Below are 144,179 nucleotides of genomic sequence, written 5' to 3'. Positions count from 1 at the left end.
TTCATGATTTTTAGTGCAAAAACATTTTTGAATCATGGGAAAAATTATGAATATTGATAAATAATCACCAAAGTGTTGCTCTAAGACCAACACAATGCATTCAAAGAAGTAATAGTATTTAACAACAAAGAAAAGATAACAGATTGTAATATAATGTTCAAGCAGGTGCAACGTGTAGGTTCTTTTAGTCAACTCAATTCAAAGACTTTGGCCTTTAAAGCTTTAATTAATCTTTTACCTGCATTTTTTTGTCTACACAATTAAATACAACTACAATTTGATAAGTTTACTTACATGTTTTTCTGAAAGCATGTTGGTGCTTTACATTAATAATTAAATGCTAAAGTGACAACTAATTTCAGCTCTTAACCAAAAAGCATTTTTTATTTTGGTATATGGCTATAGAAGGTTTGATGCTGTACACAGAGTACAGATATGGGACCTGTTATCCAGAATGCTCAGGACATGGGGTTTTCCATATAATGGATCTTTCTGTAATTTGGATCTTCATACCTTGTCTACGAGAAAAGCTTGTTTACATTAAATAAACCCAATAGGCTGCTTTTGCCTCCAATAAGAATTAATTATATCTTAGTTAGATCAAGTACAAGCTATTGCTTTAGTATGACAGAGAAAAATTCTGTAATTTGGAGCTTTCTGGAAAATGGGTTTCTGGATAACGGACCCCATACCTTCAATAAATATATATATATACATATTCTTTTATATTATAAAAATATTAAATAATCTGCTGTTTCAGCATAAATCCAATGAACAAGTCATTAGTGGTAACCCAGGTATACAGTATACCTCTCCTGTTTACCTTAAGATCTGCTTACTGGAGCACCCCAGCTGGAAACACTGGATTATGACATTTTCTACCGTAAAGTGGGAAATACTGGGCTCATCCAAAGGTTTGGCCGTTGGGCCAATGATTGGATCATAATTGTTGTAATGCTGGTGGTCGGATCAAAGACCAGACCAACGCTCAGATGCGGACCTTGATTCGATGGGAAAATCAAACATGCCTGGTTGACATGTGCCAATAATATTTAAGCACTTCTTATATTCTTCTAGGACAATGACATAAAAGCTGACGGTTGAGACAAAATAACACTAGAAATAAAATAATTCATAAATGGGAATCTGCAAAAGAATACCACCATTCCATAATTCTTACACCTAAAGAGACATCAGACATAGTTCTTGTTGTGCCACCGTAGCAGCATAATGCACTTCGTCCACCAATCTGTGTTGATTTTATTTAATTTTAATAGTGAATGCTGTATGGCAATTTTTAGTCCTTATTTTAGGAGGTGGGGTTGGAAAAAAATATCCTATGGCAAAATAAGCAGAGAAAAATGTTTGATGCTTCTAATAAAGTCTTGTTTTCCAGGGTCCCACCCAAGTGACAGTGTAAACAGCTCTCTTATAAAAAAAGTAATTCATAAAACCATTGCAGAATAAACTTTGCAAGATATCGGTAATGCCTTATAATAATGTCATAAAAACCTTTGTCAGAATGTGTATTATACTGTGAAACACTACAAGAAAAGGCTTAGCGGAAAATGTGCACATTTTGCTATTCATTCGCTAGACAAAACGGTTGAGATTCCTCTTGCTTTACAATTTGGCTACATTATCCCACACAGTGTAATAATTATATCCTCTTAGCAATGCATTTGTTTAATAATGCTGTGTTTCAGAATGAATTTCAAGACATTGTTAAATTACTGAAATCACTATGGCTCTCTTATTCCAATTGCTGAGAAAATTACATTTTGCAGACCCCTCTCTTTTAAAGTGAAAATGTTCTTTATTCAAAAGAAAACTTCCTATTCACATTCATTTCTATAAATGTTCAGTAAAACATCTTAGCATATGGTATTCTTATTCTACTTCTATTCATTTACATAACATTTTTTGTTACTTTTTTTTTACTGCTGTAAAATGGGAATACATTCATTGAATCTACTTGAAGTCTATTGGATTTTTACACATAGTCCACAAGGTCTAATTACCAGATTTGATTTCATTCACTTTATTTAAATAGTTGAGATGAAGGTGAATGCTTTCTTTTTCTTTTCTTTTTTTCTATTTTCTTTGCCTTATTTGTTCAATATATTTTGGTTTTGGCTTACTTTGTGCAGCTTTTTTTTATATTTTGGCTTATTTAACATGATAATGTTATATAGATTGTTTATTTTAATTTTTGTTCCTTTGTTGCTATGTGATTCCATACTAGATACCATCCATGATGATGATTATAGGCTTATTTTTGGTAGTCACCAGTAGAGGGAGCTGCAGGATGGCTCTATACATTTGGACACTCTTGTCACAGTTCTTTTTTGCCCATGATGAAGGGCGGGAATGCCTGAAACGCGTCAGGTCTATCATGCTGCACGTTTTTTTAACAGAGTTATATAAACAAAGTGTTGAGTCGGAGTGGTGTATTTGTCTGTGGTATTTTATATGCCCCATCACAATTAAAAGGACATAGCTGGAATGCCTGAAACGCGTCAGGTCTATCATGCTGCACGTTTTTTTAACAGAGTTATATAAACAAAGTGTTGAGTCGGAGTGGTGTATTTGTCTGTGGTATTTTATATGCCCCATCACAATTAAAAGGACATAGCTGGAAGGTCTGGAGAAGCAGGTCAGTGGTAGGCTCCTTTCTCCACTTTGGTGTTTTCTAAGTTTTCAGAGATTATTTTCTGTGTGCAACCAAATACAATGGCAGAAAAGGCTATGTAAGATCAGCCTGTGATCCTGTGGCGCTAGTTTAACAATAGCATGAACAATAATTGGGTCAAAGTCAAAAGATAATCTGTGCAGCCTCTTGTTCTTCAGAATACAATTATCAAAATCACATAAAAATTCACTATTATACATGTAATAATAGGGTTTTTTTCAATAATGGCTCTTGCAAATACTCTGAACCCAATAGCTCATTGTAATACTTTGATAAAGAACTGCATAAAAATATAACACAAAGAACTGTTCTACTGTTGAGCCCAATGTTGTATGTTGAGCCTAATATAGTGTATAAAGACAGCTTTATAACGTATAATTGTGTATAACAAAGCTTTGTATCATAGTATACAAGGCAGCCTTATAATCTATAATCCTGTATAATAAAGCTTTGTCCAAGAGAAATCATGAGAACTAATCAACTCGATGACCTAATACTTGTTCTTTATTCTTATTTTGGATATTTTCATATGTATTCTCTAATATGTGTATGATTTCTGAAGTCGTTATCAGACTCTTCTTTATTATAGCTAGGGGCACAATATGCTATTCAATTACCAGTTAGCTAAAATAAGATCTTTGTTTCGGATGTTCTTGTTGGGAGTCTGGCCAGATCCTGATGAGCGCAAGGGAAGCAAGATTGCTATTAATCAATTCATTATATGAGTTATTGACTAAATCACTAAATGAGCTTACTGTATTTGAGCATATATCAACTGGGGGGGTCTCCATCCAGTCAGTTGAAATTAGCTTGTGGGGTTTACACGTGACAACCAGAAGGCCTGTTGTATAGCCGTAGGATCTTTGGAACCGTTTGAGCCTCCATCTGTGGACTGTTTTGTGGATCTCCCAGTCTTGAAGGCAGAGAGGGGTTGCTTGCATACTGTGCTCACTCAGTAATGTATATCTTTTTCATTCTATGTACTGTATGTAATAAACCTTTGCTTATACGTAGCTGCTGTGTTTCAATTATTTCCGAGAGACTAATAGAACCACAATTAAAACAATACACTTTAAATTGTGTTCTTCACAGTTATAACTCAGTACATGCTAAATCTTTTGAATTCTACACAACTGTAAGCTACATCTAATATTTTGTGTATGCGTATTTTATAAAGATTGTTATATATATTTTTTTTATTTTTTAACATTGTTAGTGCCAATATACTGGTACTGTATGTGTAATATGATTGGATGTTCTATAAGAATCATTGTTATTGCCCAAATTTCTCTTAAATAGTGTGTGTCATTAGCCTATGATTAAGTGCCCGGGAGTGTCATGAAATTCAGCATAAGATTATGTGCTCATAATCTTATATCGAATTCTATACAACTGTAAATTACATTTAATATTTTGTGTATATGTATTTTGTAAAGATTATTACATTTCTTTTTTTTTTTTTACATTGCTAGCGCCAATATACTGGTATGTGTAATATGATTGGGTATTCTGTAAAAAAAATCATTGTGATTTGCCAGTTATCTCTTAAAGGGGACCTGTCACCCAGACATAAAAATCTGTATAATAAAAGCCCTTTTCAAATTAAACATGAAATCCAAATTCTTTTTCCATTAAACTATTCATAGTTGTTGTAAACTCATTTAAAAATCTCAGCTGTCAATTAAATATTGCCTGCCCCTCCTCTATGCCTTAGGCATAGAGGCAGGTGAAACAATTACTTTCACTTTCCATTCAGCACTTACTACTAGATGTCACTGCTCTCCCCACATTCCCCCTGTTCTCTTTACCATTTAATTGTGTAGCCAGTACATGGGGATGGACATTACGTCCCCCATTCTGGTGCACAAACAAGATTCTGAGATGATACAAGGTTTGTCTTAATAACAGTGTCCACAAAATGGCTCCTGCCTGCCTGCTTGCTATAGTTGTGAGCTCCCAGACCAAGGAAACAAGATTCAAATAATTGATATAGTGTAATTAAAGTTCATTTTGCTTGACTAACGTGATAAAATAGGATTTGGATTCATTTTTTCAGGTCCCCTTTAAATAGCGTGTGTCGTGGATTGTCTCAGCCGATAACGAATGCAAAAATCACGAAAAATACATGATTTTTTTTTTTTTTATAAAATCAGACTTAAAAAAATCACGAATTGTTCGGAATTTATTAAACCCGGAGGATCGGAAAAGTCAGAATCTGAAAATCCGGCATCTCAGACCTGTCGAGGTTGCATATAAGTCAATGGGAGAAGTTCCAATGATTTTTTGATGTGCGCTGGGTTTTTGTCAATACCCCTTTTTTTTCGGAGTTTTCGGATGAAAAATCCAATTTTTCCCTGCAAACAAGATTTTCAGGAAAGTGTATTAATAAATAAGGCCAAAAAACCTGTGCGGATTTGGTCAGAGTTTTTTTCAGAAAATATTGAGATAAATTTGGACTTTGATAAATAACCCCCCATGTCATGTGACTTGTGCCTGCACTTTAGGAGAGAAATGCTTTTTGGCAGGCTGCTGTTTTTCCTTCTCAATGTAACTGAATGTGTCTCAGTGGGACATGGGTTTTTACTATTGAGTGCTGTTCTTAGATCTACCAGGCAGCTGTTATCTTGTGTTAGGAGCTGTTATCTGGTTACCTTCCCTTTGTTCTTTTGTTTGGCTGCTGGGGGGGGGAGGGAGGGGGGTGATATCACTCCAACTTTCAGTACAGCAGTAAAGAGTGATTGAAGTTTATCAGAGCACAAGTCACATGACTTGGGGCAGCTGGGAAATTGACAATATGTCTAGCCCCATGTCAGATTTTAAAATTGAATATAAAAAAATCTGTTTGCTCTTTTAAGAAATGGATTTCAGCGCAGAATTCTGCTGGAGCAGCACTATTAACCGATTCATTTTGAAAAAAATGTTTTTCCCATGACAGTATCCCTTTAATGTCAGATCAACAAGGATCCTAGTTAGTGAAATTTTACTAGTATCCTACACACACACACACGCACAATGATCAAATGTTGAGGATTCTTAACACCTTGGAGCACACAAGTGGTAATTCCAACAGAATTAGCCCAAACGAGGTATAATACACAGAATAATCAACTGTGTGTTGTTTACTGATACTAACTTAAAATTGTCAAGACAATTGATCATCAGAAGGTTTGTTTGTAGTCACAACAAAATAAAAATAAATTGTTATAATCTTTCGCATGTAATTTAGCATTAAGCATTTCATTATTCACAAATACTACGGCATCTAGTGCATTCACCGGCAATTCTGCAAATCATTTGTTTAAAATATGACATTGTTTTATTAAGTACACCTAGATGGTAGAATTTTAAATGCGGCACTTTAGTTCAAGGGGATTGAATTGGTTAGATATTTTCGGATGATTTCCCATTATAAAAGATTCTCAGGTGAAAGCTAACCATGAATAAACAACATTTCTTAATTTTAATACTTACTAAAATTATTATTCTAATTTTAACATTAGTGATGGGTGAATTTGGGGTCTTTTCACTTCGCCAAAAAATATCCGAATTTCCAGCGAAATTTGCATAACAGCGAAAAATTCACAAAACGGCGCCGGCATCTAGTTTTTCACAAATTGGTGTAAAGAGAGTCTTGTTAATATAGTTCTAAAGGATTAGTCTGCGGCTTGGGGCATGGCCTCATATAAGTCTAGCACACTTGGAGCTAAATCTGTCTAGTCTTGATATGCTGTAAAGCTGCTGATTGGTCACAAAAACAATTGTCAATTAAAATGTATTCTGTTGTTTCACAAAATGTTGTTCCTGCTGTAAATAAACAACTAGAATATATGAATTCAGTTTCATATAGGGTTGGGCATTAACGCCCATAGGGGCAAATTCACTAAGCGCGAAGCGCCGAACGCTAGCGTTAATTTGCTAGCGTTTGGCATTTTCGTTACTGCGCAAATTCACTGACGAACGTTGGCGTAGTTTCGCTAGTGTTACTTCGCACCCTTACGCCAGGCGAATTTTCGCTAGCGATGTAACTACGCAAATTCACTAACTTGCGCAGTGTACTGAACGCTACCTTTTACGCTAGACTTCCTTCGCCACCTCAGACCTGGCGAAGCGCAATAGAGTAGATAGGGATTGTTTAAAAAAAAGTCAAAATTTTTTCTAAGTCCCAAAAAACGCTGGCGTGTTTTCTACATTATGCGTGATAGGCTGAAAAAGATCGAAAAAATTTTTGGGGCTCCCCTCCTTCCCCCCTACATTTCCTGACTCATGGCAACTTACCTAGACAGTGGGCACATGTGTAGGGCAAAATAAAAATTTTATTTGATGATTTGAAGGTTTTCTAGGTATTTGTATTGCTGATACGTATTCCTCCATTGAAATTTGAATTTCGCGCCGTATTCGCTTTACATAGCGAATCAACGCTAGCGCAACTTCGCAACCTTACGCTACCCCTGTGCGCAACTTCAGATTTTAGTGAATTTGCGGAGCGCTGGCGAAACTACGCCTGGCGAAGTGCGGCGAAGTGCGGCGAAGTTGCGCCTGGCGCAACTTCGCATCTTAGTGAATTTGCCCCATAGTTACAATGCTAAAAAGGCATATCCAAAAAGCTGTTTAAAAAGGTGCTTTTAGAATACAGGTCTGCATGTTATACATTGTATTTTAGCTAAATTGTTCATTTAAATGTAAATGGTCAACTATTCAGATGCAATTTATAATCAGGCAGAGCAACATGACTGCAGAATGATTGTGAAGAGAACAACACAATCTGAGGCTGCAGTTAAGACATTCATAAAATCAATATCTTTAAAAAATCAAAGTTGTTGAAAAGTAGCTATAATAAAAGCGTACTATTATTTTAAAGTCTTTTTTGTTACCACATATGTGTAATTATAGAAACTGAAAAGCTTTTTTTTTTTCAAGTTTGCAGTAAAAGGTTTTGATACCTGCTGGTAAATTATTGCTCATTGTCTGAACTGATAGCTATGGGTTAGGTACAAAAATCACACAAAGAAGAAAGAGAGAGAAAATGTAAATTTCTTTACAAAAGAAAAAGCAACAATTTGATGCAATGGACTATTGAGCTGAATGCAGAAGAAGGTTTAAATCACATACTGTATGCCAAGATAAATCCGTAGTTTGAGAGGGATGAAAAGTTTTCTAGACTAGTCAGCCAGCAGTGAAATTACAACTACTAGTGATGGACGAATTTATTCGCCAGGCGCGAATTCGCTGTGAATTTCCACATTTTGCCGCCGACTAATAAATTTGCGAAATTGCAATGAAAATTTGCCGGCGTAGGTTTTTTAATTTATAAATCCACCTAATTTTCTCCTGTAAGATAATGCGGGTATCATCACCCCCCTCGCTAGTGTTTGGACTTATGGCTAATGCCCTTAAATGTGAGAAAGCTTGGATCCCTTTTATGTGCTGCAGCAAAATGCTCAGAGAGGCTATGCTTAGAAAACCCCTTTTTTTTGATGTTCCTAATATGTTGAGCTAGCTGGGGTTTTAGCTTCCTGGTTGTCCTCCCTATGTATTGCTTCCCACATAGACAGCCCAGCAGGTATATAATATTCTTCATATTGCAATTTATATGCTGTTTAACAGGATATTCTTTTCCTGTTTGTTGGAAAAAAGAAAGTTATTTTTATTCAATGCAACACAGTTATTCCAATAAGAAAAACCAACCGAACCCTTTAACCAACTCGCATTTTTGGGCTCACAATCTATAAAACTGGGTACAAGGTACTGTCTGAGATGTTTAGCCATCTTATACACTAGTTTAGGTTTGGACCCTATAACTGTATCTAGATCAGCATCGATTTTTAAGACATGCCAATGTTTACCAAAAATTTGCTCCATTTTTCTATTCTATACTGTGTAATAAGTCTCACGTCACCCGTTCTGTGTTTTGCCCTTTCCTTTCTTACCCCCACTTAGCAACTTATTTCTGTCATGAGAGTCTATCCTCTTTTTACTATCCTGAATGATGTCCTCTTCAAAGCCCTTTACAGGTAATTTATGGGTCAGATTATCACATGCCTTTTCGGAATTTGTATGCTCTGTGCAGTTTATTTTAATTCAACCAAATTGGTCTGCAGGTATACTTTTCAGCCAATTTCTATGGTGACAGTTAAAGTATGGAATGAAGCCATTTATATCTGTAGGTTTTGTATACATCTTAATGGCCAATCAAGGACCCTTGTAAAAAAAATGGTAAGATTTAAGAAATTGACTTCTTTCTTACTAAAGTCACTTGCAAATTGGATATTCCAATCATTGGTGTTGAAGTACACTAAAAAGGTTGTTAGGAGCACTTCAGTACCTCCCCAGACAAAAATGCAGTCATCAATATAACGTCTCCAAAATAACAGGCCTTCTTCCTGTCCTATTAAATGATTAATAAAAGTTATTTCCCATAGGCCCATAAATAAATTAGCGTAGTTGGGAGCAACTTTACTTCCCATTTCTGTATCTTGTATCTGAAGATAAAATTCTACCCAAAAATAGTTCTCCAATATAATCTTTAAACCTTCCAAAATAAATAGTAGACTCAGGAACTATGGCAGGAATCAGGAAACTTCAGCAGGAATCAGGAAACTTCAGCAGGAATCAGGAACACAGGAACACAAGAAAAGAATACTGCTAGATCTGGCGTAAGGGCGTCAATAATCAAGCAACCAGGGGTTGCTTCCAGTGGGCTTATAAAGCCCCTTAATTGAATAATTAGTAACACATGATGCAAATGAGTTGGGTGAAGGGAGAAACCAGCAGGCAGAGAGTGACCCATGACCATCAGGATATTCGACCCGCATCCATATGAAAACCCCCAGTGGCTGAGTAGGTTAATGCAGATATAGTTCATCAAGCAGACCAAGGTTCGAGAACAGGTAAGTCCTGACATAGTGTGACATATTCAGCCATGTCTCAGAAATGGCCATTATATCATAGTTCTCCTCTAGTGCCAATACCTCCAGCTCACCCTTTTACCAGCCAGGCTTTGTGTTTTTGTAAACATACACTTAATACTGGTACAAGCTTGTAACTTGTGTAAATACAACTTCCAGTAATTCCTGCCATTACCGATATCCATCCAAATTTCTACCCCTATTTTCCCCTGTTATGACCAAATCTTAATCTACCTCATCAACTACCTTCCACAGAATTACTCACTGCTCCCTGAAGTGATCTGCTCTTATTAATCTAAAGGCTGTATATCTATCTAAAATTAAAGCAGAAATCCAAGTATATACAGCCAAGAGATTGTGTTGTTTCTTTTATTAGAGAGATGATGAGATGAAAGGAGAAAAAATAAAAATGTTCAGTTTATCTGTTTTTAGTTAAATTTGTAACCTGAAAAAAAACATTAATTGCTTCCAAAATTAGAATAAAGGGTGAAAGAGTGCGCAGATAAAGCTGATTTTTCTTTTAATTTAGAATATGTAAATGTTTCCCTTTCAACACATTTTACTGAAATTAAAATTGTGTGGGTGGTTTGGCTACAGAACTTTCTTCATATGATTAAAAATGTGGCTATACAAATTGCTCAATGTGATAAAACATAGTTCTATTATTACCACTTCATATATTTAATTGCTCTTCACAACGATACTATTTTATTCTTTGTTGCCAAATGAAATTCATAGAAATGTATTTCTAAACTCAATTTAGCCAATATCAAATTTAGTATTTTTTTTACTTTAAAATGTAATATATTTTAATCTAGAAAATAGTTTTTTTTTTGTCCAGATAATTGTCCAACTAATCTAAATGAAACCTGCCTAACTACAACTTGATCCAAAGGAAGGCAAAAAAACCCCTACAGATACAGCTCTAATTTTCCTCAGACAGGGAAAATCTATTCTTGTTTGTTATATATACTTGTATATATATAACAAACAAGGGAAAGTTGTGCTCACCACATTTTTAAAACCATTAAGTGGGGGGTGCAATGAGGCTGTGACCACAAAATACATATAGACAAATACAAGATATATTTAGGATATATTTTATTGGCCACCACTGGGATCACCTGACTATAGCTGGAAAAAGTTGGAGCTACATATAGTAAGAATAAGAATGTTCTAGCCACATAATAACTTGGGTCTTTAAATCCTAAACATTGAATATGAAGCATTTTTTTTATATTGGAGCAATGCTACTACATCATTTTGCTCACATGATTTCTACAGGCAACTAGATAAAAAGAGAATAGGTAGGTTGGATGTGTTTCTACTATTTAACCGTTTCTATGTCTATGTAAGAGATAGTCATTTATGCAAAATGACCACCATTGCTTCCCATTTATGTTATTTGGAAGTGTCTCATATGGGTAGTGGTAGTACTCGTAAATAACATACCACAGCCCTTAGGGAAACTAGAGATCTCCTAGTTCATTAAGCTCTCCCAGCCAAATATACTGTATGCCTATAAATAAATCACCTTTAAAAACTAATATTTAGTCCTTTTGTTTTGTTGATAACTAGTGATGGGCGAATTTATTCGCCAGGCGCGAATTGGCTGTGAAATTCCACATTTTGCCGCCGGCGAATAAATACGCGAAATTGCAGTGAAAATTTGCGTCAAAATATTTTCGACGCGGACGACAATTCCGACGCTGGTGACAATTCTAGGCACCCATTGACTTAAATGGGCTTCAGAATTGCCAGCGTCGGAATTATCACCGGTTTTGGAATAGTCATTGGCATCAAAAATATTTTGACGCTGCGGCAAAATTCGCATTTCGCTAATTTTTCGCTGTTCGGCGAAGCGAAACGGGAGAAATTCGCCCATCACTATTGATAACAGTAAAATGCTCCAAAACATGAACTTGAAAATAAAATTGGGGAAAAATCAGTTGCAATAAACCACATCACAGGACACAGGCGAATCAGATGATTTGTACTGGATCACCTTCTGCTGAAAATCTTTCACTTACATTCACATACAGTATAAGTTCATTTTTTTCCAGATTCCAGGATAAAAAATTTTCATTTATGATTTTGATAAAAGGACAGCACTTAAGTATTCGGCTTTGTGTGTCGTATATATATATACATGCTGCTGAATTATTTTATTGCATGCAATTTATCAGTAATGGCATATAATGTTTCACTGATGTAGTCCTTTCATAAATATTCATAGGAGCAAAACCAAAGAGGTTTAAATTCTGATATATCCCTTTCTCCTTGTCATAGAAACAGTAAAAAAAAAGGCTATTTGTAGAAATTGCAGATAAGCTGTTCTGCCAAGAGCAGAGAACAAAAGACATTAATATGACTACGTCTTCCTGTCTTGGGTGCTCTAAATGCATTTACAGGTAAATGATGTTTCGTAGTCTTTGGTGTCCAAATCACAATTTCCCAATGAAAACTCACTCAAGTAATTAGAAGAAGTTTACCTGTCTGTATACAAATGCCAATAAAAAATCCTAAATTAACATTTTAACAGTTAGAAAACCATGTACTTGTGACAAATACAGTCACACAAAATACTGGAGAAACAGTTATCTAAAAAAAATCTCAGCAATATGCCACATAATCTAGTGTGCAGAAACTACAGGTTAGCATTGGTTTAGTGATACAAACTATGGGCCTCATCATCTACTCACTGCAGCTTCCAGCATCAATACTGCATTTGCACCTAATTAAGTGGACCTGTCGCCCAGACACAAAAATCTGTATAATAAAAGTCCTTTTCAAATTAAACATGAAATACAGTTTCTATTTTTTATTAAAGTGTTCATAGCTGTTGTTGTAAACTCATTTAAAAATCTCAGCTGTCAATCAAATATTGTCTCCCCCTCCCCTATACCTTCGGCATCGAGGCGGGGCAGACAATTACTTTCACTTTCCATTCAGCACTTACTAGATGGTATTGTTCTTCACATATTCCCCAGTTCTCTTCACTGTTTAATTGTGTAGCCAGGGCATGGGGATGGACATCAGGTCCCCTATTCTGGTGCACAAACAAGATTCTGAGATGATACAAGGCTTGTCTTAATAACAGTGTCCACAAAATGGCTCCTGCCTGCTTGCTGTAATTATGAATTCCCAGTCTGAAGGAAACAAGATTCAAATAATTTATATCATGTAACTAAAGTTCATTTTGCTTGACTAATGTGATAAAATAGGATTTTGAATAATTTTTTTGGGTGATGGGTCCCCTTTAATTGTGACTTAGATACAAGGCGTGGTTGGGACTGTGTACTTTAAATCTGCCATTGACTTGGTATACAGTCCAGAGTTATTTTTCTGTATAGTGCCCACACTGTAAACTGAACTGGTAGGTGAACACTCACACATGTTACATCCTCATCAGAATGGGGTCACGGGAATGGGGCATGAAATGAAAAAGCTGTTGAACTGCATGTGTGTCTATTATAGGGCACATTGGATTGTGGGAAAAAACAGCATCAAAGGGGAAAAAAACAAATTGACCTTTTTTTGCACTTTGTTCACTAATCTTAAATGATACCCATTCACACTTTAATTATAGCCTGCCATTATTGCTGACTGAGCAAAACCTAGGGGCCAATTTACTAACATTCGGATTTCTATTTTCTTTAAAAGTTGTATTTTTTCTCAAAAAATTTTGTTTTTTATTCCTCTAAAAAAAAATTGAGATTTATTAAGTATAAAACCCACGAAAAATGCAAAACTTTGGTAAAAAAGCATTCAAGGTTCTATAGACATCAATAGGAGCTGCGCTGATGCTACTGGACCTGTTTTTAGACATTCAGACTTCTAGAGGATTTTTTTTTTCACTACTGATTGACCAAACAACTAGAATTTGTAAATGTTTTAGAGGTTTTTGTATTTGTTAGCACATTGTTCAGCATTTTTCTCCATTTGTACTTTTTCTATTCAGATCTTTTATTAACTTTCATGGCATTTTTGGTTTTATCATGGTTTTAAAATACCACTAAAATCAGACCATTAATAAATGTGCCTCCCCCAGTGAAAACTAAAGAAACACACACAAAAAGTTGGTTACTCCCACATGCTTATTTGAACTCATACACCAAGGGTCCCATGGTTTCTGGACAGACCATAAAATCAGTAGTTCAAAAGCATAGTGCTGTATCTATTTATGGTGTACACAGCATCTACATAGAAGGATCCTTCTATATGTGAAAATACATTAATTTCCACATAAATGTCCCTATCTGGAAATACTGTGCATGCTGGGTTCAACAGAGAAACAGGGGACTTTCTGGAACTTTTTAAAATGGAGGAAGGGAGTTGCTATAGAAGACAGTAGGACATACTCAATGATCCTTTTTTCAAACTCACTAGTGCAGAGTGTCTTGAGAATCTTGCATATTTATAAAATTAGTTCATTTTTTTAATTGAGGATTTATATTATCCTGGATTCTTATAGAAAGTGATTGAAGGACATCTGGAATGATATCTGTTAGTGATGAGTTCACCTAGTAGATGCCTTGGACTAAGGGGACTACTCCTGGTTGTCCTTGGTGCAGTGCTCACCTGCAAAAAGACAAACTTTGAGTTTATCAACAATGTTGAGACTGTTGACTTGGTACTTCTTAGTACAGTGACTGTACCTAGTGGAGAATACTTATGTATGACCCAACTAGAAAAATAAAGACCACAGAGACTAATATTTAACTGATCCAAATGGGAATGGGCAACACACTATTACTATGACCTCTTCTTGCAGGATGAGCTTGAGTCCTATCTCACCAATAGTAGAAGTTTTAAAATATACATGGAATATATTAAGATAGACAGATAGATATCGAGGTAGAAGATGATACATGATAGATACATAGCTAAATGATATATAGACAGACAGACAGACAGACAGACAGACAGACAGACAGATAGATAGATAGATAGATAGATAGATGATAGATAGATAGATAGATGATAGATAGATAGATTAGATAGATAGATTAGATAGATAGATAGATAGATAGATAGATAGATTAGATCGATTGATATATGATAGATAGATAGATAGATAGATAGATAGATAGACGGATAATAGATAGATTGATAGATAGATAGATAGATAGATACTGTAGATAGATGATAGATAGATAGATAGATAGATAGATAGATAGATAGATAGATAGATAGAAAGACGGATAATAGATAGATTGATAGATAGATAGATAGAAAGATAGATAGATAGATAGATGATAGATAGATAGATAGATAATAGATAGATAGATAGATAATAGATAGATAGATAGATAGATAGATAGATAGATGATAGATAGATAGATAGATAGATAGATAGATAGATAGATACTCCATTATAAATTGTCATAGGTGGAGTCCTTGCATAATAATCAATCTTTTACTTGCTAATTCAATTCTAGAAAGGTTTAGAAAAATGAATAGGTTCTATATCTTGACAAGATACTTGATCAACTAATATAAAGAGGGTGTTTCTAGCCACACACTTGAAACGTGGCTCTCATACTAATGTGACTGTCAGCACCGTATATTAATGTCTGGGATATTTGCTTGTGGCTTTGTCATGCCAGACATTATTATTATCTCCTGCCCTATTCAGTAGCTACATTATTTTTTACAATTCTTTTTGAAATAAATTACTTTTTCGCTCTCTATTCAGTTTTACAAAATCATTTTGCAAATACATATCAGAATGTAATATGCAGCCTACGAGTTAAAGAAGGCAGGCTGCCATGCCACTGGAGTTCACTGCTGAAAGCTTATGATCTCTGTTAATCCAGGTATTGAGTAAGCTAAAACAGAATCAAGTGTTCTTACAGAAAATCAAATTGTAATAGAAAAAAAGGCAGCCAAAGAGAAACATCAATTTCAAATGACTGCATATTGTTACCTTTATAGGGACACACTAAAGTGTAAAATCAATTACGGCCAATGAAAAGCTACGATAAATTTACCGTACATCATTTTAGTAACTAATATTAACTGTCACTGTAAATTTTCAGTACATTTCAAATAAATCATTTGTGTCAGTAAATATAAGTAAATGTATTTAAAGATGTTGCTTCTCTCATAAATCCACGCATCTACCTGGTATATAAAATTATATTTTTTCCATCCTTGCAGAATCTTTACCCACACACATATTTTGTCCACAACATTCAAAATCATCTACAAAAGCCCTGAAGGATATATTTTAGGTCTTTGACATAGCTCAAGCAACATCTCTAATCCACCAGATGGATTATGAAGATACAAATAAGGAGAAGACCTTCTGTGCCCCTTATTCCTAAGAGGCCTGGATATAATTTATTTGAATCAGCTTTCAGTGCTGCAATCAGATCTATCTAGATAGACTATTATGCTTTCAATGACCATTAATTCTAGTTGGATGTATTCCATCTAACATTGACTTTAGGACCAAAGTTGCAATATACTGGTTTTATGGCCTGACTTGGATTGAGTTGGAGTGTGCACCACCAGTCCACCACTGGATATCTGCTACAGTTAACCACAACCAGATAATACTACAACTCAGGGACCTATTAGGGTGTATGTGTACTGATATTTTACTGATATGTAGCTTATTTGTCCCAATTTTGTTTTTCTCCGCACTGTTTCCTTTGGTCTAGTAGGAGAATCCACCCATCGTTTAAGAGAGACTTGAAGCCTGTAAATTGCTCTGGAACATATTGACAATGTGGACAGGAGATTGCACCTTTCCATGTCCAATATCTACACAAACACATGCCTCCTAAAAATAAGATGCTTGGAGTATGCACCCCCTCAACATATTAAACTGGAAAAAAACTGTACCTTGTCTGTAATTAGAAGTTTCAGGTTTGCAGAATACTCAGTCCAGTGGTGGCAGAATATGCAGTTAATAATAAGGCTAAGAGCCCATCTAAATGATACTGTAAAAATAAACCTCAAATACCCACATGCTACACTTGCTCCTCATATGTCCTCTATGTTTTCACCTTTTGGATACAGTTGCTATGATGAAATGTTCAATGTATCATTATACAGACAATTAGGGGCAGATTTATCAAAGGTTGAGATGAATTTTCGAATGAAAAAAATTTGAATTTCAAGCTATTTTTTGTGTACTTCGACTAGGGAATAGTCCAAATTCGATTCGAATTTGAAAAAAAACTTTGACTTCATTTCGGTTGGTCTTTTTGAATTCAAATTTCAACGTTTTTTTCAATTCGAAATTCGACCCTTGATAAATATGCCCCTTAGGGGGTTGTTTATTAAAGTCCAAATGGAAGAAACTTGAAAAAATTTTGTTTTTCTACAATAAAATCTGAAATTTTTAGTGGACAAAAATAATTGTATTTTTAGGCATATGTTAAAGCCTGATGCTGCCAAAAGTGTGAATCCGAAAATCTGGCATCTCAGACCTGCCAAGGTTGTATATACTGTAAGTCAATGGGAGAGTTCCCTATTCTATTTGGAAGTTGATGTGGTCTGTTCTGGAATTAGCCCGAAAATCTGAGTATTTTGAACTTTTCAGGCAAAAATCCGAAAAATGTGGGCTTTCCACAAAAGAGCCTGAAAAAAATCTAACAGTTCGCTCAATTTTATCGAGTTTGTCCCTGATCCGATTTAATCATGCTTTTTTCAGTAGTAAATAAGGTCACACCACGGATTCTAGTTTGGATGGACTTTTTTATTTTAAAAAAAATTTAGACTTTGTGTCTCCTTAATTAAATGATTCCTTATGTGTTCACAGTATGTTGCGCTACTTCTATGGTAGGCCATCTCCTCAAGAAAGAAATACACAGCTTTTTAGTTACTGTATGTTAAACGGAGGATAAAACCTACAGCATATTGTTACTATGGATCAATAAAATATTGATGCATATCCCACATATTGCTTGAGCCACAAGGAAGGCACTATCTTTGGATTTTGGGTTTACACTGTAGCCCTGGATAATAAGAGATTCATAAACGTATACCATTATACCATTATTGGCTTTTCCTTATTGTTTACTTTTGTACAACCTCAAAAACCATAAAAATTAAAATTAAAAACAAAATAGAAAAAGGCTAAAACTTCATTTCTTCCCCAGCCATCCTGAAAACATTCAGCATTTTCCTGATTGAAAGGAACTGTGAATAGGGAATCAATACTGAACTGAAAGTATATTATGCTCTTTAGATGATAAAAAGGACAAGAAGAACAACAAACAGACAAAGAATGCCCATTTCAATATTCCGTGGAGAAGCTTCCAGCTGCTGACTATATCATCACCTATGAAAACAGATACTGTGTTTGTGCTTTTGAGTTCTTTTAAGTGGGTATCCAGAGGAGGATCTATAAAAGAATAGGCGCTTATCCAGAAAAGTAAGAAAACTGACACTGATAAGCAACAAAAAACACTATACTGAAAAACGTATATCGTTTTTTAAAAACAGATATTGCCTTGTGTTTGACATGTTCTTTTGCTTAGATATTCCATAGATACCTTTATGCTTTAATAACATAAATCCATTTTGATTATAAAAATAATTTCAAAAGTGACACATTATTTCACAGCACAGTGCAATGGGAGAAAGGCACACACTATGTGACACATTTATTTAACTGAATCCAATAAAGTGTTTCATTATTCGACAACTACTGTAACATTCTGGCAAAGATTAATAAAAAAAAAACTTAGGGTTAGATTTAACATTGTTTTGTTTGTGATTGATAGGGATAGGCAAATTTATTCGCCTGGTGCAAATTCGTGGTGAATTCCCGCGATTCGCAAAATTGCCGTGAAAATTCGCCAGCGAAAATTTTCCGACGTACAAAAAAAATGGACGCGGCATTTTTCGGCGAATCAAAACGGCACAAATTCGCCCATCACTAGTGATTGAGCTATTGGTGGTGAAAGATCAATTGTACTTATTACAACAACGATCAATCTGTAAGAAATCACTTTGCAATTAGTGCAGCCCTATGAAATACATTATTGGGAGTTTCCCTGATTTTTTTCAAATGATCCGGTAACCTTACAATAGGCAAGCCTGCTTGCTAGGCACTTGTCTTGGTAGTACATAATTAGGATAGCAACAACAATGGAAGATGGATAGCAACAGACGTGAATACAAATATAAGCAATATAAATAGGAACATTAAAATTAAAGCCTCAGAATCCATAGGGGTTTTTTCAGCTGGGTTCAGTGGTCCTGACATCCAAATAACATTTTTATTTTCAAGAGAGAAGGAGGTAGGATTGGAAGGCAACAAGAGCGTTTGGAATTGTGCAATGTACCCTAGCAAGCAGGCAATAATTCAGGGGTTGTTAACTTGTAGTATGATTTAAAGAGTGATATGCTGAGACAATTTGCAATTGGTTTTAATTTTTTATTATTTGTGGTTTTTGAGTTATTTAGCTTTTTGTTCAGCGGCTGTCCCATTTGCAATGTTAGCAATCTGGTTGCTAGGGTCCACACAACCATAGCAACCAGACATTAAACAAACAAGGGAAAGTTGTTCTCACCACTAATTTTTAAAACCTTTAGGCGGGGGTGCAATGAGGCTGTGACCACAAAATACATATAGTCAACTACAAGAGGTCCTCTGCACTCAACCCATTATCAATATATTTAAGACAGAGACATTTTGTGGATAATGCTACTGAAAAATGCCTTACCCTTTAAACAAAACAGGGATTGTTTGTTCATATATTGCAATATATTTAAGCTGGCCAACTACATCAAAGTCATCCCATATCTGGTCAGTCCTACGCTCAATTTTCATCTGATTTATTAAGAATTCAATTGCTTCATTAAACATTTTACAAAAGGGACTAGTTTTACCTGCAACTTATTTGCTGCTTTCAAAGTAAAACTCCCAAACTTGGCTGTCCTTTTATTAGACACCAGTGGGATCACCTGACTATAGCTGTATCACTGTCTGGGCTGGGAACTGCACTGTCATGGAGCACAAGACCCTACAGAGGATAGTGAAGACAGCAGAGAAGATCATAGGTGTCTCTCTTCCTTCCATCACGGACATTTACACCACTTGCTGCATCTGTAAAGCCACCAGCATTGTGGCTGATCTAACACACCCCTCACACTCACTGTTCACACTCCTGCCATCTGGAAAAAGGTACCGAAGCATTAGGGCCCTCACTACCAGACTGTGTAACAGTTTCTTCCCCCAAACCATAAGGCTCCTGAATACTCAGGGCCCGGACACACACACACACACACACACTCCATCTGACCTTACTATATACCACAACATTACACAGCCACTGTATGCCATTGTATAAATAAATAGCCATTGGATACAATTGTTCTCTATGAGCACATCTGCACTTTATCATGTTCTTACTACTATCATGTCACAATGATACACCCATCATGTCTGACATTTAGCATTATTAACTTAACATATTACATCTGCTGAGTGTGCACTGTCTTGTCCTGTCCCTGCACTATGCTGTCCTATCTTGCAGGAGTTGCATATTTTTGCACTTGTACTTTTTGTTTGTTGTACGGTACGGCCTATGTTGTGTGTAGCGCCAGGGTCCTGGAGGAACATTGTTTCATCCCACTGTGTACTGTACAAACGTATATGGATGAAATGACAATAAACTCACTCTTGACTCTTGACTTGACTATAGGTTTACCTAACGGTGAACCACCCCTTTAAGTGACAGAATGGAATATAAATAGAAATGGCCTGAATAGAAAGGCAAGTAATAAATAAAAGTTATTTTGGCTGCCAGGCTTAGTAAACCCCCATTTCAAAGCTAGAATGATGTGGATGAAGAGGGAAAATAACTTCAAATGAAATAAAAAGACCAATGGAATTTGTCCATTAGTAACATAAAAGTTTATTTACAGATTAGCTTTCCCTTTAACCTACCAGATACCATCCACATTCTTCTAAAAGTCCATGAATTAGTGAGTTAAACAGCTGTTCAAAATGTTCTTAATGTTCTGAATATTTCTCTCTACCTTCTGAACCAGTGGGGGTCTCAAGGCCCACAAAAAGCTTGGTGGAAAGGTTATCATCTTGAACCGGCATCCAATCTATATGCCCTATGATAAGATCTTTTTTTGTATCCTGAAAAAACAGCTCCCGTTCACACAGATCTGGTGACATTCTAACATATTGCTGCAGGCTTCCTTGCAAAGTAAATTGTGCTACTTGTGTCAATACTACGTAAACCTGTGATCTGCACCCTTTGTTTCCCACTTTTGGTTTGTCTTTTCACTTTCAAGTTTCTTCTGAATCCTGCCCCACAGCTTGGTACTCTGCTTTAGATCCTGCTATGTAGGAACTAGGCAGGGACAAGCAACACTGTTGTCATCTTCAGGAGATGTTTCTCTAATGGGAGGCGCAGGAGGGGCTTCCTCTACGTCTTGTCTGATAGAACGCCAATGTTATCGCATGTCCTCAAGTGAAGACTAGTGAATGTTTCCTGCTGTTTGGTTGCAATGAGGAACTAAAACCAGAGCTACTGTAACTGCATATGGTGTCCAAAAATGTCTATACTTAATTATTGTCCATATTCATAAACGTTTCCCTTTAAGCCAATGTATTTCCTTAGGGACAAGCTTCATTTAAATCTGAAGCCATACATCCTTACATTTCACACATTTTAGTTTCACTATTTTAGTTGTTGTTTACTCCGGTGCGCCATTTCTGTAGGTTTATATCTGCTGCTGCTGCAACATTAGGCAATACAAAGTTTTAATAGAAAGACACAATCTTGCTATTATTACACATGTTGTCATTAGACAATAAATATTCATTCCGCTGCTCAGCGTGCATTGTATACCTATTACAGCACATGATTTCAGTCTCAGCATTTTAAACATACAGTACATGCAGTGGTTTGGTTAAAAATCTGTCCCATTGGTACTATTTGCATAAATAATTTATTTGTTTTATTACTTTCGCTGTGAAAACCACCCTTAAGACAAATTTAAGCCAACAGGAGACAATAAATGCATATATACTCCATATCCTGGACTAAGTAAAATTATGACATTTAATGGCATACAGTATTTAAATGAGTATACACATAGGGGGTTATTTATTAATGTCCGAATGCTAAAAACTAGAAAAATTATTTATTATACCCCAAGGCTGCAAAAAGTGTGAATGCGAAAATACTCCATCTTCAACCTCTCAAGGTCCTGTAGAAGTCAATGGCAGAGGTCCTATTTGCAATTTGAAGATATAATTGTCTGAGCTGGGTTTTGTATGACAATCTGAACATTTCGGGCTTTGCATCTAATTTCACAAAAATTTGTACTTCGGGTGTCAAATCCAAAAAATCCAAAAAATGCAAATTTTTCTCATAAGAATCCAAAAAATGAACAGTTTTCGTGTGACAATTCGAAAATGGTCACAATAATTCCGGATCCTTTTTTTGGGGTCTTATTTTATTGATAAATAAGGGCAAATAATGGATTCTGGTTTGGCCAGACTTTTTTATTTAAAAAATCAGAACAATTCAGAATTTGATAAAATAAAGTAATGTCGCTTAGTACCTCACTCGGATAGGAAGTTCTAATTTTTCTGGAATACGAAAATATACCAAAAATCAGTTGATACAATTTTGAGTGTTTCAGCTGCAAGACTTGATTCTACATTGTACTAGAAAATTCAATTTACCTTTGTTTCAAGATTGAGCGTAATTATTTTGAAAGAAACATGCTTGGAGGACAGAAAAAGATAACCTTTTAATATGTCAGTCTCCCTTTAGACACATAGTTCTGACAAAACCGCAGCCTAAAACAGGAGACAGATTCAATTCTATTTTTCTACATTTTTGCTCTACACATCTTGAACAATTTCTGTCCGATTAGGATCTAATCTTGAAATCATTTATGCAGCTATTAGCTTGATTAGTCACTGGTTTCTATCAAAACACAAGTCTTGACAACAGTTCTGCCAGTCCAAACAGCAGCTGTCTCAACTCTCTCTTCCCATGTCTTCTGTAGAGAATTTATACCAACAAATTGGCTTGTAAAAAGAATCACAATTATAATGTCAAGGATAAACTGTGAAAGTTAGACTGCATGAGCTGTCATCACTTATATAAAGTCAGATTTTTATTTTTTTTCTGTTTATTCTTTTAGCTAAAAATTAGTAGCAAGCAACTTGACCATCCAAACCATGTTTATGAACAGATATATTTTGTAATATATTTACCAAATGTACTTATTTTACACACACAAAGAGGGTAATTTACTAAAATCCGAATTTAACTCATTATTTTAATTTAAAAACCCACGACCAAACTCCCATACCCGATTTGACCTTAATTATTATTTTAAAAAGCTTGAATTAATCGGTTCGGGTTTTTTGCCCGAAAAGCCCAAAGTTATCGGATTTTCAAGCTACACCCAGAGCAGACCATGATAGCTTCCAATTAGGATAGGGTCATTTATAAACAGTCCCATCATCCCCAGCTACAGCCATGTATTCCAAGTGGTGGCCAATAAAAAGGGCAAATATTCAAGTTTTAATCTTGGAAAGCAAATTGCAGTTAAATTCTTAAAGTTGTGGTTCACCTTTAAAGTAACTTTTATTTTGTTATAGAACGAACAATTCTAAGCACTCTTTGCAGCTTTCAAATGGGCGTCGCTGACCCCTTCTAAAAAATAAATGCTCTGTAAGGCTACAAATGTATTGCTATTGTTACATTTTATTACTGATCCTTCTATTCAGGCCTCTCCTATTCATATTCCAGTCTCTTATTTAAATCAATGCATAGTTGCTAGGGTAATTTGGACCCTGGTTACCAGATTGGTTAAAATGCAAATTGAAGAGCTGCTCAATAAAAAGCTAAATAAGTCAAAAACCATAAATAATAAAAAATTTAATCCAATTGCAAATTGTCTTAGCATATCACTCTCTACATCATACTAAACGTTATCTCAAACGTGAACAACCCCTTTAATGAATCAGATGAAAATTGAGTGTAGGACTCACCAGACCAGGGATGACTTTGATGTAGTTGGCCAGCTTAAATATGTTGTTATAAAAGGAGAAACAATCCCTGATTTGTTTAAAGGGTAAGGCATTTTTTGGTAGCTTAAGGCACAAAATGTTTTTAAAATACTGTATTGTTAATGGGTAGAGTGCAGAGGACCTCTTGTATGAATTTTGTGGTCACAGATTCATTGCACCCCGGCTTAATAAAATGGATTTCAGTACAGAATTCTGCTGGAGCAGCACTATTAACTGATTCATTTTGAATTTTTTTTTTTCCCCATGACAGTATCCCATTAAATGCAGCAAGTAAGTTGCAGGTAATACCTGTGTAAAAAATGAAGCAATGCGGCCCACTGAAAGGTACCGACGGCTCCAACTACGTTAGCAATAGTGAACAAAATACAGCAAATAAGGAGAATGGAATATTTAACAGCTCTATTATATGACAACTCAATGTCCTTTATGGAGGACTGGTACCTTTGGGATTCATATCACGACCAATTACAACGGTAAAACATGGCTTATCATGAGGGGTTCATGGTGTCACTCTATCATTATAGTGCCAGTCTATCTTATATACTCAATTACTGGAAAAAGGAGTAGTATACATATATATATATATATATATATATATATATATATATATATATATATATTTATATAAATTTTGGTACCTTACCCATGTCAAGTTATACTTAATGTATTTGGAAATGTGATGCTCCCATCCTCTAGAGCAGTGATCCCCAACCAGTAGCTCGTGAGCAACATGTTGCTCTCCATCCCCTTGGATGTTGCTCTCAGTGTCCTCAAAGCAGGTGCTTATTTTTGAATTCCAGGCTTGGAAGAAAGTTTTAATTCCATAAAAACTAAGTATAGTGCCAAGTAGAGCCTCCTGTAGGCTGCCAGTCCACATATGGGCTACCAAATAGCCAATCACATGCCTTATTTGGCACCCAAGGGACTTTTTCAGGCTTGTGTTGCTCCCCAACTCTTTTTACATTTGAATGTGACTCATGGGTAAAAAAGGTTGGGGATCCCTGCTCTAGAGGCACTCACCTATAGAAATGTAACGGATGCACAAAGTTCCTTTTGTTATTTGTCACAGATAGTAACATTAGGGTTCATCTTTTATTTTGTTACATCATATTATTATCCAATTACGCTTTTCTTTTCATGTTTTTCATTATTTCCTTGATATATGTTTCTTCTTATGCTGTCATGCATTGTGATTTAAAACCAATTAAAAAAATATGGTTACCAAAAAAAATTATTTTGACGCGCGTCAATTTTTATACGTGTAACTATTTGGTCCAAATGTATTAAAGTCAATGGGTGTTTCGTCGGCAGGAATTCGCTTGCGGTGAAATGTGGAAATTCGGCGGAATTCATGTCTGGAAAATTTGGCAAACAAGCCAAACGTCCCTCCTCTGTGTAGTACAGTGAGCATAAGTATTCTAAATACACAAGGTCCCTGCTATAAAAACAGCATTACCTTACAAAAAAAAAAAAATAAGGAACTTAATCCTCACTTAAGGAACTGCGAGTGGAGATATGTAAATCGTCCTTTATATGTCCCTACGGCTGACTAGGCAGGCAGAACTGCTGGTTTAATAGCACAGATATACGCAGATATTCAGATATAGCTGTGAATGTGCAGCTTAAGTGAGAATTAAATCCCTCATTTTTTGATTTTGTTAGCCAATGCTATTTGTTTAAACAGAGCTTGTGAAAACCTTGTGTTTTAAGAAACAGAAGTCCAGGACAATTTACCTATTCAAACTAAAAGTATCTACACCTGCTTATGACAATTTATTCTTCTAGTTAAACTGTGAAATATTTTATATATTACATTTGAGTTTTTTTTGCATTTTATAATCTCTTTATTAGTAGGACATGCTTGTGGCAAATACTCCAGTCTTCTTTGGGGGTAAATTGAGATACCAGTTGATTGTACAGAAAAGATAGATTACAGGATTCATTTAAAGCAACTCCAAGTCCTCTGGCACAAGGGGTTAAAAAGCTCAAAGTAGTAATCTGGGCCATAAATCAGTGTAGTCAGGAACAGAGCAGAAGGATGCGGAATGAGGAATCAGTCAAATAGCAACATATTGCACACTTAGGGGCACATTTACCTAGGGTCGAATATCGAGGGTTAATCAACCCTCGATATTCGCCGTCGAAGTAAAATCCTTTGTCTTCGAATATCGAAGTCGAAGGATTTACCGATATTCCTACGATCGAACGATCGAAGGAATAATCGTTCGATCGAAGGATTTTAATCCATCAATCGAAGGCTATTCCTTCGATCAGGAAATTGTAAGGAAGCCTATGGGGACCTTCTCCATAGGCTAACATTGGCCTCGGTAGGTTTTAGGTGGTGAACTAGGGGGTTGAAGTATTTTTTAAAGAGACAGTACTTCGACTATCGAATGGTCGAATAGTCGAACGATTTTTAGTTCGAATCGTTCGATTCGAAGTTGAAGGTCGTAGTCGTAGGTCGAAGTAGCCCATTCGATGGTCGAAGTAGCCATATTCGAAATTCAAACTTTTTTTCCTCTATTCCTTCACTCGAACTAAGTAAATGGGCCCCCAAGAATTTGCGGTGAATTTCCACATTCCGCCGCAAGAAAATTCATTTGTGACTGCAGCAACAATTTGCCAGCGAAAAAAAAATTGTCACGCATCAAAATTGTTGCATGTCAAAATTATTCGGAAGCCCATTGACTTCAATGTATTTGGACCAAATAGTATAAAAATTGTCTCGCGTCATATTTATTTTGACGCCCATTGACTTTAACGCGTTTCACAAATTTTTCAGCACAGATTCGCCCATCAATAGTAATGATGTTACCACACCGTGTCACACGTGATGGCTACGGGTGCCCCCATCTTGGATGCATTGCTAAAGAGGAATGGAGAGCCATCAGGAGCTCCTTACATTTACATGGCGTTATAATACCACCACCATCATCATCGCTCTACTCTCCAGCTAAATAGAACATATAGAGCTCATTATATAAAGGAGTGCAAAATTTGGCAGAATTTGGCATATTGTTTTTATTAGTTACAGGGCTCTTCATGCCATTTAGCAATGCACCTTACATTTAGGGCATCATTCACCAAATAACAAACTGGTTCATGGTATAAAAGTTGTACTACATACTAAATTCCACAATGCTAATTGTATGGATTCTCATTTTAATTACTATTGTACAAATGTGAGGTCAGTATCTGCCTTTGTAGATTGTTTTTGAATATTTACCTCTCGAGATGTATCTAAATATTTTTTAAAGACATAAGCATTAAAATACATTGCATTAACACATCTGGGGCAAAGACACTCATGCAGAATAGCAATAGAATATGTGGTGCCATGCAAGATGATTCCCATCTGTATCCAATCCCATTGAAAAAGAACAAAACAGTTTGCATTTAAAGGGCATGCAAAGGCAAAACATTTTTTTAATGAAAAAGAAATCTACAATACACTTTAATTAAAAAATGTGTACCGTTTTTATAAGAAACGATATTATTTGACTTGTGCTGTTTTGATAATTTATGACAATCCCTAAGCAGCCCAGACCACACTGAGCATGTGCACAGTCTTGGTCTTGCAAAGATGTTTAACAACGTTACAAGATGGTGACCCCCTGTGGCCAACTTTGAAAGCATAAATTATTTGTTTGATTAGGCTTGTGGTGCAGTAAGTTTATGTATATGTTTAGTATACAAAATACAGCATTTCTAGCCTTATTCTATTTTAGACTATACTTCCCCTTTAAGGTAAAAGAAAGAAATTCCCTTCTCTTAATAGACCAAGATACAAACAATAGCACCGAAGTTCTCATAAAGCATATAGAGATTGCTAGAGCATGCTCTCATTATATAAAAATTGATCAATGGCTAATTTCTTTCACAGCTTTGTACTGAATTGAAAAAAGACAAAATCTGTGGATACATTGATGAATAGTGATGGGCGAATTTGAGCGAGATGCCACAAAACGGCGCCGGCATCAAAAACGACGGCCGTTTTTTTACGCCAGCGGCCGTTATTGACCGATTTTTGGGCGCGGCGACTTTTTTTTTAATTTTTACCAGCGAATTTTAGCGCCCGTTTTGCAAATTTATTCGCCGGCAGCAAATAGCGCAAATTCGCCACAGATTCGTGCCTGGCTAATAAATTCGCCCATCACTATTGATTAATTCATTCCAGGGAAACATCATTTAATATATTTGCAGATGCTTTTAAATGAAGAGCTACTACCTGGTAAGATGGGTGATCTATTTTGAGAGGGATTTAATAACTAAATGATGTTTCTGCTGAGGTTCCTATGCATTTAGGAGCCATTAAATATTTCAATTTACAAGTTAATCAGGATGTGCATCTGGTTATAGAAAAACACCTACAATAGCGCACTTTATTGTCTTATAAACATTTTAAAGTACACAAGGGAACAGAAATGCATCAGCTAGAAAAACAGTGAAAATAAAAGCCTATTTCAGCTTTTACCCTTTGTCTGCCAGCAATAAATGGTTGTATATTGTTGTTGAGAAAAATTACATTCTGCTAACTATGTAGCACTTACGGATTTATAAATAGAGGTATTGGACGTTTCCGGATGAGGGATCATTCAATAATCTGGATTTCCGTATTTTAAGTCTGTTCAAAAATAATTTAAAGATTAATTAAACTCAATAGGATTGTTCTACCTCCAATAAGAATTAATTATATCTTAGTTGGGATCAAGAACAAGGTACTGTTTTATTATTACAGAGAAAAGGGAAATCATTAAAAAAAATAACATATTTAAATTGTTTGATTAATAATAATTTATCAGACCTTAATAAAGGTCCTAATATGGACCAAAACCTTGGACACAAATGGCTTGTGAATAAGCACTTTTTACTTATCCAGAGTGTGCTGGTCCTACCTGCAAAACTGTACATATTTTTGACTGTCAGCAAAAAGCAGTAATAGAGTACAGACACTTTTTGCACATTCATAAAAAAAAAATATACAGTATAGTGGTGCAGCAAGCAGAAAAACTCTTGAGGGTAGGTCTCTCCCAGAATGACAGAGAAATGTGGAGCATAACAGGGGCTGTGTTCACTCAGGCTGCAAAGCCAATACAGGGGATAAAGGTTTGAGCTCTCTGTTCTGAAGGTAGGAGAAAGCAAGCTGAGACAGATTGAAGAATAATTCATTTTAATTTGTTTGTTGGATATGCTGTGTGAAACTGAAAAGCACCTTGTTTTGTTGAAAACCCTGATGTGAATAAAAATACAAGCAAACACCTCCCAGGGAGTTTCTGTCTCTTTCTTTGAAAAAAGTCAAATCGTCATTTCTGCCATTTGAGTAATTTCTCAAAAAATATAGTCTTTAGCTGATTTTATCTACAAGGAAACACTGCTCAACTGAAAAATTCTACTGGAGAAAACACTTTCATACATGGAAGTGAATCCTCTGTACTTTTGATTTTCATGCAATCCCTTTCTAGTGAAAAGATGTCCCTGAGGAGTCTTTCAGTTTTACCCAAATAAATGTGAACTAACAGTACAGGTATGGGACCTGTTATCCAGAATGCTCGGGCCCAGTGGTTTTCTGGATAACAGATCTTTCTGTAATTTGGATCTTCATACCTTAAGTCTACTAGAAAAACATGTAAACATTAAATAAACCCAATAAGCTGGTTCTGCTTCCAATAAGGAGTAATTATATCTTAGTTGGGAACAAGTACAAGGTACTTCCGGATGACAGATCCCATACCTGTATATTCTCCCTGAAGCCTTACAAAAGCAGAATAATGCTCCCCTCACTTGGGTCCCATTTTTTATATGGGTTAGTATTTTACTGGTGCTGCACACTCATCGTGTATCTAAAATCATAATCCAATAACAAAACTGCCAGTTTTAGCTGATTTTGCCCAGGTCAGACATCTTGATAGTATCTTGACTGAATATGTTGTTGGCTCTTCGAAAAGAGGAAGATTAAAGAATTCTCAGGTTAAAGGAAAGAGAGAAATTCTTAATTCTTGCCTTTCACACTCTAAAGGTTTAAATAGAAAATATAACTATTTTTATTGCAAATGAGGCAAACTGGATTAAGATTGATGAACATATTGTTAATAGTGATGGGCGAATTCGTGGCGTTTCGCTTAGCCAAAAAATTCGCAAATTTCCTGTGAAATTCGTAAAACGTACGAAAATTCACGAAACGGCGTCGGAGTCTCGTTTTTGATGCCGGCATCCGTTTTTGATGCCAGAGTCCATTTTCTTTTTGCCACTGCAAATTCGCTGGCGAAAATGCGTCGGTGTCCAAAAAAATGGAATTCTTGCCTGGCGAATAAATTCACCCATCACTAATTGTAAATAAAAAAGGACATTAAGTTATCTAGAGCCATCTAATACAGGTTAGGGATGCACCGAATCCAGGATTGGGTTCGGGATTCGGGCAGGATTCAGCCTTTTTCAGCAGGATTCGGATTCGCCCGAATCCTTCTCCCTGTTCGTACTGAATCCGAATTTGCATATGCAAATTAGGGCGGGGAGGGCAATCGCATGCCATTTTGCATAAAACAAGGAAAACTTCCCACCCCTAATTTGCATATGCAAATTAGGTTTCAGATTCAGTTCGCTATTCGGCCAAATCTTTCTCAAAGGATTCAGGGGTTCAGCCGAAACAAAAATAGTGGATTCGGTGCATCCCTAACACAGGTATGAGATCTTTTATCTGGAATGTTTGTGACCTAGGGTTTTCTGGATAAGGAATCTTTCCATAATTTGGATCACCATATCTTAAGTCTTTTTAGAATCATGCAAACATTAAATAAACCCAATAAGATTGTTTTGCCGCCAATATAATTGTTGCAGCTTAGTTACCATCAAGTACAAGCTACTGTTTTATTATTACAGAAGAAAAGAAAATAATTTTTTAAAATGACAGTTATTTGCTTTAAATGGAAATGGAAGATGGTTTCCTGTAATTTGGAGCTTTCTGGATAACAGGTTTCCAGATAAGGGATAGCATACCTGTACCAATTACACCTTGGAAGGCAATTACAGTGAGATTTCAGTTTAGGATATCTCTGGCTATACCTGTACATTCCTTGTGTATTACATTTGCAATTCAGAGATGAAACAATCATCTTAACTTTATGCATAATGAATTTTGAATAGGCAAAACCAACTGTGAATGACAAATGAAAAATAATGTAATATTAGCTCAAATTCATAAGTGCAATGTGTATTGGTTTGGCTGCTCAGTTTTCCAGATGAAGAATTCTTCAAATATAAAAATAGCAATGATTTTGTGGTTTTCAGTAAACAGCCTTAATAAGTCACCAACCTAATAAGACTAGAATATGAATAATTTATTTATTCACACATACTCATATTTTCTCATTTCTGTGAATGAAAATTAAAAAAGGCTTTAAATGTTAAAGAAATGCACTTGGCCCTTGAGAAACAATTCTAACAGAAACAAAAGAAAAACATTGGGCTTTAATAAAAAGAAGCATGCATATAAATTAGAATTACGGGTTAGAGGGGACAGGAGCTTTACTTTCATTACAAATTACATGGATGCCATGAAAAGCTGCAAAAAAAGAAAACCAGAAATACCTATGGCTGAAAAGAACAAGGTATTCTCCGTACACCATACAGTACAGTGGGAAAAAGAATACTAAACAAAGGATGAAAAAGTTTGAATTTAGCTCTCTCAAGTCAAAAATCAATACGTTTGCTCATTAAATATACACCAGTGATGTCCAACGTGTGGCCCTTTTATACTCAGAAATGTTTGTATCCATAAATAAATAACTCACAATTGATTTATTTGCAGTACAATGATCAGTAAGTTTCTGCCTTGCCGCGCTAGTCCTGAGTTCGATTTCAGCTTGGACACTTGGATTTTGCATGTTCTTCGGATATTGTAAATTTCCTTCCACACTCCACAGGCAAATTGGCTACTGATAAAATTGCCCCTAGTGTGGGTGAACGTGATGAATTTATTAGATTGCAAGCTCCAGCGAGACAGAGACTGATGTGAATGATGTATCTCTGTAAAGTGCTGTGGAGATGTGTTGGCGAGATATAAACAACAGATAATAACAATAATATTACAATAAAGCTGTATTCAGTAATTTCTTGGATCACAATATTTTGCACACATCTGCTTATTTAAAGTTGCCCTATGAAATATTGCATTCTACTGTATTTATCAGCATAACTCCAGAGCTGCATATGAGGCCCCTAAAAAATCCACTTGGCCTGTACTGCTCCCTTTATTACACATAAATAACCTTAGCAGTCCTTAGAATTCAGCCAAAGATGTACTTAATGTTGTATACAAGCTTTCTTAAAGGGGTAGTTCACATTTAAGTTAACTCTTGGTATGTCATAGAATGGCTTTCTCAGAAACAAATTGATCTTTTTTTTTCTATTGTGGCAAAGTGACTGGAAAAGCTGTAGAGGGAAGGTATATCTCTACCAGAATGCTGTATGAGACACAGCAGATAAGGAGAATAGCTGGGCGGTGTTCAATCAAGATTGTTCACGCTGGAGAAGAGGCGCTTAAGGGGTGATATGATAACTATGTATAAATATATAAGGGGATCATATAATAATCTCTCTAATGCTTTATTTACCTGTAGGTCTTTCCAGCTGACACAAGGTCACCCATTCCGATTAGAAGAAAAGAAATTCCGCCTAAATATTCGGAAGGGTTTTTTTACAGTGAGAGCTGTGAAGATGTGGAATTCTCTCCCTGAATCAGTTGTACAGGCTGATACATTAGATAGCTTTAAGAAGGGGTTGGATGGTGTTTAGCAAGTGATGGAATACAGGGTTATGGGAGATAGCTCATAGTCCAAGTTGATCCAGGGACTGGTCCCATTGCCATTTTGTCAGGAAGGAATTTTTTCCCCCTCTGAGGCAAATTGGAGAGGCTTCAAATAGGGTTTTTTGCCTTCCTCTGGATCAACTGGCAGTTAGGCAGGTTATATATATATATATATATAGAGTTAAAAGGTTGAACTTAATGGACGTGTGGCTTTTTTTAACCTTACTTACTATGTAGGCAGGGGGACCCAGTTAAGTTGCTATAATTGATGAGTCACAACCTGGGGAGTGGACATGGGTCCACTGTCTGCCCAGGCACTGTGAAGTAGGAAGACGTGAGTGTGCTTGTGCTGGTGGAAAAATGAAGGGAAAAAACTTTTGAGTAAATATTCACATTCACATAAATAGTGTTGAGAGTAGCTGAGGCACAGTCCAAAGCACCTTGTCCAGGTATATAGTCTGCTCAGGGACCAGTCTGTTCCAGTCTGGGAAGAATGGACTACTTTGTGATGCCTGAACCAAAAACTGCCCTACTTTATGGGAAACCCTGCTGTGAATATTTTGGGTGATGCTGTCTCCTATACTGTCTGTATTGCCTCTCCTGGCATTTATTTAACCCCACAATAGTTTTGGAATTGTTGTCTTTTTCTGCCTCTTTCCAGCGTTCAGATGGGGTTCACTAACACCGTCAGCCAGATCCCTATTGCTCTGTCAGGTTACAATGTTATTGTGACTTTTCATTACTTTTTATTCTATTCAAGCCCTCTCACACTCATATTCCTGGCTCTCATTCCAACTACTGCTTGGTTGCTAGGACAAACTTGACTCTTCCAACCAGATAGCTGTTGAAATTGCAAATGTGAGAGCTGCAAAACGGTAAAATTAAACAAAAAAGGAAAACAATTGCAAATTGTCATGTTGTATTAATAGTTCATTTAAAAGCGAGCTACCCCTTTAAACCAAGGCAACATGGTTATTATCCGGTGCACCCGAGGCCAAGAACTATTCTGCAATGATTCACCTTCAATACATATTTTTAATTGTGTATTATTTACAGTATATTCTTTTACAATGAGCCATACATTGTAATAAAGGTTATGCTTTTATGCCCATGGAAGAAAATTCACTTATTTTATTGTCGTTGGAATAAAGGGGAATGTCAGAGTGATGGCAAACGGACACAGCAAACCTCTGCACGGACAAAGAAAGCAATTTGCTGCCACTGATATCTCTCTACAAAAGCAGAATCTCTAACAAAGGTTTCGCTTTCCAATTACAGAAAGGAACGTTCACCTAATCAAGCGCCAGAATGCTGAGATAAAGAAAATAGCAGTGTTTAGTAAAAGGTTCAGATTAGCAATAGTCACTTTGCCAGAGCGGTATCATACAATAGGGCTTTATCCATCTTCATTTGTTGTCTTGGATGGCTCATTTACAGAGCACTGGATAGTAATATATTCGGTTTGTTTATACTTTTCATTATTTGTGTGTCTAGTTGTTTATATAGAGAACGCTGCTTTGGTTTTGTCTTGTCAGATACTGTAGAGAGACTCGCTGACATGCCTGCTGTTAACAGTGAATGACATTTCTAAATAACTTCTACAAGAATATATAAATAAAACATAATCATGGTTTCGCCAGTTCTTAGTAGCACAGCCATTTCAAGCCCTTTGAACCCAGATAATAAATAATGAAACCACCTACACTATTTAGTTACTGCTCAAGGGGCAAAGAAGTATGACCCACCTTTTCTTTAATTTCACTAGAGGATTCGCCAATGTGTGGCTGTCTGTGTAGAGATAATAGAAAATAAAACATTGTGGCCAGCATTTAATACTCTGCTACACATATGCCAAACTTTATTACAGAGCTTGATAAATACGCTGCATATTACCCAGCAATGCTTAGTGGTCAGGCAGTGGTGGGGCGGTGTGATTTATTTATACGCCATATTTTATACAGCTTTATAAATAGGACCCATTGATCTAACAGAAAACACAGGACAAAATAAGACTCAGCAAGTACACTAACATGATTTGTATCTTAGTGAATATTGTTGTCAAATCTCATTGCAGCTATGGGGATTTATCAAAAGTCAATTTATCAACAGTTGTGTTTTTTCCAGCAGTTGAATTTTATCACAATTATTAATACTTTCCTGACATGCAGGAGCATTGAACTCCCTCGCTGGGCTCTGCCCCTTGTACCAGATTTGTAATACTCAACAGTAACATTGAAAATCTTCCGAGAAAGGAACATGTTCATTTATTTAAAAAAGGTTTCAGATTTAACAATTTCAGTGTTGAGGCAAATAATTCCTACAAGAAAAATTCTCAGAATCATTAGCCATTAGGAATTAATTAAAATGGGGTATTAAAGCTTGTTGACTACTGAGCTCCAGGGCCGCCATTAGAAATCACGGGGCCCCGTACAACAAAGTTTTCAGGGCCCCCTGGGCCCCACCCACACTGGCGCCCAAGCCCCACCCCAGATCCCGCCCACTCCACCCAAGCCCCACTCCAACCCTCCCAAAGACCACACAGACATCAGCGCTAAAAAAGTAACCTACCCCACACCCAAGTTATAAAAAGCTATTGATGGTCAGGGCCCCCTTATAAGTTAAAAAAAAAAACCTTGGTGCCAGGGCCTCCCTTACAAGTTAAAAAAAATTGGGGCCCCAAAAAATTTTTTTCAAAAAAAACATTGGTGCCACGGCCCCCCTTACAAGTTAAAAAAAAATGGGACCCCAAAAAAATATTTTTTAAAAAAACATTGGCAACAGGACCCCCCTTACAAGTTAAAAAAAAATTGGGGCCCCAAAAAATATTTTTTAAAAAACATTGACGCCAGGACCCCCCTTACAAGTTAAAAAAAATTGGGGCCCAACGAATATTTTTAAAAAAAAACCTTGGTGCCAGGGCCTCCCTTACAAGTTTAAAAAATTGCGGCCCCAAAACATTGGTGGCAGGGGCATATAGAATATTAAAATAATACATTTGTGGCCAGGGGATTTAAAAAAAAACACAAATTGGTGTTCAGTAGTATTGAATTTGTGGCTTGAGGACTTCCAACTTCGCCTCCTTTCCTGACTTTGGGTCTTTTCACCACTTCAGGACTTCAATTTCGGCTGTTTTCATGCCTTCGGGTCTTTTCGACACTTCGGGACATCAGCTATTTTCGTAGCTTCGGGTCTTTTCGTGGCTTCCGGTCCTTCGGCTTCGGCTGTTTTCATGGCTTCGGGTCCTTCGGCTGTTCGGCTTTTCGGCACTTTCACATTTCGGCCGTTCTGGATGGCTGCACAGCTTTGGCGCTCGCAAAGGGGCCCCCCTTCATGCCCGGGACACTTGCCCCCCCTGTCCCCCCCTTATGGCGGCCCTGTTGAGCTCTAACAGCCCAAAGAGCAGAATTGTGTTTGACTGCACAAAGCCTTATTAACAACAATGATTAGTAATAAGTGAAACTGCCTCATGTTGCATCACAGAAAATTGTGAGCTATTTTGCTGAAATTTTGGCAAATGTATTGGTGTCAATGGGCTTTTTCGCTCTCACCAAATACGTTGGAGTCAATGGACTTATTTTTCCTGCAGTTTTTCTTGCTCAAAATGCATTGAAGTCAATGGGAATCTTTCGCATTTATACTTGCACAAAACAATGCGTAAATTTCCTTTGACTCCAGTGCATTTGGCACAAGAAAAAAAAATTGCAAGAAAAACACCCATTGACTCTTGAATTTCTTGCCTCACACCAAATGTAATGCAATTGCAATGAGTGATTTGTTTTTTGCATTTTCCATGCCATGTGCATTGGGCATTTTTTCCTGCAAAAGTATACAAAATACAGCATTTTCTTATTCTATTTTAGACTTTACATGCCCTTTAATTGTTCTAACTGCGCAAAAGCAGTAAAAGATAACATATTTCCATGTTATTAAGTAATACCTCATGTTAAAATGCCTTATGTGTCCCCCGTGCTATGGATAACCCCCAAAAAAAATTAAAAACAAAGCACAGATACTGATAATTGCCTACAAGGTGATTGCTAAAGTTTGTATTGTGTGAAAGCTGACTAAATGGTATTATCAGAGGAACCCTGAATCATTCTAACTAGTCTGCTCATCATGATCTTGCTGTCATTCTAATCTACATTTTAACATTTTACTTTTAATCTTTTGTCTCATGCAGTTCCGATTTGCTTGTTGCAGGTGTTGGTGTACAGAAGGTTAAAAGCTTTTTCTTTACTTTTATCTGCCAAAGAGATGTCCTTCCGCCCCCTTCCCCTGTATTAAATCCTTTAATGAAGTTACATTTATTTTGTTAGCTGGTGGAAAGATGAATCCTTCCACTATTATCTTTCTGTACCAATGGCATGATAATCGGATTCATGTCTTAATCTCTTATCGTTAGTCTCTTACCTTTAATTACAATTTTCCCTGCAATTCCAATTCTCCCTGAACTCTGTGTGGTTTTAATAGTCTATAATAATATATAGATGGACATTTATAGACAGACAAATAACAAGCCTTTTATCTGTCTGCCTTTTGTATCTACTTCATGGTATATGGAATCTGATATCCAGAAACCTGTTATCAAGAAAGCTCTGAATTACAGGAAGAAGTCTCCCATAGACTCCATTTTATCCAAATAATTCTACTTTTTAAAAATGATTTCCTTTTTCTCTGTAAATAATAAAACAGTACCTTGTACTAAATCCAAACTAGGATAGAATTAATCCTTAATGGAAGCAAAACCAGCCTATTGGGTTTATTTAATTTTTAAATGATTTAAGTAGACATTAACGTATGGTGATCCAAATTACTGAACCCTTATTCGGAAAACCCCAGAGCATAATAGGTCCCTGTTATGATTGTTATCCCAACCACAGAACAATCCCCAAGGTCCCAGTCGCGGCTCAGTCTTCTGCCTATAACAACCACCTTTCACTTTGGAAGCAGCCCACCACTACTCGAGTGCCGCCAGGTCTTAATGTGAGAGGACCAGGGAGAGAGTTCTAGGCAGGCGAGGAGAAATTAGATACACCTGTCATTACCATTATGTATGTTTAAAATATGGAGCTATAGAGTATGATACATATTTTCTCCCTACACAAGCTACATGTTCTAGGATTCTATCCTTCATTCTCTGCATAGTTTTACCAACATACTGACAGCCACAGTCACACGTGGCCATATATATCACGTTTCTAGTTTTACAATTAATATATGATCTACATTGATATTTTTACCTGTACCTGTACTTTTAAATCTCCTAGATACATTACAGACTTATGCTCCACATTTATATGTCCCAACAAAGTTCAACCAGTTGGATATTCAACGTTCTCACTTATCTGGAAGCAATCTTGGGGATATATCCACAGTTTCTTAACTTTTATTGATGGATCTGAGCAAATTACATGCCAGTTTTTCATAACTATGTTTTTAATGCCAAGTGCCTCACTACTATAATCTGTCACAAAATAAACTTTATAGTTCACTTCTTTACTCTATTCTCTATGTTTCTTTTGTCTTTTATGTTTATCTTTTCCTGCCAGTTCTAGCAATGATTTCCGATCACTAAGTACTACACATTCATAAGCTTTTTTCAATGTTTCTGCACTGTATCCTCTCTTAGTTAATCTGTCCCATAGATCCAATGCCACCATCTGGAAGGCATCCCAAGTGGAGAAAACCCTCCTTAATCTGAGGAATTGTCCATTTGGGATGCACTCCAGAAGTGGCTCAGGCAACTACTCTGTAAAAAGAGGAAATTTCTACTAATGGGTTGTCTATAAACATCAGTCCTTACTTTACCATCCTCATGTGAAAACAATATGTCAAAAAATTCTACACTCTTTTCATGTACTTTATCTACACTACCCTTCCAGATTACAATTAGGTCATCGATAAATCTATAATACTTCACTATATAATTACTCATCTCCAAAGATGTGGCACTTCTCAATCCATCCCATGAACAGATTGGCATATGAGGGTGCAAATTGCACCCCCATTGCAGTGCCACATCTCTGGAGATAGAACTGCCCCCCATAAAAGAAATAATTGTGATTTAAAAGATATTGAACTGACTCCAAAAACAATTAATTTTGCTCTCTGGAATATAAGTTTGAGTTTGACAGCCAAAAGTACAGAGCTTGTAAACCTAAGTGATGTTCTCTACAGAAGAGTATAAAACTGTAACATCTAAGGTTATCCAAAACATATCATCTTCCCATATCACATCTTGTAATTTACTGATAACATCTCCACTATCTTTTACATAAGAACTCAGATTCACAACTATGGGTTGAAGCATTTTATCCACATACTCCTAATTTCTCATTTAGGGACCCCATGCCAAATATTATTGGTCAACTGTTGGGGTTATCCAATCCCTTATGGGCCTTGGGGAGTGTATGGAAAATTGGGATCCTAGGGTTTCCACACCAAATATAATCAAATTCTTTTACATTAAGGATTCCTATTGCTTTCCCATATTCTAAAATCCTTCTTAATTTGTATTGGAATATCTTTGTTGGATCGCTTCCTAAACATTGGTATTGTTTTTCTTCTCTCAATTGTATCTCTCTCTCATAATACTCTCTATCTGCACTACTATAGACCCCCTTTATCTGATTTACACAATTTTTCATTATCCTTAAGGGATTTCAGTGCCTCGTATTCCTTTTCAGTTAAATTATTTTGTTGTTTATTCTTTCCTCGTTTTTCCCTTTTTTTTAGCTATTGCTTTAAATCTTCACAAACCAATGTATAGAATTGATCCAAAAAGGGACCATTATGTCCCATCAGATAAAATGTTGATTTGGGTTCTACATCAGTATGTTCTATGTTGCTATCACCTCTATTATCAATGTTATCAGACTCTTCTCTTCGCTCAGCTAGTACTCATAACATCTTGTGTAGCAAAATCCTCATAATCATCATCCTCACTATTTTGTTCTACTTCTTGACCTTCAAGAATATCACTTTGCACAAAAAGTGCCGGCGCCTTTAAATATTCAAAATTTAAGATGTGATGATGTCATATGCGCCGCCAGTTAAACCCGGAAGCGAGTGGTGTGTTCATTACATCAGAGCGTGCATCTACACGCAGGAGAGAGGACACGACGGGCATCCCCGTCATACCCCCACAAGATAACCAGGGTAAGTCCTCACAGTCCCATACCTGTCCTGCAGCTACACTGATATAAGCATTATAGGGATGTCATCCTTTGACAACCATTAATATAATTACCATGAACCCCACTTAACCATACAAGATTGTTTCCAAGTGTAAATGTTTCTTTCCAGATAGTTTCTTTTAACTTCAATGTGGAATGTTTTGTTTATTAGAATAGGACTGAAAACACATTTATATTATTATTAATTTTTAATATATAAATGAATATACATTAATATATATTTATATATTTTTAAATATATAAATTAGCACCTTAGTGTATTTCTATCTCCTTACAGTTGTAGCTGGATTCTAGCTGTGTGTATAGTAGAAAATGAGGCAAGATCAGTAGACCTTATCTTTATTAATTATGACTGCTTTAAAGCCTGGGAAGATAAGAAAAGCTAAAAGGATTCTCTAATTATATGTTTTTGTTCATCTTCATTTCTCCAACGCACTTCTTGTATAATCATCAGTTTGCAATGTTATGATATACTATAACATTAGGCTAATGTCACTCACAGCAGATTTTTTGCTGCCAGACTGCCTCCTGTGTCTCCTTGTGACTTCCATTGATTTCAGTAGGAAACCTGCCAAAGATTGTAAGCTCTTCAGAGCAGGGATCTCATTTCAACTGTGTACTGAAGCTTCTACCAGTAATGTCACTTTCTAACGTATGATAACTACACTCCTGTTTGTTTTTACACTTTGTTAAGCACTATGTACTTTTATGGTGTTATATAAATAAATGCAAATCAAAACAAATGCAGTTGTATTGTTTAAATATGGTGCCTTCTTTCTTTGCACAATTTGTTGTTCTTAGGAACGATATTATTCAGTGCAAATATTTATGAAAATACATTGACTCCTGAAGCAATACTTATAATAGCCATTATAAAAATATTTGGATTTGACATTGTATAACATTACATTACTCGTTGCAGCATTGCCATATTGTAGGTTATAATGGTTTACACCATTTCAGAACAGGAACACAGGTTTAACAAAAAACCCTGAAAAAATCACTTTCATAGCAAACAATAGTTTACACTTACAAGAGGGGGGTTGTGGGTGCACTCCTAAGGCCATATAAAAAATATTTAAATACAATAATCCCCTGTCTAAAAAAAGAAAAACAGGGTTTTTTGTTACAAAGTTATGATCATAAAATTGGTAAGCCGCCATACCACGTCAAGGTAAACCCCATACGGCGGTCCCTAACCTGTTTACCTGTGATCAAAGTTTAAAACCTTGGTTTCAATCTGGACTAGATCCTCCCCCGCCACCTGCATATGCGGCTTTTAAAGGGGAGACTGCCCAGACCAACGCCCATTTAAAAAAAAAAAAAAATAGTTTACACTTGCAGGGAAAAAATATTGTGCATGAAAAATCAGTTCCAAGAGAGCACACTCAGATGCCAAAAAAAATCCTTTGCACAGTAAAATATATATGTACAGGTATGGGACCTGCTATCCAGAGTACTTGGGACCTGGGTTTTCAGATAAGAGGTCTTTCATTAATGTGGAGCGACATACCTTAAATCTACTAAAAAATCTTTTCTGCATTAAATAAACCCAACAGGATGTTTTGCCATGAATAAGGATTAATTATATCTTAGGATAAAGTACAAGCTACTGTTTCATTATTACAGAGAAAAGGAAATCATTTTTAAAAATGTGAATTACTTTTTTTTAAAACGGAGTCCCTTCCCGTAATTCGGAGCTTCTAGATAACAGGTTTTAGGATAACGTATCTCATACCTTCATTTACAGATGCACAGTGAACATAAATATGCAGATGCTGTTAGGCTCTGAGTAGCACTGGCCCATGTATCACCTTATTATCAATGCACTGGAAAAACTACTGTATATATTTTTTTTAATTTACGGTATTTTTAAGGATAGGCTGACATAATTTTTGCATATCAGTTTGGTATATACAATACATGATCTATTGTATAAACGTTTAAGTGTTGATATGTTTCATAAGGCACATATAATATTCAGCTGCAATTGCTTTTAATGCCCTGTCTTTCTAAGGGTTGAACTCTAGGAGTTCTAAGACGCATGCGACAAGTGCAGAAAATAATGGGACTGTTTGAGAATTCTCAGGTACAAACTACATGTATACAACTATATGTGAACACCGCACAATGCGTCTTCATCCGACAGTCGGATACAGATGTAGTTTGTTCCGGCTATTTCTCGATCAGTCCCATTATATTCTGTACGTCCTACACGTTGCATGTGTGTCATCGACTGTCGACGAATCGGACCTGATCACCTCGTGGAGTTCAGCCCTAAGAGCTAAGAACATTTCTAACAATCATCAAATGCCAGCCAGTTTATTCATGTCTGCCTATTTTCATGATGAGGTTATCCTCGTAGTTATTGATTATATATGCAAACTCGGCTGCCATAATAAACAATACCATTCAGAAGATTTTACACACGAACGTGGGAAAATCTTGTAAATTTTATGAGTGTGACTTTGTAACTTAAAACCCCTAAAGCACATAGATACAAAATTACTAATGAAACGGGGGACCAGAGAATGTGCATTGATCAGATCCCTCTCATTTGTATGTTTGTAGCTAACTTAGCACACTTGTGAACAGGAGGGAGGACTGCGTCATCAGCGCTAGTAAATAACTAGAGTACTACCCCACTTTTATGGACTCTGTGTGAAATCTATGTAAAAGCTGAAAAAAACATAAAAGCAGGGAACGAAAGAGTGCGGCCTTAGCAGTGCTGAACTAAGAAGATGCAATACCATTTCCAGGAATACATACAATCTGGGTGCGTAAAAACAGTGTCCTATTGTATAGGGAAGTGCAAGAAGTCTCTTTGGCAGCAAGTACCTTTAATGAATGGTGTCAACATTTTTGAGCCCTTGCAATTGTCAACAAGCCATAATAATACTTTCTGTCCCCTTGGAGATCCTCCTTAAAGGGGATATGTATGCCCATTAGTACAGTATATATGGTTTTGGCGCCAATTCTAGAAAACCCTTGGTGGAAGGTGAAGCTCAACTTTAAGACAAAAGTTCCAGTCTTTTAAAAACGTATTTTATTGTATATCAATATCAAATGTTACACTTTTTAAAATGTCATATTAATTTAATTGAGTTTCATATAACATATTTAATATTATATTTGAGTTATTACATTATATTATAGTTATTATATTTGCCCCTCATTGCTCTTTGTTCTCTTATCTACAAACTATAACAAACTATAACAGAGCTACAGATGAATATACTAGGAACCTAAATCCAAGGCAATGTTCCTCTACTGTGACTGAGGTTGGAGACAAAGTAAATATTGGGTGCCAGTGGCGTAACTATAGTGGAAGCAGACCCTGTAGTTGCAGGGGCCCGGGGAATAGGGGGGGCCCGGACTGTGGGGTCTGCTTCTTCTATAGCTAATAAGAAAACCCCCCTCCTCCCCAGCCACTCTGTTACCAGCAACAAAAGGGATGCAAGTCAGGGTGGGACGTGGGCAGAATCAGGTGAGATGTGGGCAGATTCTGGGCAGAAAGGATGGGCCGGCCCCTATGAAGGGGCCCGGCGCACTCTAGTTATGCCGCTGGTGGGTGCACTGCAGCCCCCAGATCTAGCTAGATTATACAGGGTTACACAGCAAACTACCCAATGTCACTTACATCCCAAGGTTTCTAATGGACTTGTTTTGCTAATGATGAGATTGATTAAACCCTGTTGTTATGCTTCCTGCACCCAACCATAGAAGAGCTAATATCTTGCAAGAGAATTCCATTATCAAGACTATGTGCATCGTCTACAACAGTGCATTAAATATGTACAGCCTACATTTTTTTAACAGCAGCTTCAATATCTGCAGCACACAAAACAAAAGTAAAAGGATAAGCATCTGAGGTTAACAAATCAGTTTAAGCCTTTGTGCCACCCATTTTCCTAACAACTGAAGAAGCATTAAACAAAAACATACACAAGTCAGTATTATTTTTACATAACAAAGGAAAATAGCTGATGATTTGGGTCACTTTTAAATCAACCAAAAGAGATGTGATATTTCACTTAAACTAAAAATTAGTACTGAACTGTGAATAGAATCTGAAAGGATAAAATCATTGGGAAAAATTAAAGGTCAGTTTGTTTCCATGGTAACAATAATAAAGCCTTGGATATTCTATTCTAAAAAATCTTTATATAGGAGATGGCATAATATTCAATCAAAACATTTTTCTGTTTTTTTCACTTTATATATCTAGTAAACTCATAAATATACCTGTGTTATACTCTGTGCATGGCTGAAATATTTACTAAATAGACACAACTGATTAACCTATGAGTAAGTGCCCCATAAGTCACCAAATGCGTTAGGCTGCTCCTTTGTCCTAATAAATTATTTTTAAGTCATTATTTTCACTGCTAACAATGGTTCTTGAGCCTTAAGTTGCTTATTGGTTAAACCTGTGGTCTGATATCCTAAATTGCAGAAAATAAATGTAAAACGAAGACATATATCGGGGTGCAGGTAGTGCACCCCAAATTCTTGACATCTGAGGTGAACATATCCTTTGTCACTATACAAATATAATGCAATAAAGCTGTGCCCCCTTTCTTGTGTCATACATGACAAGATACATACAGTTGAGACCCAAATGGATTCCTTTTTTTATTGTACTATGCAGTTCTGGAATTGGGGCGGAATGTGGCGGAATGCCATGGCTTAGCATAAAGGAGCTTTTTTTCCCTGGCCAGAGCTAGGGTTGCCTGGCCGCTAAAAATGATGGTTGATCCCAATGTTATTAATAGGGAAAAAAGATAAATATATAGAAAGCCAGAGCTTTTTCTTTTTTTTTTTTTGTTTTGCCTATGAGCTGCTAGCCCAGTGGCAGAACTACCGGGGGTTTAAAGGATGCAGCTGCACCAGGGACCGTGCCCCTGCATCCCCGATAGGGCCCGCAACCCAGGAGAGGAGTTACGTTTACTCTGTGGCCCTGGCAGAAAGACCAGTTCCTGCAGACAAGCCGGCGGTGACATCACATGCAAGGAAGGAGCAGGTGGCTCGTGCCATGGCCTTCCTGCACCACAATCAGTGCACATGGACCTCAAGCTAGAGAATGTGCTCGTGTCACAGGGTCACGTGGGGCCAGAGCTCAAGGTCAGAGAAACACCTGCACAGATTGGGATTGTTATGGTCAGATATCCTTATCTCTCACCTGGCTTGTTCAAATAATATGATCTTATTTAGTTCCATGAAGCATATATGCATTCATCTCTCACCCTTCACTCTGGTGTTACGGATATATAGAAACATTGGGGTAACAGTCACCTTACTATAGTTCCAGGGGTACCCAGGACACAAATAAGCACTCACCCCAAATCTCCCCCTAACTGGCCTTCAGACTTGGCCCCTTTAGCTCATAACAAGGTTACAGATATATAGAAACATTGGGGTAACAGTCACCCTGCTATAGTTCCCAGGGCACAAATGCATGCAAGAGTATAATTCCTGAGAGGCTGCATCCATTCATGCATGAAATAGCCATCCTGCTAGGGGGTCTGGGGGTATTTATACATGAAATTGGCACTGTGCCATCCTGGTTTAATGGGAGGGTGTTCACAAAAAGTGGGTGTGGTGTGGAAAAAAAATGCTGCTGCCTCATTTTTATAGGCATTCCTTTTTCCTGAGAGCGGGGCTACACACACCACACATACAATCCCTCCACCTTTTTGTTGCCAATTCAAGCACTGGTACTATGGGAACAATTCCAAATTCTGGCTAACAACACCAGTAGCCTTTATGGAGCACCCATTAAAGCATTTCATTTACATTTCCTTATGTGTTCTCTGTTTCTAGAATGTGCATTTAAAAAATACACTTAATTTGAAACTTAGAAAAGCCATATTTCTGCTGAGGCCAAACAAATCTAAATACATATTGATATTTAACAATTAGCAAGGAAAAAAAACATATTGGTCATAGCCTGCTATGTAGTCCACATAGGGGCTACCAAATAGCCAATCATAGCCCTTTTTGTCATCTACAGGAACTTTTTCATGCTTGTGTTGCTGCCCAACTCTTTTTGCATTTGAATGTGGCTCACGGGTAAAAAAGGTTGGGAACCCCTGCCCTAACCCTTCCTAGTCCTAATGTACATATGCAAATTAGGGTTTGGATTCAGTTCAGGATTTGGCTGAATCTTTCATGAAGGATTTGTGATTCAGACAAATCCCAAAATAGTGGATGCGGTGCATCCATACTTAGAAGACAATTATAGATATTGAAATGATTGTCCAGTTTATATATCTGAAAATCGTGGAGGAAACTTAGAGGATTCTCAGATGGAACTTCGTTAAATCTGCACTAATTGTTATGTTATCATACATGGAGACTGCAGAATTCCAGCACAGACCCAGATGCAGAACTGGCCTTTTATGTGACTTGCTGTATAGGCAGATTTCACCGGCAACATCACGACCCCCTCCCCCTCTAAATTGTTAGTACTGTCTTAAGTGGGGCACTGTGCCCCCGTGTCCTTGTGTTCAGAACTAAAATGTAATATTCTGGGAGCAGTTCTTACAAGCTTGTCTTTGTGTGCTTTGACCATGAAAATTCTCTAAACACCCTGTGATTTCTTTGTTTGAGATTCTTACACAGCTCATGTTAAAGAAACTATGGTATGTTTATCAAAGAGTGAAGTCCTCTAGAGTGAAATTCCGCCACTCTCCATTCATTTCTATGGGATTTTTAAAAGAGTATTTGTCAATGGGTGAAAGTGAAAGTTCATCCTTTGATAAATACACCTTTCAAAATCCCATAGAAATGAAGATTAGCGGAATTTCATTCTAGCGTACTGTGGCGATCTCTAACTTCACTCTTTGACAAATATACACCTTTGTCTTTTTACCTCAAGTGGTCTCCGGTAACTGAATTGCCATGACTGTTCACAAGTAAATAGTGTTTTCAGTAAGTTTCTGAGTGCTCTCCTGTGAATCTATAAAAAAAATCTACAGGGCTAATTTACATCCATAAGTGCAGTGACCAAAGTGCAAATTTGAGAGTGTGCAGTGTGCCTACTACAATTGCACTCTATTTGTCGAGACAGATGCAACAGCTAGTACACTTTGTTGCAAACTGGGCACAAGTGCATCAGTTATTTACTGCCTGCTGTTGTTTCAGGCTCTCCGGGGTTTCTCTGTGTCAACAGATGCAGCAGTGCCCAATTAGGAATGGGATCAGGAAGGAGTGATTAGCACTGAGCACAACTGCAAAGAAGTACAAGGAGTTTATTTGAAATACACTACAAACAATGAACTCTGAGAACAAGAGCTTTCCTAGGCAAATGAGCCTGTAATCTAATTGTATTGTTGAGGTTCAGCTGGGCTTTAGTAATGCAAAAGTTAAATCAGCTTTTGTTATGTTTTTCTCTAGAATATGTGGATGAAAAACAGCTCAAAAAATGGGAGAAAGCCAAAATAGCCAGTCTTCAAAAGTCTGAAAAGGAAACAGGTGTTGGGATGTTTTCTGCATATTCAGTAGCATATGAAAATTGCTGGGGCCATAAGCACAAATACAACAGCTGTTGTTATGAAGACTGTGTTCTGAAGACTAAGACTATGTTCCTCATTAGAGCACAGTGAGTTAGTTCAAGGAAAGTTAGTCTAGTTGGTTTTACTATTCAAAAGCCAAGCAAGGAACCAGGAGAAATCTTCAATGGTTGAATAACATCACCAACAATTATAAAACAAAGCTCTGGGCTAAGGCATGGGGTCATGTATTTGTATTGTATTTTCCTAGATATCAACTAGGAGGTATGGATATTGATTTTGGCATGTAAACAGGCGGCAGCTCCCCACTAGGTACCAGGGGCGGTTTTAAAACCGGAAATTTGGCTGCCTCAGGCGGCGGAGGGGCCAGGATCGCCCCTGCATGTAAACAAATTATAAGTAAACATATATAAGTAATTCCCCAACATTCCCTTGTGTGTAGCATATGTAAAATGTATGGTAATATGTTATTACATATGCTACAGGGCAATGGGGTTTATTTTCGTTTGTAAGTTGGGTCCTTAATAGGAATCCATGCAGTGACAGGACATATCCTGGGAATAATACACAAGAATTCGGGGAGCGGGTATTCAAAGCCTTTGTCCATAAAGCACTCCTCTAGGAAAGGTAGCTATAACCAGTGATTGGAGGCAAGAAATATTCCAATCAATTAAGTATTAAATGACCCAAATAAACCAAAAGTGAATGATTAAAATAATAGTATAATAAAATAAAAATAATAAAATAGCACTACTGCTATATATATTGCTGTATATATTTTTTGTAAAAGTGCCCATAGGGAGAATAAACATTGCAGTAATTAAATAAATACATACAAAATATATACTGTGTTTATACAGTATATAGTGGAAGTACAACCTGAAGAAGTGATTCACAAATAGTAATGTTTAGCAGTGGCTACATTGATTTTGGCTTGAAAGTGAAAGGGCGGCCATTGACTCAGAGCCTGATGATTGAGCTTCAGCTGAGTAGAAATCTCAAACAGGAGAGGCTGTACAACATAGGGGGTTCTGAGTGGTGAGTGGAAATTGTTCTGCTCAGAGAGTAATGTGTGTGGCTGGAGCTTTACTGAACTAAGAAAACTTCTAAAGACTTGATTGGAAAATGTTAGAGAGAGAGAGAGAGAGTTGTATTGTAATGCTGCTGCCTCTGCTGACAATTAGCTAGGTTTAGCCATACAGAGGTTTATCTTAATAAGTATTATGTAAAGCTTGTATATGTTAACTGATTTATTAAAAAATATTCTAGAAATCCCCTCCAGTCCTATGCCTCAGCCTCTGATGGCGCAATCTTCTTGAAGATTTGTGTGGCTGATCCAAAATATATGCAGGATATGCTGGGGAGACTTGGATGTGGGGGTACTCCCAGCTTCCCCCCCTTTCTTTATCAAACCAACTGGGGTGAAAATAAAGTTTGCAAAGCAGAAATTGTTACTTTGCCATTAACCCTCTCTCTACCCATGAACACTGGAATGATGGTGGTGGAAGTTCTAAAAACATACAAAAAAACAATCACTATCATTTTTCATAATGGTGCAGTTTCTACTGCCAGGACTCAGCTTTTGATTTTTACTTATGGCAGATATTTAATTTAAATTTCTTATTGCAAAGAATGGGAAGGCCTGTGAATAAGCCAAATAACAAAATCCAGTGTTCTCCTTGTTCTGAGCATCAACCACCTGATGTAGACTGATGTCTAACCATAGATGTAGACAGACATCTGACCATAACCATTTGGAAAGTCAGACATGGCTATTAGCCAGGGGGTAGAAGTCTTAAATCACAGACAGGGTAGGTCCATCCACAAACAGCTGGTAATACTCAAGCGTATTAGCAACAGCACCCTTCCTACACACTATTTCTTTCTTAGTTTACAGAAAAATAATTTTATTTTACACTTCATATTACCAACTATTTCTGTTTCTATGTGCACATGCCACCTTCCCAACTTAATGTTTTCCTTATATTTTACCGTACAACCCGAAGGAAAACTCTTGCACTGAAACATACTTGTAGGAATATATTCAACAGATACAATAAACAAAATCCTATTAAATTCAAATGTAAAATCGGCTCACTTTGAGTCTTATTGAAAATGCTTCGGAAAAATAAAGTCCTTGAACATTAGGAACAAGAACATTATGGTCCTGATAGAAAACTCTATTTAACTAGAAATTATTCATGCCCAATTCAGATGACATTTTAGTTTCAGGCTGCCAAAGGGAGCTTTATTAGTATGTCATTAATCAGTGCCTTGGTGGTGTCACCTGGTGAAAATGATTTAGAAGAGATTAGAGCACTCAAATGAAACACAGAAAATATAAAATTTATTTCCTGCATTAATCAGTCAATGAAGTACATTTTAGCAGAGAATGACATTTATATTCATTTATTTCTGACAGCACTGCAGTGCCTTGCACACTTAGCTAATATTGCCTTTTTGCAGTTCAATTTTACATTTTCATATTGTTCCATAATGTTTTCCAGACTCATCAAATTTATTGCAACTAGATACAGTTTGAAATAGCATTAGCATATATTTAAACCACATTGACAAATAACAGCACTGTGGTGTCAACGAGTTAACTTTCAGATATACAGTACTACAGTCAAAAAACATTGAAAATATAAAAATACACATAAGTAACAAACTACAACTCTACAAACCCAATAGAAAATTTGTGTTGGCCTACAAAAATTAGCTTTGATGGATTTCAGAACAGGATTATTATTAGGTACTGTCAACCCAATTTAGACTTGTGGTAATCACATGGATAACATTTCTGAAGAATGGCTTCTGTTTGGGTCTCCAGGCTTCTCAATGGTATGTTCATGACTTGGATCATTTCTACATCAATTGCAAGATAACATTCTTAATACTAAAAACATATAGTGGCCACAGGTTGTCCCTCATTAAGATCAGCATTTCATCTGTCATCGTTCACTGTGAAAATTGTAAATTTTAATAGGCTTTTTGTTATGGAAAAGCCTAAATATTTATTGAATAAAATGAACTAGAAATTAAATTTCGGCGTGTAGACCCCTATCCATAATTACATTGTTATCCCAGCAATTCTAGGCAATTCTAGGAATTTACAAATGAAAACCATGACCATCACAATGTTGGGACACTTGTTCAAGGGGCTAAACACCCACTACAGTGATACATGTGCCAAAACCCTAGCAAGCATTTCTCTAAAAAAGCCTCCATTTTGACCCAATCCCCTGGACGATTTGGTGGGATATTGCTCCTTGCCATGGAAAGGTAAAAAAATGAGAAGATACTTCCTTCTGTCCTAATCTTGATATTAACCTTTCTTCCATACTATAAGCTGAGAATTATGAAGTTTTCCCCCATAAGGAGACCAGTTGTCAAATTTAAGTATGTAGTTATAAGATAGAAAGCCTTTAAATAGTAACTTTCGAATCACAAATGTCACCCTTCTCCTGTGTTTCATACATTATTTTACAGGGCAATTTCTACATGGTCAAAAATACACCTGAAAAAGTAGAAAATGTTTAATTTATTATTGTAAATCAAAAATAATACTTATAGGGATCATGCACAGGCTTCCCTATAATCCTTATAATCCATATAATCCTTGAAACGACACTTTATACCAGGTCCCTGCCCTTTAAATTGTCATTGAACAGCGTCAACATCATTTAACATTCTCATAATACTATTTTCATTCAGATAGCACCATGTTTTTTTCCAGCTAAATTGTACTTTGTTCAATCTCCATAATATACTATACAGCACGACTATAATAAATAATGTGGATCTTTCCCATTGAACATCGTAGCAGAATAATGAAATGGAATGGAGAAATATTTCAACAGTTTCTGTGGCTTTCATCTTTTGAAAGAAAGCAGAAATGATGCATGACTGTATTGCTCTAGCTCCACTACTGAACATTATATGTGAAATTATCAAGGACAGAAACATAATACAACTCTATAGTTCCTTTTGTCAGCGTATTATTAAAATATTATGTATGATGGGAACTTTAATACTGTCAAAAAAGACTCATTGAAAATATATTCACATTCACTGCTAGAACTTGGTGATCAAATACATATTGAGCCAAGGCATAAGGAAGAGACGTAATTGGCTAAACCCTGGTGGCCTGGGTGTAGGAGGGGAAAGACTGTCAAGGAAAAAAGCTTCAATTCTCTACATTCTCATGTTGAAAAATAATATTAAAATACATTTATGAAACACAAAACTGACTGTGAATAGTCAAAGCCAATATATCTAGTAACTTCTTTGGGAAGTATTTTGAAAATAAACATAAAAATACTTTTCAATAAAATGTATTACAAATACCAGTTATGCTCCACATCAAATCTTTCTTCTAGAGGACGTCAGATGTGGTAGGTAGTTAATCATCTCTATCACCTGCACTATTATTATTATTATTATTATTATTAATCATAATAATAATTAAACACACACAATAATAATAGTTATAAACATACAGATTACATGCAAAAACAATATCCAACACATGAGGTAAATAGCCCAAAAAAGCTTTCAATATTAAATGAGAAGGGTTTAAGACTAGGGATGCACCAAATCCAATATTTTGGATTTGGCTGAACCCCGAATCCTTCACGAAAGATTGGCCGAATATGCATATGCAAATTAGGGATGGGAAGGGGAAAACATTTTTTTCTTCCTTGTTTTGTGACAAAGTCACGTGATTCCCGTCCCTGCCCCTAATTTGTATATGCAAATTAGGATTCGGTTTGGCCAGGCAGAAGGATTCGGCCGAATCTGAATCCTGCTGAAAAAGGCCAAATCCCAAACAGAATCCTGGATTCGGTGCATCCCTAGTTAAGACACAAAGAGGGTTATGTAATAAAAGGCACTAACTTTGCCCAGCGGCAGTAACCAATAGCAACAAATCAGCAGGTAGAATTAACTGGTCACATGTTAAAATACAAACATCTTATTGGTTGCTATAGGTTACTGCTCCTGGGCAAACTTAGCTCATTATATCACATATGGGGGAAAGAGGCCCATTTACTAAAGGTTGAATTTTAGTGGTATTAGAGCTCTTTGAAACCATGATTAAACTCTGTTTCTCTAAAATCACGTATGCCATGAAGCCACTTTGTAATCTTCTTTGCTTCTTCCTACTTTGCTTCCCTGGGCTGGGTGCACATGTGCAGTAAAGGGAAAAAACTACTTTTTGCTCCAAGTTCGGCTTTCCACTCAAATGCACATGTGGATGCAAAACAATCTTATTTGGTTTGTTTAATGTTTAAATGATTTTCTTGTATACTTTAGGTATGAAGGTCCAAATTATGGAAAGGTCCTGACCATACTGGATAACAGGTCCCGTACCTGTACATTATTTGACCAGTTAAAGATTGATTGTGATTATATTCCTATGGACAAATAAAATTTAGTGATGGGCGAATTTGCGAAAAATTCGCGAAACGGCGCCGGCGTCTCATTTTTGACGCCGGCGCCCGTTTTTTCGACGCTGGCGCCCATTTTTGACGCCAGCGTCCGTTTTTTCGGAAAAAAATTTTTTGACGCCGGCGAATTTTTGCAGCGAATTTTCGCAGGCGTTTCGCAAATTTATTCGCTGGCGGCGAATCGCGCAAATTCGCTGCGAATTCGCGCCTGGCGAATAAATTCGCCCATCACTAATAAAATTACAATGTAATAAGTTTACTGTAACATTCCCAATCTGGCCATGGTTTAGTGAAGGAATGGCCAGATGCTGTGGATTAAGTTAATGTCAAACAAGAAACGTGGAGCAGGAGATGTTTTCATTTTTGCAGATGCTGCTCTAATGGCCATCTTTGCTACTGCTTTATTGTGCTAATTAGTACAAACAAACAATGTTGTCTCCTTTACAACTTAATATTGCATGGAGATACACTACAATAATATTACTGCAAGGAAGATGATGAAGCAAGAGATCAACTTTTATAAATTATATTTTTCCCTTTGGTAGCAAAATGATCGAGCACAATTCAATAAAAGAAAACCTGTGTTTTCTCTAGTGTTTTCTCTAGTAAATAATTCTTCAGGCATTATTGGTTGACTCTAAAGCAAGGCCATGAGCAATATTTGTTTGTGTATACTCATTTGCTTAACAGAAAGCATGTAACATACATTAGGTTACATTCAACAAATATGTAGAAGGAATGCATAAATATACACCTCCACTATTCAGTATTATGGAAAATTGTTAATACACAGTAAATTCAGTGGAACATCCATGAATTTGGTGCTCTAGTTAAATGCTGGCTGTTACAGTATGTGGACACAAACATCCATATCCAAAGCCTTTCTTGCTCCAGTGTTCACTTAGGGGCAGATTTGTCAAGGGTTGAATTTTGAAGTAATATGAATTTTTTTTAACTTCCATAACTTTGAAATTCGAATAAATAAAGACCAATCAAAATATATAAAAAAACAAATTAGAAGTTTTTAACTTTGGGCGAATAGGCTGTATTTAAATAGTTTGAATCGAAGTTTTAGTGCATCCGATTGAATTCGGACCGATGTATTTGCCCCAAAAAACTTACATTTTTCAATGTCAACCAAACAGGTTCTAGGAGGTCCCCTATAGGCTAAAACAGCAATTCGCAAGGTTTTAAATGGCGAATGGTCGAAGTTGAAGTTTTAAAGAGAGAGTACATGATAAATTTCGACATTGAAATAGTCGAATCGTTTTAAAATTGGAATCGAATTTTGGCCTATTTGATAGTCGAAGTACACAAAAATAGCTGGAAATTCAAATTTTTTTACTTCGAATTTTCACTTCAACCCTTGATAAATCTGCCCCATAATGGACAGTGGTGTAATGTAATATGGCACAGGTAGTAGTGGCAGGATTTTTCAACACAGGGAGCTTGACAGAAAATCTCAAGAATATAAATATTCTAATTATTTTAATAAATCACATTAAAAAATGTCTGTCTGTGTGTTTTCAATCACAATGTTTAAAATATAGTTACATTTTCTTGCTATAGATATTTCACTTTTGGTTGTCAAATGAAATCTGAAGTTTTATACAACTAAGAGGACGATTTATTAATGTTTGTATTATTTTCTTCTCTGCTAATGAAACTTTTTAGCAGTACAAATCGTGTATTTAAATAATAATACTAAAGCCAATAATATATTAACAGGGAAAGGGCCATATTCAATTCAGTAAAAAAAAGTTATCTCATGGTTTATCACGTGAAAACTCATGGATGAGATTCAATTTGAGGAGAAAAAAACTTCTCTCCTAATTCAGTTCCATTTTTTTCCCCATAGACTTCTATAGAGTCTTTACGTGCTAAAAGTTTCTCTGTCTTGACTTGCATCTCAAATAGTGATGGGCAAATTTCTCCCGTTTCACTTCGCCGAAAAATTTGCGGATTTCCTGTGAAATTCGTGAAACAGAAAAAAATTTTGTTGCCGCATCAAAGTATTTTTGACGCCGGCGAAAATTCTGACACCCATTAAAGTCAATGGGCGCCTAGAATTGACGCCAGTGACAATTTAAAAAAAAAAACATTTTGCAGCAGCGTCAAAATTAGCGTTTTGCAAATTTTTCGCAGTTTCACGAATTTTGTGGAAAATTCTAAATATTTTTACGCCAGCGAATTTTCGCGGAAATTTCACAAATTTTGCGGGAATTCGCCGCGAATCAGCACCTGGCAAATAAATTCGCACATCATCACGAATCTCAAATTGAATCTTGTCCATGAGTTTTCAAGTTATAAACCTTTTTCTCATTGAACTGAATCTGACCCAAAGGGGCAGATTCAATTCAGTGATAAAAAGTTATTTCATGGTTTATCACGGGAAAACTCATGAATGATATTCAATTCGAGGAGAAAAAATTTTTTCTCTTCATTCAGTTAAAGTTTTTTTTCCCATAGACTTCAACAGAATTTTCACAGGAAGTTTTGTGAACTGAATTGCATCTCAAATTGAATCTCGTCCATAATGGTTCTCGAAATGAATGTGGCCCAAAGTGTGAAATCAGAGATCACCACTAGTGATGGGTGAATTTGTCCCGCTTTGCTTCACCAAAAAATTCGGCAAACGGCAAAAAATTCGCAAAACGCAGAATTTTTTTGGATGCCGGCGAGAAATTTTTTGGCAGTTTCGCAAATTTATTTGCGAATCACGGGAATTCGACACAAATTCGCACCTGGCAAATAAATTCGCCCATCACCAACCACCACAGAAAATCCATGTTCAATTCATTCCTATGGGATTTTTAGAAGCATACAGTATATCAATGGGTGAAGTTTAAAGTTTATGGGAATAAATAGAACATGCTATTCTGTGGTGATCTCTAATCACCCTTTGATAAAAATGCCCCATAGTGAAAAAACAAAAGAACTCTAATATAAATCTATGCCATTTAAAAGTTGGCAAGGTCATGTAGAAGTCAATGAGAGCTGTCCTAGGCAAATTTTAAAATATTTATTTACTTTGAGATTTTAGAGTTAGGTTTCAAGGTTTTCAAGCAAAAAAAATCCTGTAAAATGAATATTTTTTTTTATTAAAAGTTTTTGCATTGACATTTAAAAGTAAAATAATTTATATGTTATCCATACAAATATGTAGTGATGGGCGAATTTGCGAAACGGCGCCGGCGTCTCGTTTTTGATGCCGGCGTCTGTTTTTGATGCCGGCGTCCGTTTTTTTAGCGAAAATGCGTCGGCGTCCAAAAAAACTCATTTTCGCCAGCGAAAGAATAATATTAGCTGTAAATTATGCTCCACAAAATTAGCAGTTTTAATCATGGTGTGACTCCATTTTGATTGGTTACTAGAAGTCCAAGGTGACCATTTAGCAAAATGTTTACCAAGAGAGTTATTATTCTTGGCTTCATAATATTCCAATTTCTCCGTTAGTCGGAGTAGGTTCATTAATTCTAAAAAAAGTTTGTCTGATTTCCAATGTTAGGCAATAATTAACCTTGCTGCTGCCAATATATGGACTACTAGAGCTTTTTGATGAGATCTCAATGGACCTAAGTCTAAATTAAGCAAAGCAAGGGTAACATTCAATGGAATATGAACTTCAGGAATAATATTAGATGGAAGATCGAAGACTTGTGACCAATATAAGGTAAGTTTCGGACATAACCACCAGGTATGTATCATTGAGCCGACTTGACCACATTTACGCCAACACCACTGAGAATATGTGAGGATATATCTAGTAAAGTTTAGTCGGGACCATGTGTAAAATGAATATTTTAATACATCAGGAAACTTTTGAGCTCCTTAAATGTAAGTTTAGTCGAGGTTGAAAAACCTCTAAAATTACACAGATTTATATTTTGATAATTAATCCCTTAAATGTAAATTTAGGCATCTTGAACATTATTAATCCTGTTTATACTTTAGACAGATTACATTGCTAAAATACTATTTTTTGAGTAGGATTCAGGAGGAATGGAAATCAGATTCAATATATGCAGTCCATGGTTAGCATGCAGTAAGTGGTACTTGGAATAAATTGTAACATTCCCTCTATTCAAATGCTCAGTATGAAAATATGCATTTGTTTTTTCTGTAAGGAAAAGTACAAATATGGGCAACCAAATTCATTTAAATTTGCAAAGATATCATTTGTAAAATCTGATTGCTACAGGAGTAAAAAACTTTTTAATTTACACAACTGTTCTGTAGACCCTTAATGGCTCCTCAAAGGACAATCAATCTTCTCTGTTTTTGGAAGGGATACTCTCCAGTTGGTTCAGTAATATAATAAAGTGTTACAGCAGCAACAAAATGTGAATTTAGCAAACTCTGTTACTTGGCACATAATTGTCAGCTGAGGCACTCATATGTGAATAAATGTAGGTGTGTCTTGCTAGCAATATTCAGCCTTTATTAGGATCCATGTTGGTTTTTTGTCACGCTACAGATGCATAGGATGTCATTTCATAAGCAGCCAACTGTGACTCCAATAGTACTGCTTCTAGGCTGCCCTGCTTTTGCCTCATAGCAATGAAAAAATATACGCTGACCTAAAAGCAGAAGGAATTACATTAAAAAATGCTGTTTATCATTAAAGCAACAGTTCATTTGTAGGATTCCAACACTAAGGGGCAAATTTACTAAGCTCGAGTGAAGGATTAGAATGAAAAATACTTTGAATTTCGAAGTTGTTTTTTTTGGCTACTTTGATCGAATTGGATACTTCGACCTTCGACTTGAATCAATCGATTCAAACTAAAAATCGTTTGTCTATTAGACCATTAGATAGTCGAAGTACTGTCTCTTTAAAAAAAACTTTGACTACCTACTTCCCCACCTAAAACCTACCGAGCACCAATGTTAGCCTACGGGGACCTTCCCCATAAGCTTTCTAAGCTTTTTTTGATAGAAGGAAAATCCTTCGATCGATGGATTAAAATCCTTCGAAACGTTCGATTCGAAGGATTTAATCGTTCGATCAAATGATTTTTCGTTCGATTTGCGGTAAAATCTTCGACTTTGATATTCAAAGTCGAAGGATTTTACTTTGAGGGTTGAATATCGAGGGTTTTTTAACTCGATATTCGACCAATAGTAAATGTGCCCCTTAGTAATTCTGCAATGATGATCCTCAGTAGATTAATTCCTTCAGCCATGGAAATTGGAATGGCTGCTGTTTGGGTTATTTGGCTAATTTTAGATCATCTTACTCATCATTGGTAAGTAATGGTATAAACTCGATGGACTTCAACCTACTGACTCCTCTTGTTTTGTGCTATAACTCACAAACTTGAATTATAACTTCAAATCTAGTTGTTATTAAGCTAAGAAAAAACTTCAGACTCTTGCATGGTTGTGCAGATTTTGGGAGACAAAATTTGAACTATTCAACTTTAAGTTTTTTTGAACTTGTAAATTTCTTTTATTCCAACAATTTTAATTATTCAAGTTTTTTATTATATTCATATATATATTTTATACAAATAAAGTAACTTTCAAGCTTTTTTAACTTGTGAGTTTAGTCAAAGTAAAAAAACCTCTGAAATTACACAAATCTAAATAAGTATAAATAAGGCCCATAATGTTTGATGATGACTTGGAAAGGAACATACATATTTATATGGCACGAGTTCTGCCCTGTAGCAACAAGTGAATTTATTGAGTCAGACAGGCAACATTTCAGGCTTAGTCTTGCCTTTTCTCAAGCCTACCTTGTGTTAAAGCAAACAAGATACTTATCTCCACCTCAGAGGGAGTGTACCACACCAGACCCACACCACAAAAGTGCATAAGCCAATCAGTGTGAAACCAGTATACAAAGTCCAATATACAAAGTCCTCAAGTCCAGTTGTAAATCATTAGATAGTATTATATAATTCATAGTTAAATCAAAGCAGAATATAATATGCATTAGTATAAATTTAAGGCTCCCTTTTCCCCAGATAGGAAAGTTTCAAATATACCTTCCATAGAGCAGTCCGGGATCTGGTACCATTTCTTATATAAGTCACAAACAGAAAATGATTAGATTACTAAACCTTCAGTCTTTCTACTCCTGCCGGTCCAGATACAATCCAAAAAGCTCCAACGAAATGGCCAGCGCTGCACGGCTAGTGGGGGAGTAAACAACAAAATATAAAGTGCATATAGTGTAGTATGTTTTAAAATAATCAAATCACCATTTGTGACAGATCAAATGTGTGTGTGTCTTAAAAAGTTTGGGTTAGCCTTTAAACCCTTAGCCCCTCCCTGGCCTCTTTGAAGTGTAACTTAACTCAAACTTTTTAAGACACACATTTAATCTGTTATAAATGGTGATTTGATTATTTTAAAATATCCTACACTATATGCACTTGACATTTTGTTATTTACTCCCCCAATAGCTGTGCAGCGTTGGCCATTTCGTTGGGCCATTTCTTACATATACTGGAAACCTTCAAAGGAAAAGAACACACATTAGATAAAAAATAAAAGTACTAATTATAAACAATATTTCTTCTCACTAACCAACAAGTTATGTTACTTAACAAGGGTCTGTCTATCTGTCCCACAAATTACTGTGATACTTTCACATTAGATGCAGATATGGCTTCCCAACTGACTGTGAAACCAGGAGTGAGAGGCAAGAATTGTTGACTCTAGTTAATTCAAATTTCATACCAGCTGACAAAGGGGGCACCATAGTAATCATGGATAAAGAGTATTATGTTCAAGAAATCTTTCAACAGCTCAGTAATATAGAGGTATACAAAAGAATCACTAGGAATCCCTTGGCTGAAACTCAAAAAACATATAGCACAAGTTGTAAAACAAGCTACCGACACCATGTTAATTAAAAAAAGATACTTTAACTTATCTAATAAAAGAGCACCCAATTATACCTGTTTCTATATGTTACCTAAAATTCATAAAGACCTGCAACACCCCCCTTGGAGACCAATAGTAGCTGAGACAGAATCTGTTTTCTCCCCCTTAGAGACTTACTTGGATAAGGTCTTACAATCTTGAGTAACTAACACAAGGGCATACCTCAGAGATAACAAGCAATTGTTAAATCTTTTGAGCAAACTTAACTTACCCAATAATGGGGCAAATTCAGGGGGTAGCGTAAGGTTGCGGAGTTGCGCTAGCGTTGATTCGCTATATAAAGCGAAGTTGGGCTAGCGAAGCCTAATTTGCATACGGCGCGAAATTCAAATTTCAATGGAGGAACGCGTATCTGCACTACAAATGCCTAGAAAACCTTCAAATCTGCAAATAAAATTTTTATTTTGCCCTACACATGTGCCCACTGTCTAGGTAAGTTGCCATGAGTCAGGAAATGTAGGGGGGAGGAAGGGGAGCCCCAAAAATTTTTCGATCTTTTTCAGCCTATCAGCCATCATGTAGAAAACACGCCAGCGTTTTTTGGGACTTAGAAAAAAAATTGACTTTTTTTGAAACAACCCTTATCTACTCTATTGTGCTTCGCCAGGTCTGAGGTGGCGAAGGAAGTCTAGCGTAAAAGGTAGCGTTCAGTACACTGCGCAAGTTAGTGAATTTTCGCCTGGCGTAAGGTTGCGAAGTAACACTAGCGAAACTACGCCAGTGTTCGTTAGTGAATTTGCGCAGTAGCGAAAATGCCAAACGCTAGCGAATTAACGCTAGCGTTCGGCGCTTCGCGCCTTAGTGAATTTGCCCCAATGATGGGTTCATTTTAGCTAGTTTGGATGTGGGGAGTCTCTATACCTCTATATCTAATGAAATGGGGCTCCAAGTGGATATGGAGACTATACAAGATACAGGGTACAGCATGGTGGAACAAATTTTTTAATTGACCTGTTCAAAATTGTACTGTATGATAACTATATTTTGTTTGGTGATGCCTACTATGTCCAGTACCGGGGTACAACAAATGGAAGCAATGTGGCGCCCACTTATGCCAACTTATACAACAAGCTTTGAGGAACAATTTGTGTTACTAATCATTTATTTGTTGACATTGCTTATTTTTCCACCGCTATATTTTGAAAATTGAATTTCCTCCTCTAATGCCTTACAGGAGAGGCAGGAATTTAAAAGACACTTTGGTGAAGGCAGACCCTCAAAAAAAACTTGGGCAACAACTTTTATCTGAGATGAAACCAGCGACCTATCCCTGTTTGAATTCTGCCCAATGTAACTGCATTATTAGGGGCAATTCTTTTTTTCTCTGTGTTGTTTTTAATAATTACTTTTAATTCTCTACTGCTCTACTGAAGGTATTTTTGAAACTTTTCTATCCAGGGAAAAGGTAAACTTAATTGTATTAATTTTATACTGATGCACATCACATTCTGTTTTTTCTAACATAGAGCTTTGATTTAAGAAACTGTGCACTATATAATCCTTTCTAATGATTTACAACTGGACTTGGGGATTTTGTATATTGGTCTCACACTGATTGGTTTATGCACTAATGGGGGGTTTGTGGTTTGGTGCCTTGGAAATAAGTACCTTGTTTGTTGTAACACCAGGTGGGCTTGAAAAAGCTCAAGAATAAACCCGAAACTTTGCTTGTCTGACCCAATGAATTCACTTTTCACTTTTTGCAGCAAGGAATACTGAATCATTGTGTATAGATGGCAATACACATCAAAGAGGTTAAGCAATCAGCCCTACAGCCTGTGTGTTTTATAGGTACATTTATAAAGGGATGATATGGCATCTGAATGGGCAGCGGGTTTGCTCTGGGTACTCCTCTATCCTCTCACACCCCAAAGACATATTAGAAGGTTAACTGAATTCTCAGGAAATTGACCCAGTTGTGTGAATGTTATGGGGACCCTAGATTATAAACTGCACTGGGACTGGGAATAATGTACAGATCATTTGGTTACAATGAACTTTGGGATTGAAACTCGTCCCTTTAAAAGTGTATAACTATGACATTCTAGCGCTGCTCAGCTGATTATTAATAAGGTTAGATAAACCAACATACGTAGTTTTTAGGATTCTCTATTTTATTCTCTGTTTAAATTCACTAATAGGCAATTAATAAACTGGACTCCACTAAACTCTAAGGGGCCCATTTACTAAGGGTCAAAGTGAATTCGAAGTGAATTTTCGAATTCAAAAAGTTTGAATTTCTAAGTAATTTTTGGGTACTTCGACCATCGAATAGGCCAAAATTCGATTTGAATTGAAAAAACTTTGAATATTTGGGTCTCTTTAAAAAACGTAAACCTCGACACTTTGCCACCTTAAACCTGCCGAATTGCTATGTTAGCCTATAGGGACCTCCTAGAACCTATAGCCAGCATTTGGCTAAGTTTTTAGACGTCAACGTTAATTTTTTGAAAATCGATCAATTAAATCGTTCGAATCGTTAGATTCGAATGATTCCTACGATCGATCGAACGATTTCTACATTCGATCGAACTATTTCAATTCGATCGAAAACTGCTAAATTTAATCCAAAAAAACCTTCAACTATTGAATTTTTACAAATCGATGGTAGAATTTCGAAGTTTTACCACTTCGAAATTCGATCCTTAGTAAATGTGCCCCCAAATGTTTTATTTTTCAAAAGTTAAAATAAAGTTAAAGTAAAGCACAGTTCAACACCACCTGGCTGAATCTGACGTAATTAAGGCCAACAAAGGGAAAAAAAAAGCTTAAAATTGTACTGCAGATTTTTATGGAGAACTCCATAGTCCATAGTCTATAGTTCATAGTCATTTACAGTAAATCACTAAAGTGGTGTTTTAGCATGTCAATTTAAAGCCAAAGCATACAAAAACCACGTGTTTTTTTCTGATTTATTATATATAAATATATATCTTAATTGAAAGACCAGCACTCCATTTCCGTGTGTTTATTTAATGCCTATCCAACGTTTCGGCCCACTTTAAGGCCCTAATGTGGGCCGAAACGTTGGATAGGCATTAAATAAACACATTTATTGTTCACGGAAATGGAGTGCTGGACCTTCAATTAAGATGTATGGCAAACTTTGACCAGTGCAAACACTGTACATCAAGTATATATATATATTTAAATTTAAACCTTTTTTTTTGGAGAGTGCTTTTTTGAGTGGACTCTATACACAGTGTATCTATATATATATATATATATATATATATATATATATATATATATATATATATATATATATATATATATATATATATATAGATATAGGACCAGAGAGTAGCACACACACCGTATCTTCTTTACTCCAAAGGGTTTATTGAGAATACAAAGAGCAATTACATCGGTTATACATCGACGTTTCGGTTGTGTTGCTTATTACTATTGATATATATAACCAGCACACAGGCATTGCTCTTTGGTTGTCCGTGTGCACTGTGTCTAAATTTACTGTTATACATATATATATATATATATATATACACTGTTCAAATGACCAGCAACTCCAGGGGTTTCAATGAAAAAGTTTTGTATTTAAATAAGTGCAGTTACAGCCAACGTGACGTTTCGGTCCACTCAGAGACCTTTCTCAAGGCAACTCCACCCTACACCCATAGGGGTATAAGTAGCCAATAGTGATAGATCAATTAAGGAAACTATTGGCTACTTATACCCCTATGGGTGTAGGGTGGAGTTGCCTTGAGAAAGGTCCCTTTATAAGTATAAGTAGCCAATAGTTTCCTTAATTGATCTATGTTGTTAACTATGTATATTACTATGTATATTACCCACACTAAAGATTAAACAATCAAATTGGATATATATATATATATATATATATATATATATATATATATATATATATATATATATATATACACACATATATATCTACACACACATATATATATATTTTTTCAGTAGCAGTATGCACAAAATGTCTCTGTCTTAAATATACTGATAATGGGTTGAGTGCAGAGGAATCTTGTATTTGTCTATATGTATTTTGTGGTCACACCCTCATTGCACCCCCGCCTAATGGTTTTAAAAAATAGTGGTGAGTACAACTTTCCCTTGTTATATATATAGACAATTACAAGAGTCCTCAGCACTCAACCCATTATCAATATATTTAAGACAGAGATATTTTATTATATATATATATATATATATATATATATATATATATATATATATATATTTGACCCCCCCAACTTGAAATTACATTTATTGCTACTTATTGTGTGCGCAGATAAATCCGCTGCCACTGTTTGCTGCTGTGTCTATAAATGTAATCATTTTCATGTATTGTATTTAAAGGGTAGTATTAAAGTATTAAGTAATTTTACCCATTCCCCATAATCACTAGTTCTTGTGCCCTGCACTACAGATCTTCTTTTCTCAATTATAGGCCTGAGTGTCTAAATGACCTAGATTTTAACCTCGCTGAAGCTCAGCCTGCACAGTTTTTTTTTCTTATTCGTCTAACTTGACATTTTTTTCTTTTGCCTGGAATAAATGCACCCATATTTGTGGAAAAATGTTTAAAGATTTCAAATTGTATGGATAAAACTGAGTAGCAACATTTCAACCCTTCTCACTAAGTTCAGTGGTGAGATGGACTAAAAGATCTATGAAAAAAGTACTTTGTAGATTTAATTAAAAATGAAAATCTCTAGATATTAATGGTTTTCACAGTCACTCTGAATTAAACTTCCCAGCAGGCCTCATAGTGTACATGGCAAACATGATCGGTAATACACTGGGACTGGAATCTGGGACTTGAAACTGAGATAGGTTTTGATGATGGACTAATTACAATTTTACCAGTAATATAATAGCCCAAAGAATGTTCAGGGTGTCTGGAATGCATATATTGATTATAGGTCTTGAAAATAATATAATGAATGCTCTAGGCTTAGATCTGATAGACAGCTTTTGAGATATTAAACTACATTTGCTATCAGATACAAACCCTCCTGACTATAATTATATTCATATCTGATTCACCATTTGATTGCAATGAAGACAGAAATAATGACTGTGTGATTGATTGTGGCCTTCCTTGTCTTTACATACACTTTATAATACACAAAAGTGTTAAACCCACTGTATAATAAAGCTGTTATTCTTCATTGAACAGTAAGACTCGTACAAATACTACAAATGTTATATAGATCAGTTGCAGTCATTGTATTTAAGAAACAGGTGGTATTATAATATAGAACGAAGGAGAAGTACATGTCTCCATTTTCATAAACTATTCCTGGTATATTAGTAAACCAAATAACACTGTGCAATCACCTGTAAGAAATGTTTAAGGGAGTTCTCTATCTGTATTTCCCTCTTGTTCTCTTATTTACCCTGTGATGAATGAAAAAGAATGAATATTTTAATATTGTGCCTGTGGCTACAATAACTTAATGAACTTAGCAAAAGGGATTTCTTGATAAGGAGAACAACAGCAATAATTATTACCTGGTGCCATCCACTACCAGCACCATAGCAATGCACTATGCATTATCTATCATACCAGATGACAGATGTTTGGTTTCTACCAATCTCACCAGCCTGTTTATTCAGTATATTAATGTCCTGTCTACTAACTGTCAGTAGGAAGTGGTGGTGAATTACCGCCATTCTGTCCAAGGACAGCAGTGATCATAGCCATCTATGGACCAGATTAAATTCAGTGAGGAAAAAGTTACCTCATGCTTTATCAGTTGAAAACTCATCTTGAATCTTCTCCATGACTTTTCACGTGATAAACCTTTTTCTTACTGAACTGAATCTGGCTCTATGTGTCATATAAATTACTATTGTGAAAGGAAAGTGTATCCATCAAAGGCTTTCTTTTGCACTAGTGCTACATGTCTGCTATCAGCTATTGACAATCTCACCCCAAACATGTAATCCCACTATATGGACACAGTTGGACAGCAATGAACTGCGCATTTTGGAGGAAATGAGAAAATGTAATAAACAACATTATGGGGGGAAAAGTTGTAGCCTCCATTTCCTTCTGCTGCCTCGTCAGACAGGCCTACTTATGATGCTGAAAAAATCTAAGAGGTCAACAGCCACTCATTCAAGAGTGATGTCATTCTTAAGCACCATGTATACTCATTTCTGATTGGCTCCCTCTGCGCAGCGAAGTCTATGAACCTGGAGACCAATTGGATTTGCATCAGAGGAAGAGGTGTCTGAGGCTGTAGAGGGAACTGAGTCCCAAACCCAGAACTAGCGACAAGGTACCGGTTATGGCTCACTCTTCTGCCTATAACAAACATCTTTCACTTCAGGAAGAGTACTCAGCTACTCGGGTGCCGCCAGGTCTTAACATGAGAGGACCACGGAGAGAGTTCTGGGCAGGCAAGAGAATCCAACGTTATTACTGGAACAGAGAACAAGGAGGGTGGTCAAGGGACAGGACGGGTCGATACCAACCAGGAGAAGCAGTACAGATTAAAGGGACAAGAGAGTAGTCGAGGTCACAGGCTGAGTCAAACAATATCGCAGTACAAAGCAGGATCCAAGGGAATACTCAGTACAAGGGCAAAGGTCAGGACAGGCAGTGGACTAGACAAGGTCAGGGACAGGCAAGGATAGGAACAGATCAGAAAACTTAGAAATCACACCAAGGAGGCCATGGAAATCGACCTACGTTGGGCAGTGATTTATTGCCCAAGGTCCCTTTAGATTTTCAAATTTCGTGGCAAATGTGATGACGTCAGACGCATCAAATGCATTAAACCCAGAAGCGGCGCATCATTTGCACCGAAAAAGGAAGACACAGCAGGCATCCCCGCCACACCTGCGCTGGGTACTCTCACAGGAACTGTAACTATAGTATATAATACAAAACAGCTTATAACTGGGGATTCTAATTGTGTCACTCGTAGTATGATTCCCTGTAAGTACATTACAACTGTAATGTAAATATTTTATCCTAGAATTTTCTAATCAGATTTTTCTTACAACTTCTATTAGCCCCCATCCTATAGCACGACTACAGCTGATAACATAACCAAACTAATATTTAAAAAGTAATATAAAAAAAATTATTTACTAGGTCCAGTAACCCAATTGACCCAATCAATTGTTTGCTATTAAAGAAGTGACGACTATATGCTACTATCTGATTGGTTGATATAGCCCTATACTAGACCTAGAAAAATCTTTTAATACAATTTTTAGCAGAAGTGCTTTGTATAGAATTTTTATTTAGTGACAGCTCTGAAGATGTTGGCCAAGTTGGCGCCTGCTACATTTGTATTTTGTCTTTCTTTTAGGTCTGCTACTTGCATTTCACCGGTATTGTGTCTCCCAGAACTGCAGTCTGATTTACAGTTATTAAAACACATTTTATGTGCTAATTCTGAATTTTGCATTTTTCAGAAGAAATTCCAGTATTACTTGAAATAAAAATCAACATTTGACTTGTGACTTATTAGCAATAAATATAATGACCCAACTGATTTTCTATGCAGTGTGCACAGTTTATTAAAGTTATTCCTCCTGTAATTGTTGGTTTTAGAAAAATTTGAAAGGAAAGGAGAACAAAAGTTCTTAGAATAAAATAGCTAGAATAAAAATCCAATAGAAAGATTTGCATAAATTTGTAGAGGTCAGTCTTACAGTCAGATGAAAAAGTCTTTTCATTAGCTACTAAGATTATACTGATGGGTGAGTTCAGAATTCTTCTTGGCAAAACGTATAATTATAAATAAATATACAATGTGGTACAAAAAAGAAAACACTAGTTACTGAAAGCTGGCTATACACAATGACACTAGTAAGGTGGAGGGCCAAATTGACTAATATGATATTTTGGTCCCTCCCTCAGCCATTGACTGAAGCACACATGGTCCTGTGCAGATGTATTGGTACAGCACCCATTTTACCGCCTATGACCAGCCTCTCCTGAGTTTCCAGCTAGCCTGAATATCTGACAATTAAAGAAAAAGGTGCAGAAAGCCACCAATGTTGCTCTACCAATTAACAAAAACAATAGTGATTTTGATGTCATGTGTTTCTTTAAATAAGTTACTAGCTATATGAGATATTTTCTATACTTATATAAGCTGCTATTCTAACATAGGAGTTTCAGTTTCAGGTACTATACCAATTCTTTCCAATACAATCTTCATTTTTTCTGTCCAGTGAACCTCGACTCCTTACAACTTGTAAGGGGGATGACATTCAATGGTGGTGAGTCATCGATTTAGACTGTTCTCTATGTGTGGATTTAGGCAATAGCAGTGGTCTACCAATATGCCTTGGGTCAACATAGGCAACAATAAATTATTTCTACTGCAGCTCACAATCTAGCACACAGCCTATTGGCTCCTACCTAGGCCCTTTAGCAAGGCTAAATGTGTAACATTCTGTTGGTGCATTATTTAATACAGAGAAGTAGAACATTCTTCCATTAATCTCTCATTTTAAACAAATGTAGACTACTTATAGTGCCTTGTGTTAGTCCAAGTCCAGGAACTCATGTGAATTCAATATCAAATGGTTTTAATCTTTGAGGCATGTTCAGGTCAATGAGGCAAGTTAAAAAACTTGAAAAACTGCAAAAAAGCCACTCCTTGTAACTTTAAGAGTTGAATTTCCATTTTTTTATGTAGCATGTAGCAAATGGTTCTCCTTCTACCCTAACTAAAATATAGAAGGTGGCTGCATCCAGATTCCTTTTAGGAACTCTTCACTAGCTTCTTGGGGAACAAAAGTTGTTTGACTCATTATTCTCTACTTAATACCTCATTCTTACCCTGGTGGGACACAAATATGCCAGTATGATGGCTCGGTTTAAAATCCTAGAGATACAATTTCATCACATAAAGAGAAATAATTGCTGTCTGACACTCACCACTTTTATTATTTATACTATAGTGTTGCATAATCACAGCACCACCGACTTGTCTCGCAGGATAGACATCACTAATTAACCTTATTTTTAGGGCTATAAAAACATAAACCCACAGAGCCACTTAAATAATTAGTTGTGTTACATTTTATGACTGCAGAAATTAGTCTCTGTGGACTCCACATGCCAGAGGGGTGATTGGTGCCTGAAGAGCCTGAAGATTTGCTTTAGCTCACTGTAGGAGTGAGAGCTAGGATTAGGGTAGTTAGTAAAGCAGCCAAAAGCTCCAAAAAGAATACCAAAAGGGCTGGTACCCAGTATTGCGCACAGGGCCCCGGAAGTTTGAAACCCGGTGGGCTCCACTGCTCCAGTCTGACCCTGGCCACAAGTACAACAAAAGCCCACCTGAAAGAAAGAGTCCCATGTGCAGAAAGAGTTGCAGATGCAGTTTATTTTCCCTTCTGTGTTGTTCAAATGACCTCAAACTGCAGACTTTTTTTCTGTGTATTTAAAATGTTTAGCAAATCCATCTCAGTGATAAATTATTCAGGAAGTAAGCCATATTTTTCCTTAGTCCTCATTAGCAAAATCTGATCCACTCACATTTTCCTTAGGGTTCACTGGTATTAATGATACACTTCATTTAACACAATGACAGAATTACTAATTCTTTAAAAATGAGTTTTGTTCGCTGTTGAATTACCAGTGTACTTATAGCATAGAAGGGCAAGCGCCATGATGGCGTGACAGTATGCATTAGGAGAAATTATGCGCCTTCCTTGACATTGCTTATATTATTAGGCCGTCTGATGGAACAACAAGCCCAGTCTTTTATTCATTTAGTTTGTCAGAATACTTGTGAAGCTTATTGCCAAGCTCATATTTAAATGATACCTTACAGAACAACTTTGTTTTGACATAATCACATACTTGCCACTGTGCACCATAGCACAAGATGTTGCGGCATTCATTTTAATGGAAAAGCATATGATAATATTCTACTTAAGTGGATTTGCATTGTGGGACATGGTGAGATACATTTCCAACATTTAGATTTTCCATATTTGTCAATCCTTCCTGGACCAAAGCCTTTTTGACAGACATGGAAGTGGTTCACCATGCTATAACAAAAGGAAAATGTGGTCTGAGACAAAAATAGCATTTAGCAAGCAAAGATCAGATGTTAGGATCACATATGGCCTATCAGTTGCTTCAGTGTCGACCCTATAAAAGGGTTTGTTGATATATATCAATTATCATACTTTAATATTCCCAAAACCTAAAAGGTACTCTGCACAGGTATGGGACCTAATATTCAAAATGCTTGGGACCTAGTGTTTTCTGGATAACTGATCTTTCCATCATTTGGTTCTTCATACCTTAAGTCTACTAGAAAATCATGTAAACATTAAATAAACCCAAATAGGTCATAATGCTTGGGACCTGGTGTTTTCTGGATAACTGATCTTTCCATAATTTGGATCTTCATACCTTAAGTCTACTAGAAAATCATGTAAACATTAAAAAAAAACAAATGTGATGTAGCGGTCGGCCTGAAGCCTGTGTGGGTTCGAGCCAACTTGCGCACAATGTCCTCAGATGAGGGCAGGTGCAGGCTGAACTTTAGCTTACATCCACCCTGCCCGCAATCTTCTACTGCCCACTTTCACCTCTGTGCATGCTCTTTAATATACTCGCGCCGGACATGACTTCCCCCCTTTTGTGATGTCACAGCAGGAAGGGGCGGGTATATTAATGAAGGAGCACACCAGGTTAGAGTCGGGTGTAATCGCTGCTAGGTCGGGTTAGGGTCGGGTGTGGGTCCAGTTTTAGTTGACCTGCACATCATCGGTCATTTTTTCTTCCAGGAAGAATTAATTATATCTTGGTTAGGATCAAGTACAGGGTTATTAAAGCTTTTAAAAAATTGTATTATTTGGATAAAATGGAGTCTATGGGAGACAGCCTATCCATAATGTGGAGCTTTCTGGATAATAGGTTTCTGGATAATTGATCCTATACCAGTACTGAAAGGAAATATGCTGCTATTGTGTATTTCCCTTGAGTTCCATTTTTAGACTTTAACAACATTTCATATTTAAAAGCAGAAAAACAATGCTGCAACAATAAAAAGTCCTCCTTCTGAATAAAAATCTCTTTAACAGATAAACACTGTTAATATGTGAATGCTATTTTAATTAGAGCAGAATTATATATATATATAGTTAAAGCAAGGTGAAAGAGACCTTGAACTAAGTGACTGATTTAGCACCAATTTACAACCCTTGGATTAAAATCAGAAAGGTTTTTTTTTTTTTTAAATCACGCCTTAAACTTCTCCAAGCATTTGTTAAAATTTATTTATTATGTAGATTGGAGAACAAGAATAATTATGTTTGTTTTTTTCCCTTAAGGCAATTTATATGTACACATCTGATGTAAGTGTCTTCCAAAGCAATTTTAAATTTCCTCCGAAAGCTTCAGACCCTTATGATAAAATGAACATCTGCCTTACAGGAAACAAACCTGCATTGTTCTATTCTGAGGGAGAAGCCTTTGTTTAATATTATCAAAGGGTTTCTGGAAAGAATCAGCCCAGAGTCAGAGGTGGATCTGCACCTTGCAATCCCTTCTTTCTCCTTGAATCACCGCCGCTAAAACAACAAATATCTTCAATATTCAAAAATGGTAAAGTAAATCTATTAGTATTCTTAGAGAGGTGCACTCATAAAACACAAGGCTAGCTCCAAAGAAATTTAATTTAGGGAATTCATATTCTGCTCAGTAATAAGATGGGAGTGGAGCTCTCATTTTACAAGTTGTGGTACAAAATTGATCTGTTCATAGCGCAGCAAAATCCCATAGGTTTTAGTGCTGCAAGTGAAATAGTCCTTTTGCAGCTTTTTTTTTTCCTCTATATTTAAATAAAAAATGTTGTTTTTTTACTTTTCATTTGGCAAATGCATAAAGAATTCTACAGTATCATTTGCCACCTATGTAAAGCAGAGCATCACAGAATGATCATTTAAAAATAAAATCAGAGCTTTGGCATTTTAGTGATTATTATGGGCAATATATATTTCAGTTAATATGCAACCTATGGCCACCAACTTTCAATTACCATTACTTATCCTGATTGAAAACAATGGGGCAAATTCCCTAACCGGTGAAAATTCACCAGCGACGGCTTCGCAGCCATCGCAACACTTCGCCAGGTGTAAATTTGCTAGGACAATGCTATTTTCACTATAATGCAAAGTTGCTTCCAGGGCGCCGAATGCTGGCGAATTTTCGCTACCATTACTTCGGCAATCAAAGCGAAGATGCGCTAGCGTTGCCTAATTTGCATACAGCGGGAAAAGATAAAGTTACATGGACGTTTATGTTGCAGCAAATACATTACATTCTACAAGTCCAGGGAACCATAATAAATAAATTATAGTTGATACAATGCCCTACACATGAGCTCACTGTATAGTTTATGTTCCATATGTTAGAAAATGGAGGGGGGAACCCGGTTACCCCAAAAAAATTTTAGGGACCTTTGCAGGCTATCACTTGGAAAAAACACCAGCGTTTTTTTGGACTTGGAAAAATGTTGCGCTACAAATTGAGGAAGTTCTATGCACTCCATTGCACTTTGCCTGGTCTGAGCTGGCGAAGGCAAGTCTGGCGAATGAGGTATCAGTCAGTAAAATCCTCATCTTAGTGAATTTGCGGAGTTATGTCCGTTCGCCAGAGTGAAAATATGCCTGGTGTTAGAGTGCGAAGCAACGCTAGCGTCTATCTCCTTCGCTAGCGAAGTGACGCCTGCGCCCGTTAGGAAATCGGCGAAGTTCCGAAATGACATCACGCTGGTAAATTTCTGCTAGCGTTAGTCACTTCGCCCTTTAGGGACTCTGACCCATAATCTGAATGCTATGGGTTACTGGATATACAGTAGCTTTGTTTCTGCTTCTACAGTCATCACTGTATTACTGGTGATAGGTATGTAGTTTGAAATATTGATAATTGTTTTCCCATTTATGGGCTCTATAAATTACATGTTTTTGTTTCTATTTGTATTAGAGAGTTACTACCTTTACCTAATATGTTAAATAAGTTAAAATATGTAAAGGTCAGAGTTCATCAAAGCAAAAATCATTCACTTTCTATTCATTCTCATTGGGTTTTTAGAATCATAGTTATCAAATGGTGAACTTATTGATATATATGATTTTAGAAATCCCATAGAAAGTGAGGGCATTTTTCTGTGAGCTAATCTCAAATGTTGATACATCAGCCTCTTAGAGTGCTTTCATGAGTTTAACATTGCAAGACTAGAGAAGAACCAAACTAAGAGGTGTGAAGATTTTCACGATTTTTTCCGAATTTTCATCCGATTTTCAACATTTTTTCAGATTTTCACCCCAAAACTCAGAAAACTTTGCAGTATTGCACAAACCCAGCGCACGTCAAAAAATCATTGGGACTTCTCCCATTGACTTATATGCAACCTCGACAGGTCTGAGATGCCGGATTTTCTGATTCTGACTTTTCCATCCTCATTTTAAATTTTAGATTTTTTTTAAAAGTCCAATTTTATATAAAAAAAAAAATCACAAATCTTTTGTGATTTTTGCATTTGGAGTTTAGTAAATAACCCCAATAATGTTATATGGTGTAATACATTTCAGTTAAATAACAATAGTAGCAGAAGAACCAATGGTTGCTGGGGGCTGTAGTATAGAGAGCATGATATTATAGAATTGGTTCCCTTTGGATGGGTGCTGTTTATGTGAGGCTAATAAGCAATAATGTTTTCAGTTTCTTATTCTGCAGCATGGTCTGGGGCCTGTGGTGCCCCTGATACACACACAGAAATATCACAATATAGCAGTGCATAATTGAGCACTATACTCTATTTATAAAGGGAATATTGTTCTGATAACATTGTGCATTTTACCTGTATAAATAAAGTACCTTTACCTGTACATGCCTGCAGTGTAGAATTTTATCCCTCAAGCTGTATGCGGAAGGGCATGATATATTTAAAAAAATATTCAATATATAAAAACGGAAAGTATACAAATGCATTTTTCCAACAGTGCTACTACGAAACCGACATGTTTTAATACTTAAAAACAAGAATCCAAGGGCAAGAAACATAAGAAACAAAGACACTCTTTTCTTAATGGACCTAAAAGTTAGGATGAAATTTGGCAGGAATGCCTATTTGCTCTAATAGATAGTCTAGCCTGAGGTTAATTAGGGTGAGATTTGGGGTGGATACTTATATGCTTTTCTGCATATTCTATGGGTAAAAAGGTGAGAAAAGTATTTCTTAATACACTGTATTCACAGTCTAGTAAAGCGATAATGATCGAAGACTAATTGAGCATGTACATATAAAAAAAATAGAAAAATCGCTGTCCTACACGGCAAAATAGACCATAATATGTTAGCTCTGTACTTGCAATGGTCCTACCCATGAACAGATTCTGATTATATAGTTGTCTGGCTTGTAAATAACATTCAAGCTACTTTGTAATTGCTTCAGCATCTCTGCATTCTCAAAGGGCCTCTTAGAGACGATGCCGAGCTCTTGGTTTCCTTCTGTCTGTAATTAAATTGCTGAACTGTGGGTAACATTTGTTTAGTTCAGCTGGATAGATCAGCTGCTTCTTAAGGTTATATAAAAATTAAAAATGTAATTGGAAGCTTTGTAAAACCTCCTACAAAGTTATAGTGGTTTATTCAAATAGTTTGAATGTAATTAAAGAATAAACGCTTCTTTTAGCTTTCCTATTGAATAAATGTAGAAGATGGATAAACAACAAAAACAGGTAGTTGAGTTCTGTTAGCAAGCATCCTTACTTTGTGGTATTAGTGGTATTTAGTGGTAGTTTCTGTGCTACCCTTATCCATGTATTGGGAAGAAATATTTAGGGGCAGATTTATTAAGCTCCAGTTGTGATTTCCATGAAAATTTTAGTTTTCAAGTTGATTCAATGGTCAAAATTCTCATTTTCTGATTAAAAAGAAAATTAACATTTTTCAGGATTTATTATACCCTGACCCTGGGAATGCTTTGAATCCGAAAATACGAATGCGAAAATACAAATCCGAAAATATAAAACCTGTCGAGATCATGTAGGAGTCAATGGCAGAGGTCCCTTGAACCATTTGAGGATGTTAACAACCTTTATGATGTTCAAGCTTTTTTCGGAAGGGTTTTTCCCGACAAAAACTCGGTCAAGTAGTTAACTCCAAACTTTCTGATTCGAGTTTTTTCCATTCAAGTTTTTTTTTAAAATTAGAAACCATTTGAGTTGTGAGTTCATTCCAGTTCATTCCAGTTCATTCGAGGTATATAAAACTTGACCTTTGATAAATAACCCCCTTAATGGCAGTATTTTAAGGACCTTTCCCATTCTAAGGCAACACTGTTTTGTTGCAGTTTTGAATCACAGTGGCAGTTTATTCTGCAGAGAGGCCTGAATTGATGTTGTTTTAATTGTATTCATTTTCATTTATGTTACTGCATAGCAAGATAAAAAAGAATATAGAACCAATAAAATTCTGGAAATGTCATTAAAGTTCATGTTGTTTCTTTTCCCAGCATAAGAAACTGAAACAATAGCAACTATTCTTTTTTGCAGACCTTTGCTGTGACACTGGTATTGTTTTTCTTCATAGAACAGTAAAAAAAAGCACTTGGCTTTCATAAATGTTATTCCCAAATAACCTTTTTAGTTAAATATTGTATTGTGCTATTTTGTGTTTACTGTATTTATATGGAATGGCAAGGTTATGCAGCTCTTTATAGGATAAAAGTGTACAGAGTGCTTTAAAAAAATAAACTAAAACTAATTAATTAAAGTCACTCAGTATCGGACTGGCCAGACGGGACACCAGGAAAATACCCGGTGGGCCCAACGTTTAATGGGCCCCCTCCGGGACAGACCCCTCTCCAGATCTCCGATAAAAGGTTTTTTATGTGCCGTGCAGCGCCATCTGCCCATGCGCTTGGCACCAGGCGCCTTCATGCAAGCGCGCCGAGCGGCATCTTCATGTGCGCGCACTCAGGGCATCACTGTAGGGGGGCAGGGGGTTGGCGGGGGGACCCTGGGCCATTAGTCCCAGTGGTCCCCGGGCCCCCCAGTCCGTCCCTGAAGTCACTGGTTAGAATGAGCCTCTTGCCTATGAAGGAGAGGAATCCAACAGCCATTAAACTGTTTGACAATCAAAGATGGGCTAACTGGAACAATTGGTCACCCAAACCACAAGCTCAATAAGCAGGTGCACAGCCATTCCAGCTGGCTGGATACTTCAGTAGCGAAATCACAGCACCATCCAAATAATTTATAATCATAAAAAGCCTTTTTTAGGTTCCTGGCTTAGATCTCAAGTTCAACTTGAAAAAAGGCTATACAGGCCTGAAACGTTCATATGAGATCTAAGCCAGGAACATAATAAAGGCTTTTTATGATTATAAACAATTTGGGGGTCCGTTTACTAAAGTGTGTTAAAAATATTCACACAATATATAGACAGAATTTTCGCTAAATATGTTATCGCCAGTTTACTAACCTGCGGTAAATATAAATTTGCGAATTTTCTTGAGCAAGAATAATTGTTCGCCAGTTATTGCATTTGCTGAAAATAACGATACGTACACATTAACGCATGGTTTACTAAACAGCGAAATGTGCTAAAGAAAAAATTAACGCCAGAATATTCGCAAACTTTTACCGCCACCTATGTAGTGGCGTAAAAGTATTTTTTTCACCAGAAAATTCTCAAGGGGCAGGAAATATCCCATAATACTGTTTTTTTTACCCATCATTCTTTGCTGACAGGAGACAGATCTGTAGCTATTGCTGACAGGATGTTTTGGCTTCTGCTTCTATCTGGTGCAACAGCAGCCGTTTCAGCTCAGAGTTGTATTATTGGCAGCGGCCATCACAGTCCAAGGATTCGTCAGCTCTACACTTTTTTGGTTTAATTGTGATTGGCTACATTAAACTGTGCATTTCTATGAAGCAAAGAGATTGACTGGTATGATTTCTTGTTCCTATGATTCTATTGGCAGAAGGGTTTATATGATGCAGACATGTTTGATTGGTGTTACTCTGGTGATGTTGTTGGATGGTATAATCATCCGTCAATAAAGTTTATGAGTTTTGAAGATGCATTTCTGCCCATAAATGTCACAGTAAAAATTGCCATAATAACTGCCATAAAACAAGACTATTTTATAGCATAAATATTCGCAAAAACTTAATTTTTCGCCAGTAAAAATTCGCAACTCGCTAAAATTACCGCTAACGTAAGCTGGTTTGTTAACATAGTTACCGCAAGTGATCGCAATGACTTCTGAGCGCATCGCTGTTTAGTAAACTTAGTCGCTGCGAATATTCTGGCGTAAAAATGTTCTCAGCGATAACATGCGGAAACTTAAAGTCAGATTTACCGCACTTTAGTAAACGGACCCCTTGGATGGTGCTGTGATTTCGCTACACAATCAGTGATGGGCTAACAGAATCCAAGATAGGGAGCTCCTGTGCACAACTAAATCATGACCATTATAGAGCTGGAGTTTTTATAATGCTTTAGTTCTATGGAGTTTGAGTAAAATTTAAATGGCCCAATGAGAGGCATATTTATCAGAATAAGAATTTGTGAATCTTCAGGGATTTCTTTAAAAATATACTCAAAATCTGCAAACTTAAGTATGCCCTTATTTATTTAAAACTGGACTGATTAAAAACATAGAAAAGAAACTCGAACACAGCAAATTCACAATTAAGCAACCTACCCAAAAAAATCCTTCTATTGAAAAAAAATGCATTCATTTATTCTCCTGTATTCTTAAAGTTTAGCAATCATTTTCTGTGAATCTTAAGCAGTACAAATTCATTTAAACACTTCTTAAAGTCTACGGGGGTTATTTATCAAAGTCCGAATTTAACTCAATCTTTTCTGAAAAAAACTCAGACCAAATCCGCACGGGTTTTTTTGGGCTTATTTATTAATACACTTTCCCAAAAATTTCGTTTGAGGGAAAAATCCGAAAAACATTGTAAAAAATCTGATTTTCACGATTTTTCGGCTTTTTCATCCGATTTTTTTGGATTTGTCACCCGAAAACTCTGAATTTTGCCAGAAAACTCCAAAAGCTTCGGGGTATTGTCAAAAAACCCAGCGTATATCAAAAAAGCATTGGGACTTCTCCCATTGACTTATATTCAACCTCCACAGGTCTGAGATGCTGAAATTTCCAGATTCTGACTTTTCCATCCTCAGTGTTTAATAAATTCTGTAAAATTCGTGGTTTTGTTAAAAAACCGTTTTGGAGTTTAGTATATAACACCCTTCATGTTGAATGAGCTGCTCTGGTAAATACTGTACGACTGAATTACTGTACCTCCAATTTCCAGATAAATATCAGATATATAAATATAACTCTCATAAAAAAAAGTATATTCGGTGTATCAAGGTTTGTGTCAGTTGTAACTGTTATTAAAATAATACAGGCACATTGGACTGTAACATGTCATTATGATTTTAAGAGGCCCATTTATTAAACCTTGATTATTTCTGGTCAAGTGTTTTTGGGAGAAAACTTGAACCTGTCAAGGTCATGTAGAAGTCAATGGCAGATGTCCCTGATGTTGTTTTCTAAAAAAAATATTGATAAATGTGTTGATATTGCGGAAGGGAGTTTGGTTGGATTCGTTTTCCAAAGAAAATTAGATTAATTTGAGTTTTAATAAATGTGCCCCTAAATCTCTATCCAACACTAATTTCACCTTTTAGTTTGTGCTGCCCATTTATTCACAGATGAAATGACTTTTTAAAGGTCACTAACAACATAAAATGAAAATCTCTCATGGTCTTTTGGTTCAGTACAAATGTGTTATACAGGTGCGGGACCTGTTATCCAGAATGCTCAGGACCTGGGGTTTTCCGGATAATGGATCTTCCCGGAATTTGGATCTTCATATATTGTCTACTAGAAAATCAAGTAAACATTATATAAACCCAATAGGCTGTTTCTGCTTCCAATAAGAATTAATTATATCTTAGTTGGGATCCAGTACAAGTGACTGTTTTATTATTACAGAGAAAAAAGTAATCTTTTTAAAAACTTGGATTATATTCATTTTGTTAAACAACTTTTCAGGTATTTTAGCTACAATCTCTTTGGTAGAGAGATGAAATTAGCCATATCTATCACATATGCAATACAGGAACCTATTGGTGCAGCTTCCACATTAGCAGCCCTCCCTCGCCAGTGCCCTTTCATTTCTGGTTCATGTGCATTGCACCCAATCACAAGCACAATCGGTCTTTTAGGTAAGAAGAATGGCAGGGGGCCAGCTGTGGCAAATTTTGCACCTAGCCTATTGGGCTAAAATTAGTAAGTAGCATAGTAACATAATAAGTTAGGATGAAGTTCAACCTTTCATGTCAATATAAAACCTGCCTAACTGCGAGTTGATCCATAGGAAGTAGGGATGTACTGAATCCACATTTTTGGGATTTGGCCAAATCTTGTATCCCTTGTGAAAGATTTGGTCAAATATCGAACTAAACTGGAACCCTAATTTGCATATTCAAATTAGGGCCAGGAAGGGTCAAAGAGAACTGCACGTGCAGCTTTTATTTAAAAACGTTTTAACGTTTAAACGTTTGTGTGATGAAAAGTCACATCATTTTAAGGATTCAGGTTTGGTTCGGTCAGGGGCTTGAATTAGGCCCAATCCGAATCCTGCTGAAAAAGCAGAATCCTGACCAAATCCCAAACCAAATCCTGGATTTGCTGTATCCCTAATAGGAAGGAACCTCTCTAAAGCCTCTTTTTGCCATAGAGAGGGATAAAAATTGCTTCCTGACTCCAAGATGGCAAACGGACCAGTCACTAACTTTAAATAATACAGTATTTCATTATTTGCTAACAGGTCATCTAAAAGCTAAATAATGTACAGTATCTGACATCTAATCTGCTGTCCGTATGTTATTGAACACAGCATGTAAAGTTGAAGTAGTTTGGGTAGGTGCATTGGTTTAATGGACAGAGCATAGTTTAATGGACAGACTCGTTTTTCTTTTTTATAAAATATGAGATAACTTTGAATTTAGTAAATAACCCCTTGAGTGTGTCATGCAGAGGGCACCAATGGCTATGGTACTATGAAAGAAAGCAGGACAAATGAAATGTATTCTTTCTGGTTATTCTTGCACTTTCAAATGGGATGTTGTTCATTTCTACTGTAGCTTGCCATGTCCTTTTAACTGGGTTATTCAGTTGTTCATCTGCAATTAAATGTCATTTTGTCTCAGATGTGACTCCATTGACTGTAGGGGAGTTGATCTCATAGAGGAATATAAGAGAACAGTGCCAGGAGTGAGCTAACAGTGTGGTGTAGTTTGCAATACCCTTTGATCACTCTACATCAAATTCTAATCGGCAGTCTCTCATAGTGTTTGGGGGGCCTAAAGGTATTTCTGAAACCACTTAGCTTTAAGGAATTACTTGAGAGTCTGACAGCTCTTTCAAATTGGAAATGTTGAATCCCAAGATAAGAAGCTGAATCCCATGATAACGCATGTCAAAGCCATTAAGTGAATTCAAAACAATCGTGAGTATCAAATGTTAAAACAGAGTCAAAGAGGTTAAGAAAATAATATCCAATATAATCTAACAGCTCTCACATGAATATATCAAAAGAAATACTGCAGGAACCGCATTAATTAAAATATATTAAGCAAATATAATTATCAAGAATAAATGAACCCTTATCAATGTCATGGCATGGTAATTATTCGTGCTAGCTGAGGAGAAACATAATTGCAGGCTTCTAATTAACTCATTTACTTTTTATCATCAGTACTGTACATTCCTTTCATTTCATATCCTATACAATGCTAATTTCCCACTTTTTACATTTCTAGATCACGGTGTTACAGAAATTGCCATTTGATAACTATGGTCTGTTTGCCCCATTCATAAGTAATAAAGCAACAGCAGAGCCAGGTGCAAGGAAATATATACCGCTTCAGATGGGGTGACATCATTATGATGCTTTGATTAGGCAATGACATCATGTGCTGTGATGATGGGGCATCTTAAAATTAGGTTGAAATTATTGGATCTCCAGTATCTGCCTTTGAGATTTCTCTTTGTTGTCTTACACTCAACTATAAGGGGCAGATTTACTAAGGGTCGAAGTGAATTCGAGGGAATTTTCGAAATTCGACATAATTTTTTGGTTACTTCGACCATCGAATAGGATACTACGACTTTGAATTTACTTCGTTTTCGATTCGAATTAAAAATCGTTAGAATATTCGACCATTCGATAATCTAAGTACTGTCTCTTTAAAAAACTTCGACTTCAATACTTTACCATATTAAACCTGCCAAAGTGCTATGTAAGCCTATGGGGACCTTGTACAACATTTTTCTAAGTCTTTACACATCGAAAAAAAAACCTTTGATTGATCGCTAAAATAGTTCAAATCGTTCTATTCGAACGATTTAATCGTTCGAATGAACGACTTGTATTAGATCGCAGGATTGCCAAATTTGCTGAAAAAAACATCGAATTCCATATTCGAATTTGAAGTTTTTTAATTCGATGGTCGAATTCCGAAGTTTTTTGTACTTCAAAATTCGACCCTTGATAAATCTGCCCCTGAGTTTATGTTATTGATGGAGCTGTTCTAAGGGGGTTAATATCACCATTCGAGATTTGAATTGAATTTGAATAATGTTTTAAAAATACAAATTTCCTATATAAAAAATTGCGAAACACTCTAATGTAAAACTTTGGCTGAAAGCTTGCGAGCTCATGTAGAAGTCAATGGAAGCTTTCATAGGGAAAATGTAAACTACTAATTCAATTACATTTTTCAAGTTCTATGGGTTTTCTTGCTCTTGTTGACCCATTAAAAATGAGTAAAATACAAATTTCAAGGTGTTCATATTTTATCACAGTTTTTATTCCGAGGTTATTCGAAGTAGAAAAAATACAAAATTACATAAATATGAATTTTGATAACTAGGTCTCCCCACAACATTTTAGCTACAGAGATTTGTAAAAAAAGGTTTTAATTATTATCCTTCCTATTCAGCCTTTTTAAGCATTCAACTGCTATCTCATCACTAGGGTTACTGACCCAAGCAACAATAAAACAGATTGACTGCGAATATTTCAATTTATTGTCATTGAATGTAATACATTTCTTTTCAAGCCCAACATTATTCATTTTTTTGGTATGACCTACAAACTGCTGCCTGATCACGAAGGTAATTAAATGACCAGTAATGTCAAAAAGTGCTCATCCAGCACCTACTAATAAAAAATCCTACTTTATAGGAGAGGTTTAAATTCTAATATCCTGTAATTGAATGGCTGCCCACAAAGGCAGCTAATTTGTATTAACTATATTAGTGTTTCAAAAGCAACCACACAATTTAACTAGTGTAGGGTAACAGCACGGGGTATATACAAATGCATATTAAATACTTTCATGTTTGGGTGTTACTGGTCCTTAAAGTTTTAGAAATAGTGATGGGCAAATAAATTTGCCAGGCAAGAATTTGCTGTGAATTTCCACATTTTGCCACCAGCAAATAAATCCACAGAAATTCACCGGCGAAAAATCTGCCGCGTCAAAAAGTATTTGGTGCGCGTCAGAATAGTCAAGCACATAAAAATTATTCGGACACTCCTTGTCTTTAATGCTTTTGGACAAAATAGGCACATGTATTAAAATTGTCGCTGGAGTCAAAACTGATGCGCGTCAAAAATTTTGATGCCCATTGACTTCAATGCGTTTCGTGAGTTTTTTCGGCACTTTGGGAGTTTCCCATTAAATTTGTGAATTTTTTGGTGAATCGAAAGGGGACAAATTCGCCCATCACCATTTAGAAGGATAATAGCAGTTAGAATTCTAGGCCTGAGCGCTGCAGAGCCAAAATTTAAAAAAATTCAAAATCCACAAAAAGCTAATTAATGGCAAGTCACTTTGTACACCATATTTAGCCGATTTCAAGGTGAATTTTATGAGTTTGGAGAAATGGATGATGTCTAAATAAATACGCAGCAACACCCCGAGATTTCCCAAACACAAACGTTTTTAAAAGTGTGATTGTAACGAGTGAATTCAGATTTGCCTTGATAAAACTAAAGGCGAAACGCGCTTTGGCAAACTGCTAGGATTTTAGCAATTGGTTTGGATTCCAAAAATTGCTTTTATTAATCTTTTCTAATCTTGGATATTTTAACCTTTTTTGACCGCATTTGTATTTCGTCAATCTCTTTTTCTATAAGGCTCTGTGGGATTTGTGGTTTTATAGGGAAGTTCAGCTCTCCTTCAAAAGATAGTAAGTGAGACTCAAGACCACAGTCCTCAGTGTCGTACTTTCTCCCCGTGTGGGGTCCCAGGGCCTAGAAAATACAATCAGGCAGTAGATTCTTAGGACTTCTCCACCTCTTAACTATTTTACATTTCCTTTCTTTTATTTCTCAAATGCCAGTTTTGGTCTGTATATTATAAATGGTTTATTAATTCACTTCCAACACCAAACAGCTCGGGTTGTTTTTAAAAAACTAATTCTAACTCAATTTGTTTGCACATGGTGGGTGGCATTAGCACTTTAAATGCATTGATTTAAGGGTGGTTGATCCGTGGTCGATTAATCCAATTGAAGATTCGCTTTATACATTGAAATAACACATGGCACTTTTAGGGGCACATTTACTAAGGGTCGAATATAGAGGGTTAATTAACCCTTCATATTCGATCCTCGAAGTTAAATCCTTTGACTTCGAATATCGAAGTCAAAGGATTTAGCGTTATTCGTTCGATCAAACGATCAAAGGAATAATCGTTCGATCGAAGGAATAATTCGAAGGATTTTAATCCATCGATCAACGATTTTCCTTCGATCAAAAAAAGCTAGGAAAGCCTATGGGGACCTTCCCCATAGGCTAACATGATGCTCTGTAGGTTTTAGGTGGCGAAGTAGGTGGTCAAAGTTTTTTTTTAAAAAGACAGTACTTCGACTATCGAATTCGATTCGAAGTCGTAGTCGAAGGTCAACTGGAATAATTGTCTACTTAAATCTGAAAAAATAAATGTGATTGGTGCAAATAAAATATCATGCTTAGATTTTATATTGTTTCTTCGTCTTAGGGAAGGTTTTTTTTGAACTTATAAAGTATTGTATTTCATAATATTTCAGATGAATGTAAGAATTTTACTCAGTCTCTTACCACCAATTTAATATCCTCTGTAAAATGAATGTTTAGAACAGCTTTAGAGGTGACTGAGAGTTGCTCTATGCAACAATCTAGTATTCTGGCTTTTTTTTTCTTTTCAGCCACTCTCGTTGAAGTATCAATGAAATAATTGGAGCCATTACTGCTCTGGTTCTAACGGCTGTAAAAAAATGGATGGCAGATATCTCAGCCATGATGGTGCATTGGGGCAGGTAGCGCTACCTGCCCCAATGCACCTCTCCTTTAGAATATAGACTGTACATGGCAGGCTCGTGAAAAACACCTGTCCTCACACTGGGGACACACAAGGGTTGAAACAGGCATCCAACAGCTGAACTGGATGCAGGGCAACCTCCCTGGTCTAAAGCTCAAATCTTGTTCAAGATGAGCACAAACACAGTTTCACTTTTCACTTCAGCTCATTTGCTCACATGCTGCACTCCACATATCTGACATTGGCCAGCTGCTGCAGCAGTTGATCCTTTATAAGCTCTGTCTGTAAGTCTGTGCATTTGGCTACAAAGCAAGGCACTCCCCTGGGTCCTCCTCTTCTCCTAGGGATGCACTGGGGTGCCCAGCCAATCGGATGGTTCTCCAGCCTGTAACCAGGCTGGGTGATGTCACAGACAGAAAAAAAAGGGGAAGCACTTCACCTACACAATGAACACAGTAAACAATTTAGATGGCAAACACTAACCACCATAATGAACTAAGACATTAAACAAGTATGTATGGGTGAAGTAGCTGCAGCATTTTCGCGTAGGACTGGCCAGATATGGGATGACTTTGAAGTAGTTGGCCAGCTTAAATATATTACGGTATATGGACAAACAATCCCTGTTTTGATTAAAGGGTAGGGCATTTTTCAGTAGCAGTATGCACAAAATGTCTCTGTCTTAAATATATTGATAATGGGTGCAGAGGACCCCTTGTATTTGTCTATATGTATTTTGTGGTCACAGCCTCATTGCACCCCTGCCTAATGGTTTTAAAAATTAGTGGTGAGGACATCTTTCCCTTGTTATATATATATATATATATATATATATATATATATATATATATATATATATATATATATATATATAAATATATAGACACAAAATCATATGATACAGTAGAGTCTGTGAGGGGCTGGCACCTGCAAAAGTGGCTAAATACTGGTTTAAATCCATTTGCTTACCAGCACTAGGGATGTAGCGAACCGCCGAGTATGTGTTCGCGAACGCCGTTCGCGAACACCGGCAAAAAATGCGAACAGTTCGCGAACTGTTCGCGAACTTCGAACATCCGAAAATCGTTCGATTCGAACGATCGAAGGATTTTAATCGTTCGATTGAACGATTTTCGTTCGAATCGAACGAAAATCGTTCGATTTTAGCGATCGAATGGTCGAACGATTTTGACGCGAACGCCTATTGGCGAACGTCGCGCGACATTCGCGAACTTGCGGCGAAGTTCGCGCGAACTAGTTCGCCGGCGAACAGTTCGCTACATCCCTAACCAGCACTGCTACCATAAAGGTAGAGTGAAAAAATTATGTTCTTCCACACCATGAGCTGTAAAATGGAGTCTGAACTCTATCAAGGCACTGAGCTGGGTCACATGTTGTGAGGATGGTGGTTCAATGGGTTCAAATGTCACACTGAAAATGGCCCTGCGTAAATACAGCAAACAACCAGCAGAGGGAGTTCACCACCAGTGAGTGCTGCAATAATAACAATATGGTGAAAGAATTAAGCTGGAGACAGGACACTGTAAACTCTTGGCAAAGATTACTGTCAGGCAACCTTAAGGGAGTCAAAAAGATACGTATGGTTCCTATTCACTGCTCTTTTGATAACAGATATAGCATAGCTAGTGATGGGCGAATTTATTCGCCAGGCGCGAATTCGCGCGATTCGCGGCAGGCGAATAAATTCGCGAAACGCCCGTGAAAATTCGCGGAAAAAAATCGCCGGCGTCAAAATTTTTTCTGATCCTCACAAGGAACCAACACTGGACTAAATAAAATGTTTATCTTTGGTAATATGCACCTATTCACTAATTCTTAGAATGCTGATGTATTTAATGAAAGTTATTCTTTTTATTTTAAATGTGTCATGTGTTCTTAAGGGATTTGTGTTTTGCTAACCAAGTGAATTTATATTCAGGCAAAGCCCACTGTGCATTGATAAAGTCCACACTTTGTTTTTTGAAATAAGCTTCAACACATAAGGTTACATTTTATATTCACTGTTGTTTTAAGTTTAATAGAGAGATTTAACATGTCTCTATCTGGCTGCACGTACAGTACAAAGCGACACAATTTTCCAATACATTAATTGATTGTGAATATATGCCAGGGTTGTTTTGCTACAGAAAAACTTGTTCTAACCTTTTAGATTAAAATCTATTCTCTGTGACTCTATAAATGAATAATGTAAATGATATTTGTATTTTTTTTCAAAAAGATAAGTACAGTTCCAGTTAAGCTTACAACTACATTTGGGAAAAATCATAGGGAGAGAATAAAGATATTAATGGTAAATACAATAAACACTTGAAACTATATATTGTGTTGCTCATTTTAGGCACTATTCAAGCAGTTTAACCACTATGCCTGAGACAAATGGAATTTATTTTAATGGCAACTGCATCCCTCCAATCAAGTGCTGCAAACTCCCATTTCAAATGGCACCAAATTTAAAGTAGTGGCCATGCAAATTGTATTTTAAAAATGAAGGTCAATGGACCACACTGATAACTCAGGGAAACATACACTGAAAATCTTAACTCATCCTCAGTGGTGTGTCTATTTATAAAAACATAATGGAAGTTAAATTCAAAGTTTAGTTCAAATATCTTCAAAAGATTTATAATGCAAAGGTTATTTTGCCTGAACTGAGATTGTGTTGGGGTGCTGCAAACAGTAAAGCCTATAAGAAATAAGCTAATGAAGGCTAGAGTCAATCTCCCCTTTAACAATAGAGTAGAGTCCTGCACGAGTCTAGTCAGATAGACCTGTGCCAGACCCTCTGACCCTTAACAATATCCGCACCCACCACCCATTTTGTCCTCCTACCCAGGTCTGCTACCCAAGAAGAATAAGAATAAACTTACCTTCTAACCTGGGACCCAAAAAACCAGAAGTGATGTGATTGTAGACCAGAAATCACTGAATCTGCAGGGCAAAGGAATAAAATTGTTGTAACCACAGGGGAGGGTGGCAGGGATGAGTCCTACACCTTAGCTGGGTACCCTGGTAGGTTACCTGCATACTGCCCGCAAAGCCATTGATTTTTTGACCAAAACGCGACCACCTGGAGTTATTAAGTGGGTACCCTACCCAGTGCAGGACAAGAATTCTGTCTTGTCATCCACTAGTAATTTACCTTTAGGCCATAAGGTTAAATTCCCCTATGGTCTGAAAATCCCACATGGTTGGAAATCCCCTGCTGTGGCCAGCTAAGTGTTGGACCTAAATTGGATATCAGAGTGAGTTCTTTGTCCCTATAGCAGTGTGCCCTGGAAGATTCCAGATTGGGCCAGAAGGTGTCACTGTTGTGGAATTTCTTTAAATGCTGAGCTACCATGTGCTCAGGGCTCAGTCTTTCCCTTTTCACTTCAGGCTGGATTTATTTGTTCAATGAATAAGAGAGAGTCGATACCTGGTAATACAGCAAACGGCGTTATCTCAAATTTATTCCATTGTGCTGGAGACACTTAAAACTGAGGAATAGCCATGTGGCCCCAAAAGGTTTGATCTTGTGTTAAGTGTCTCCAGCACCATGGAATAAATTTGGGATCACCCCATTTGCTGTATTTGCTGTGTCATATAATCAGTAAAATTACCACTGAAATATGCCAGTGCATCACCAAATCTGTTACATTTTGACATTTACCATTAGCGAAACACAATACCATATGGAATACATATTTTTAAACCATGAAAGCAAAAAGAATTTAAAAAGGCAATGTTTTATGATTCGCTTCCTTCAAGGAGTTCAAAAGTGACTTTGAACTTGGGCATTACATTTCCGAAGTGCAAGATCTATAAAGCATGCTGAGATGTGGACGGGAAAAAGTTGCTTTCCAATTATATTTGTTCTGATTTCACTTGGTGTACAGTAACCACAGAATATTTTCTGTTCTTTAGACAAAATGATTTTGTTTTAGGAACAATGGGATTATCTATTTGAAGCTCTTCCTGATTAAGTCTATTACTATTCTCAAATTGGGACCCTGGTAAGTCTTTTATAACCAAATATAATACGTGGTATATGGATTAAATTAGACTGTAATTGAAACTTCTCATGTACTGTAGGAAAAAAAACAAACCTAAACATATAAATATGCAATCATCTTAATGGGTTTGCTAGAGCTTAATAGACTCTAGTACTGCCAATTTCTGCTGTTTCCTTTTCAAATGAATGGGAAGGGGCAAGAGGTTTCAGTTGTTTCCAATGACTAGAACATAGCAGCTGAGTAACCACCCTATGTGCCTTCATCTTAACTCCACCCACCATACATTTATATTTCTAAATGTCTTCAAATGAACTAGTAGTAGGTCCCTGTAGATTGTAAGCTCTACAGGACAGGGAGCTCTTTCTGCTTTACTCTTGAGTGTAACTGTACCTTGTATGTATTTGTATTTATCATTGTCTTAACTAGGCCAAATTAAGTAATGCCTGCTTCTGTGCTTAGCCTTATGTGGGATATATAAAAGTCAGTAAAAGAAAAACGACATGCAATAAACAAATTCTCTTTTGCATGAATTTAATATAGCTTTTGTGAACCTGGAAACTGTATGGCAACCACTTCCAAAAGAAAGACTGCAAATTTTATAGTTTGCTCCAGTGTGCAGTGTATGTTCCAATGCAATAACAGTCTACTGAACAATATTACATTCTGAAATGCACATTTTTATTCTTATTTGTGTGAAACGTTTTCTCTTTACAACTTTAATAACATTTCCCCCTTAGAATGCTAGAGCAAAGCACCAAGCAATGAGAAGGTGCCAGGGCCATTTCCTCTTCCTCTTCCTAATACCCGTCATGATGATCAGAATGGATTAACAAAATCCCTAAGTGACATTATTCCTACTGTGTACCATTTGTTATATATACAACAATACAATAGGAGAAGGGGCAGGTGCAGAGTATTGTTTTGATTTTTTTTAAATTAAAACTAATGAAGTTTAATACTTTGTTATTAAATGTGTATCGCAAAAACAGAACTGTTGAATTTAGTTCAATGAAAATAACATGAACAGTGTAATTTAACAATTATTTTTTAGAAAATAGTGTTTAAATGTCATCTTATTTATATTTCAAGCTTTTAAAACAAATTGAAAATAGAACCCTTTAAAATGTCATGTCCATGTTTTTAGACTAATTATTACCAACTAAACGCTATATTTTAATTGCATATTTGTACTTATTCAAAAAGATCACAGCTGATACAGGAAGAAAAAAATATATTGTTCTGTATTTTACATATGGCCGATGGGTGAGATTAGACTAGAAAACTACAAGGGAAGGGAATGGCAAGAACCACCAGCTGGGAGAAGAAATGACACACAAAAGGGAACCAAAGGGAGCTTAAAGAACAAGGAATGCCCAATTCATTGAAGTGCCAAGCCCCTTAAAATAATGTTAATAAACTGGACAAAGCTCAGAGACAAGCAACAAAATTAGGACAGATGAAATGTGGGTGAAAGACATTTACAAAATGGTGCCTTTGTCTGTAATAAAAGATAGAGGAAGTGCATCATGAAATATGGCTACTAGAAGCAGTTGTTGCAATGTACACGGGTAAAGAAACCCTGCATGAGTTAACTAATCACGCAGGGTTTGTGCTGAAAAAAACTCAACACAAAATACAGCTTGATTAGTGAACCCATGTGAAGTTTTATTAAAGAATGCGCGTGCCTGATAAATAAATACACTTCTTCACTTTTTCAAAATCCTGAGTGCCTTGCCTCAATTATGAGTTATAATCAATGCTCAGCTAGTTCACATCTGAATTTTTTGTATTATAATAAATAATCGACCCCCTTTTCTAAAATTTGAGGGTTTTAATTTCTCGCCAGGTTTCAGCGAGAAAAAAATGGCCATAGTCTACAATGTTGCAGAAAACAAGCCCGTTAACTTCAATGTGTTTTGCAAATGAGAAATGACAGATTCACCCATCACTAATGAGGATATAAGAAGTCACCTGTGAGCTTGAGGACCTGTATAAAAGCACTCATCCTTTGCCCTCATACTTTTATATGGTCTTGGAATTCCTCTATGACTTATAATAGCCTTATATTTTACAATAGGGGGCACATTATTCACTATAAAAGCAGCTTGATAAGATAATTAACACAGTGACTCCTAGTACAGGTAGGGGATCTGTTATCTGTAAACCCATTATCCAGAAAGCTCCGAATTATGGAAAGGCTGTCTCACACTCCATTTTATCCAAATAATCCAATTTTTAAAAAATGATTTCTTTTATCTCTGTAGTAATAAAAAATACCTTGTATTTGATCCCAACTAAGATATAATTAATCCTTATTGGAAGCAAAACCAGCCTATTTGGTGTTTTTGATGTTTACATGATTTTCTAGTAGACTTAAGGTATGAAGATCCAAATTAGGGAAAGATCCATTAACAGGAAAACCCCAGGTGCCGAGCATTCTGGATAACAGGTTCCATACCTGTACCTTATTTAAATGAGGTACCTAATGTATGCCACTGAAAAGGATGAATTAGTTCATTGACCAAACTTATAAATTAAATTTTTGGTAACGGTTTATATAATCACAAATAAAAACCCTTTAAAATGCTGCCACTGTTGTGTTCAACTTCAGTTAAGAGAATAACAGCTGGAGGATATACTGTGACACAGTCTTTGAGGGTATAAAAAATAAAAATAAAACACAAATACAGTAATTCCTATGTTTAAGTGATTCAGCCACTGCCATGTTTTAAGCTGAAAATGCCCATTACAATAGAATAGGTGCACATTTACGGTAGCTAGTGTACAACAACGTCTAGCAAGACTGTATAATTTGTACTGCCTGAAAGGTCTGAAATTCTCAACTACAGATAATGACTGTGAAACAGTTGCAGGTTTCTTGAAAGAAAATCCTTAATGTAACTATGGTCAATAAAATGCATTAAACTAGAACCATTTTACTGCAAAGGAAAACTTTAGTTTCATAATCATTTGTGTTTTGTGTGTTTACCAGTTTTATTTTCATGTTATTGTTGTATTAAAACCCAAGTCAATGTATTTGTTAGTCCAAAACATATATCCCAATACCAATTCTGAGATTCAAAATTGATATAAATGATTTTTATCTGCTTGATCCTTTATATCACAGCAGTTAAGAATCCGCTCACCGTTGGTAGTAATTGGCCCGGGTGCACCTGCCCCGAGCCCTGCGTTTATTACACAGTCCTTCCCACGTTCTTTCCAACAGTTGTTTGTATTCACGAGTAAATATATAAAAGGATCAGCTTACCCTCTCCACGGGGTGACCCGGGTGCAGCCGCCCCGAGTCTGTCGCTAAGGGAGACGTTTCCAACTATTCACATCCAAGTCGGTACAGCGCACTCCAAGGTCAAAGAGGATTGCTCAAATAAGTTGTTGATTAAAAATTCATCCTTTATTGGTTACATCAGTTTAAAAGAAGAAATGCTAACACATGGTCTGACGCGTTTCGTAACTATGTACTTCATCAGAGACCTGAATCAATGTATTTGTTAGACAAGCTAGGAAAGAACTCAGTTAACCAAATTTAAGGTTTAGTTTGTGAGTCTAAAAATGCCCATAAAGGTCAGACATTGGGATTTGTGTTCCAGGAATAAAAGATGTGGAATATGACACGCTAGAAATTGTAGAGTATGGAACAACAATGGAAGCCAGATTTAGTCCATTAAAAAAGTAGAAATTTATTAAGCATGCCCAGACATGATAGAGGCCATCCGCTGAAAATGCTCTGAAATTGCTCTGTGAATAAGACCACAAAGAGTAAGGGGTCAAAAGAGTCAATTAAGAATTAAGTGCAATGTGCATGGGGCAAATTTCAGACACAAATATCCATGAAAAATAAAAATGATCTCAAAGGGGTATATTTGTTAAAGAGTGAAGTTAATAGTGAATTTCCCCCACTAGAGTGAAATTCCGCCACTCATCATTCATTTCTATGGGATTTTTATAGGCATATTTATCAAAGGGTGAACTTTCACTTTCACCCATTGATAAATACGCCTTTCAAAATCCCATAGAAATGAATTGAGAGCTGCGGAATTTCACTCTAGTTGTGGAACTTCACTCTTTGATAAATTTACCCCATAGAGTGCAACATTTCCATCCATTTTAGCACAACTTCACTTGCGGCTGCATTTAGAAATGACCCTTTACATATCTACAGAGAAGCCACATTTTGCTAACTAGTTAAGCCTGCCTAAAATGCAGTGCATACAGACATAGACAATAGGCCCCAATGAGTTATTGTCCTCCATATGATGAACAGCTTCCATACAATTACAATGTCTATCTGTGGAAAGGCAGATTCATGCTATGTTATAACCTGTTCCCCGTTTACTAAAATCAAGATTTTACTCTCTGACCTATTGTATTTGCACTAAAGGCTATTGTTATACCTTTTATTGTCATGTAGATGATCGCTTTAATGCACCATCATGCATATTTATTGTGTGGCGGTTAACAAAGCCGGTATTAAAATTCATAAACTTAATAGAAAGGAAGCTGCTTGTCAATCAAGCCTGCAAAAATATTTTTTTCTTAAAAATGACAGCAACAATCCTTTCCCAATGGACTAACATTTTGTGCCTAAAATAACAGTAAAACAGTCTGCTAATTCCAGTCATTAAAATCTACGACAGCAACTCATCTTAGTAATACTTGTTTATTTTCATAATGCGTCTTGGGTACATTGTCATCTGGCGTGTGCACTGTGCAACATCTTGCAAGGCTTATATCAGAGAGCGTAAAATATGTCTCTACAGTGTGTGGAAATGTATAGCAGGAAAGAACAAATACAATAGAACTGTCTACATTTTTGTATGTCATATTTTATGGCCCTTATCACGAGGAATGTCAGGCAGAATTTAATCCAAACTGAAATATTGATATTTTTTTTTTCCAAGTGATGCCATGTTTTTCAAGAGCATAGATTAAGCTCACAGTGTGACAACAAAGCATTACTGACAGACAACAGAAAACCTTGAGAATCCGACTATACTGTAATGGAAAAAAAGCCCTTCTGGTATAACAAGGAACTTGGTTTATTTGAACATATTCACTGATGTTCTTCCATACTTGTGTTTGTTTATGTATAAATATATCTATCCATTGCATCTATATTATAAAGGTATGGGATCTGTTATCTGTAAACCCGTTATTCAGAAAGTTTAGAAATATGGAAGGCCATCTCCCATGGGGGCACTCGAGTGTGAAAATTCACCATCGACCGCTTCACACTCATTGTTACTCTTCGCCAGGAGAAAATTCGCTCAGACAACACTAATTCACTGGAATGCGGAGTTTCATTGTGGGCGCCGAACGCTGGCAACGTTTCGCTAGTGTTACTTCGGCAATGTGAGCAATTGAAAGCAGAGATGCGCTAGCGTTCACTTCTGCCTATCGCAAATTCGCTAGAGGTCTTGCGCTCAGGTTAATTTGCCTATGGTGGGAAATTTCAAGTTGAATGGATGTATATGTTGTAGCAAATACATTGCACAAGTCCAGGGAACCTTAATAAAAAAAACAGAGTTGTTCTAATGCCCTACACATGAGCCCACTGTACAGTTTATGTTCCATATGTTAGAAAATGTATGGGGCGAACCCGGTTACCCAAAAAATTTTAAGGACTTTTGCAGGCTATCACTCTGAAAAAAGAAAAAGACACCAGCGTTTTTTGGACTTCGAAGCTTTTTCCACAAAAAAATATGATGCAAGTAACAGGTAATTGAGGAAGATCTATGCACTCCAGTGCACTTCGTCTGGTCTGAGCTGGCCAAGGCAAGTCTGGCGAAAGAGATAACATTCAGTAAAATCTGCATTTCATTGAATTTGCGGAGTAATGTCCATACAACAGAGCGAATTGTCGCCTGGCAATAGAGTACAAATGACCTCTAGCATTTATCTCTTTCGCTAGTGAAGTGATGCCTGCGCCCTTTAGTAAATTGGCAATATCCCTGTGGGTGGTAACGTTAGCGAATTGATGCTAGCGTTAGCCACTTCAGCCTTGAGTAAATCTGCCCCATGGAGTCTATTTTAAGCAAATACTTTTAATTAAATAAAAAACATAAATTTTTTCTCTGTAATAATAAAACATTATATGTGGACCCCAAATAAGGTGCATGAATCCATATTGGTGGCTTAACAATCCTATGGGGTTTATTATGTAATGTTTAAATGTTTTTTTTAGCAGACTTAAAGGGATACGGTCATGGGAAAAAAAAAAAATTCTCAAAATGAATCAGTTAATAGTGCTGCTCCAGCAGCATTCTGCACTGAAATCCATTTCTCAAAAGAGCAAACAGATTTTTTTGTATCCAATTTTGAAATCTAAAATGGGGCTAGACATTAGTCAATTTCCCAGCTGCCCCAAGTCATGTGACAGGATCACTTTAAGGTATGGTGGTCCAATTTACAGAAAACCACAGGTCCCAAGAATTCCAGATAAGAGTTCCTATAGCCATACATATTGTTGCTACTACAAATAGAACTCTTTCTGCTTATCACCATTAGTCATTAATATAATGAGGCATATTACTGGCAAAAATGTTATTTTCATTTTTGGTATTTTCATTTAAAATTAACATCCACCACAACATTGTCAATTTATTAAACATTTTAGCAAATTAACTTTGCTCTAGTGCAAAACTGAATATCTGTCAATTTACCAAGAGCACAAGAATTACTTTTTACCAGGATAAATATCTCCAGGTTCAGGCTGGTGAACTACCAATTTGCATCTTAATATCTATGGGCCTACTAATATCCAACACCTAGGGGCCGATTCACTAACTTAGAGTGAAGGATTCGAAGTAAAAAAACTTTGAATTTCGAAGTGTTTTTAGGGCTACTTCGACCATCGAATGGGCTACTTCGATCTTCGACTTCGAATCGAAGGATTTGAACTAAAAATCGTTTGACTATTCGACTATTAGTCGAAGTACTGTCTCTTAAAGAAAAAACTTCGACCCCCTAGTTCGCCATCTAAAAGCTACCAAAGTCAATGTTAGCCTATGGGGAAGGTCCCCATAGGCTTTCCTAAGTTTTTTTGGTATAAAGGATAATCCTTCGATCATTGGATTAAAATCCTTCGAATCGTTCGATTTGAAGGATTTAATCGTTCGATCGAAGGATTATTCCTTCGATCGTTCAATCAAACTATTTGCGTTAAAATCCTTCGACTTCGATATTCGAAGTCGAAGGATTTTAATTCCCAGTCGAATATCGAGGGTTAATTAACCCTCAATATTTGACCCTTGGTGAATCGGCCCCCTACAGTATCTTTTCTTTATGGCATAAATTCTGTTGTGAACTTTCTCCACTAAAAGTATATGGGGAAATACATTGTGGAATTTTCATAGACACTTTCCACCAATAGAAAATGTGTTTCATTATTAAGGAATTAGTAAGGAAACATGAGAAAATGCCTGACATACTGAGGCAAACTGTATTGGATGTAGATGTGGAGAAATTCACACTTTAGTAAATATGCCTCATTTCTGCATAGGGCATCCTTATATGCTAAGAATAAACAAGTGTCTGTATAAAACCTTGGTATGAGATGAATATAACTGGCTGTACATTGCAAACCATACACCTCTGACCTCAAGATAATCAACAACAATAAATGTTTAGATGTGGACACTGACTGCAAATGTATTAACTTTTGAGTCAAGATTTTGCCATGTTGTGTGAGAATAACAGCAAAATCTCAATTACAGTTTAAGTAGTGTTTTTTCCCAGCAATCAATAGTTTTTCCCAATTAGGTTTTTTTCAAAAAAATATAAATCTGGGCAAGTGACCGCAAATTAAAAAAAAACTCAATCACGAATTTTATAAAAATTAAAATTTCTTTTAAGCATTGAAACTTGCCTTGCTTACTTGTACATAGTCAAAATGAATGTTTTTGTCTGGGCAATGGAACTTCTAGATGAGTTTGTCCTTAAAAATAGGCATATGGGGGAAAATTAACCTTTCTAAAAAATCGTGATTTTTTTTTATAAAATCGTATTATTTGGAATTTATTAAACCCGAGGATGGAAAAGTCTGAATCTATGAAATCCAGCATTTCAGACCTGTCGAGGTTGCATATAAGTCAATGGAAGAAGTAATGATTTTTTGATGAACTTTGTGCAATACCCCCAAGTTTTCTGAGTGTAAGGGCAAAAATCTGTTTTTTGGGTGAAAAATCCGAAAAATTCCAAAAATCTGTTGAAAAATCCGAAAAAAAATCATGAAAATCTGATTTTTTCCTGCAAAGCAGATTTTTGGGAAAATGTAATAATAAATAAGTGAGAAAAAACCAGAGCGGATTTGATCCGAGTTTGTAGCAGAAAATATTGAGATAAATTCGGATTTTGATAAATAACCTTCTTAGAGGCCAATTTATCAAAAGTGATCTCTAAAACCACATATGTCATGAAATTTATTAAAAGATCCAAACTGAAAAAGCACGAATGAGAAAAGTCACTGAAAACCGCAACTTTTTCCACTTGCCTCACAATAACTATGACTTTTTCGTATTGTGGAATAAAAGCAACTGTCAAAAACGCCCAAAACCTCTTAAACAACGAATCAAAGGAAGATCTTTCAGTTGTAAAAGGGACATCTGACATTACCTTCTACATGATTTCGAGAGGTTTTAGCTGGAGTATATTTGGATTTGGAATAGTCGCAGTTTTGTTGCATACTAAAGCACGGAAAAGTCTTTAGTCTTTTGCTCCACCAGTCAATGTCTTTATCCTTATTTCCTATTCTAATGTGCTGCATGCTAACCCTCCTCTCTTGGGGGTATATTTATCAAAGAGTGATTCTATGGGATTTTTAAAAGAGTATTTATCAATGGGTAAAAGTGAAAGTTGATCCTTTGATAAATACGCCTTTCAAAATCCCATCGAAATAAATGGAGAGTGGCGGAATTTCACTCTAGAGAACTGTTGTGATCTCTAACTTCAATCTTTGATAAATATACCCCTTGCTCTTGTCTGTCCTATTACATAATAACATAGTAAATTAGGTTAAAAATACACACGTCCATCAAGTTCAGCCTTTTGTGTCTGTTTAAAACCTGCCTAAATGCTACTTGAAAAGTACAAAATAACCCTTGAACCTTGTAGTTTTGATATAAACAAGTCTTTTGATGGGTAAAGTCCATCTTTTCATGCCAGAAATATATACAGTATTTGGACTTTTTATTTCTGTATCCTTGAAGCTTATTAAACTTACAACTTCTTAGTGGCCGATTCACAAAGGGTCGAATATCGAGGGTTAATTAACCCTCGATATTCGACTGGGAATTAAAATCCTTCGACTTCGAATATCGAAGTCGAAGGATTTTAGCGCAAATAGTGCGATCGATTATTCCTTCGATCGAACGATAAAATCCTTCGAATCGAACGATTCGAAGGATTTTAATCCAACGATCAAAGGAATATTCTTCGATCAAAAAAACTTAGGAAAGCCTATGGGGACCTTCCCGATAGGCTAACATTGACTTCGGTAGCTTTTAGATGGCGAACTAGGGGGTAGAAGTTTTTTCTTAAAGAGACAGTCCTTCGACTATCGAATGGTCGAACGATTTTTAGTTCGAATAGTTCGCTTCAAAGTCGTAGTCGATGGTCGAAGTAGCCCAAAAAACACTTCGAAATTCGAAGTTTTTTTACTTTGAATCCTTCACTCGAAGTTAGTGAATCGGCCCCACGTGTTCTGTTATTTTTGATTATATTAGAGGTTCAGATTTAATATATGTATAAAGTATATGAGTTCAATGCATTTATTTTCTTTGCCTTTGCTAAATCTCCTTATCACTTCCAATTTTCAAGTCACATGAGTACCATGAAATGGATTCCTTCGTGCCAGCAAACAAGTGCCAGTATCATCTCCAGAAGCAAAGTAAAAGTCTTTACACTATTTCAGAAAATACCAAATATCGTTTCAGGGCAAATGACAACAATATCCAATATTTTGCAATTGCTTTAATATCTTTTTCCAGAATGTATATATTTCATTTGGTTGCCTATGTTCTATATTTCACATCCCACAAACAAGATTACTTTTTATGGTGTTTTTCTGTTAGAACAGAAATATTCAAGAATGTCTTATTGCAAAATAGAGTAGAACCTGAAATGAAATCATGACTTGCCTTTGTAAAAAACATTAATTGGAGTTATTTTCCATCTGGAAATGATAAGGGAACACCTGCCTCAAAAAGCTTTTTACTATGATATTACCAATGTTATCATTTAGCTGGACAATGAGCTCTTTTTAATGCATTTACAATTTCTGCATGTTGGGCATCTGTTGACAGATTTATCTGGATCATCACATTTGATCCAAAAACACAATTAGCTGTGAGCATAGAGATTTGCCAGAAACACAATTAGCAGAGTGCCCAGACTTTCCAAAGCAGTTAGAGAACAATTCCTAAACATTTAGAAGCCATTATAAATATACAACTGATATCCAGAGAACTAATTATTTGCTTCAAAATGTGTTGAATTTTGGAATAAAGTAAAGACATATTTACCTGAAGCTATGTGGATAAATAGAAGCCACTTAATAACATGGGTCACATTTTGCATCAATAATCTCTCTGTATCCTCCTGCTAGTCATGCCTCTTTCTCCTTATATAGACATCTGCTGCAGAGCGGGCTTTTATCTCTGAGTTCTCTTTTGCTCTTACCAAGTCACAAGTTGGACCGACTTTTATAATCTTCATAATACATATTGGGCCAGGTAGTTTATCAGCTTTGCAATTTTACTTTTATGAGGAAGAAGAACAGAATAAAAAATAGTCAGGGTGAGCCTTTCTGTTTATCATCATAATTTTTTATATAGTGTTTGACAATTTATAACAAATAGGGTTTGATAGGGTAGAATTGTCAGGGGACTATCGGCTCCTAGCTTCAGGATAGCTGTAACCAAAAGGGATCAGTAGTAATCGTAGTCAATTTCCAGGCAATAGTTCAATAGGCAGGTAGCAAGGTCACAGTCAAAAGTCCAGGGATAAGGTTAATATAAATTTAGGAACACCCAGGAATACTATACGGGCATTCAATCTGTGACCTGAAATCCTTTTATTTTCAAATTTCCCACCGCTCCTAGCGTGCTGACGTCACACGCCCGGCATGGTGCGTCAGTGTGCGGCAAAGGGCACCACCATCTTGGACGTTCCTAACAAGAATATCCTAAATCACCACTTGCATTTCTCATGAACCTTTGATCATATTTTTCAAAGAGAGCAGCAAGGTCCTGGGTGCAAGTGCTTATTGAATGAGTACTAAGGGATATGATTTGGTGCATCTTAGTTCTCAAGCCCTGGAGTCCAGGGTCATCAAATGAACCCTTATTAAACAGAACAGGGGTGTGTAAAGGTTGCTAGAGTTAATAGACCTAAAGCAAACTTTGAGCCTATCTTACTACATATGCCTTTTGTAGATTTAAAACACATTTAAACATAATAAGGAAATTTGTCTTTTAGTTTTAACCTTTAGGGGCAGATTTATCAAAGGTCGAGGTGAATTTTCGAATGAGCGATATTCCTTCGATTTGTACGATTCAAATTCGCCCGAATACTGGTTACTGTTTTTAATTATTAGGTTTCAGTTTTACTTTGTTAACTAGACAGACAGTATAGTAAGGGGCAGATTTATCAAAGGTCGAGGTGAATTTTCGAATGAAAAAAATTCGAATTTCGAGCTATTTTTTGTGTACTTTGACTAGGGAATAGTCCATTCGATTTGAATTTGAAAAAAATTCGAATATCAAATTTATCATCTACCGTCTCTTTAAAAATTCGACTTCGCCCAATCGCCATCGAAAACCTGGCGAATTGCTGTTTTAGCCAAGGGGGACCTCCTAGAACCCATTTGGAGTCAATTGGTGGACTTTGAAAAATCAAATCGAATCGAATTCGATCGAATGCGATATTATCGAAATATGCCCCCAGCTGTCAATTTGTCTGCTAACCCATAACTATCTATACTGCTATTAGCTCTGTTGCATTTATTATCTTTAATCTAAAGGGTTAAATAAATACTTGCACATTTCTCTAAATCGCAGCATTTTTCTGCATTATAATTTGGCTGACATTAAAGGCTAGCTCCAATTTACATTGCCTTCATTTCTTTTACTACAAATATATCTCTACAGTATTTCTCATGCGATAGCCACTTTTAACCAGGAAATATATGAAATTTCGAAAATCATTTCAGAGCAAATGTATTTTGAGAAATCCCTAAATCCTAAAAATGTTAGAGGAGATATGGTTATTTGGAAAGATTAGATATGTGTTATACTTTAGAAGTGATGCAGTGATATTTTCCTTACATTCCCACACTTATATTTCAAGTTAAATCAACATAAAGCTACAGGAAGCAATATTCTGCATTAATAGAAGTGATAATCAATTATATTTGCCAAATAGAAGCTATATTGGCTATAACTATAGCGCTTTGGGGAGGGGGAATGGTTATATCTTCATTTATCTTGGAAAATGTTTGACTAATGCATCTCCCTCTAGCTGTTCATTTTACTTTTGTAACATATATACATTCTATTTCTGACTACCACTATCAAGTGCCACTTTCTATGGCTTATTGAATTTCAAAAAAATCTAAAATTTCCGTCTACGTCTGTAAGACACATTGTATTGATTGTGACATTTCTCTTTTTGGATCCTTTGTACTAGTGAATTTCATTGATGGATAATAATTTAGACAGTTTAGCTCTGGGGTAGGCTAAGAAAAAGCAATATTTTCTTTTTTAGTTGTGATTAATGTGGGTAAAGGTGGGCCTTTCAAATGGCAAAAGAGCCTCAGATCTTATCAGGCATGACAGGCAAGGTCCCTAATGGTGCTGGTCAGTACCCTGCACAGAAGATGTTTGAACATGTGACAAGCAACCATACAAATCAGTGTTCTATCAGTGGGAAACAGAAGATTTTGAGTCTTTAGCATTTGTGGGTACAACTGTGCGACTTGAGAGAACTGATGCCAGGGTTCCACCTGTCTTTAAGTATGGCCTGCAACCTATTCCAGTCCCTGTCTGTTTCCTTAATGTACCCACTGAATTGCTTAAAGTAAAACATATTAAGTATTACATGCAGAAGTGTTTATGCTGCTCAGTAAAATCTGGAGCAGAATTGCTGAAGGGTTGGTTCACCTTTAAGGAGTTAATAAATCTGAGGTTCGGGTCTCCAAGTAGAAAGTGATTACTCACCACATAGAGGAAGAGGCCTAGGTGCACCGCCCTGAGCCCTCAGCACGGGGAGCAGACAACCCGAAAATTCTTTGGAGCAGGCACTCGATAAAGACAATTGTGTCCACACCCTTATGCTTTTCCTGTTACAAATACATAATCATAGGCCCTATAATTAAGTGGCAGATTTACTAAGCTCGAGTGAATGATTCGAATGTCAAAAAGTTTGAATTTCGAAGTCAATTTTTGGGTACTTCGACCATCGAATAGGCTATATTCGACCATTCGACTTCGATTCGAACGTTTCGAAGTAAAAATCGTTCGACTATTTGACCATTCGATAATCAAAGTACTGTCTCTTTAAAAAAAACTTCAACTTCATACTTCGCCAAATTAAAGCTACCGAAGTTCAATGTTAGCCTATGGGGACCTTCCACAGCCCTTTTTTCGGGTCGAATAGAAATCCTTAGATCGATTTAATCGTTTGATCGAACGATTTTTATCCGACCGCAGGATTGCCAAATTTGTTGAAAAAACGTCAAATTCGATATTCAAAGTTTTTTGATTCGATGGTCGAATTTCAAAGTTTTTTGTACTTCGAAATTCGACCCTTAGTAAATCTGCCCCTAAGTATTTGTAGCGCGAAACGCTGTGGACACAATAAAGGCTGTGGACACAATAAACTTTTTTCACTTTGAACCAATACCCAGGTGGAAGATTGCCTTTATTGAGTGCCTGCTCCAAAGAATTTTCACCTTTAATGCATTATATATATATATATATATATAATACACAAAAGCCATGAATATCCTGTAAATTATATCCTTATAAACGGTGAGTAGTGATGTCATCAGTTATAAACGGTGAGTAGTGATGTCATTTCTCTCACATGACTCACTAAAATTTGTGTATTATAATAAATAAAGTACCCCCAGTTGTAAAATATGAGGATATTAGAAGTTACCTCGGAGTTCCATGACCTGTATAAAAACACTCGGCCTTCGGCCTCGTGTTTTTATATGGTCATGAAACTCCTCGGTAACTAATAATATCCTTATATTTTACAAGAGGGGGTACTTTATTCACTATATATATTTATATTTATTCTTTCACTAATGGTGTTACATTATATGCTGTTTTTAATGTTATTAATCAGTATAGAGACATGAGAACATTTTATGGCTTGCCTTATAAATTTAGACATAATTAGACATTTGGAATTTCTACTGAGTTCTAATTTTAGTGGTGACTTTGCTCATAGAAACAAATCAGATTTTTGTTTTTTTATTCTAACGGTTGAAAACGAATTCTTGATTGTTACATCGCTGGTAATGCTTCACTCCACTTCTTACACAACATGATAAATAGGCCACTAACTGTCTATACATTCTGTGTATTCAATTAACCCTAGGATTGCTGACTCTTTCTTGATAAAGATACCCAAGAGTAGTGATGGGCGAATTTGCACCGTTTCGCTTCACCGAAAAATTCGGGAATTTCGGGCGAAATTCGCGAAACGGGGAAAAAATTTGTGAAATCGCGCCAGCGTCTCGTTTTTGACGCCGGCGCGGTTTTTGATGCCGGCGCCCGTTTTTTTACGCTGGCGCCCGTTTTTGGCGCTGGCGTCCGTTTTTTCGAAAAAAATTTTTTGATGCCGCCGAATTTTTGCCGCGAATTCGCGCCTGGCGAATAAATTCGCCCATCACTACCCAAGAGAACTAAATTTCAGTTCTTCAGTTTTAAGTTCTTTTCAATAAAAAACAAAACTTGGTCAAGGGTTTGAATACTTTTTCAAGGCAATCTAAGGCACAAATTGTAAGACATTCTCTAACATTCTATCTACCAATTAATGATATTTATTGTGGAGGTCTGAAAACAGATTTAAACAATAATGAAATTTATTAAAGTTACACTTTTTGTTTTATGGTTATTGGATTTTTCCAATTACATTAAATATTAAAGAAATAATAAACATATAAAATTACAGACTATTATTGCAGGACATTAGCTAAAGTACATTTTGCTTGACTAGACATTCTAAGTCGCTTAATTGAATATATTTAGATTTTTATTCAGCTCAGCTTTAACAATATGTTTAGTTTAGCCATTTTAATTGAAAATAAATGTGAGGATAAACTGTCATAAACACTATTCAGAAGCTACACACACACACACACACACACACACACACACGTCCATGCGTCAGTCCTATCCTAAGTGAAAAAAGTATTATCTTTGGGGGGAGAAAGATCTTTAGTTAGTTACAGTTCAGTTGTGCAAAAATAGGTTTCCCAGGGGGCTAAATGTTGGAGTGCTGGGGTAAATTTCTTTTAATTTGTTTATCAAGCCGTACCCACGTGCACCCAATAAAAAGGTTCAAAAGCAACAGAAATGACCCATGTGGCCCCCCCTCAAGTCTCTGATTGGTTACTGTCTGGTAGCCAGGGCAACCAGTCAGTGTAAACCAAGAGAGTTGAAAAGCAGGAAGTAGTGATCTGACTGACTTGTTATACATGAAATCACTCCAGCCTTTATACATTACATTTTTGGCTAACTAACTATTACTATTAACTATTAGAAACATTTTTTATATTGCACAGCCTATCTATTTACCCAGTTTTTATTTTTACACTGAACAATTCCTTTAAAAACATTGTATCCATAAATAAGTAAAACCAATTAACACTCACCCAATCCCGTGCAGCCCCATGGGACATGTGATGCAAGTTCCACCCCAGCCGGGAGTTAAACCAAACACCACCTGAACCATATAAATGAGCACTGTTCCTTCTTATGTTCTTATGTTTTTTGACCTCTTTTAACATGTATTTAATAAAATTTACTTTTTAAAATTTACAAAGGATCCCAGTGTGCACCTTATCTTTTTGGATTTTATATATATATATATATATATATATATATATATATATATATATATATATATATATATATATATATATATATATTTACCTATACTCAGGTATGGGATTCCTTACCTCGAACCCATTATCCAGAAATCTCAGAATTAAAGGAAGGCCAGCTCACATACACTCAATTTTAAGCAAATAATTCTAGTTTTTAAAAGAGAATATGTCAAGGTTATTTTTTTCCACTGAGTTTATAGATAGTTATAATTAATACTTCTGCTACTTCCTTTTAGTTCTCGGTCAGAAGGGAAGAGGAAGTTAACAACCCTCTTCCAAATATGTTAACTTTGAAGCTTTGCCTTTCCTTTAATAAAATGTTATTTGTGATATAAAATCTGGAACAACTTAGAAATAGACAGAATGAATTAGAGATGGAACAACTAAAAATATAAGCAAGATATGGAACATATTATTTATTAAATCATATTTCATAATGTAATAAATGATCCATTTTATTATAAAAGTATATAACAATAGTTGGAGTCAAATTAAGTTGACTAAGTAATTGGAACATATAAATTTTCCACAGTTTCAAAGAAATAATTAACTTAATTTGTTGAAATTATGCACAATGGATTAGTAAAGGAAAGTTTTTCCATTCCAAAATAAATATTTTATACAGTTCCCAAGTAAATATAAACAGTGTTGTTTTAGGCAAAATAATCTATTTCCTTGAAACTGTGACAATTTTTAATTATTGCTTAAATTAACAAGGGAGCATAAATAAGAAAACAGCATACTCATTTGGATTGTTGATTTAAAAAATCATAAGAAAAACAAAACAACTAAAGTTTAGTCTTCTAAAACATGACAACTTTTTGAATTATTTAATTAAAATCTGTATGAGACAACCTGTAGGACACAACCATCCCATAATTTGAAGATTTCTGGATAACGGGTTTCCAGATAATGTATCCTATACCTGTACAAGTACTTTGATTATAATTTTGAAAACAGAATAACGATTATCTTTCAGAAACATTCTGCAGTGGAACCACTAAACATCCCAGACAGATTTTTAAAGAATTTGCTCATAAATGTGATACTAACACACGCATATTCTCTATGGGGCCAATTTGCTAAGGTTTGTACATTTTTCCTAGAATATATATTATAATTATATTCATATATATATATATATTTTAAATTTAAATGAATATATATATATATAACAAACAAGGGAAAGTTGTGCTCACCACTAGTTTTTAAAATCATTAGGCGGGGGTGCAATGAGGGTGTGACCACAAAATACATATAGACAAATATGATTTTAAAAACTAGTGGTGAGCACAACTTTCCCTTGTTTGTTATAGTTCTACAAGAGCAGTGACCAGCTCCATGTTGTAGCTCCCACCCTCTCCAACTATAGTCAGGTGATCCCACTGGTGTCTAAGGGCAGCCAAGTTTGGGAGTTTTACTTTGAAAGCAGCTAGTAAGTTGCAGGTAAAACGTATTTGTCCCTTTTATAAAATGTATAATTAAACCATAGAATTCTTAATGAATCAGATGAAAATTGAGCATAGGACTGGCCAGATATGGGATGACTTTGACGTAGTTGGCCAGCTTAAATATATTGCAATATATGGACAAACAATCCCTGTTTTGTTTAAAGGGTAAGGCATTTTTCAGTAGCAGTATGCACAAAATGTTTCTGTCTTAAATATATTGATAATAGGGTTGAGTGCAGAGGAATCTTGTATTTGTCTATATATATATATATATATATATATATATATATATATATATATATATATATATATATATATATATTACTTTTCTTAATTTTTTGTAAACCATGAAAAAATTTAATTTATTAAACAAAATAAACTACAAAACACTAATATAACACTGTTGAGGTCATGTAGATTGTCAATGGGATTTGTCCTTTTTCAATTGTATAATCTTCCTTTATTTCAAGTAATAAATTATATTCAATATAGTTTTAAAACAGTCCATAATCATCATGTTTAAAAAGTACATTTTCAAAAGTTTAGTTCAAATTGAATTTTAGAAAACAGTAAAATGGTACACATCTAGCCTTCTCATATTAAACATTACCTCTATAGACCAGCTACTTTCAGCATTGTTCAATAATTCACATTTGCCTTCCTTTGAGTACAACTGTAATGTATTAAGGCCTTAGGCAAAGCACAAACATCGTGTAATCTCAGGGCTTCAGCAGACAAAATGCAAAGGGAGATATGACACAGGGGTATATCTGACATGTTGCAATGAGTTTTCTTGCATCCATTAAACCCAGTGTAATATTTAGTGTAATAATTAGTTCAAAGTAGTTTAGTACCAAAGTGTTAAAACCATTGTCATTTACCAACTATTAAAGGAATCAATTAATTATGAATATATCTTTGGTAGCCCTAGTTTTAGTCACTTTAAAAACCTACAGTCTATAGAATTTATCAAAAGTATTGCTTTTTAAACAATATATTTTAGCAATCAGAATGTAATGCAGTATCCCAGGCAAGTACAGAATGGTTGCATGTTCTGGTGTTTACATCTCTACTTCCTTTCTACCAAAACATCAGTCATGTCTTGCCTTAAATCAGAGATTTAAAATATACACTTGGGATTGGGTAATGGTTTCACTAAGATACTGTACATTCAATACAAGATACATCTCAATACATTAGACTATATGAAAAGGTATGGTTTGTGTATGGAAAAGGGTAGGGCACCATGTAATGCCAGAATCTTTTTAAATAGCTATACTTGGTGGTTCCCAAACTGTGGGACTGTCTCCACTAGGGGCCTGAAGCATTGGATGGGGATACAGCCTGAAGACTAGTTCGGATAAGGCTTGGGGTTTTCTCTTCTGGAAGCTTAGTACTTAGGTCAGTATAGGGGTTGCCACTAGTGATGGGCGAATTTATTCGCCAGGCACGAATTCGCAGCGAATTTGCGCAATTCGCCACCAGCGAATAAATTCGCAAAACGCCCGTGAAAATTCGCGGCAAAAATTCGTTGGCGTCAACATTTTTTTTCGAAAAACGGACGCCGGCGTAAAAAAACGTGCGCCATTTCGCGAATTTTTCACCGTCTCGTGAAATTCGCAAATTTTTCCGTGAAGCCAAACGGCGCAAATTTGCCCATCACTAGTTGCCACCTGTCTGTTTTTACCCTGACAGCCAGTTTTTCGAAGGGCTGTCTGGATCAAAACTGTCTGTTTTTACAAATTATTTTTCTTAGATATTCTTGGAACTAGGGCAGAATGGCCATACATTCTCACGTATGTGTATCTCGTTATCATTTAAGGTGGACTTGAAGTAAAAGATTTATGGGGCAGATTTATAAAGGGTCGAATTTAGAGTTTATGGGAGGTTATAAAAACTCCCATAAACTGCGATAAACTTTCGAGTTAAAAACGACCCATGAACATTTTTTTAAAAAATTAGTTTTTTCAATATGGGTGAATAGCATCAACCCTCAAACTCAAATCGAATCCAAAAAATCTAATTCGATTTGAGTTTTTTCTATAAAAAAAACTCGATTTTCAGGATGCCACCAAACAACTCCAAATTGATTCCAGGATGTCCCCCATAGGCTGAAACAGCACTTTGGCAGGTTTCAAGTGTTGAATGGTCAAATTCTAATTCTTAAAGGACCAATACATGATAAATTTCACAATTCTGTTATTTTAAAAAACTCAAATCGAATTTTATCTATTCCCTTGGCAAATTACTCTAAAATAGACTTGAAAATTCGAATTTTTAAATTCGAAATTAGAATTTTCACTTTGACCCTAGATAAATCTGCCCCTAAGTGTTTTAAAATACAGTAGAAAAATAATATTTAACAAGGAATTATTATTATAATTAAAATGATCCAAGGGATTATCTACTATTTTGAGCTCAAAAGTGCACAGGCGAAACTCCTATAGCACTTGTACACTAGGCTAATAAAAGTTGATTAATCAAACAAAATGGAAAGGAATTGTCAACTTAAACTGTAGTCACTTTTCTTAATGATCAGGTTTAAAAAAATCAATAAATCAGTCTCTGAAGTAACAGGATAAACAGTTCGCCAAGCTGTTTAATAAAATAATGTTAATATAGTCGCAAATGTACATTTCAACTGTAATATATTATATTTTGTCTGTCTTGAAAGCACTTTCAGAATGTTTCAGAGCTACTTTCTGGGCCAAAGTAATACAGGAACACATTAAATCAGTATGCGCTAAACATTTATAATGGATTGCATTCATCCTACTGTTTGCAAATGAAATAGAAATGAAAACTGCAGCAATTTATGTCCTTCCTCGTGTGAATAAAGAAATTGCACTATAGATGCATCCCAATATGTGTCATTAGTCATATTTCTATGGAATAATATCTACATACAATTCACATTATTCTACAAATGACTTCACAGTTGTGGTTCTTTCAACTGTAATTCTAGTGGGAAATTTATTAAAGCCTGGGGACAATGTAAACTTGGTGCCTGTATAATTTTCCAGCAACAACTTTGAAATATATGTTGTTTATGGCAATATAAAATAGTGTTCTATTTTATTATTGGTTTTAGGGTTTTTTTTGTCTTTTTCTTTTTGTTTTTTATATAGTTACTAAACGTGTGCATCACCGTTTTACCTATCTATATCATGCCTCCAATATATGCTCTTCAGCCTGACAGTTAGGGGCAGATGTATTAAGGGTCGAATATCGAGGGTTAATTAACCCTCGATATTCGACTGGCGAATTAAAATCCTTCCACTTCGAATATTGAAGTCGAAGGAATTGCGCAATTCATTCGATCGAATGAATAATCGTTCGATTGAACGATTAAATCCGTCAAAAAACTATTCAAAGGATTTTAATCCATCGATCGAAGGATTATCCTTCGATCAGAAAAAACTTGGAAAGCCTATGGGCACCTTCCCCATAGGCTAACATGGACTTCGGTAGCTTTTAGGTGGTGAACTAGGGGGTCGAAGTTTTTTCTTAAAGAGACAGTACTTCGACTATCGAATGGTCGAATAGTCGAACGTTTTTTAGTTTGAATCCTTTGATTCGAAGCCGAAGTCGTAGTCGAAGGTCAAAGTAGCCCATTCGATGGTCGAAGTAGCCAAAAAAACACTTCAAAATTCAAAGTTTTTTTTTCCTCTATTCCTTTTCGCAAACTTAGTGAATGGACACCCTAAAGCTTACAAAGCTATTAGTTTGCCCTACTCATCCTTTTAGGTCATATTACATTCTGTATCCCATCGTAAACATTTTCCATTCAATGGCATTGCCCTGAGTTTAATTGTTCCAAAAACAATTTTTTTTTACTATTTGGATAACATAAAACTGATCCAGGCTAATGGAAAGGTAAACCCCACATCTAACCTAAGTAAAATTGCTCAGAGTGCTTTTCTGAGCAATTCAATTTACATATACATTTTTTTCTAGTTTCCAAGATAATAAATATTTTTAAAACAGCTTTGACTTTGAAACAACTTCACAATCCACTGGTCATTTCTGTAGTCAGTAAGCTGAAAATAAACAGCAGAAAAGGAGCACCCTATACATTTGCTCATTAGATTAGGGAGCAGAGAAGTGTCATCTGACATCATAACAAGATGTTCCTTTTCTGATTAAATTAATATCAGCTGACTTTGAAATGACGAGCAGCTGGTGCTGTTGTTTCAATTCATTTTATTAACAGTTGAAACTGCTAATATCTTGAGAATTAGAAAAAAAACAATAATGAATGTAAGTTGCAAAAGTTCTTAGAAGAGCTCTCTGTTTTTAGGGCTATGATTCCCTTCAGAAATTAACCAATCAGCATCCGCAAAACTAGACTTTTTCTGAGTAAGTATATTAAAGAAAAGTTGTCTTAAGGATATATGCATATCATATCCCCAGATGTTTACATCATGTTAGACTGGAGGCATTTGTTTTTAATATTTTCCTTAATTACTTTGGCTATGGACGGAATATGTTAATTTGGCACAATGTTTATAGACTCATATATTTATCTGCCAATTTGTACCATATTTATTACTTGTTCACTACTTGGCACTTAGAATAAACATCAGCAATATATTTTGGAGTTGTATGTTTTTAATAGATTTTGCAACCCAAAATGTACATCATGCTATTAACACCCTATCATTGTCCAAATAAAGAATATATGTTTGCTTGGTGTCAAACTGCATGGTATTTATTCATTTCTACTGTCTTTATTTTTATCTTGTTAAAGAATGAAATAAAAGAACTGGCTTGAAGCATTTTTATAGTATTGGATGAAGGTAAAAAATTAGAGCTATCAAGACAAACTGCTGTAATAAAAACAGGATTGTCATTATAGTGAGAAAAATATGTCATGAACATCTGGTAGTGGCAAGGTCATGAAGCTGCACCAAGAAAAATTGTTTTATATCCAGGTAATTTGTTTACTCTGATAAGCAGCCTGTCAGCCATTCTCTTCCGTCTGCACAATTTCTCAGAAATTACAAAAATGGTTAAGAAGACAAAATGCACGCTGCACATAATGAAATGTTCTAATAGAAAATGATACAATAAAAGGGCAAATTATGCGTGGCTTTGTTATTATGGAAATTAGCTAAATAGTTACAGAAGTACAGTCTCTTTTTTGGTGGGGTATTAGTTAGTTTTCGAGAAGACTTTTGTCCAGGGTTATAAAATAGGAAAGCAGATGGAAGACAGAAATGCTTGTATTCTATCTATCTCTTTTCCTAATAGTACTTATGGTACAAAAGGGGCCATTTACTTAACCATAGGGTGCAAGTGCTAGCGCACTAACAAGTACAAGAGTTCACCTCTTAATGCTAACTTGCATTTGCACCTTGGGCAATGCTGCATAAAAAGACTAGTGTCAGGGGGAGTAGGATAGCCCTGTCAGTGCAGTCTGCCACTCATCAACTTGCACCTCTAAGTGGTATGCAAGTTAGGAGACAATTAGGGGGGCAGTTGGAGGCACCTGTTTGCCTCCCCTCTCCCCAATACAGTGCTGAATAATGCAGTCTTAACTGACTCATACCAGTCTCCTCTCTCTATCTAGATGGTTCTGTCTTTTCTCTTCCTTCGATTCGGCCGAACCCACGAATCCTTTGCGAAAGATTCGGCTGAATACCGAACCGATTCCGAGCCCTAATTTGCATATGCAAATTAGGGGTGGGAAGGGGAAAACATTTTTTACTTCCTAGTTTTCTGACAAAAAGTCACACAATTTCCCTGCCGACCCCTAATTTGCATATGCAAATTATGATTCGGATTCGGTTCAGCCGGGCACAAGGATACGGCCGAATCCGAATCCAGCTGAAAAATGCTGAATCCTGGCCTAATCCCTAAAAATAACACAAACACTTAGGGGCAGATTTATCAAGGGTCGAATTTGGAAGTTAAAATTCGACCATCGAATTGAAATAATTCTATTTCAAATATCAAAGTCAAAGTTTTTTTCATCGATTTTGGGTATACTGCGGTCAAAGTAAAATCGTTTGATCGAACGATTAAATTAAATTTCAGAGATCGACCGAACGATTTTACTTCGACTTCCAAAAACTTAGAAAAATGCTCTAGAAGGTCCCCATAGGCTAACATAGCACTTTGGCAGGTTTAATTTGGAGAAGTATTGAAGTCAAAGTTTTTTTAAAGAGACAGTACTTCGATTATCTAATGGTCGAATATTCGAACGATTTTACTTCGAATCGAATTCGAAGTCAAAGTCGTAGTATCCTATTCGATGGTCAAAGTATCAAATAATTACTTTGAATTTCGAATTTTTTTACTTCGAAAATTCCCTCGAATTCACTTTGACCCTTGATAAATCTGCCCCTTACAGTTAAGCCTCACATTCAATGTGTTTTGTGTGAGCCAGTGACCCCAACAACTAGATATATATTTTTATTTGCAGACGGGATATAGGCAGACTAATACATTAAAAACAACATAACAAAATAAATAATAAAGACCAATGAAAAAATTGCTTTAAATAGTAATAAAAGTTAGTATAAAGGTAAACACATTCATTCATAGTAAATAGTTGTAGTGTTAAACTCTGTGGGTTTAGTAATTTTTGCTTTACCTGTGGTTGAGATTGTTTTATATTTCTCCTAGGAAAGGAAACAAGGAAAAAATGATCTGCTCCTGCTGGTTATTATGAAGGCTCACAATCACTCAAGGCCACTAATGGTGAATTTAGCTTGGAGATCATCCATCAAAAACATATAGCTTCCCACTAGGGTTGCCATCTTTCTGTTTCTTTCCTGCTGGTTGGGGAAAGTGCGTAATTTTAAGAGGGGGCAGGTCTATGATATTAGAGGCAGGATTGTGACACAATCCATTTTTACTTCCTACGTCTCACCAGGGGCAGAAATATTAGTCAAGAATGTTAAAAGTGCATCACTAAACCAAATTAAACTATATACAAGTAGAGCCGGCCCATCAGTTGCCTGTCAAAAGTCCCTCTGATAGGCTGTACCATTTTGGTTGTGCTGTGCTACTTGTCAAATATCTGTTCAATGTCCAGTTCAGTCCAGTAACAGAAATCAGCTCCCCGTAGTCTTCCGGTGATAAGGGGAATGCTGCTGGGATGGTCTTGAGCACTTGCTCATCTGGTGCAACCTCACTGTGGTCCCAATGGGTGCCCACCACTCTTTTTCACAGTAGGCATTTACTGTATATATCACAAAAGAAAAGCCTGTATCAATCTTTTTCAGTGAATGCAATGGAATGTTACTTATATTAATGCAACAGAAAACATGATGCTGATACTCTTTTTTTTATCTTGTCTGGCTGTTGCTGCCAATAAAAAGTATGTACTTTTGGCCTATAATGAAATAAAAACACCATTAGAATATACTGCAGCCTTTAGATGTTACAAGAGTCAGCAAACTTGCGATATCACATAAAAAAATAGAGAGCTGACAAACGAGCAATGCTTTTGTCTCCAGCTATGAATTATATATAAATTACAGATCAAGGGATTCACTACTCAGTGCCTATGGGAGAATGATGCTTATTCGGAACTCAAAGCTAAAAGAACCGCTATGAAAGGAAACTGTATGAAAATAAAAACATTTTGCACCATCGAGAATGGAAAAAAGAGTTCTCATTAATCTAATATCTGCTACATAAAAGTGTATGCCTACTGGTATACACAGAATGATTGCTAGCTGTATGAAAAAGAGTCAGTTACATAATTTTGATAAGAAAAAGCTGTGTACATGTATAAAAGGGGATAATCCCCAACTGCACTAATCGGTGTGTGTGCGGATCCGTTTCTTTTACACATTGGTAGCGCACATTCGCCAGCGTGACATAATTTTGTTACTTCGCCGATTTACTAATGGGTGCTGGCGTAAATTCACTAGAGAAGTGGACCTACTCTATCGCTACTTCGCACCATTACGCCAGGTGAAGTTGCGCTATGGTGAAGGGACGTAACTACGATAATTCACTAACTTGCGCATTTTACTGAACGTTACCTCTTGCACCAGACTTGCCTTCACCATCTCAGACCAGTAGAAGTGCAATAGAGTAGATAGGACTTGCTTCAAAAAAAGTTGAAATTTTTTCTGTCCCAAAAAACGCTGGCGTCTTTTACTTTTGTAAGGGTGATAGGCTGAAAAAGATTGTAAATTATTTTTGGGGTACCCCCCTACATTTCCTAACATATGGCACCTAAACTATACAGTGGGCACATGTATAGGGCAAAATAACAACTCTATTTTATTTTACAAAGCTTTCCCAGGCTTGTGTAGTGTAATGTAATGTAATTTGCTGCTACATATAAATCCATTGTACTTTAACTTGGCGCCATATGCAAATTAGGCATTGCTAGTGTAACTTCGCTTTGCTTGATGAATTAACACTAGCACAACGTTTCGCCTCCCTGAGCGCAACTTTGGATTTTAGTGAATTAGCGGCGCCCTGGCGAAGTGCGGCGAAGGCTGGGCTAGCGCAACTCTGCAGGTTAGTGAATTTACCCCTTACCCACCATTTGGTCACCTCATGCTCCACATTTTCTTCTGCTCCCTTTCATCTGCAGCTGCTTTCAATAGGGTTGCATTTGATGTAATCTATGGGCAAGAGGAGCAAAAGAGCAGGAACCTCAGAAACAAAAATAAGGAGATGACAGGGAGATACAAGAGATTCATGAAAGCTCTGAATTACAGGAAGGCCATCTCAAATAGACTCCATGTTAATGAAATAATTCACATTTTAAAAAAATATTTTTCTTTTTCTCTGTAATAATAAAAAAGTACCTTGTACCTGATCCCAATTAAGATATAATTGATCCTTATTGGAGGCAAAACAATCCTATTGGGTTTATTTAATGATTTTAAGTAGACTTAAGATACTGTATGGTGATCCGAATTCCAAAAAGACCCCTTACCCAGGTCCTGAGCATTCTGGATAACAGGTCTCATACCTGTAATAACACTGTAGTTTATAATGAAGAATGTGCATTCTACTTGAGTTTATAAAGCTACTAGAAGCCACCAATTATAATGTCTTATATATTATATACGGGGAACATTATCCACTATATATTTGGATGACAGATGTCTTATCTTATCTTAATATAACTAGCTGATTATACTAAAACAGGATAAATATGATGATGGCTTCATAAAATGCTGCAAATAGTTTTAATACTCGCTGTGACGCCAAGTTGAACTAAATAATACAGCACGACAAACAACTGAATCCTTCCTATAGGCAAACTTATGATTGGAAATGTGCCCTTACCTCTTTCTCTTTTTGAAAAGGTTAATGCAGATTTTCAGCAAACATTGTCTAGTTGAAATGTGCTTTTTCTGCACTAAACATATTCTCTTTTTGAAAGTTACTATCTAGGTATCTGCTCTATTTTTTTTCCAGTCTGCCATACATCCAGTTTCAATTCTGAAAGGCATTCATAACAACTAAAATTGGATGTTATGTTCTGAAATAAGGAGAGAAAACGAGTGGAGCCATTTATAAAATTGTGTTAAGAAAAATAATATGGCTGTATAAATTGCACATTCTAATTATAATGGTGCTCTATGTTAGGAGGATGGGAATGACTTCTACAAATGTAGAAATCTCTTGCATTTGTGTTTAAGTATTCTGTTATGAATTTTTATGGTGTTGTTTTTATTTCTAAATGACCCTGTTAACACTGCAGATAATTCACTCTGCCATATAAAATTTTATTTCTGAACCAACAAGTGTATTTTATTGTGTGGTCATGTGCTTTCAGAAAGAGCCAGCACTTTAGGAAGGATTAAGTTGTTTGTGTGTTGCTTCTCAGTGGGATTTTTACTATTGATTGCTATTCTCATATCTACCACTAGGTGGGAGTGGAGGGTATCGAGGGGGGGTATCACTCCAACTTGCAGTGCAGCAGTAAAGAGTGACTGAAGTTTAATAGAGCACGTCACATGACTGAAGGCACCTGGGAAACTAACAACATGTCTAGCTCCATGTCAGAGTTCAAAATTAAATTTAAAAAAAGTTGTTTTCTCTTTTTGAAAACTGATTTTAGTGCAGAAGTCTGACTGAGCAGCACTATTAACTGATGCTTTTTGGAAAAAAAAAACATGTTTTCATGTGACAGAATCCCTTTAAGCATAAAGGTATTACAGGATGGATCCCTACTTTAAGTAATCACATATATTTCCTATGTAAAATTAAGATATTTATATTTAAGAATGGGGTTAGTTACAACGGACAAAAACCAGGTGCAATTCACAAAGTTTTAGCACTCTACACAATGCTCTGCTCCATAATGGAGCACAGAGACCTGAGGCTGGCACTCCATAAATACAGCGCTGTCTGCAATCCAGGAATTGCAGCAAGGGGGGGTTGTACATGAGCCCCACATTTTCGCAAGGGAAGTAATATTTAATCTGAAAATACTCCTACAACAGGTAACACTATTTAAAAAGTATATAAATATCTGGCCTTGAGATCATAAATTACCGAAAAAGACAACACTACCGAGTAGTGATTGCAATTACCCGGGGGAGGGGGATGCCTAACATTTGGCACCCCCCAGTGATTGAAGCTTTCCTTTTCCTTTAATACCATATCCTAAATTATACGGTTGAGAAACTATAGGCTTTGAGCAAGGATGCTGTTAACTATTTGTAAGAAGCCAACAATTTCTTGAACATTTTCAGAAGTTTTTATACATAAAGATATACATATATAAAAACATGGAGGAACACACCCTAAACTTGTTTTGCAACTTGCCTGGGTGCTGGTAAATAAGGGAAATAAAGTGACATAGTACCGCACGCAACAGGAATACTTGTGAAAAATCAAGATTTATTGAAAAAAATATGTGTGTGTGTGTGTGTGTCTTGCATATGTATGCATGAAGAACCAGATGCTTGAAACCCTAACAAGCTGCCAAATGCGAAAAACCCTGAGGATTTCTTTACACTCGGCATAATCTTCAGCATAACATTAATTAACAAATTGTCATGCATCAAATCACATTTTTGTTTGCCTTAATAGGCAGACAATTGTGCAGAATATTTAAAAATTCCTTCTACTATTGACATCAAGGTTTTAAAAAAGTATTAATCTCAAAGAACTATTTCAAAATAATTTTACATTGTAAGATATAGTTATTCCTAACTTGGGGTCAGGCATACCGACATAAGAAAATGCAATAGAGATCTTACATAGTTAGTTACATAGTTACATAGTTAAATTGGGTTGAAAAAAGACAAAGTCCATCAAGTTCAACCCCTCCAAATGAAAACCCAGCATCCATACACACACCCCTCCCTACTTTTAATTAAAATTCTATATACCCATACCTATACTAACTATAGAGTTTAGTATCACAATAGCCTTTGATATTATGTCTGTCCAAGAAATCATCCAAGCCATTCTTAAAGGGATTAACTGAATCAGCCATCACAACATCACCCGGCAGTGCATTCCACAACCTCACAGTCCTCACTGTGAAGAACCCTCTACGTTGCTTCAAATGAAAGTTCTTTTCTTCTAGTCTAAAGGGGAGGCCTCTGGTACGGTGATCTACTTTATGGGTAAAAAGGTCCCCTGCTATTTGTCTATAATGTCCTCTAATGTACTTGTAAAGTGTAATCATGTCCCCTCGCAAGCGCCTTTTTTCCAGAGAAAACAACCCCAACCTTGACAGTCTACCCTCATAATTTAAGTCTTCCGTCCCTCTAAACAATTTAGTTGCACTTAGTCTCTGCACTCTCTCCAGCTCATTTATATCCCTCTTAAGGACTGGAGTCCAAAACTGAACTGCATACTCCAGATGAGGCCTTACCAGGGACCTATACACATAATTATGTTTTCATCCCTTGAGTTAATGCCCTTTTTTATGCAAGACAGAACTTTATTTGCTTTAGTAGCCACAGAATGACACTGCCCAGAATTAGACAACGTGTTATCTACAAAAACCCCAAGATCCTTTTCATTTAAGGAAACTCCCAACACATTGCCATTTAGTGTATAACTTGCATTTATATTAATTTTGCCAAAGTGCATAACCTTTGCATTTATCAACATTGAACCTCATTTTCCAGTTTGCTGCCTAGTTTTCCAGTTTAGACAAATCACTCTGCAAAGTAGCAGCATCCTGCATGGAACCTATAGTTCTGCACAATTTAGTATCATCTGCAAAAATAGAAACAGTACTTTCAATGCCCCCTTAATCTTGCTTATGGCTACCAAACGCATTTGCTATTTAAAGATAGAAAGATGTCTCTGTAATATTAAAAAAGCCCCAACAAAGGAGCAAATAAAAACCCCTGTAGCTCACACATACTTATGCACTCTTGCCTTTTATTACATACAGTATGGGGGTTAGTTACTCATGGTGAGGCACAAGAATCTGTTAAACACAAACTAAAACCCTTTTATATTGGTTTTAGTGTTACTTACACAATATATCTACAATAAAGCAAAACATTAAGATGTGTGATTTCTATCCTTGACACAACGCCAAAGAGGTAGGAACAGTCTTTTCTTTTCTGCTAGATGTGAAATCAAATCAGTGGCCAAATTAAAATTTCACAGTCTTAAACTGAGAATTAAACTCTGCATCTCGCTTGCCAGGTGTTCTCGTATCCAGATGCATATTGAACAGCAAGAACGAATAAGAAAAAGGCAACACAAAAGGGTAAGAACACTGAAATGTACAACAAATATAAGTAAAAAACTTTTGGGTACTTCGCCCACCGAATAGGCCAAAATTTGTTTTCGAATTGAAAAAAATCTTTGAATATACGACCACTCGAAAATCGAAGTACTGTCTCTTTAAAAAAACTTCGACACTTCGCCACCTTAAATCTGCCGACCTCCTAGAACCTATCTGAAGCTTTTGTGCAAGTTTTGAGAAGTCAAAGGTTTTTTTGAAAAATCCTTCGAATCGTTCGATTCGAAAGATAAAATTGTTCGATCATACGATTTTACTTTGATCGAAAATGGACGTTTTTGCTGGAAAAAATAGTTTGACTATCGAAAGTACTCAAATTCGATGGTCGAATTTAGAAGTTTTTTAACTTTAATTTTTTTTTATATCTTTATAATTGTTTTAAAAAATATTAAATTCTATTAGTGACCATATTAATTAAGATTATTAGTTCAATTACTATTATTAACATATGTGTCCTTTCTTTTCTTATTCATTAATGTACAAGATATTATTTTTACAAATCAATCTGTGTACTCCCCAAAAAGTGCTAGTGCCAATGTTTTTAGAGTGCTGGTGTTTCCTTATAGTCTTACTCTTATTGTCCGGGTGTCTATTTGTACATTATAAAAATGCCCTTAAGTTAATATCTATATTTAACAAATGTTTGCATATTGTAAATCCATTTGCTCTCTTCCTGTAATGACTTTCTTATTAGTTCCCCACCTCTCCAATCTTGTGCAACTGTCGTGATCCCCCAAAATTTCAAACCTTTTGTGCTTTTTCCATGATATTTATTGAAATGGTTGGATACACTGTGTTTTTCTACTCCCTATATTTCTCACATGTTCGTTGATTCTTTCTTAGTTTTCTGTTGGTCTTTCCTATGTATTGCAGACCACAGGGGCATTCTAGACAGTACACAACAGGGCAGATTTATCAAAGGTCGAGGTGAATTTTCCAATGAAAAAAAATTAGAATTTCAAGCTATTTTTTGTGTACTTCGATTAGGGAATAGTCCAAATTTGATTTGAATTTGAAAAAAAATTTAAAATTTGAATATCAAAATTTATCATGTACTGTCTCTTTAAAAATACTACTTCGACCCTTCACCATCTAAAACCTGCAGATTTGCAGTTTTAGCCTATGGGGGACCTCCTAGAACATATTTGGAGTCAATTGGTGGACTTTGAAAAATCAAAGTTTTTTTTTGGGAAAAACTTCTAATCGAATTTGAATTCGGCTGAATATGGACCTATTCGACCAAAAAAAAAATTTCCATTGGTCTTTTGATTTTGACGTTTTTTCAATTCAAAATTCGACCCTTAGGGGCACATTTACAAAGCTCGAGTGAAGGATTCGAATTAAAAAAACTTCGAATTTCGAAGTGTTTTTTTGGCTACTTCGACCATCGAATGGGCTACTTCGACCTTCGACTAAGACTTCGACTACGAATCGAACGATTCGAACTAAAAATCGTTCGACTATTCGACCATTCGATAATCGAAGTACTGTCTCTTTAAGAAAAACTTCGACCCCCTAGTTCGGCAGCTAAAAGCTACCGAACTCAATGTTAGCCTATGGGGAAGGTCCCCATAGGCTTGCCTGCATTTTTTTGATCGAAGGATATTCCTTCGATCGTTGGATTAAAATCCTTCGAATCGTTCGATTCGAAGGATTTAATCATTCGATCGAACGAATAATCCTTCGATCGTTCGATCGCAGGATTTGCGCTAAATCGTTCGACTTCGATATTCGAAGTCGAACGATTTTAGTTCCTGGTCGAATATCGAGGGTTAATTAACCCTCGATATTCGACCCTTAGTAAATCTGCCCCTTAATAAATATGCCCCAACTTTTTAACTTTTTTATCTTTGTATAGATTTTTTGTAATTTTTATCTTTCTTTTAGGTCAATTGCAACAATTGTTTCAATTGAAGTGCTCAACACTGGGACTTTGAATTTGCTGCTTTGTGTTATTAACATGGACTTAAAAGTACTGTGTTTTCCTCTATTTATTCTGACACCTATGTAATAATTGTGAAAAGCACCAAAGTAATTTTATAATAATCTTTTTTCTAATATAAATGTATTTCACGTATCTTTGATAATATGGTAATTTTATATTGAAAAAAATTTTTTGTATGGAAATTGATTCTTCACATATTTTGCATAATGATGCACTAATTGGTTTGCCTTTATAATGTTCATTTGCACCTGTATGTAGTATGCTTGACAAAGGGGCGGAGCCCTGAAACGTTGCACCACTGCAGTAAAAATTTTTGCAAGGGCTTGCCCTGCAGATACAAGTCTCGTGTGCCGGTGTGTTCTTTTGTTCCAACATGTTGGGGCCCATTTATTAAGTTCGAGTGAAGGAATAGAAGAAAAAATACTTCGAATTTCGAAGTGTTTTTTGGGATACTTCGACCATCGAATGGGCTACTTCGACCTTCGACTACGACTTTGAATCGAATGATTCGAACTAAAAATCATTCGACTATTCGACCATTCGATAGTCGAAGTACTGTCTCTTTAAGAAAAAACTTCGACCCCCTAGTTCGCCAGCTAAAAGCTACCAAAGTCAGTGTTAGCCTATGGGGAAGGTCCCCATAGGCTTGGCTATCTTTTTTTGGTCGAAGGATAATCCTTCGATCAATGGATTAAAATACTTCGAACTATTTGCGCAAAAACCTTCGACTTCGATATTCGAAGTCAAAGGATTTTAATTCCCCAGTCGAATATCGAGGGTTAATTAACCCTCGATGTTCGACCCTTGATACATTTGCCCCGTTGTGTTGTATATTTTATACATTGATCTATGTGATATGTTTTATTTGTGACATTGGACTTAAAGTATGCAGGCTTTACACAATGCAACTTTTCCGTTCATCTTTTTGTTTCTTTTTTCTTGTTCTTTCAGTTGGAACAAAGTTACGAACTAGCATCTGTCCTAGATTATTTGCTCTTTTATAAATGACTTGGGGTTTTTGGGGAATCTTTCCTTTTAGTGATTTATCACCCTCTACCATATTCCAGTGCTTAATGATAATGCTCTTTATTTCTTGTATTCCTGGGGCGGACTTGGTTATAAATGCACATCCCCTGGTTTCATTGTATGTTTCATCTCTCTTTTCTTTCTCTTTTAGTAAGTCTGACCTGGGTTAAACTGGACCCTTGTCAGCCAGAGACATTTTGTGCATACTGCTACTGAAAAATGCCTTACCCTTTAAACAACACAGGGATTGTTTGTCCATATATTGCAATATATTAAAGCTGGCCAACTACGCCAAAGTCATCCCATATCTGGCCAGTCCTACACTAAAATTGCATCGGATTCATTAAGAATTCTATTGCTTCATTATACATTTTACAAAGGGACTAAGTTTTACCTGCAACTTACTTGCTGCTTTCAAAGTAAACCTCCAAACTTGGCTGCCCTTTTATTAGACACCAGTGGGATCACCTGACTATAGCTGGGAAGGGAGGGGGCTACAAGGGTGGGGCACAGCTGCAGGTGGGTTTGAGATATTGAGGTAAGAATTTTAGGGTGGGAGACCCATAAGGCTTTTTACCTCAGGACCCCACCACTGTTTGGTCCTTGCAAAGTAGATAATTAGATTATTAAAACACAGATAATTCCTTTGCACAATGGGTTCCTGTTAACAAAGCATTCACAACAAAGCAGAAGGTGGCTGTATACTGGTAATCTAATCATCTACTTCACAAGGACCAAACATGGAGTAGCTTTAATGTTTAATCTTTGTTTCCTTCACTCCTTCAGTAAGTACAGGGTGGGGATATTTTAGAATGAATGTTTGTTGGACATTTTTATTTTAATTTACAAGTTAAGATAGTTTCAATCAGCTTTTTTTTAAATGTATAAATACAAATAGCAGCCCTTGTGATATTCATATTATAGCAAATGTATTTTTATCGTTTATATTAGTAAGAATTATTTTCTTCATCTCATACACACAATGGTGCCTTATAGTGTATCCCAGAGCCCATTTCATTTTAATTGCTTTTATTTTCATTCTGCATTTCTTTATCATTAGATGCCGAACTATTAAACCGCAAAAAAAAAAAAGTATTTAAAGTTTATTATGTGATCTCAGAAGGAGTAGAGGGAAATGCTAAAATGTCACAGATCAAGCTAGACATCTTTTAAAATGCCAAAAAGAAAATGATAAATACGATGCTTTATTGTCAGCGAGCAAGAAATTAAAAAATAATCTCTCTAAAGCACCTGTCACTATTTTATGACCAAAACATTCTTTTTTTTTCTTCCACAAAATAATACAATGGGAGGTAACATTTACTATTGCTGGAGCAGTTTTGTTTTTTTTTTATTAAAAATCAGGTCAGCAGTAATCAATTACAGAAACAGCACCTTTTGGGTTTTGGTATCATTTATCACACATCCTTTGAGCCAAACATACTCTCTCATCTTGAAACTTTTTTGGGGCAGATTTACTAAAGGGCGAAGTGGCCGTCGCTAGCAAAAAATTGCCAGAAATCCCATCTGCAGGGACATTGCCTATTTACTGACAGCGTTAGAGGACAATTCGCTAGTGAAAGAGACCGTCAATAGAGCAATTTGAGCCCTTTCACTAGGCACATTTTTGCGCTTTCTTCAAGCAATGCTTGATATTGGAATAATGATACAAACTGTTGTGGTGGTATCTCTAGTCTTAGGTGCTAAACTACATTAAATACCATAGCTAATAGTTAATGAATTAAAGGAAAACTATACCCCAGAATGAATACTTAACCAACATATATCATATTAAGTGGCATATTTAAGAATCTTAGCAAACTGGAAAATGGTTATGAGTACATATCGCCCTTTAGCATCTTATACCTTGTGCCACCATGATATTCTCTGTGCTCCCTCAGAGATCACTTGACCAGAAATATTAAAGCTCTGTAACAGGAAGAAATGTGGGAGTAAAAGACAGAACTTTGTACATTAATTGACACATGTGGCCTAATGTGTGTACCCTTAGTTTGTTTGTGTGCACAGTGACTCACATGGTCCCAGGGGGTGCCCTAAATACTGAACATTTTTCTATTTAGGATTACCCAATGGCATATACTAATAAAAAGTCTATGCAAGGTTTTACATACGAGCTGTTTTATGCAATATATTTTTATCGACACCTACATTGTTTGGGCATATAGTTTTCCCTTACAATAACATTGTAATGTAGATACATAATATCAGTAGTATTATTGGCCAGCTGTGGGCAAATTAACTTTCCGTCAGGTTCAGGCAGAACATCCATTAGAGGTTAAGCTAGTCAGTTGGAGGCATGTGTTTCTGTTGATCCAGGGATGTTATGGTTATGCCCTAGTTTTTCTCTTTTGCCTCGACTGTAGTCAAAGGGACCTTGTCAATAACGATTTGCATTATTTGAAAGGGTAGTAAATGTCACAGCACACTCTAGGAATGTGAGTTAGGGAGGGTACCTAGTAAAAACAATTGTACACTCCAATAAAAAGATTTTGGTGTGGGATAGTTTCCCAGTCATGGAATAAGATTTAGACATAGCTTAGAGATCCTTTATTCTTGCAAATGCCCAGCTGAGAAAGGGTTTCATGTAGCGGTGCTCTACCTGGAGAGAAGCAGGAGTTCAATTATCACAATTTCCATAAATCTGTGGATGCAAGGTACACTACACTGTAAACTGCAGTACTTAAGGCCATACACTGGCCGATAAAAGCTGCTGACTTTGTCTTTCTGGAGGGCAGTTTATTGGCCTGTGTATGGGGCTAACCAAGAGGCCTGTCTGACTGATATCTGACTGACAATTGCCAGATCCAAATTGGGCTTGGACCTCATTATTTGGCAATCTCGCCATATGAGTAAATCTGGTATTGCTTAAGATCCAACTTAAAATCCTTTTCACAGGTACAGGCAGGTTATGTTCCTAGTGGGTATTCACTTATATCAAATCCATAGTAGTTAAATAAGGTTATTTATATGTTTATTATTTATATTTATCAAAATAACACGACACCTGTTTCTGTTCCAAAAAAGTCTGAATCCTGGAGTCTGTCAATGAAGCAAACCTAATAATGGCTTTCACCCCAGTAAAGTTCCTTAAAATATATTGCATCAATTCCATGCTTAAACTAGTCTTTATGACTAAATAAACTAAAATTTATAGAGGAAATATTACCAATTAGACAGTATGTAAATTTGTCGGTATATTTGTATTTTAATAGAGCCAGAATCATTTTTTATCCCTATTAAATGATCTCTTTGCCTTTATATATAGGTATTCCAAATCTTAAATGCTGAATTTATTCTTTGGATTATTGCCTATAGACTGACTTTGATTCTGTCCTTGGTATAGTGCCAAGAGAGAAGTTAGTGCCCTCCTGCTCTATTTGGATTTTGGCTCCGATGCTCTTAATTAGAAGGATATATTGACTTGACACTATGGCCAGCCCTAAATCTGATATACAACAATGTCCTCCTTTAATGTGCCTTGGTAAAATGAGTTCATCTGCTCCATCATTCAAACATAATAATAAAATTAAGCAATGAACAGGAGTGGTGTAAAGTAATGGTAAAACAAAATACAATAAATGGAATAACAGTCAACAATGGACTGATTTACACTATATTTTGAGAACATGTATTATTAGTGCTCTTAAAAAGTTAGATACTTTACTAAAAATTATATTTAATTATCATTTTTGAATGAGCCATAAATGTAAGTGTTAAAAGTTTGCTGAAAATTAATTTTTACCATAAACTTCTGGTCCATTCTAATAGCTTCTATGTCCTCGTATATAAAAAAAAAACTCGTTCAAGTACAATAATAATTCAGCTGAAGAGCATTAAAAAGAGGTTCATGCTGCAAACATAATTACTATCACCTAATGAAAATGGATAGTAACATAATATTAGCGAGTACATTCTGTACTCAGAAAGGATTATTAAAGTGTACCAAGCTGTTTACTTGCACACAAAAAAATATAATTGCACAGTGTAGACAGAAAACTGTTTTGTGTAACAATATTCAAGACAATGGATTGTATTTACAGACCTACAGCTTGGCAATAAAGATTTTATAATCAAAAGGAAGTAACATAAAATAAAGTAATTTAGGTTAACACTTGCAAGGGCTCTATTTATAATATAATATAATCCACAGAGATTTTAGAGGCATTAGAAAGGGTCAATAATCCTGTAGAAAGGGTCAATAATCCTGTACTTCTCCAGTACCTAGCAAACTAATTATTTAAAAATTCTATAAATAGAAATAAACAATATTGTCTAAATAGGCAGGTATTTCTGTAAATTCAGCATCCTTTTTGAAAAGCAACCCTTCCAGTGCTGGTGCTTCAATCTAGTTTCTTTCTTTTGCAAGGGATGTCCTTTGTCACCTGTATTATCCGTGGCTAAAAGCATTCCCTTGAGATACCCTATAGAACCTTGCATGTTATTCTACACATTAAACAACCCTCTTCCTCATAACTTATGTCTTATCACTATATGCTCAAGGGCACCTTCTCTTGAGTAAACAGCCACAATTTTAAAAGGCTTTTTTCCTAAATTATGTCCTAACATATTTCCTACATCCCTTTATAAATGTTATCACCTTTCACTAATTGCTTTCATATGCCTTTTTTGTATACTAGTAGCCAAACTAATAGTAATTTCAAGGTGACAAGGTTAACAAGGAGTGTGGTCAAGGGACAGGCCAGGTCAATACCAAACAGACAATGCAGTACCGAATCAGGAAGCTGAAAGATAGTTGAGGTCACAATGCAGTACCAAATCAGGAAGCTGAAAGATAGTTGAGGTCACAATGCAGTACCAAATCAGGAAGCTGAAAGATAGTTGAGGTCACAATGCAGTACCGAATCAGGAAGCTGAAACATAGTTGAGGTCACAGGCAAAGGTCAAACAGAAGCACAGCACCAAATAAATATAAAGCACCAAATAAATATAAAGTTTTAATTCTTTATCTGTCCCTACAAACCAACCAGAGCATTGTGTTATATGTATATGAATATTGTATTTTTTAACAATTTCTATGCGTAGGATTACTTCAGTTTGATATTTAACATGATGACAGTTTCATTTCTATAGTGATCAAACCTGGTATAGATTTTATGGAAAATGCATTTCTGGTTGAAGGAAACTGTCAATTTAAATAATGTATTATTATTTTGATAAATTAAGGCTCTTGTTAATCAAATTCCCATTTTTTTCATCCTTTCCTAGAAAATATGTTATTTGCTATGACATTCACATGAAAATGCATCCTTCAACATACCTCTCCAATCTTTCTTATTGATATTAGCAGCAGATCCCAATGTTCTCGTGTAAACAAAGTTAATCTATGTGTGTTTGAATTCATTCATAATAAATATATTGTAGATCAATATCAAAGCGCATAATTAAATATATATCTTAGAAACTGTCTGCCTTCAGTAAATAAAAGGTTCAATATGTTAGAAAGATTGAAGAGGAAGGAAGGCCATTTTCCAAATGCTTATATTAGCTGACTTCTGGCGCTAGGCCCTTGGACTACTAAATTATAGATCCCTGGTACTTGCAAAGAAAAACATACACAGAGCAATGTCATTCCATGGTTCTGCTCTCTTATTACTATTTCTTTATTTTGATCTTTACAGGAAATTGCACAGCTTGTGAAGAACTGCCTTTAAACTGATCATTACCTAGAACACTGTAACTAAAAACCTATATTTGTTATTAAACCAGCTCTGCTAAAAACATTAGCTCAGTGCAATTAATATGGCATCTAAATCCCTTATTGCAGAACGAGGTGATCTATATACAGAACTGTATTTACCATACAAGGCCTAATCTAAGATTAAGATAAAACCATACTAACTAAGGGCAATACCTTCGCTTTGATGTCAGTGATGAAACATTTGAATTATGTAAATGCCAAAAATATGTGGTTTAAATAAATGTTGAGTCACACATACACCTACTATGCAAACGTATTTTCTGATGTTTTGTCGCTGTGCTGTAGAAGATAAAATGTATGGTTTGACATTGCCCTTAGTAAAGGTTTTGTAGACCTTTATGTCTGTTCATTTTCCCTAGGAGGTGTATTAGCCAGCTAGGTTGGGCCTAATAACAGTTTGGAGGGGGAGTAGGCCCCTTAGAGTTATGGTGTCCTCTAGGTTATAAAAAGTAGTCTGCCTCTTTTGGTTTGTCCACTTGCTAGAGGAGGTGAGGTGTGCTCCATAGAGACTGCAATGAATGAAGGTTCCAGTATAGGAGAAGAAAGCACCAGGATACCACCTGAGTAAGAAGTGTCCTATGTAACAAATGTTTACAAATGTTGCCCTAAAGCATGCCTGGGAAAGATCTGCCACAGTACAAGGTACTAGGGAGCATCCAGTTTCCTAATACATGTTACATTTGAAATGTGAGGTTTTCCTATCAAGGAATCTTTCAATTATTTGGAGCACCGTGCTTTAAAGGGGACCCATCACCCCAAAAAATTATTCCAAATCCTATTTTATCATGTTAGACAAGCAAAATGAACTTTAATTACACTGTATAAATTATTGGAATCTTGTTTTCATCAGTCTAGGAATTCATAATTATAGCAAGCAGGCAGGAGCCATTTTGTGGGCACTACGCAATATGTTGGCACTATATAAATACATGTTAATAATAATCTTGTTTGTGCACCAGAATGGGGGATCTGATGTCCATCCCCATGCCCTGGCTACACAATTAAAAGAACTGGGGGAATGTGGGGAGTGCAGTGACATCTAGGAAGTGCTGAATGGAAAGTTAAAGTAATTGATTACCCCACCTCTATGCCTAAGGCATAGAGGAGGGGCAGGCAATATTTGATTGACAGCTGAGATTTTTAAACAGCTATGAAAGCTTTAATAAAAAAAAGAATTCAGATTTCATGTTTAATTTGAAAAGGACTTTTATTATACAGCTTTTAATGTCTGGGTGACAGGTCCACTTTAATTTAAAGGACCAGTAACATCAAATTTTTTTTTACAAAAATTCATTAGTAAACATCAAAAAATAAACACCAACACAAATTAAACTTTTAAATTGTAAAGCCTTTATTAAAAAATAACTTACTGAAACTCCACTTCCGTTCTTCTGGAGAAAAGGCGAAAGGGCGACCATCCGTTCTGCAGCAGTTGATTTCTCCTCCCTGGCTATCTCTCCCGGCCGCTCTGCTCTGCCGGCAAGATGGAGCAGCACTTCTAAGCGATACACATACATGTATCCTCCAGCCGACGTCGCCATTGCCTGCCAGTTGCTCCACACCACTTCACAGTATTGCTCCTCCGTCTCACGCTGACTTTTTTTTTCCCGCACCTTGCAGCTTCTTGCCTTGCTTCACAACAAGTTGTGCACACCCGTGTCAGTAGATGCTGTGCGCAGTGCTGTGCGCGATCGCACCATGACTAGTGCGTGTTTCAAGTTCCGACTCTTGCCAATCATACCTGGAAACTTTTCAGAGGCAAATTCGCAGAAGGTACAGAGGTAGAAATGTCTTTGTACTGAAAGCGCAGTTCCCTCAGCACAACATAGCGCTCAATACAGTGCAGTTACACTAATGCGCTTTCATTTTCTTCCCGCACCCCCAGCCCCCGCACTGCGCTGCCCCCCTGGAGCAGTGTAGGCAGCGTGGGGAGAAGAAGGCAAAGTTGGCAATTAGCAACAAGGATTTTTCACTTCAGCAGGCAGACGAGCAAATGTCAGGGCGGCAGGTGCAGGGCATGACTGCAGCTCTTTCCTGGAGGCGGAGCCGGGCTGGTCGAGCGGCAAGGAAAGAAGCTGCAAGGTGCGGGGAAAAAAAAGTCAGGGTGAGACGGAGGAGCAATACTGTGAAGTGGTGTGGAGCAACTGGCAGGCAATGGCGACGTCGGCTGGAGGATACATGTATGTGTATCGCTTAGAAGTGCTGCCCCATCTTGCCGGCAGAGCAGAGCGGCCGGGAGAGATAGCCAGGGAGGAGAAATCAACTGCTGCAGAACGGATGGTCGCCCTTTCGCCTTTTCTCCAGAAGAACGGAAGTGGAGTTTCAGTAAGTTATTTTATAATAAAGGCTTTACAATTTAAAAGTTTAATTTGTGTTGGTGTTTATTTTTTGATGTTTACTAATGAATTTTTGTAAAAAAAAAATTGATGTTACTGGTCCTTTAACATAAATATTTTATAACAATTGCACATTTCAGGCATGAATTGGCGGCACGTTTTGCAGCGGCAAATACATTTGTGAAATTGCAGCGAAAATTCGGCTGAGTCAAAAATTTTGAACGCGCGCCGGAAAAATCATGTCAAAACCATCATGCGTCAACATTATTTGGACGCCCATTGAAATTAACACCGGCATCAAAGTTGACGCGAGCGTCAGAATTGTCGTGAGTGTCAAATTTCGCTGGGAAATTTGTGAATTTTTCAGGCGAAACGAAACGGGACAAATTCGCCCATCTTTTTCAGCGCTTTCTGGATAATGGGTTTCCAGATAATGGAACCCATATTTGTAATAGCAGCAGTTCCTAAAGAATATAATCTACTACAGTACTACAGTATATTCCCCATGCCTCCTGATTGAATTAGGATGAGTTTCTTCCCCTTGAGAAAGATCTAGATATCTGGACAAAAAAAGTAGTCATTTATTTATAATACTCATGACTGCACTCAGTGATATAATTTCATTTTTCCTAAATTGTAAAGCTAATATTATTTCATCCAGTTGCCTGATGCTGTTAGGAAAATACTGTTGCTTTATGCATTAGTAAAGCATCATTAGGTGCATATTCCATTAGAATACAGAAAACGTGAAAAAATTTAAAAAAAAATATCTGAAAAGCCATGGTTAAAATTTAAGGATTTTGTGACTTTTTTTAAAAATGCAGATTTTTCTGAAATGGCTTTGAATGTTTAGTGACCTACATGTACAACTGAATATTTCTCAGGTTAAAAAGAAAAGATTGTTTTTACAGTAATATTGGACATTATTTTAATACGCAGTGAAGTATTGGATTTTTCATCATAATTAGTGATGGGCGAATTTGGGGCGTTTCACTTTGGTGAAAAATTCGCGAAACGGTGCCGGCGTCTCGTTTTTGACGCCGGTGTCCGTTTTTTGGATGCCGGCTAAAAAAAAGGACACCAGCGAATTTTCACTGCGTTTTCACGAATCGCAGGAATTTGCTGAAAATTCACGCCTGGTGAATAAATTCGCCCATCACTAATCATAATGCAAAGTGATATAAAATGTAGATTTTTATTATGATGTTAGCCAAATCCAAGTCATCAATGTACATTTTTAAACAGAAATATGTGTAAATAAAACATTACAAAGCATTACCATCTGGGCCACCGACATCACACGTGAGATAAATGTTAAAGCAGCACTCTCTAATTCAGAAGTCCGAATAGGTCCAATATTATTTTCTGCATGAGATATATTTATATGATATATGAAATATATTTGTTGCAATGTCTATAAAAATGAGCTAAGAGTTGGAATCTGAAATGAGACTCCTGTTTTTTTCACTCCATTACTGGGCAATTGTATGATAGTGTCCTGGCTAAAATTCTCTTGTGTCATTTTTCATTACTCTGTATAAAAAATAAACTTTTTTTTAATATGATTCTAGGGATTGGAAACTTCATCTGCCATTTCAGATTCTGGGTAAATTCTTATGGTGACATAGGATTCTGGAGTTCTGTTTCTTTCTGCTGCTATGCCTTTACAATTATTTTTTTTAAGGACAAATTATTTTTTTAAGATCATCTCAGAAGGAATGCTGCTTTTGGTTGTCGGTGCATCTTTAAAGGGATACTGTCATGGGAAAAAAACATTTTTTCAAAATTAATGCTGCTCCAGCAGAATTTTGCACTGAAATCCATTTCTCAAAAGAGCAAACAGATTTTTTTATATTCAATTTTGAAATCTGACATGGGGGCTAGACATATTGTCAATTTCCCAGCTGCCCCAAGTCATGTGACTTGTGCTCTGATAAACTTCAATCACTCTTTACTGCTGTACTGCAAGTTGGAGTGATATCACCCCCCTCCCTCCCCCCCCCCCCCCAGCAGCCAAACAAAAGAACAATGGCTGTTCTTTAGATAGCAGCTCCCTAACACAAGATAACAGCTGCCTGGTAGATCTAAGAACAACACTCAATAGTAAAAACCCATGTCTCACTGAGACACATTCAGTTACATTGAGAAGGAAAAACAGCTGCCTACCAGAAAGCATTTCTCTCCTAAAGTGCAGGCACAAGTCACTTGACATGGGGCAGCTGGGAAATTGACAAAATGTCTAGCCCCATGTCAGATTTCAAAATTGAATATAAAAATATTGGAAAGTTTAACAAAAAAAGTTTTCAGGTAGATCTCCTTTTTAAGTACTTTAAGTATTTGTCAAAGATAGTAACATAGTAACCATGGTAAGTTAGGTTGAAAAAAGACACACGTCCATCAAGTTCAACCTTTAAACTCTATTTTAACCTGTCTAACTGCCAGTTGATCCAGAGAAAGGAAAAAAAAACATCTGAAGTCTCTCCAATTTGCCTCAGAGGGGAAAAATATTCCTTCCTGACTCCAAAATGCCAATCTGACCAATCCCCGGATCAATTTGTACTCTGAGCTATCTCCCATAATCCTGTATTCCCTCACTTGCTAAAAAGCTATCCAACCCCTTCTTAAAGCTATCTAATGTATCAGCCTGTACAACTGATTCAGGGAGAGAATTCCACATCTTCACAGCTCTCACTGTAAAAAAAACCCTTGTGAATATTTATCCAACCATCTTTCCTATAATTGGAATGGGTGACCTCGTGTCAGCTGGAAAGACCTACTGGTAAATAAAGCATTAGAGAGATTATTATATGATCCCCTTATATATTTATACATATTTATCATATCACCCCTTAAGCGCTTCTTCTCCAGTGTGAAAATCCCCAATTAGGCCAGTCTTTCCTCATAGCTAAGGTTTTCCATACCTTTTACCAGCTTAGTTGCCCTTCTCTGGACCCTCTCTATTTCAGTAATGTCCTGTCTGAGCACTGGAGATGACAAATGGATTTAGTGTGATACCATGAAATTGGACAAGATCCACTGAAAAGTGTCTTAGATACATCTTAAATGCAAAGTTATTATCATTATCAAGCCAAAATGGTTGACTGCACGCATTATTCAAAGATTGCCAACTGAGATGGCTTGGTTACATTCACAATTTACACAGTCAGCACCCTCACCTCCAAAGACCTTTAGTATGATGCACGTCCAACGGTTCCCAGCCTCAATCCGTTCATCAATTCAAATTGCAGTAATAGACGGCACCAATCATTGATTTGTTGTCTTAAAATGCCTTTATTGGGACATAGGCTCTGACCCCAAACACCCGGCAACGTTTCAGACCTTTCACGGTCTTTTCTCAAGCCACGAGAAAAGACCGTGAAAGGTCTGAAACGTTGCCGGGTGTTTGGGGTCAGAGCCTATGTCCCAATAAAGGCATTTTAAGACAACAAATCAATGATTGGTGCCGTCTATTACTGCAATTTGGCTTGGTTACATTTCCATAATGCCTGACCACAGACTATCGAAAGCTCTGTTCTATTCCGAGCTGACATATAGCAAACATAAATCTACTGGACAATTCTGTGTTAATAAGACAGAAAATATTTTCCCCAATCAAAAGTGCAGGCCAGTTGGGGGTAATAGTAGTTTTTCCCCGCCAGCACTAGGACACCAGAACCAGGAGGGAGCTCCCGGTTCGAGGCACCATGTTGGGGCACACGCATGCACATAATGAGCGAATATCACAACTTGCTCACCATGCGCATGTGCATGATGTCAGAAGCTCATTATGTGCATGTGTATTGCACAACGTGACCACTTGTACCGGGAGCTACTGTACCTCTTGGTGCATGTGTCCTAGCGATGGCAGGGGGCAATTGAAAAAAACTGTTTATAGCTCTATTAGCTCGCACCTTTGATTGGGGAAATATTTTCACCCTACAGGTGGCCTTTAAGATACTTCTCCACTAGTGTCATCCTCATTGAAAAATGAGAGGAACTCAAAATAATGAACAACGGAGTTCAATTTAGAAGAACAATTTAGGGACAAATTCACTAACCGGCAAAAATTCATCAGCGCTGGCTTTGCGCACATCGCAACACGTCATCAGGCGTAAACGCCTGGCTAGCGAAAATACGCTCAGCAGTTCGAAGTTGCGATAGCGTTGGCTAATTTACATACAGCGAGCAGTTAAAGTACAATGGCCGTATATGCTGCAGCAAATACATTACACTACACAAGGCCAGGGAACCTTAATAAAATTATATAGAGTTGTTATAATGCCCTACACATGTGCCCACAGTATAGTTTAGGTGCCATATGTTATCAAATGTAGGGGGGAAGAAGGGTACCCCAAAAAAATTTTTTGATCTTTTTCAACCTATCACCCTGTAAAAAGGAAAAGACGCCAGCGTTTTTTGGGACTTAGAAAAATGTTCAACTTTTTTTTGAGGAAGTCTTACCTATTCTATTGCACTTCGCCTGGTGTGAGGTGGCAAAGACAAGTCTGGCGATAGAGGTAATGGTCAGTTAAATCAAAAACTTTGTGAATTTGTGTAGTAACGCTCTTTCGCCAGAGCGACAATTCGCCTGGCATTAGAGTGCGAAGTTGCGCCAGAGTCTATCTACTTGGCGAAATTACACCAGCGAAAGTACGCCAGCAACTGCTAGTAAATCGGCGAAGTGCCAAAATGACATCACACTGGCGAATTTTCGCCAGCGTTAGCCACTCCGCCCTTTAGTAAATTTCCCCCATAATATGTGAAGATCTGTCCTTAGAAAGACTTATTTGTCTACATTAGTTCAGTTAGGGAACAGTAGAGCATGGGTTACACTGAACTCTAACACACAAGGATGGGCCTTCCCTATATGGAAGGAATTAAGGGGACGTATAATAAAGTAAATAAAATAAGGTTCTTATAGCAAACAAACAAAACTGGTTTATTGTCCAAGACAATTTCACAGGGTTAATATTTACAAATCTACAGAGACAGTGTAGCACAAGATGTAAAATTTAAGATGGTTTGGAACAGAGTCAGTGCAAAGTGACATAATGGGGATATCAGAAATTAGTTATTTTTAATTCTGTACAGAAATGAAATCCCATAGGCAGAAAACCATTGTCCAGAAAGCCCAGAATTCCATAGATTTCCTTTTCTCTGTAGTAATAAAACTTGTACTTAAAGAGATACTGAAACCATAATTTTTTTTTTTACATCTATCATAATATTGTCTTTGCATGCCATGTATAATTTTGCCATAAACATATTTGCCCAATGCTTTTACATTACCTATCAGATCCCCCAAGTTCTCTTTGACAGGGGCTGCCATATTTGTGCAGCAGGAGTCGAGTCGAGTAGCATTAAAAACTCTAACTGACTAGTTGCGAAGGGACAAAACAGGTTGGCAAAACAGTCAGGTTTAGGAACTTCAAGTAACAATGACAGGTATAGAATACATTATCCAGAAACCCATTATCCAGAAAGCTTCGAATTACAGAAGGGCCATCTTCCATAGACTCCATTATAAGCAAAGAATCCAAATTTTAAAAATGATTTCCTTTTTCTCTGTAATAATAAAACAGTAGCTTGTACTTGATCTAAACTAAGATACAATTAATCCTTATTGGAAACAAAACCAGCCTATTGGGTTTATTTAATGTTTACATGATTTTCTAGTAGACTTACGGAATGAAGATGCAAATTATGGAAAGATCTGTTATCCGGAAAATGCCAGGTCCGAGCATTCTGGATAACAGGTCCCATACCTGTACTTACAAAAGCATACCTATCTGTGAAAAATTATCAACATCCCATATAGGCAACTTTTAGGGGCGGATTTATCAAGGGTCTGTCACAACTGGCACCCAATACCAGAACAAGTGACAAGCACCCTGGTCTCGGCTCGGCTTCACCAGTAGTGTGACCACCGTTGGGCTTCGGGAGGAGCCCTCAGCTTACTTGGGTGCCACCTGGACTTAACGAGGGGTGCAAGGCGAGATGTTCTGGCTGGCAAAGGGGCATGGCTGTTAGCAGAGTCTTTAGGCCGAAGGTCACGGTACAAAAGGACAAGGCAAGCAGATGGTCAGACAGGCTGGGTCGAGGCAGGCGGATATTAGAATAGTCAGGCAGGCAACGGTCAAAACCGGGTATCAAACAGACAGATGGGATCAGGCAAGAGAGTGGTCAAAGTTCAGGCTGGGTCAAGATTCAGAGTTCAGAATAGTCAGGATACAGGCAGGGTCAAACACGGACAATCAAAACAGGATACAGATTCAGGGTCAGAAAGCACAAGGCTCAGGAAGCACCAGGATAACAATCCTATCACGGGCAATGACAAACAGTAAGAATACCCCTTTAATACTTTAAATTTCGCGCCATTGCGCGCTGACGTCATCAAGCCAGCGCGCATGCGCCTTCAAGGCGCGCACTAAGAGGAAGCCAGCGCATGAGAAGAGGAGCGGCGTGGCGGGCGTCCCCGCCGCACCACTGGACTACCAGGGTGAGTTATTTTCCTTACAGGGTCGAATTGAAAATTTACATTTTTAAATTCTAATTTTGAGTTTATTTTAGTGTAATTCGACTAGGGATTAGTCCAAATTGGATTTGAGTTTATATTCGAATTTCAAAATTTATCATATAATGTCCCATTAAGAGTTAGAATTTGACTATTCGCTATCTAAAATAAAACCTGCCGAATTGGTGTTTTAGCCTATGGGGACCTCCTACAATTACTTTGGAGTCGTTTGTGGGTCGATCCTATTCACCCAAATGTAAAAAATTTGAATACATTTCGATTGGTCTGTTTTTTTTTCGAATTTCTAGTTTATGGGAGTTTTTATAAACTCCTATAAACTCTAAATTCGACCCTTGATCATTTTTCAAATTCGAATCTAATTTGGACTATTCTCTAGTCTAATTTTTCAATTTGAATTTTTTACTTCGACCTTTGATAAATCTGCCCCTAATAGTTTGAATAGTAGGTTCAGTATCACTTTAATGGTAACTAAGCTGCCTGAATCTATATTAATAGCAAAACAATCCTATTTCATTTTTAGAAGACCCCATATCCCCCGCATTCTGGATAAATCCCATACTTAACAATGTATCCAGCTATTGCTTTTGGGTAATTTGTTTATTTTTTTTATATTGTATGCCATATTTTCACTACCATGAAGCAGGCACTAGCATGAGAAACATATTCGTATTTTATTGCTGATGATTAAAAATCATACGTTTCATAATGTTAACCTATTTAAATGTACATACACGTAACAGTAAAAATGTTCTTGTATTTTGAGATTAACGTTTGATATGTATTTGTAGGCCAAGGATGCAGGGTTGGCAGTCAGATTCAATGGAAATGTTAAGAAAGTCTTATGGGATATAAAGACAAAAAATAACATAAAGCATCACGTGAAAATAACAAATTGCAGGTGGTTTCTTAGTATGATTGTAAATAATGTAGTTTCCAAAATGTTATACTAGAATGTTTAGTCTATTTCTGGGAAGATTTTCCAAACTGGAGGATGCAAGTGCAAGAGTGCTAAGGCACGCAAGAGCAACACAGCGGCCCTGTCTGTATGGTCCTATGTGCACTTCATGCAGAGTGTACGGGAATGTGGGGGGGGACCCCTGTTGCTCTCTGTTGGATTGAACGCTGCCTAATGCAGGCAGCAACTTCATACAAGAGGTACACCATGGGTCTCTGTGCACCAAATAGGTTAACAATGCTAATATTACTAGTGTCTATTGTTCTGTTGCTAGTAACTCTGTAAACTGAAGATGTCGTGGGCCACATTTACTGATACTACCCAAATTTACCCTTATACCTCATAGCAATTAGTTAATGATCTGCTGTCATTATTCTATCTGCAGTAGGTAGACAACTCAAAGTTAACTGCTGATCGGTTGTGGTGAGTTACTGCACTGGATTTGCTAAATAAGTCCCAGTGATTCTGACAGCCATGTCTTTTTACCAGTTCTTAACAGGTTACAATTGAGAAAACAGACACTGGGCAAACAAAAAATGTAACTTGAAATTATGGAGCAGCAGGAGGCACAGGCTGCAATGGGATCATATCCTTGGCTCAGCAGTACCTCCTGATGTTGTGCTCTGCTCCTTGTGCTGGATTATCATCCGTCATGAGAAGCGAAGCACAATTTACCCAAATGCTTCCTAAGTGAGAACTAAGGAGCATGCCTTAGTACTTGCTCCCGGGTAATGTATATGATCCCTAGAGCCACCCATACTGGGTAAAATAATTAGGGTACTTAGGCCTAGTGCCTACAGCTTAGCCGCAGCTCAAAGCTGATAGAAGCAGCAACCTGGGCAAAAGATATCTCAGGAGGAATAACTGGAGAAACATGACAGAAGTTCAGGGTAAGGTTTGTGAAACAGACATGTTGGTAACTGGAAAACAGAATAGGAGCCACATGGGAGGGTCATGATCACTGTGGGGAAGAGGTGCAAGACCAAGATCTTAACAGCCCATCAGAGCTGAAGCTGAAACAGTGACAGAAAACAAGGCATGGCTTTACAAATATATGGTAACATATTTTAAAAGGGATGCTGAGGTTCAAAACAAGGTTTGTTAGTGGTTTTAACTAATTATGGGCGATTTTTTACCATTTTGCTTCGCTAAAAAATTTGCGAATTTCCAGGGAAATTAGCTAAACAGAGAAAAAAATTGCAAAACACATTGAAGTCAATGGGCGTACAATTATTTTTCTGGAAGCTGCAGCATGTTTATTTGTATTAATGTATATGGTCATGAATGGATTCTAAAATTCTGGATATAAATAAGACCAAACTAGAACATGAACCAACAAATGGCAAGTGTTAAACAAAGGCTTTCAAGGGATACTGTCATGGGGAAAAAAATGAATAAGTTAATAGTGCTGCTCCAGCAGAATTCTGCACTGAAATACATTTCTCAATAGAGCAAACAGATTTTTTATATTCAATTTTGAAATCTGACATGGGGCTAGACATATTGTCAATTTCCCAGCTGCCCCAAGTCATGTGACTTGTGCTCTGATAAACTTCAATCACTCTTTACTGCTGTACTGCAAGTTGGAGTGATATCACCCCCTCCCTTTTCCCCCCTACAAGCCAAACAAAAGAACAATGGGAAGGTAACCAGATAGCAGTTCCCTAACACAAGATAACAGCTGCCTGGTAGATCTAAGAACAACACTCAATAGTAAAAACCCATGTCTCACTGAGACACATTCAGTTACATTGAGAAGGAAAAACAGCAGCCTGACAGAAAGCATTTCTCTCCTAAAGTGCAGGCACAAGTCACATGACATGGGGCAGCTGGGAAATTGACAATATGTCTAGCCCATGTCAGATTTCAAAATTGAATATAAAAAAATCTGTTTGCACTTTTGAGAAATGGATTTCAATGCAGAATTCTGCTGGAGCAGCACTATTAACTGATTCATTTTGAAAAAAAAATTTTTTTCCCATGACAGTATCCCTTTAAGCAAAGCATGTACTGTAGGTTCACTGGCCTTCCGTTATGGGTCACTGCAATGTTTCAACATAAATCTATGGTAGTATCAAAGGATTTGGGGGCCCTCAGAGAAAATATAATTATAGCGAAGAGACCAAACCATAACAGCCTCTAACTAATGAAGGGAAGAGAACATTCCGCTAACTGTTTCCCTTGGGTTACATTTTATTAGATAAAAACTAACACGAAAAGCAAACTAGTTTAGTAACACAGTATATTTTAGATTATATTTTCTTTAGTAAGAAAGAATAAAGTGAAGACCTATTTTGTAAAAGATGTGGTAGTGACCTCATGCAATATGTAACGGGAAGCTTTATGAATAGTTTAAGAAACAACCACACAATGTGAACTCCATATTTTTTTAACCTCCGAATATTTATGAGGTCTTAATGTATACACCCCCCAGAGTAACCCATTTCTCCCTTTAAACAAAACAGATAAACAATGTGTATTTCATACTATATCTGCCTGTGTAAGAATGCTACTTGCACATACATCCCTGCTAGTGATTATGTTTTATTATGGTTTAAATGGAAGATGCCCTTGTCCGATAAGATCTTACCTGAAAAAAGGTCAAAGCTCTTCTGCCTCTAAGATTCTTTAATAAACGTATTCATAGACTGGACTGTCGTTTAATAAGAAACACTGCATACGTATGTGGGAGAATCAGAGGGAAGATAATTAGAGAGAGACTGAAGAGTGACACATAGAGGGACAGGAACAAGGAGAGGATATTGTTATTATTATTATTATCTTAATGTTGAAAATGCCATAAGCAGCTCAGGCAATATAAGGGTTGGTTCATACTGTAAATGCTAATATAAAGATAGCACTACTTGAAAGCAAAGACATTGGGTCACACAATGTGGACTTCAGGCAGAAAGCACTAGTGTGCATTATCTCTCCACGCAGAGCCTTGGTCAAGGGCAACCTATTTAAACTATAAACTGGTGGAAGAAAACAAGACATATCAGTGAATGTAATGGTAATTCCACTAGATGCCACAGGTAGAGTAAAAGAATGCTTGTATACATGCGACCTCCAATTATTTCACTACCATATACTGATTAAACTTTAATGAGTTTATTAGTGGAAGTACATGAGTCTGCAATGGCAGTTTGACGGCGCTCAGCTCCTCTTCGCTTCTCCTGATAAGGTCATGATTTAAGCACACAATGTCATTACACCAAGCTTGGAGCAAAAATTCAAAACAAATAGATATCAAAGACTTGGGTTCAATGCCTGAATATAGGTCTTTCTTTCTGAAGTTCCTGGGTCCGTCTAAATTATTATTTTGGCTTGATCATCTGGTTCTGGATATTGTGCTTAGATTCTGACTAAGTTCATTGCCGCCTGCCTCGATATTTTGCGGAATATGGCTTTGAGCTCTCTTAACCCCTTGGATACAGCAAATCAAACTTTCTGAATTCTGCTTCCTCCTTGGACCAGATGTCAACCATTAAGGGCCATTGAGCCTTGACACAATTAAAACATTTTAAACTAGGATTATTAGTGCAATCCCAGGGTTTTATCCCAGGAACAAGTTCGTTAAATAAGTAGAACATTTTCTAGCTTCACCAGTTTTATTACTGACAATTTGAAAAAGGGTCTTTTGGCTTCCTTGTCCACCTCTCTCTATTACCCCCATGCCAAACAGATCTATTGCTGATTTATATTTTACCCCCATGTCAAACAGATCTATTGCTGATTTATATTTTAATTTTGTCCTCTGAACACCCTGCCTCAACTTGGATGACTTTGAGAACATATATACTGATTCCAAAACCAACAGGCCATATTCACACTCTATAGACTTTGGAGATTAGAGGCTAAAAGACTGGTTAATGGGGGTGCATGAAATTTCCCTTTTTCTCCCATCAGAAAGGTTTAGGAGATGTGATTGCATAGGGATCTACAATACGTTTTGCTCTTTCTAGCTAATTTATGTTAAAATAACTATTTTGTTTGCCTATTTCATGTTTTCATTAAATGCAAAGAGAGGGGCCAAGTCATTAAAAAAAACTCCATAATTTCAGAACATTACAATGCAACCTGCACTTTTTCATTTAACCTCCAAAGAACAAAAATTCAATGAACAAGTTACCTCTTCCCTTTTTGAATTGTTCATTATGCTTTTTAATGCTCTCTCAATCGCAACACTTTTGAAGGGTGTAATATAATGTATTCACAGGGTTCAGTAGGTTAGGAAAGTGTCCCGCAGACAGAAGTTAAATTTGAGCTATTTAAAACAACAAACAGGCATCAGATTACAGATGTACTTGATACTCTATGACATGTATAGTCACTTGACGAGGAAGTATCCTGTTTCTTATGAATATATACTTGTATACCTCATTATACCTCATTGCATCTCTATTATATCCCAAATGTGTCAACAAATTTATTATAAGAACTGGTGTAACTGATATGATGTGTCACATGCAAAATGTTTATTTTATTTTTTTTGCTGTTTTTCTAAATGATTGATAGTTTTAATGGATACTGGTATATAAGACACAGGATATCCTGTGACCTCACCACTGATGAAGTTCCAGAAAGAGGCATGAAACGCGTCAGGTGACTATACATGTCATAGAGTAGGAAGTAGATCTGTAATCTGATGCCTGTTTGCTGTTTTAAATAGCTCAAAAAAAAGTTTTTTGGTTTTAACTTCTGTCTGCGGGACACTTTCCTAACCTACTAAACCTTGTGAATACAATACTGAAGTGCCTGCACCTTAAGAAGTAAGCACAGTGAAATGGTGACCATTTGGATGAAGACATGTGAGTTTAAACTTTTCTTTGATCATATGGCTGTAATATAATGTACATGCTCCTCGCAGAGTCCCAGTAGCCCTCAGGGTAGGACTGCACGAGCAATTTTGTCGCGATCCGACGCGCACCATGCATCGTCTGCATCCGACAGTCGTGTCGCGTTGGATCAATGCTGTGACACCATGCAAGAATTCTATCTCTCACCTTATTTTTGTTGCATGCGACAAGTCGCATGCATTTTGTCGCAGCACGTCGGATCGCAACAAAATCGTTCGTGGAGTCCTACCCTTAAGGAAAGAATTTTCCAAAGAGATTGACTGAATGCAAAAAACGTGTGTCATTGTTAAAGCTGATGAGTCCACTGAATGGGTAAATTCAATGGTCATAGTAGAAAAACCCTGCACATGAGAACTGTGGATTTGTCTAGACCCCCAAGACCTAAATAAGTGTCCTAAATGCCAGGTCAGGATATTGGCAAATAAAACTAGACCAGTATAGTTCACGATGTTTATAACACCCCGATGTAGCTTCTCCCAAGTTGATGAAACTTACAGTATGCAGGTCTTCAGTGTGTTGCTACTTACGTGGATCACCTTCTGTTTTATGGTGAAACTCTGGAAGAACATGATTCTAACTAAAAAAACAAGATTCAGAGGTCACGGGGAAGGGTGTAGGGCATGGGGTTAAATTTGATTTGAATTTGATTTGAGTTTTCAGGTTGATAACATTCGATCGAGCTTTAGACATTTGAGTTTTTTATTAAATACTGTAAGTGGCATATTTATCAAGGGTTGAATTTCGAATTTGAAAAACTTCGAAATTCGAATTCAAAAAGACCAACTGAAATTAAGTCTTAAGTTTTATTTTTTTGGCCGAATAGGTCCGTTTTCGATCGAATAGGTCCCTATTCGAATCGTACGAATTGAAGTAATATCGCATTCGATCAAATTCGAATTCTGACTACTTCCCATGTGTGCCCCTGGAATGCTTAGCTGCATCATTGCTTAACAGTTGAAGCTCATGTACAGGCAAGAGAAAGAGAGAAAGAGAGAGAGAGAGAGAGAATGCCCCATCAATAACTTAATCTGTTTCCAAATTAATTTCCCCTTGAATAGGTATCTTTCCTGTTCCGTCACCACTCAGTAAAAACTTTAACAAGTTTGCTTTTTTAATAAACTGTGAATGTAATTTTCTGTCCTTTGCACAGCACTTACTTTTTTACATCTATCAAGAGTCATTTATTTAAGAACAGTCTAGCCCTTTTCTTCTGCATTATTTAACACATTTAATATAAAAGCAAATTGCTAGCACAGTTCACACTACTGGATGAATATGAAAGTCCACATTTATTTTTATTTCAAAGAAATATTATACTGCAAATTCACAGTCTAAAAAAAACTGTTACACAGCGATAACAGATCATTTAGCTTTATTTTTCATTTCTATATTATTGGTAGATTATTTTCAATTTAACTAAACCTGCTTTGCATAAATTGCAGAAGAAGCATGGAATAGCAGCTTTACAGAGAACTGCTGGCCACATTATCATACAATTTTATGCCACTGGAGGAAGAATTTCAGGATCTCAAAGCATGAAAGGTGTCATTAGTTCAGTTATCTTTGCTGACTCATAAACATCTGCATCTTTCTGTCTACAATATATACAGAAAGGGCATGAAGGGAAAATGCTGCACTTGTTATTACCTGGGAGCACTCACAAGAGTTTAGTGCCTGCTTTGAGTTTCAGTTTTTGCTAATTGGTATGATCAAAACTCAATGAACAGTGTAGTTTCTGATTGGACATGGCTTGATTTAATTTTTTTCTAATGAGACGTCCCCTCTGAATTTTCATTTCTTCCAATGATATGCCCCCTCTGACTTTTCATGTTTTTCAAAGATATGTTCCTTCTGCAATCATCCAAGAGTAGGACAAAATGCAGTAAAACAATGTTTTCAATGAATTGTTCAATGTAAAAATAAAAACTAGGTATCCTAGTGCATCCTTCTCCTTCTGTGCTGGTCTCCTCTGTGGCGGGTGCGGCGCGCACTTCCGGGTTATGCACCGGCGCAATGACGTCATAAGTATTTAAAGGGGCTTTGAATGAAAACTCATGGTCCGTTGTTAGGTTCTACTTGCTAGTTTCCTGGGTGCTTATTCTTAGTGAATCCTGTTTGAATATACTGTTATTGACCCTTGCCTGCCTGCTGACTATTCTGAACTCTCCAATCTGACCCTTGCCTACCTGCTGACTATTCTACGTTCTCCAATCCTGATTCTAGCCTGTCTGACCATTCATTGAACTCTGCCTGCACTGACTATTCTCAGCTCTGCTTCTGCTGGCCCGGCCTGCCTGACCACGCTATATTGTCTGGCCTATCTCCTTGGTAAAATGATTACACCCCTTTGCTCGTCCAGAACCGTTTGCTTTGCTCCTCTCTTATTAAGACCTGGCGGCATCCAATTAGCGGAGGGCTCCTCCCGAAGTGAAAGGCGGCTGTTTTAGGCAGAAGCAAGAGCCGAGACCAGGGAGCCTAGCACTGGTTGTGGATTTAGGGTGCCGAATGTGACAGCTGGAGTGACTGGATGTCTAACATAATAGCTAGAACACTACTTTCTGCTTTGAAGCTCTTTTGGTTTCCACTGATTGGTTACCAGGC

This window comes from Xenopus laevis, chromosome 6L (assembly GCF_017654675.1).
Source record: "Xenopus laevis strain J_2021 chromosome 6L, Xenopus_laevis_v10.1, whole genome shotgun sequence".
Taxonomy (NCBI): domain Eukaryota; kingdom Metazoa; phylum Chordata; class Amphibia; order Anura; family Pipidae; genus Xenopus; species Xenopus laevis.
This window is presented reverse-complemented; position numbering follows the sequence as displayed.